This window comes from Ammospiza caudacuta, chromosome 6, assembly GCF_027887145.1.
Source record: "Ammospiza caudacuta isolate bAmmCau1 chromosome 6, bAmmCau1.pri, whole genome shotgun sequence".
NCBI lineage: Eukaryota > Metazoa > Chordata > Aves > Passeriformes > Passerellidae > Ammospiza > Ammospiza caudacuta.
Genome location: NC_080598.1, coordinates 56,370,321 through 56,511,759, shown reverse-complemented (window position 1 = coordinate 56,511,759; position 141,439 = coordinate 56,370,321). Strand labels below are relative to the sequence as shown.

Here is a 141,439-nt window from a genome sequence, read left to right as displayed (position 1 = left end):
AGGGTCCCTGTGCAACCCCAACCTCTCCCCTAATCCTGGAGAGTCTCCCTTTAATCACCCCTATTAAAGCAAATATCTGCCCACCTCACTGCCCTCAGGTGTCTTGCCGATAAACAAGCTGAAGGGAAAGTTATTACCTTTTATTCATGGTGTCTAAACTAAAGTAAAACATCAACAGGGTGACTGTACATAATAATACACTAGATAAAGTCCATTTTTCTTGGGCCCTCTGAAAGTGATCCCTGAGCATTAAAACGGGTCTCTTAATAAATATCTTATCTCCCCGCCACAGAGCCCTGGCGGCAGATAACCAGACAGCCATTACTGTACCTCTGAAATAACCCCATTTCCATCAGGGCCACTTCAAACAGGCTTCTCTTTAAAGACCCCCTCCTCTTCCCCCAGGGGAGGTGGGAAAAGGCTTGAACCTCCCTGGGTGGGGGATTTCATCCAAGTCCCCAAGCACGGTGTGGGGTTACTGCATTGCAATGCACTCCCTTCCACAAATAACCATGCAGCAAGGCATTCTGCCTGCTAGCCACGAGCCTAAATCCATCCACCCTGTGCCCTGCTTTGGGGTGAGCAGTGCTGGGCTCCCACAGTTCTGCTCCCCTGGGCCTGCTCTGCAAGCAGAGAGAAGGCTGGGCAGAAGAGGAGGGATGTGGCAGGCAGCTCCCACCTCTGGGGAAGCTGCCTTCCCAGTGTGTGCATCCCAGGCTGCAAGGTGATGCTGCACAGGTTGCACTGGAGCCCTTTATTAATACACCATACAGGTGATAGTGGATTTATTAAGTATATTGCTGTGATTTCACATTTAATTTACTAAGAATACAATGGTTTGGGCTAGAGGACCCAAGGGAAATCTAGGCAAGAGTGAGCAAAAATCCATGAAATTCAATGTAGCACACTAATCATGGAGGCATTATAGTATTAATTGCTATAATGATATACTTCTAATCCTATCTTACACTGCACCACATAATTTCATTGGGTAAGAGAGGAAAGGAATTAAATTTAGTTCAATACAGGCAAGCGTGTAACTTAATAGAGTAGTTTGACTCCAGCACACTCTGGGGTTTAGGGCTGATGTCACATAACATGGTCAGCAGCAGGAGAGAAGGATGGCACAAGACTTTTGACACCTTCACTGAAATCTGGAAGCAATATGGAAAAATGTTAGATATCTGCTTTTTGAGAGGCAACCTGGCCATATAAAGGATAATTAGAATTCCTTGCAAAGATGATTTATCATGTCTATCATTGTGCTTGAAAAGGCTAGGTCACCCATGAATGCTGATGAAATTTCAAAGATCTACTCCCCAAGGACTTTCTGCATCTGCTGCCCTCTGAGATGGGGAAATAGCCCAGGGCAAGCTTCTCATTAATACAGCAGCAAAATATAAGCATTTTGTCCAACATAACATTTTTCTTCAGTATTATACCTGACACGATCAGACCTTTAAATAACGTGGTAATAGGGCTCACTTTAAAGTTCATGTACTTGATGTTGTGCCCCCCCTTTCCCATTCTCCCCTCCCTCCCCCCGGTTTCAGCTGGGTAGTACCTCTCTCTAACAAGCCAGCGTTCTGACCCGAAACACACTTTCTCCCGTAACAAATATTGTATGAGGTGGGCGGAGGTGGTAAAAGTAGCTTTTGATCTTGTTTGTATAATATGCAAGAGGACATCAAAGCGAGGGAAGAGGAGGAGGGAGAGAAAGGAAAGCAGAGCAGGAATAACCCTAGTCAGTGTAACACCAAATAGCTCATGAATAGCTAAATAAAACATCATTAGGAAAACACGATAAATGAGTGGCTCTTTAAAGAGAGCGATGGCGAAGCGGGCTGGGACGGTGGCCAGGAGAGGCGGGCACAGCCCCATTCAAAGCCGGCCCCGAGACAAACAAGCGGGAATTTGGAGGGGGCAGCAGGACCGCTCGGGGACCCCCTTCCCTCCGTCCCGGGGGGGCTTCCCCCGGCCCCGTCCCTCTCGGGGATCCCGGGGGGCTCCGGGGGTGTCCGGCCCCGCTCCCTGCGGCTAAAGGGGCGCTGTTTCCCCGCGGGGCGCTGCAGGTTTCGGGGCGTTCACGGGAGAGCCCTGGGAGCCGCGGGGGCGCCCGTTTGTTTTGGGTTGGTTTGTTTGTTTGCTGTGTGGCCTCCCCTTTATGTTGATCAGGCCGGCTCTGGGTTTAATTGATCTGCGGGGCGGGCGGCCGAGACCATCAAGGGAAACTTCAGCCCTTGCAGACTGCGGAGAAAATAAGGATGGTATCGGTGAAACCGGTGTGAGAGGCAGACACAGCCCCCCGCCTTCCCCCGCGAGTGTTCACAGCCCGGAGGAGCCGGGGATGCTCGGCTGAAGCTGCAGGGCTGGACCGACTGCCTGGGACACCCCTGGGCCCGGAGGAGGGTGTTTGGAGAAGCCCCCGGCTCTATCCCGGTCACCAGTTAGGACGATGCCAGCACCAGCTCCGGGGTGACTCCGCAATGGCTCAGCAGTGACTCCGCAGGCGGGATGTGCCTGCACCAGAAGGGGCGGGGGGAACATACGGAGAGGAGTGGCTGAATTCACCCCCAGAGGCAGATTTCCTCTCTGTCCCCGAGGTGAGTCTGGCTAGCCAACTCTGTCCTGCCTCTGGGTAGCTCTCCTTGCAGCTCTGCGCTTCGGTGCCTCTTTCTGGAGCTCTGCCAATCTGCTCATCACTGCTCAACAGTGCTTCTCACCACACCTGTTGTCCTGCAGGGCCCAGCCCAGCCTACGGAACCCCTTTTCAGTTCCCTCCACAGCAAGGGGCTCCCTGCCATGCCAAGACCATTTCCCACCTGCACTTAGGGCAATGGAGGCCTCAACGTGGATCTCACAAATCTGGAGCAAAGCAGGGGCTTTAGTAAGCCCCAGGTCGTGACCTGCATCATAGGCTGGGTAAAACAGCTTGGTGCAAGGGCTTTCCTGTCACTGCCTGGACTCAGAGCTCATCTCAGGTCTGCTCTGTCCTGCTCTCTTGCCTCTTCGTGACCCTGCTCTCCAACGGGAGATGGAAAACCCTCCTGTAAACAACTGCTGAAGGTCAGGGGAAGGAAAGCCTGACACCACTTAATGAAAGACAGTTACAGACAATCTTTTGCTCAGTTGTCCATGTCTGGGAGGCGTGGGGATCTCTGTGTTCAAGCTTTTTAATTTCCATTCTAATTTGCAAGTCATAAAGAGAGACAGTATGCTGTCCATGGTCTCGCATTTAATGTCTTGTCACCCTTATCATGCCAGTTTAACCCTCACTTGCTTGCCTACATATTTGTTATATTCAGCCCCACCTCCTCTGTGAAACAGGCTCCCTAGGTGCATTAGTAGTGTCCTGCTCACGTTGTAGATTTGGGGTTCTAATACTATTGCAATTACTTCTGCCCAGATGCCACAGCCCGTAGGAAGAGTGGAAAACAAAGAAACAAAAAGAAACAAAACCAAAACTCCCAAAGCCCACAACTGCCTCCTTTTCAATGTTCGGTTGGGTGCTTTTTAAAGGGGAGGGTAGGAGTGAGGATTACTTTTTCTGTGCTCTGCCTGCCACTTTAGAACCGCCTTTTCCCCCGGTGCGGGACACGCTCAAGGGGAGTCCCCAGCACGGCTGTGCAGTACAGGGGGACGAGCACAAAGGCTGGGACCCCCTTTCCGTGCTGCCGGCAGGGACGGGAAGCCCGCGGCGGCTCCCGGGGCTGGAGCGGGGTTCAGCACCCTGGAGAGCGGCCCCGCTCCGGCCCTGCGCGGCGGCCGCTCCCCCTGCAGGGAACCGAGGAGATGAGAGCGCCGCTCCGCCTCAGCGAGGGACAGATGTCAGAGGGAGAAGAGGCTTTGACAGCAGCTGGCCGCTGTGGCTCAGTGTCCTTGTGGCTTTGGCAGAGGGATCGCGGGGCTGCGAGGGGTTGGTGGTGAGGGAGGCTCCCGCAGAAGTGGAGCTCAGAGGATTGTTCTGCTCTGCCCCATGACAGGTTTATGTTACCGAGCCCGCACCAACAGCGAGAGAAGCGAGGAAAATCACCTGTTCCTTAAACAAAGAAGCAGCCCCGCCCTGCCCAGCTCCAGGGTGCCACGGGCTAACTCGGCTTTGCTGCAGGGGTGTGAACTTGCATTGACCAAGCGTCCTCCTCTTCCTCCTCACATTAGCAGAGTGACTCTGGATGGCCGGGAGACTCTCCCGTGGGGCTGTGAGAATCCTGAGCAGCAAACCGAAACTAGGGAAGTTGTCATGCAGGGAGGAAAGCAAAGAAAAAGGGAACAAACCAGCGCTGACTTCTGGCCTTAATCAAAGAGTTCCCCATGTCCCCAGTAGGGCACACATAGAGGCATTCCCAGGGACAGTCTGCTTTGTGCCAAAGACTCCCTTTAAAAGGGAGCATCTACACAACCATATTTCCATCAAAGGTAAAATAGCATCACAACAAACATGAGCATATCCAAGGAGCCACAACAGAAAGATTCAGTTTTGCTGGCCAAGCATAGCCTGGAAGTGAAGCTTCCTCCCCTCTCTTATCCTCTCCTACATAATAAAGATTATATTCCAAGCAACAAAGTCAAAAAATGTGCTACAGAGAGCTCGGTGTGGCCTTACCTTCTACCTCTTCTCAGGTCACATTGGTGGAGCTTACTTACTGGAGAAATTACTGGTTTTATTTGCTACACCACATCAAGTCTTGAGTGCATTTTTCTAACAGCCCCAACCAAAGACAAGCACCTTATTAATCCTTTAACCAAGCAGAGAGACTCAATTTTCTAAAGAGAATTTTAAAATATATTTATTTGAAAAGAGAAAATTGTGTCTCTCAGCCAAAAAGAGGCTGGTTTGCCAGTGAGAGGCCCAGAACAGGGCAGGTGATTATATTTCATCAACCGAGTGGCTCCTCAGAACAGATACCAGTCACTGCAACAGACAAGAACTTTTTGATTGAAAGACAGTTGTTACTATATTTTTTTGAAAAATCTCTTCACCAGGATTTTTCTCCTGGAAAGATAAGAAATTTCAGCTTCTCCTTGTTTTGTTATTTTGGAATGTGATTTGGAAAATTGTTTAGTTAGGATGTGAATTGTTTTTAATTAATAGCCAATCACAGCCAGCTGTGTCAGACTCTCTGAGTCAGTCACAGATTTTTATTATTTATTTTTGTCTAACTTTCTGATGTATTTTTTTCTTTATTATAATTTTAGTGTATAATTTCATAATAAAAGAAAATAAGATACAAAATACAAGGTATAATATATGGCGTATAATATATGGCGTATAATATATGGCGTATAATATATGGCGTATAATATATGGCGTATAATATATGGCGTATAATATATGGCGTATAATATATGGCGTATAATATATGGCGTATAATATATGGCGTATAATATATGGCGTATAATATATGGCGTATAATATATGGCGTATAATATATGGCGTATAATATATGGCGTATAATATATAAAATCAGCCGTCTGAGAACATGAAGTCAAATTCTCATCTCTCACCTCGTCCAGAGGGCCCAACAACACCGCAGACAGCAGTAATCCTGAGACTTACACCGGAGGCAGGCACTGGATTCCCAAACCCAGGGAAAGACACCTACCAGCGAGTATCCATCCATCCATCCGTCCGTCTGTCCGTCCGTCCGTCCGTCCCCCCGCGGCCGCTGCGGGGCGCTCCCGGCAGGTGGCGCTGCCCCGCCAGGAACCGGCGGGAGGCGCCGAGCGGGGCGCGGGCGCTCCGGGACACCGGGAATGCCGGCATGGCACTGCGGGAACGCAGCCGTGAGCTCTGCCCCTTAGAAAAGGTCCTCACAAAAAGCACATTTCGCAGAACCACTGAATGGTTTGGGTTGGAAGCGGCCAGCGGAGGCCGTCTGCTCCAACCTCCCTGACCAGGCAGGTTTCCTTGGAGCAAGTTACTCAGGATTGTGTCCAGACAGCTTTTGAGTATTTCCAGTGAGGGGGATTCCACAACCTTTCTCAGAAGCCTGTTCCAGTGCTCAGTTACTTACACAGTAAGGAAGTTATTCCTCAAGTTCAGGTGGCAGTTCCTGCATTCCAGTTTCTGATCACTGCACCTCCATCCTATGGCTCAGCAGTACCAAGAAGAGCCTGGCTACATCCTCTTGGTACCCTCCCTTCAGATATTTACATACACTGGTGAGGTCCCTTCTCAGTCATTCCTTCTTGAAGCTAAACAAGCCCAGCTCCCTCAGCCTTTCCTCATAAGAGAGATCCTCCAGTCCTTTAAACATTGTCATTGCCCTCCATTGGACTCACTCCAGGAGCTCCATGGCTCCCCCGTACTGAGGAACCCAGAACTGGACACAGCAGCACATTCTGTGCCACTGATTACAATCCTCTGAGACCTGCCATTCAGCCAATCAATGGCACAACAAATAAACAATTCAATCCACAACAAATAAACAATTCAATCCACAGTGGCACAATAAATAAACAGCAGATCATCAATAGCTCTTTCTCTCCCCACTTCACCCCACCCCATCCTGTGTGAAGGTGCTTTGCAAAGGAAATTTTAAAATCAAGTGGCTAGATTAATTAGTTAATCAATTAATTGACTGATCTTCTTCAGAAAAACCTTATTTTTCTAGTTATTAATCTTTGGCACTGAATTTTTGCTCTTTTCCCTGTCCTAGGATAGAAAGGGTGAAGACCTGAATCCCTGTCAGGGTGCTGACAGCCTGAGAAAGAAAAGGAGAATCGATGCAGTTTTCTGTGAAACAAGGCAGAAAGGGGGTGTGAGAGAATCAGTCTTGCACATGGAAAACATTGCTGGAGAGCCTATGACACAAAAAGTGATGACAGGTTCTTGCAAAATATGGCAGTTAAACTACAAATGGTTCCCTAAACTGGAAAAGCACTCCCTCTGTACCCATTCTGACCCAGACATTTTCAGGCTAGAAATACTCTGCTGGCACATGAGGCTCCTATGGCCTTACCAATGTACCTCTGGGCCACCTGAGCCAGGAGTCAGCATAGATGGGGGAATGAAGAGCAGGACCAGCTACAGCCACTGGCAAAGCAAGCAGTTGTCTAGAGCAGCAGGCAACCAGACATGGCCAAATGACCACGAGCTCCAGTGCCTCTACTCCCTTTGCCAAAGCTCTAGAAAGCCAGGCCAGAAGGTAAGGACCCTGCTGTGGAGAAAAAGATCTTTTTGGCCCTCATACAGGAACATTTCCACCATAACTGTAGGGACACCAAGCCAGAATCTCCTCACCAGTATTTTTCTTTCCTATTGCAGAAGACACCTGGCCAATATCCTTATTTATAGTACAATGTGTCAAATTTTGGTTCTTTTCCCTGCATAGCTGAGAAGCTTTCAGCTAGCTCTGCTAAACACATCGAGACTAAACAGTCCATCACATAACGGATGCAAATTGATCATTCAAACAAAGGAAAAGTTTGTTTCCAGTGGGGAAGGACAGAATTCAGACACATCTCCAAAAGAATAAAACAATAACTGGGAGAGGCAATCTCCCTGGTTCACTGATTCTGCTAACTAAACTATAAATGAGTATAACCTGGAAAATCTAGTAAGAGATTTGAGCAACAAAGGTTACCTTCTCCTCTGGTGATCCTTCTGGCAGGTGGGAATGGAGGAAGAGGTTAGAGTGGAATGGGATTTGGGGAATGCAGTCACAAGAAGAAGAGGCATGAAGATGAAAGGAGACAAAAGAGAAAAGAGAAAGAAACAGCAAGCAAAGACAAAGGGCAAAAAGTTAGCATTCTCACACAGAGGAAGATGCCTCACTGGGGGAGAGAGATAAATCTTTGTTGGAAAAGACCCCAAAATAAATGAATGCCTAAGACACTTTCTTTTGTACCCCATTGCTAACAGATTCACCCTAAATCCCATACCAGGGCATCCATCCCCTTCCTTTCACCTCTCTTATCAAGCACAAGCTGAGTACAGCACAATAAACACATTGCCTGGCTGCTTTCCTAGGCCAGCACCTCCCCACACCAATCCTGCAGTGAGATACCCATCCACCCACTGCCAGGCCACCATTTATCTGCTCCACAAACAGCAGGAGCTTTCAGCTGCTCTGGCAACACAGCAGCTCTTCTGGCCCCAGAGTAACCTATTATTTTCAGCTCCTTAATAGATCTTGCTCAATTTCCAGTAGAGAGTCAGGAACAAGCCCAGTTTACACAAGGGTGCACATACTCCCCCAGACTCCCAACCACTCAGGAGTCATTCACACCTATGGGAATGGTCACAACAGTTAAAGTTTTTGGTTATGCTGCTTATTTACCTTGGCAAAGATGATGATAGTTTCCATTTTATCAACATCAGGGACCCAAAGGTCATGACTGAAAGCACTCAAATGAAAGATCTCAAGCATGCAGATAGGAGCCTACAGCACTGGGACTTCAATGGTTCCATCTTCTCTCCAGCTTGAACAAATAGGGTGACACAGCACATGCTACTACCAAACGGCCCTTTCCTGCTTCCTTTTTAAACTAACAACCCACACATGAGGAGGAGAGGCACAGGAGTGGATGGTTTGCCATTACAATTAGGTCAGCTCGTAGTCTGGGTTTTTTTTTCCCTGAACTGCCTCGGTTCTATGGCTGCTGGCACAGCTGAATGTGGCAAAGCAGCTACAGGGACACAGGGCACAAGGTGTCTCCTCCTGTCTCTGAGGGAACTTCTGTCCCAGAACAGAGCAGCTGGTCCCAGCAGCAAAGGGTATCTCTTGCATAATGCTCAGCCACACTGAAAAGTCAGCTCTTAAAGGAAGATGGGCAGCAACTTATTGTTATTATTACCATTACATTCAGAAAGTTTCTCAAGAGGCATTATATAAAAAGCTGACTATAATCTTTTTGCTCTTTCTGGAACTTGTGGTACATGGAAGATTATTGATAGGTGCTCTCAGTAGAAAGCCACCTGAAGCCAGGTTAGTTCTCTCTTTCTGTCAAAAAAATACACTTTTATGCAAACACATTCTGGATTTGTTTCTATTGATCAATAAATAATAAGTAATAATAATAAATAACTTCATGGAGCTATGTCCACAGGCTGTGTGATAGAAACACTGTTCACTGATCACTATAGCATCACTAAATAGCATCTAAAGTCACAGTTGTATGGTTCAGGCTGACTCCAGCCCAGATGTGATGAGTATTGGACAGCCCATGAATACTGGAAATGCCTGTGTTCCTGCATGCTGACATCAGCTCCTGGAGGCTGAAAGATGCAGTATCTTCCATGTTGACTTTCTAGACCACTTAAAATTAAGTCTAAATACTAATTTGGGAGCTTAGTTTAGTCTTTGGGTCTGGAAAGGCAGAGGCTGGCCTCTCCTGGAATATTAGGTCCTTAATACAGAGTCTGCACAAACATTAAAATCCAGTGCTTGTCTTCAAAGTAGTGTGGTCACTCTGTTTTTTTCTTTAAACCCTCATTACCAAATGGAATGCATAAGAAGAGCCAGGAAAAATATGTTTGTATTTACCAGGGAAAGAAAAATAGAGAGGGAAGACGTGAACAACATTATTATATGTGATGAATCTCCTGTTTATTTTAGAGAGTCTAGAAACTGCCTCATTTTTTCAATTGGGCCACATGTCCTTGTTAAAGATGTGTTCCACCCTAAACCATAAATATTCCAAGGGCATCCCATTAGCAGTATTATGAAAGAGAAGGAACTAGATTGTCCCAATGGAAGGCATTCACACTGCCTCCTGACATGCACTTGATGTAAGCAGATCTTCTACACTCCCTCCATAGCAAAGGAGATTCTGTGCAGGAGCCTCCCTACAAGCCCTGTGTCCTCCCTTTGGAGATGTCTGGGAAGATAAGCCTCTCACACATGCCATCTAAAACTGGTGTCATGTGACTATCCTCTTCTGGCCTTACAAACTTTGAGTCTATGAAAACAACAAAACACTATTCTTTAATTTGACATGAGCACAAAACAGCCTTTTATGACTGTGCATCTGAATCTGGTTAGAGGGAGCCTGGGATGCTTTGACCTTTAGTACTGGCTCTGTGCTGCTCAGGTACAAAGCCAAAAGTGGTTCCAAAGAAACCTGCACAGCTCTGCTGAGTCCACACCAAGCTGTGTCAATGTGGCACAGCAGAGTATGGCCTGATGAGGCAAGGTTACATACAGGCTGCAGTGAGGGGGGAAGGATCAAACTGAAATAAAAATCCTGTCTGACCTCCTCTTAATTCTAAATCACCTTTTAGATCTTATCCTTCTATTGGGGAGATTAAAGGGAACATGATTCACAAAAGTCATCATACTCCTGAGGAAGCTGATCTTCAGGGAAGAAAAATCCAGAAGGAAGCTCTAGACACTGGAAAGAGAAAGGCTGTGGTGCACAGAGCCACTTATTCCTGCTACAAATCCACCTTTGCCTGGAGCCAGGTACTCATGAATTCTGTCCCCAGGCAACAGAGCCATCAAGGAAACCCCTTTTCCTATCTCTTGCTGCCAGAATTTACAGTGCCCTTCTCAACAGCTCACCAAAAGTAATTTTTCTATGTGTCAATTGAACTTCACAAGCCTTCTGACCTGGTAATAGATCAGCAAAACACAGACTGGGCAAGACAGAATTTGGGATGTGGAATTCCTGGTTTCACCTGAAATGACAAATGCACAGATCACTGCAGCAGTTTTAGCATCTTCTGTCTGTTTATTCTGTTCCATCAGTGTACACAAATAACTGGTGTTTTTCTGGGTTTAAGCCCATGTGAAAGAGAAAAGATTTGGCTTTCTGTTTGGATGTCATAATATTAATAGAGAACATCTTTAGAGGCTTGTTACAATGCAATATTGCCGATTCCAAGTGTTAGGAAAATGAAAGAAAAAAGAGGACATAATGAATCATTCATCCCCACCCTTCAACAAAAATCACGAGAGTAAAAATGGCTTTAATTCCATTTGTTTACCAGTTTCTGAGCATTTCTGTGTCGTCAGATTACTATTTCAGACTCTTCTGCCACAATGGGAGCTAGGAACTGTCTTAAATAAAGATTCTCATTGTCTTTAAATCACACAAATACTGAAGCTGCAGTCTTTGGGGAAAAAATATCTAACAAAATAAGCTAAGAAGGTACTTGGGATGAAAATATCAGAGCAATTAATGAACCATCAACACTGAGCAGGTTCATAAGGTTGGCTGTGCTGTATTACCCAGAAAAGATGGCATTTGCTAGAACAGATTTTAAATGCCTGAAGTGAAGAAAGGGGCAACATTTTGGGTATTAACCCAAAATGGGTTATGGGCATATTAACCCAAAATGGGTTATGGGTATGGGCAATGTTCCTAGGGGAAAAAAAATCATCAGACAAAACCCACTCCCAAAAAACAGTTGGCGCTTTGTTTTTATGCCAGCTCTCCCAGTCCAGATATCTCATGGAGTCAGGAAAAAAGCTACAGGCAGGAAGAGCTCTGTGTAAGGCTCTCAAAATGTGGTAACTAAACATTATTATAAATTTATTTCATCCTGACACCAAAGCCAGCTCTACAGCTGTTTCATGATACTGTGAAGGTTAAACTACTATGGAACAAGTACTCCTGCATGTGGCTACTATAAAAGTGTCACTGAATTATTTCTAATTTTAGTGCCTGTTGTTCTAAAAATTGCTTCCTGCTGCACTCCAAGAAGCAAGAAAAAAGGTGATTCACATAAACCTAGGCAGCTGAGGATACTAGATGGACATAACTGATGGAGCAGAGCAGCTACAGGGTTCATATTGGACTAAGGCTGAGGAGGGACTCTCAGGGGGTTTAAGCTGCCATGGTCCCCAGTGTGTAAATCTTGATTTAGTGATGCTGCCACACTTTCTGGCAAACTAAGAGAAACAGGTACTTTTAGGGCAGAATGAGACTCCCTTAGTTCAGCCACCCAGCTTAAGACGATGAGTTGAATCACACATGAGAATAGCCATTTGTCTGCACCAACCATATAATTTGTTTGGGCAACTAAAACTTTTATTTACTTTTTTTTTTTTCAAGTACTATTCAAGTGTCCAATAATGGGTAAATTGGCAGAACACTACACCAGCTACAAATACAGCTACACCTCCACCTCAGGGGACTCAGGTATGTCACCAAAAAAGGAGGGGAAGAAAACAAGCTCAAACAGTAGATATTATACCTTGCCAATATGCTTGGCAGAAATCAGTGCTTTCAAAAGCCTGATTTCCTTTATTGGTATTCCCAAATACCATTAAAAAACCAAAAACAAACAAACAAAAAAACCTCCAAAAAGCATTGTCTGTGAGCTGGATCTATGTAAGACACAAAATAGATGACATGAAGCCAGGGAAGCTAAAGGAAAATGTAAATCACTGGTGTCTGTCAGTGAGATGATCACCAGCACTCCCAACATCACAGAATTGTTTAGGATGGAAAAGACTTTGAGGCCATTAAGTCCAAGTGTTAACCCAGCACCACCTCTCTCATGCTGGACTCCCACAAACACTGCAGCAACTGAAAAATTTTATTCTCAGAAATTGCTGGATACCATTAACAGCCTCTAAATGGGCATCATGTGAATTCTAAATCACAGGTTTTCAGTTTTTAGTTAAAGAACCAAAACCAAACCAGTTAGCAAAGAATTCATGCCTTCATTGTACCAAGCATAGACTTTGTCACTCCATTTATCTTATGGGGATGCTATTACTGTTGATATGGGCAATTAACTGTATTTGGAAAATACATTTTTCAAAAATTATCTGCATTTTCCATCATCAGTTTTGAGCAGAAAATTACTCACAGGGAGAAATAATTTCAAGACCTGCACCTGAGTTGGGGTAAGCTGTTACAGCTAAACAGAAATAGAAGATCATACACCAATTTATACAGGGTGAAAGAATGGTCATTAATTCATGCCTAGAGGATTGGAAGCTTCCAGCAGTGTGTGAGCTTTTTGTGTCCCCCAGGTAAATAAAGCAAGTGGTGAGATCAGGCCTAAGAATTTTTGATACTTAAAAGTAGCAGATGTGTGGTCTCTCAGCATGAAAATTATTGTGTGACCAACACTGCAAATACAATCCCAGAAGTTAAGCATAAAGCCCCCTACCTCCCGTGAATGCTTCCTACTGATATCTATATACACTGTTTATTTTGCATTAGTTTTTCATAGAACTTTTACTGTTATTTTTAAAGAGCTCTAGAAATGCAACTACCTTATTCAGAGATGCAACTCTTCTTGCTCAAGAATGTAAGTATGATACCTAAGCATGGTGCCTAGGACACCCTGATTACTGCATTACTCAACAGCTGGTAGCACCAGTATCTAGATTGCTTCTGTGCAGAAGGGCATTCTTCAGTAGATTACCAAGGAAGGTGTGTTCCAGGTTGCTCTTTCTTAATTCAAATGTGCATTTGATTTGAGTGTGTACTTTACTCAGTGTTGCTACCTGAATCTCTGACCAATCAGCATCCCACCCAATGTATTTGTGTGTGCACTGAAACTCCTGGATGCTGCCAAAGCAGTAAGCAGCCTACAGAAAAGGGTGGGGAGGGAGGAATGTGCTTCTACTTCCTCTTCTTGGGTAGAGCAGACAGTAAGAAAGACATCCTTAGTCCAGAGGTTAGTCCAAAACCAGAAGGTTTAATCCACCTATCCTTCCAGTCTGGTCATAATACCTTTGCTAGTCATTTTAAAAGGGAGTAAAAAAATTAAATGTTATTATCCAAAGGCCAAGATTTCAGTGATAAGCAACTGAAATTTTGTCTGGGACTTTAACAGTAAGAGCTAAGAGCATGCTCTGCGACTGCGGGGCAACATTTTACTAAGTTTGGCAGAAAAGTCTCCTCCCTTCATCCCCTCAGGCTCCTGCTTAGCTTAGACAATATCACAAGGAAGGGCTGTTTGCCCAGAGGTTTTCATTGCGCATTTTTTGGGCATTTTTGTTTGTTTGTTTGTTCATCCACATGGCTTACTGCCAGCTTATGAAAACTACAAGCCTGTCATCAGGAGTTCACCCAGTCTGAGAGAGGAAAAACAATGGTTAGAAGTCAACCTGATACCATACCTTAAAAATGTCACAGAATAAAACACACGTGGAAGAGACATTTCAGTAATGTTGTGACACTCCCCAGTTTCAGCAATGGACTACAGTGAAACATCAGTTTGTGTAAGCAGTCAGAGAGGTTTGACATGGACAACCCAGTACAAGACATTAAGATCTTGTCTTTGTGTAAGCACAACCTCCCCCACACGTTTGCATGATCAACAATATCCTTAAAAAACAAAACTCTTTCCTTATCAAACAGGTTTCTTCCAAACTTTTCCAGGGCACATTGCACTCAGACACAGGAAGAAAAAAACTTGAATCGCGTTGAGCTGTGCTAAGAAGAGTGAAGAGGATTCGCTCAAAAGAGGAAATTCTACTTTGTACAGCTAGTATTCCTGCTGAAGCCAGTGGGTAACTTGGATAGAGCCAGCTGAGAGGATCAGACTTATCAACTGCAGATAGGCAGGAGAGAAAAAAACCACTGGGTCAAATCCCAGCTAGGGGAAATCAGTGTAACTCCACGGAAGTTAAGAGGGCTGTGCCGATTCAAGCCAGCTGTGGATCTAACTCACAGTGTGTTTTGCAAGTCCATTTTCAACTCTTCAGGGCTCTGCTCTGTTTAAACATCCACAACACCCTCTGAAATTAATGAGAACTGTGTGTGCAGAACTCTAGTATTACTTTTTAACTATTTGGGAGGTGCTCAGACACTGTGATAATGAGCACCATATATTAGAACCCAGACAGAATGGTACTGAATCATCAGACCCTTAAGTGGGACAGGTCATTAATCTTTTCCTTGGGAGAGCATTTCAATTTTTGCCTTGGCAAATGAGGATTCATCATTAATAGATGTGGGGGTTCTACGTTTGCCAAGTCCCAGACAAAGTGTGTTTTTCCATTTGCCTTGGGCTTGTGTAAGCTTGCCTAAGGAGGCCAGCCTTGCAGTTTGAGAAACACTGCTAGCAGCCACCATACCCTCATTCCCAGCTAAATTAAACCCTATTATGCTGTAATTAACCTTGCCTAACTTGTTCTGAGTTCCAGCACTAGGTAAAAATCACGCTTTTACTAGGCTGTACCCAAGAAGCATTTTTACGTATCAGACTTGCCTACTCTTCAAGTATTTCCAGCTACTCTTGGAAGCTCTTCTCCTGAAGATCACAGCTCAACTGCAGACATCAGAACTCTTCTTGACTTCAGTGAAGGCAGAATCCCCTGCAAATTTACTCGTGCACCTCATGTTCATGCCAGATGGCACGTTTCTGGAGGACATGGGAATTCCACAGAGGCCATGGCGAGAATACGTGTACACAAATTTTTAGGTTTAAAGGTTTAAAACATACACATAGGCAGGCCACTGAGTTTTCTTGGTCAAATTTAAAGCAGTAAAATTCCATTTTATGAATTAGTCTATTGCCCCTTTTATTTAACTGCAAGTTAAGAAAAATAAAAAGAAACCTATTACATTTCTAGTTTCAATTTGATACTTGGGATACGGGTGAGAAGAATGAGCACAAGGTAAGGAGAACCTCTTATGTACCAAGCTAAAGTAGCTGCTACACTTCTATAAGAAAAATAAATTGTTGGAAGAATTGCAGTTTTCAGACTTGTTTCCCCTCCTCTTTTTAAAAAAATCAAATGCTTCAGCTGTATTTTGAAAGATCCAGGATTTTCTCTAAGGTCGATGTGATTAAGTCCATAGACCTTCAAGCCAAGCCATCATTGCCACAGTTGTAAGAGCAGACATCCTCTGAAGTAATTCAACCAAGTCAGGACAGAAAGTCAAGTTAGGACATAAAGTCCAGATGTCCTTTAGCTGCCTGCAGAAAGTGTACATACAGAAAATACAGTATAAAACAGCACAATAGAAAGGCTATGCTGCCCTAAGTAAAAAGGCACTCAAAGACAAAGAAGTGCTATCACTGAATACATCTTGCATATTATTACCAGTGGAAAGGTGGGAAGCCCCTGGAGAATGCAGCCTGGAGAGTCAATCTGATTTTTTTTTTTTTTAATCTGTGCATCTGAGTGTATGGTGCAGATAAAGGAGAGAACAGATGGTTATGCAGTAAGTGTACCAGCCTGCCTCTAGCACAGCCAGATGACAGCAGCTGCAGCAGCAGCAGTATTTATCCTACCTGTTCCTTTTAAGTTATTAAACTCCTCAGTTCCCACAGGACACGCAATAAATTATCTTTTTTTAAGCACTTGCCCTGTCTTTGCTCACTCCGCCATCCCCGGAGCGGGACCCGCGGCCGGCGGTGGGTGCTGGCTCCGGCCCTGCCTCGCCTCGCCGCCCGTCCCAGGGGCTGCGGGGCCGGGCCGTTCCCGCCGGCTCCCGGCCCTGGCTCCGGCTCCTCCTCCCGGGGCCGGCCCGGCGGCTCCCCCGCTCCGGCGGCTCCACGCTCCGGCTCGCTCCGCCGCGGGCGCTGCAGGTCTCCGCCGCTGCCGGCCGATGCCCGGGCCTCGCTGGTCAAGTGGTCCTAAACATTTCACAATTATGCTAGAGAACTGTTGAACTGTTAAGAACCACTGCACCAACGAGGCTGAGGGTCCGCGGGGAGCGCAGCGGAGCGGGGGCGCTCTCCCCGCCCGCTCCTGCCCCGGGCTTGGCTCTTCCTTTCGCCGCGGCGGACCTGGGGACGAGACAGAACACACGGGACTGGCGGGCGGGCGGCGACAGCGCCCGGGGACAGCGCCCGGCCCGGCCCGGCCCCGCACGCCCGCCCCGCACTCTTCGCTCAGCGCCGCCACTTACGGATGGCCACCGTCCCGCGAGCATCCCCGGCCTTGCGCTGGGGCTGGGAGAGCTTGACGACAACACGCTGTCTTTACAACGTGGAAAGAAAACAAACCAAAAACCAAAAAAAAAAAAAAAAAAAACCAACAAAAAAACACCCAAAACAACCAACAAACCAAGAAACAAAAAAAGGGGGAAAAAAAAGTTTAAAAAGAACAAACGAAACTAAACCAGCCGTTCTCCTGAGGGGCCGCAGCTCGGCGGCAGCCCGGGCCGGGCGCCCGCGGCCGCCCCTCTCTCTGCCGCGCCTGGCCGTGCGGGGCCTTTTTATACCCGCGCGGTACCTCGCGGTGATGAGCCGTCCCCTGCGCGGCAGCCAGGAATGCTGCCCTCGCCCCTCACACGACCAGTTTTTCCAGGCTGCCTTCGCACTGACGGGGCGGTTTTGTTTCCAGCCATCATCTGGGGCGGCCGAACGTCAGCAGGTAGAGAAGGACAAACCTGTTCCGAGGCGGCGCGTTTCCTCCCTCCCTCTCTCCTCCCGCCGCCCTCCTGCCCTCCGCCCTGCCACCGGGGGAAACTGCTCGACAGGTTTCGCCGAAGCTGGAGGTGGCTCCGGGGGTGAGTAAGAGACTCCACCCTGCGCCCTCCCGACAGGCGCTGCCGCTGACGGGCCGCCTGCCCTCGCACCCTTGCCGGCCCCCCTCGCCTGGCTGGCAGCCCTGAAAAACAAAACAACAAAACAAAACAAAAAAGCCTTAAACCGGCACGTCACGTTCTCCGGGGGATTTCACCGCCGCAGTGTGAACGCCCGGCCTGGCCCGGGATCCGTGCTTGTGGCGTCGCGCCTGGCGAGCGTGGCCGCTTCCCGCCCGGCCGGTTCCCCTCAGGCCCGAGCTCTGCTCTCCTGCCCGCCCTCCGCGGCATTCTGAGCCGGGTTTCTCCTCTTTTTCTCCGGCCAATATTCTCCGAGATGGGGAGGAAATCTGTAAAAGCCCTCTGATATCCCTGGGTGAGCTGGCAGCGTTGCCATGTGCTGCCCAGCCCCCCTGAAGGGTACACAGGTACCCATTTCTAATCTGGAATATTCATGGTCAGATTGACTGTTTTAGTTTGAGGGAGTTTTTTGTAAATGACACGAGAAAACACCTGCTGTACATGAGTGACTGGGTTTGCCCTGTTTTCCCTCAGTATTGCCACAGCAATGCTGCTGTTTCCTCAGGTGCCTTGAGCTGCCATAGGGGAACAGCAGGCCTTTCCAGTGGTCACTTTCTGCTCCTGAACCTTCCTGACCTTGGTTTCAGAAAGGAAGGACTAAGAAGCCAGAACTGAAAAATATGGAAAAGGTTCTGATGTTCAGAGGTGTTGGACAGCCAACAGGAAAGGAGGACACCCTGAACTTTGACAGGCTAGCAGTGAAATCCAATTCACGAAGGTTTCGAGCCATGTTCTTGGGGTGAGTGCAACGCCCTGTAACCTTAGGGTGGGGATTAATGTAACCCCACAGCTGGCTTCCCCATGGTGGCAGTGGGGATGCTGGTTGCTGGTGGTGCCAGGCTGCCTGCACTGCCTGACCACATGCTGCTCTCTCCAGCCAGCCCAGGACACACCATTTCAAAAAGATGTGGATGGTAAACCTTGCTCTGCCAGTGACTCAGCCTCCGGCCTCAGCCAAGTCGCTTTACCACACCTTGAGAGGGAGATAATGCTTACCTACCTCATCTTATGAGGCTTCACTAATGTTTATATAGTGCTTTGAATGTTTAAAGAACTGAGTGCTGTTTATGCATTTTGGTGCTCCAGATCCTATGATCTTTGGCCCTTTAAAAATACATAGGAGACTGAAGCGGTCCCAGAGGAAATGCCCATACAGGAGGCATCCCAGAGCAGCAGAGCAGGGAGAAGGCCTTGTGGCTGTGCACAGCTTGTGTGAACGTGGTGCTGCACCAGAAGCTGGAGTGATGGAACCAGAACAGGTTGCTCTAGAGCCTATGCAAACCTCATGCTGAGGAAGCTCCCTGGATCTAGGCTGGAGGCGTTTCAGTCTGCTTTGGTACAGCCAGCTCTTGCTCTTCTGCTCTGCCCTCTCACACTCAAACCCAGAGCTTAATTTTGTGCTTTCTTCCAGATAGCCCAAGCCATAGGGGGTTTCTGGACCTTCTCTTTCTCCCAAAAGGATATTTGCTTGCCTTGGATAAAGGAGAGTGAACTATTTGTGTGTTCACTCAAAGGACACCTCTGTCCTTGGCATCCATGGAGATCTGTGGAAGCAAGACTCTCTTTACACCCATTTGTGCTGTGACACAGTGTTCTAGGTCGTCCACTCCTGCCAGGGATGTGTACAGCATGTGCAGCATGACTGCATGGGCTGTATTTTATATATAATCCTTCATGGACTGCACTGGCAACTCTCACCTCCCTCTGACAAACACAAGCTCGCACCCACACCCACAGCTCCACAATACCACCCAGCTAAATAATCACCTGACTGTCCATACTGGCTTGGTTCAAGAGTCCTTTCCAGCCAAACCAGTCAGAACCTGCTCCTGCACTGGTGAGATATATAATCCCCAGGGATCTCATTGCTGTTCTGGTCCTGGGTCACACACACATTGCAAATGGCCCCTAAAGGACTCTGAGCAATAAGGGGGGAACCTGTCTGAGGCAGCCAGGCTTCTCTGAGGTACCAGAACCTGTGTGGTCTTTAGGCAGGATGAACCATCTCCTGCTTTCAACTTCTTTTTAATAAGTGTCAGTGGTTTTACAGTGAATGGGTAAACATACCTTTCATTTAATTATATAAGCATTTAGTAGGTGCTGTTTCTCACCCATATACCCTCAATTATGGAAGTAAGAAAGTTAACATCCTGCTTGCTCCCTTCACTAGGTGGAATCTCAGAGAACAGGCTGAAAGCTTTGAAAGGTAGAAGAGTAGAGGTGCCCAAAAGTGGAAATGGACAGGCAGCACTAGCCAAGGCATGAGCAATGTGGTGTTCTTCCTCTGTGAAAGGTGATTGAAGCATTAAAGTAATGGAATCAGTTCTGAAATTAAATAGGGGGGAAATGAGGAGTATTAGAAGGAATAGTAATTAGTCCATTGTTTGTAGTGATGGTTAAACTAAGTATTGTTTATATCAGTGGGACCCAAATGAAAAGGACTGTGGTCCCCCCCAGCATGGCCTCCTACACTGGGTGCTGAGAGCTCTCTGACTGCACCAACACTCCTGGAACCTGGAGGAGCAGCACATGTAACGTGGAACATGATGGCTTGGGCCCCTTGGACAGAATTTTCTTGGATGAGGAAAGCAAATACCAGTCACCTTATGGTGTCAAAGAGAGAGGGCAGCACAAAAGGAGACATAACGCCAGGAGTGGTTGTAGGAGACAAAGAGCTGGTCTGGGAGGAAGTGAAGATGAAGGGCAAGCTTGTGGGAGGACATAAAAGGCTGTGCTGTTTGCATGGCAGAATATGGAAGATCATGAATACTTGGTAATGAGAGGAGGATTATATTTCAGGGAGGCTCTGCTTTGAAAAAATTGAGTTATGAAAAATGACTGGAAGGTGCTATCATTATTACCAGTCAATATCCCCACGCTTGTTTGGCAAAAGCTCCCAATACTTTCCTGCCAATTCCTTATTCCACAGGTAACATTATGGAAGGGCATGGACAACCCAAAGTATTATTCCATGTATGTTTTATCTGACAATTCTGGACTTAAATCCAGCATTAAAAGTAAGCATGGACATGGAGCTTACCATGTCTCTGCTTATTGTTTCTACTTTCCTCGTTATTTCCCCACCAATTTCCTACTCTTACTCATTAATGCTCACCTAAAATTAGGCTGGAAGTTTCTTAAAGAAAGACCCAGAATCTGACATGTCCTGGAAAGTACTTTTAATATTTTTGGGTCTGGTAAACAGGGAAAAAAAAAATCTCTGCAAGTGGATTTTCTCCCACCCTGGGAAATCAGCATTCCATATGTTCATAGCAAACAGTGATGGGGCAACTTCATGTTTACTTTAGTTGGTGTAAACTCATTTGTCAATGCAGCAGCCCACTGTGTGTCACATGTGAGCATAATAATAGTTTGATACTAACTTGATTTGCAGTAATAAACACCCTGAGAGATGGCCTAATGCTTCCTCATATAAATAGGAAGCCTTTTGAGATTACTGCCTACATAACAGCAAGTGATTTATAGATAAATGGATGAGGTGGGATGTTTTTCCAACCAAGAACTTTTAGAAAGATTGTGGGTTTGCCATTCAGTGGGTAGATTAATAAAGAAGTGTTAGAAATTAAAACATGGCTAGCAGCTTCTTATGAGGCCAAGAATTCACATTTCATTCAAAATGCCACTATTGTGTGCACAAAATTTTGATTAAATCCAAATTTAGCAATTTAGCAGGAGTGAGATTTGTATCTCAAATGCTTTATCTAAGCATGCATTTCAATGTCCCTGAGCACTACAGAGGTTACATACCAATTTAATGTGTAATACTGCTTTTCACCATTTTCCTTGTTCTGACTTAACATCTTGTTCATTCCAGAAGCTAACTGTGTAAATTACATTATACAAATAAATGTAGTTTTTCCCTTTTTGGGAGAATTTTTCAAGTCAATCTCTGTCTGTATTCAGTGGCACAATAGCAAGCAGCAGATTACCAATTTTCTGGTTTCTATTTCAAATTTTCAGTTTAACTGTTAAACACATCAGTTCTTCTAATAACAGTTTTAGAATAAGGAGACCTTAAGGCTTTGCACAGTTCCAGGCTGGTTCTGTGGGTACAATTTCCTGTGCTTCAGCAGCTACAAAAAGGAAAATATGTGAAGAGCAATGGTTGTGCTGCAGAGATGGTGTGTGAGTTATCAAGCAGATGTGTCCTGGGAGATCCATCCATCCCTGCATTGAGACCCTGATAGGAAGGAGAAGCTTCACCTCTGGCCCTAAAAACATCAGGAAAAGCTCATTGGAAACAACAAGGAGGTACTTCTGCAGCCCTGGTGTAGATTATACTTTGTCATGACTTTCCACTCAGGAGTCCCAGCAGTGTGCAGAGATGAGAGCTGGAGATCAGATGATCACAGAATAGTCAGGGTGGGAAGGGACATCTGGAGATCATCCAGTCCAACCCCCTGCCAAGGCAGGGTCACCTGGAGCAGGTGACAGAGGAACATATCCAGGGGAGTTTGAATGTCTCCAGACAGGGAGACCTCTCTGGGCAGCTGTTCCAGTGCTTTGCCATCTTTACCATAAAGAAGTTCTTCCCCATGTTGAGGTGAAACGTTTTGTGTTTTAGTTTATGGCCCTTGCTCCTCTTGCTGGGTACCACGAAAGAGAGCCTGGCACCATCCTCTGACACTCACCTTTGAGACATTGGTATGGATTAATGAGATCTCCTCTGAGTTTTCTCTAAACTAAACAGACCCAGCTTCCTCAGTCTACTCATTAAAGAGATGCTCCAGTCTTCTGCTGGACCCTCTGCAGTAGCTCCTTGTCTGTCTCCTGTGGAGTCCAGAACTGGACACAGAGATGTGTGCATGAGAAATGAGTCCACCGAGTCCTCTTTTGCAATCAGCTCTCCCTGTAGTATTTCAAACTTCAGGAGAGCATGGTCTCATGGTTACTTTTTTATCTCCTCACAATCAATTCTCCTTTCTCTCTCTCTCCCTGTTTTTAGCTGACTTTTATTAAATGCTAGCCACCTTTTACTCTACCATGAAGTTTCATGCTAAACCCTGGAAGCTAACACTCGAAATCACTCACTTTTTCTGAGCATTTCAGCCAAGCAGTTCATATTTAAGATTAGCTGCTATGCATTAAGTCTGCTTCAATAACTTTATAATTGATTGCAATGCTTAATCGTGATAGCCATCAGAAACCTTGTAGCAACTTGATTTTTCATGTTCACCAACCAGCTGTTTTTTCAGAGTTGGCAGGATTACGTGTCCTGGCCCATAAAACCATGAGAAAGGAAGTGATTACTAATTATTTGACCATCTATCAAGATTTCCTGGGCTTTTGCTGGTTCAGGCTACTGAACATACAGAGTCAGAGTGTGACTTTGCCCTGACGTAGCATGGTCATTTTTAGCAACATCTCCTATTTCCGGTTTTCTGTCCTTGGAATATAGAACTTTCCAAACAACAGCGGGGAATGGTGACATAGTTGTGGGCAGGTCAAAGTGGTCCAAGTAAATAAACTGACTTATTTCACATCACACTCTTGTCAGACAGAGAGATAACAGGCCAGTTGTCTGTGCCCTGAAGCCCTGGAGCTCTACAGGATTCAACAAAGATCTTTGCTGGATGCCTCAAGGGTGCTGGAATCCTGTCATCCCAATCTGACCCTTCAGTGGGAATAAGAAATTCACATTTGCCACAGAAAGAATTGAATGCATTGAAATCCCAACTTCACTGGGCCCTGGTCATAAAGATCCATTCCAAAACATACCCAGGAAGGAAGCCACACCCCCTGGGAGATGCAAGTGTAATTATTCATGCACAGACAATCCTCATCAGAGAATGTCCCCAGCACAGCAGCTTCCTGCATGACAGGATTAATTGACAACTGCCTGTTCTAATTGTGATAACTTCATATCTCTCAGCAAATGATTGCCATTAAGATTCCTTTTTTCTCACCCTGAAATTCTTTTCTTTATACTCAATTGCCAGGATTGTCATTTCCCTTCTATGCTAATAATTAATCATTTCATGTAGAAATAATCAGCTGGCATAAACAAACATAATTGTCATTCTCTTGCCCCTTTCTTAGCACCTTTTACTGCGTGGAGTCTCATCTAATTTCACTTTTAAGCGCTTAAAACCGGGATTTGGGCTGGTGAACACCAAGCACAAGAGCCTAATGGGATCTGCAACAGTGGCAGTGGAGGAGAAGCACATTAATTATGTACATAAACATGTAATAATGAGGCTTATCTGTACTCAGAAGTGCCGCTGAGGATACTTAGCAGGCAGCTTTGGCCAGGCAATATCTCCCCTGGCCACCATTCTTCTGATCCCATGTGGAAGCTGAGGAGATGCGAAGGAATACTGTGGCTTGAGAGAGGGTTTATTTATTGCTGTGGTGTTTAGTGCTGCTGCAAGACAGGGAATGATATCTCAGCCTTTTCCTGCCCCGTTGTGCAACGTGCCCCGCATCAGGTCGCGCAACGCCGAGGCCTGGCAGGGCCTGCCTACGGAGGAGGCTGCGGAGCAGGGCTGCAGGATGTTGTTGGTTGGCACCTTCCCATGGGTTCCCTGTGATGTGCAGCATCGTGGAGTGGGAGGGAGGTGCTGGTGTGAAGCTCACAACGCCAGTGGGAGTGCGCGAGATATGCACGGGCTGAGCGTGTCCCGACAGGAGAGCCCTGGCAGGGCACGCTGAGGGGGAAAGGGGCACAGCCTCTGCCCTGCCAGCCTCTGAGAGCTGGGCCCCACTTGTTACAACCTCCTGGTGTATCAGTGGCAGACTTGGACATCAAGGACCAAATCTTTTGCCCCTGAGATTTGAATCAACTCTTCCCAAATGGAGCCACGTTAAGTAGTGCTGTGTGGTTCACACTAGACGTTTTGCTGCCATGGTTCAGGATTCTTGTCTCAGCTACACTTTCGAGACACAGGCTTCTGCCTCTTCCCATTCAGCTGATCACAGGTAAACAAATGTATGTATAATGAAGTCTCTAAAGTAATTTCCAGATAGACACTTTGCAAAATAATAAATCTGGTAGTACGAGATTTTATTCTGACTCATGGACTATCTAAGATGGCAACGTTTGAGTCCCACAGATTCATTTGTATGGGACTTTACATATCTTATAAGCATTCTACATTAGTAGCTTTTCCAAAAGAGCCACTAAAATTAAAGTGCTGCTAGAAACATGCAATCAAACACCACTGTGTCATAAAACATTGTTAAAGAATCATGGAAGACTAGTCTTACTAGTCTAGAAGATGATTATACTGCTGATAGAGTCCACTTGGAAGACACAAACATATCAGCTGTGCTTCTGATAATATATGCTGCACACATTTGATCAGTTCTTTATAAATTTCTTGTTTTCACCCACCATGCAATTACTTCAGGTTTATCTCAGTGATCTAACAAATTGCGTTGCTGGGAACTGAAAGGATTTTGTTTCTTAACTGCTGTAATAGGTCGTATGGAGGGATGAGCATTGGTGCCTGGAGAAGGTGATTACCCCTGTGGGTGCATTTGATCACTCTTTGGGTCCCTTAGTGCTTTGTGTAAGTGGAACTGGGCTCACTTTGTCTTCTGTGCACCAGGGATGCATTTACCTCCTACTTATCTCACTACTTGAACAAGCCTTAAAAATGGAGGAATCTTCCAACTAGATCACAATCCTTTTGGAAGAATTCCAGTTGATCACACTGTTCAGAAGACTGCAAATAAAGGAACTCTGATGCAAGGAGGGGTTTCATTTCAGATGAGGGACTTCATTATCACTCACTGCTGAACAGCAAAATCCCTGTATGAGGCAACTGAGACATGCTACAGTATAGTAAGTCTAAGTTAAGATGTGCAAAACTGGAGATATTTACCTTTTTAAGTAGAAGGAACAGATCCTGAAGCCTTGTTGGACATGATTAATTCAGCAAATACTGATCAGACACAGTCAGTGTGTCCGGGGGTCAGGCAGCCTTGTCAGATGTCAACAGTTTATTATGTCAACATTCAGTAGGAGAGCAAGCACATGCTGATTTTTCAAATAATTAACAGTGCCCTTCCATGACAAACGTTTTAGAAGAGACTCTCCAAACAGAAACTTCATATTTTCAGCCATCAGTAGAAAAGAAAGTGATTGCATTCAGGAAAGAAAAGCTGTAGCTCAAGTCAGACAGGAACTTGGACATGTTAGTTGTGCAAATCTCTGCTTTCTGCAGTGTTAAGAGAAGTGCTGACATAGGCCAAGTAGTCCCTATCCCTTGGCAGTATTAGCTGGATCATTAGGAAAAAGAAACAAAGCGGAAGCTGGGTGTTGTCTTTCAAGTGAGGAAAGCTGTAGAATTGATGTAATGTTTGACTTTTAGAGGAGGCATTCAGTGTCTTCTCCGTGGAGAGGAGCAGAGCTTCCAGCACCAGCATTCATTCCCGGAACGTCACTGCAACTTAAAACATTCAACACTGGAAATAAATCCAACATTTGTGCAGCAGTTACAAGTGTCACATTATTGATTGTGCCTTTATGCTGTTCTATGGTCACTGCTGGAACTTTGTACAACAGGATGGTCCAGACCCTCAGGAGCCTCTCTGACACTCAGGTGCAGGCTGGGAGCTTGTGCACTTTTCTGCTGTGGCATTTGACCCAGAGGTGATTCTGCAGGGCAAGGAAAACTACAGCCTGACCACTTGCACTATTACACTGAGGCTGGAAAAGAATGGGAGCCACTGCCATTTCCTAGCACAAAATAAAATGCCACTTTATATTCTAATTAAAAACTGATAGTAAAAAATATCACAAGCTTTTCTGCACAAAAAACCACAAACAAAAAAACAGCAAAAAAACAAAAAGAAAAATAAAAAGCCCAAACCAAAACCCAAAAGTAACTTTATCCAGTTTCCACCATGCCATTTCGATGTGTACTGTGTATAAAACACCAAGCACAGATCTGCAGCTGATCCTCACAGGCCAGATCTCCCAAACTGCAGCTGGATGTAGCTGTGGAAGGGTACCTGCACATCATGGGTGTCTGGAGCTGCTTGAGGAGTTGTGAGCTGTACCCACAGTTGGTGCTGGCAATGGAATGAGTGTGTTTGCAATACCCAAAGCCCTGTAGGGCTGCTTAATATGCAACCCTTTACTGAGGATTGCTGGATGAAAAGAAGAGTGTATGGGATCTTTTCAGGAATGATCTGAAGGAGAAAAATTAGGATGTTTCAAAAAACGAAGCTGCCTCTGGGATGTCTAGCATACTTCAACTAATGAAAGACAGTATCTGCTGCTCATAGTAACTGAAACAAATAGGTAGAAACAAATAGGATCAATTTTATTCCTTACTAATATTTAGATTTTACTTTTGAGCAATAACTATGCAAAACTGAAGAGTTACTACACACAAATAGATTCATCATAAGACTGAGAGTTATCACAGAGAGTATAATTATGATTATTAAATCCAGCATGAAGCAAAGGGTGTAGTAGACGAACAAGACAACACAGAATCTCCAAGGTGTTACTGAAGTTCATCTCCAGCATTGAGTCAAGAGCTGAAGTTTCTGGCCTTTGTTGGGTGGTTCTTGCCACAGCACCCTCTACATTTAAGTTAAGTCAAGTTTCTCTTAACACTTAGAGACTGTTAACAGTTCCTGAATGAAATTCTGATATATATAAAAGAGATCCAGTTCTTTCTCAGATAAAAATTAAATTTGCATTCATATGTCTGCCATTAAAACACACTGGTTTATTTATAAGGCAAATCACAAATTTTCTAAAAAGTTGCAGGAACATTCTTAAGTAAGATGATATATTAACAGGATATATATATATATTTCTGTAAAGATTTGTCAGAAAGTAGCTAATACTGCTTAATTCTTAATTTAAACATGACCCAAACCGTTTCATTTTAGCTTCTAACTAAAAGTCTTCTTTCTGGATAACATCTCAAAATGTTGTACTTAGTGTCTTTAACTGGCTTATATGCAGGACCAAAATGGTTGGCTATTTTCTTCCCTCTCCTTCAGTTTTACTGTTGAGACCTATTATTTCAGTAGTTCACATTAGAATATAATTTTTTGTTCAAAAGAAAAAGTATTTTTGTACTACAGATGGATATTTTAGAAATGTAAGATGTTTTATTTAGAAATTTTTCTGTAAATCAAATGGGCCTTTATTGAAAAGTATGAAGAAAATATTGATGCTTCTGTCTGTGCTGCAGTCAGTCATTTTGATACAGAAATAAAGAATGGGTGCTGTTGTGAATAAATGATGGCATCTGAGAATAATTTAAAAATAGAAAATATTCTAATGCCAGGAAAGTCAGTTGTGGAGAAATTTATCAAGGGACTTCCTGGTTCAGTGCATCAACACTCAGACTATTGAAGAGGCAAGATAATAGTTCTGAACACCATAGGAAGAAGACTCTGTGCATGATTTTACTCCTGATTGTAAACATTTTCAGAAACAATACTTTGCTACATACATCATCAACGTTATGTATTTACAAATAAGACACCAAAAAAATACTACAAATTTGATGTCTGATTTTTGATGTTAGATCTTATTTATTTAATTCTGTATTCATTTTATTCAATCTAAATCATGTTCATTGCTATGTAATATCAATAATTTAATAATGAGGCAGCTTAGTTGTGATTTTTATGACCACAGTGAAGATGTGCACTACTCTTCACATTAATCAAGTATTTTTACCATTTTGTTTTTAACTGGAGTGTATGCAGCATTTTCTCACACTGCATGTACAGCCCCCTTGTTTTGGTGTGATCTGACATGCAGTACACCTTGGGAATCTTTTAATACCAGCAGGCTCAGCAAGTAATCATTTCTCCATGATAAGAATAGCTGTGGGAAGGTTGAGTGGTATAAAAAGGAAAAAGAAAAAACTATCTGCACTTCAAAGATTCCCTTCAGATGCAGCAGATAGAAAATCCACACAGATCACTGCAGAAGCTGTAGGTGAAATTAAAAGTTGCCATCTCCAATATATTCATTTGCCTGAAGTATTCCCTACATTTACATATTCTAGGGCAGACACAGCTGTACACGTACATATCACCTTCTTTATTGAGTCTGCAAGAGTTGGGACTTTAAACTGGGGTCTGTTAACAGTGAGATCCCATTTACAGTCCAAAGAATGATGTGTCCAGCATGTAGCAATCTTGATTATATTCCGGTCAGGATGTGGGAAAGATGCTATTAGAAACAAAACAATCAATTCACTCAGGCAGTCCCACAAACATGCTTTATGGCATCTGCCTCCTACTCATTTCAAGTGAGGGTTTACAGTGACACATTGGTGAAGATTAGTACACAACTGCAGGCAGATGCCCATGACTGATTCAATTGTTTGCACTGACACTCACAATTGCTGTAATTGCAGCTGGAGTGATAAAAGTCATTGCAAAAAAACAGACCAAGTGAAATCAACATTGTTCCTCAGAGGTTTTATTAGCTGAAACCCAGAAATGCACAATCCACTGTTTTTCCTTGGTATGAATTCAGCACAGCATTTCCATTTGCTATGCCTGCAATACTGTCCTCAGTGGTTTAATGTCAGAACATTCAAAAGGCCTCTTTAAAATCAGAACTTGTAGCAGGAACAGCCATGCATTCCAGCCTCACTCACTTAAAATAATTTATTTCCAGAACAGTGATTAAAAAATAAAGGCAGCAAATGATTTTTAGACAATCAGTGTGATCCTAAATAAAGAATCTTTCTAAGCTGCAGCTTTCCTGCATGCCCCAAGCAGCACCACCATTGTTTCTTTCCTCTCTTCCTCCCATAATGGCTTAACACCATGAATGCTTCAAGCTGGTATTGCTGATGAGCAGTGACCATCTTCTCCAGCCCCTGGAGAAAGAGGGAATGGATGTTTAGAGCCAGGCAGTATCCAAAGCCTTCCTGAGAACAGATCCCCTGTAGCCTGCCAAGCCAGTTCTCAGGCAGTGCTGGAGACTTCCTTCAGACCGCCTACACTGCTGGGGGTTCAGTCCAAAGGAATTGTGAGATGATCCATGGAGGAGCTGAGGATTTAACACATTCACTCCTCACTTACAAAAGAAAAGTGACTTTTGCAAACTTATTTTAATGAAAATGGAAATCCCTTTGTAGCATAACTCATATTCTAAAGGTATTTTAGCATTGCCATCCTGACTACTGGAAAACTTCCATTTAAATGCTCAAGACTGTGATTGTATCTAGTCCTCCTATATCAGATAAAACCAAAGAAAACCCCAAAACTTTAATGGAAAGCAAAAAGAAATTTGCCTGATTGCATTCTTCATTAATTTATACCAGTATAGAGAAAATAAAAAATTCCAGTTGCAGTCCCCTCTAACATCTCTCAAATGGGACACACAAGTGGTCAGATAACCACTGATGCAGCAAAACCTTTAACTACATTTTGTGCTAATTTTAAGAAATAAAGGAGATAATCTCCTCCCAGTATTTAAATTTGGATTAGACTTGCCAATATATTGGAGATATCTAAATCAACAATGTATTGCATCAGAAGGAGCTCTGAGAAATGAAAGGCAAGTGTTTTAAATGTTTCCAGTTCCAGCACAGCACTGGAGAAGGTCAAATGCCCCAACAAGTTCCCTTTAGAGGGACTTGCCAGATCTGATGCTCTGAACACGAGGCACACACACACAGGGCCAGGGACACACACTGAGGATGATGGCAGCACAGAAGGGATTCGTGCCAGGCACAGCCAGGAGCCGCCCCCTGGCCTGAGGAACAGGGAGGGAGGCTGTGGCACTGCAGCCCTGGGCACAGCTCTCTGTGACAGAGCTGCCTGCAGGCCTGTGGAGTGCAGCTAACTCTGCTCTGTGACAAATGTGAATTTCCCATGTGGCTGATGATGTTACACCAGGAGATTGTCCAGCTTAGGGTGCTCCATCAAAGCCAGGAGGAGAGGGCAGCTGGAGGTGCTGCAGGTGGCACAGTGGCCCCTCCTGAATGGCTGTGGTGGCCGTGCAGCTGTCCTGGGAAGGGGACACTCCTGTGCTGGGACACAGCACCCTGAGAGCCAGGCCTGGCCAGTGTGCCTGATAAAAGGCATTTCCTCTCCAAAGCAGACAAGACAGAGGAGCCTTTTATTGCAACAGGCTGATGAAACATCACATTGTTGCTTTCAGTGGTTTTATTTAGTAGCTTTTACATTCCCAACCAAGTTCAGAACTTCACAGTGGAATGCACAAAAAAGCATTTCCAGGTTCAGGCAGAAGGAATAATAAATATTAGCCCCACTCTACAAAGAAGGATTAAGTAGTCAGAGTCACATCAGGAACCAAGACAGGGACAGCAGATGAACCCAGATGTCCCGGGGTGTACTAGGGCTTAAATACAAGATCCCTCTTCATGCTTGTGCTGATGATACATTTCAGTACTCCAGCACCTGAGAACAAAATCTTACCTTTCCTACTGCTTTTGTCTAAGGAAGTCAAGAACCTCCTTCTGTCCTGTAGCCTCTGCCTGTAAGTAGAAACATGAATAAATTCTGTCATCCTCTGCACCAGGACATGCAAATACTCACTTGTGGGAATTAAGACTACGTTACCACAAAATCATTAAAATCCAATTTAAATTTTAATTCCTCCAACATAGAGAAAATTCTTGCTCCAACTATTTACTACTTCACAATAGCACCAGATTTGAGTTTGTAACAAATTCTAATCCCGTTTATAGTCCAACATATATTTTTCCCAAATAAATATTATCCAAGAGCACGTGTCATTGCTCAGCTAGCACACCAAGGGAGCACAGCTGTATGGACACTTACTACTTGTAGGGGATTCCTGCCATCATAACCAGTTTGCTCCAGGTCTGCACCAGCCAGGTACCAGGCATACAGCCCATCCAAATCACCTTTAGCTGTAAGGCTGGAAAAAGAATAATTAATATTGGTTCTAAATCTTTCAGTTAATTTCAGTGAGCTCCTGGCTCCTGTCAATGAGCTCAGCAGGTGAAGGCTGAACCAGGCTCAACATGGTTGCCAGGGTAGAGAGGTAAGGAACACTATTACAACAGCTTTGAATAGCTGAGCAAGCAACACAGCCTGATGAATCAGTTCCTTAAATTATTAGGGCTGTGCTATAAGTACTTACAACAGGCTAGTTTCACATAGTGGGTGTGACTATGACCAAAGGGGAAAAAAAAGTCACGCAGTTTCATATTTCACAACACAATATTTATCTCATGAAATGAGTTGGGGAGAGGGCAATGGCTAAATCAAGATGCAGCTGAGTGAGAGCACAAGCAGATGTGCCAGCAATCCACAGGACTTATTTAAAACCCCTGAGAAAGCCCCTTCATGAGTTTGCATAACTGTGCTTGCTATTAGTATTAGACATTAAGTTCATTTATGTGATATTATTTGAGTTTCACAAAACACTTTGTGGGATTTAAATGGGTAGCAAACAGAAAAAAGAATAAAGGTCTTTTCAAAGATGACCTCTGTCTGCCACATATAACAAGCAATAGAAAGGATCAGAATGAATCCTATATAAAGATGTGAGTTAAAGTTCTCAGAGGAATGCACACCAGGTAATTTCTTTGCACACCTGCTGGTGGTCGCATCCACAATATGTAAAGTTGGTTTTTAACTCTCATTTTGGTAAAAAGGCTAAGAGCATATGCAGAATCATGCCAGTCTGTACCAAGCCTGAAGACGGGCTGAACTGAGGGGAAGATTGGGAGGATGACCTTCAGACTTTTCAGGATACCAACATCTCTGAGGCTTCAGACCTGAGCTTGCCATGAGCTTGCAGATTGTTTCAGCAGAACCCTGCTGATAATCATCAGGTGAGGTTGAATCTCATTAAGAAAGGGGAAGCTTCCCCAACATTATTAAGTTCAGAGTTTTCTGCCTTAACCAGAGCTTGCTGTGGGTGACAAGCACTGTGCTGACAGCAGGGATGGGGATGAACTCCTGGGGGTGATGGCCAAGCCAGGCAGGCCTGGTGAGGGATGGAGAAGGCTCAAGATGCAAGGGGCAGTCATGGAAGAAACCATGAAAGCAGGGCTGCAACCTTCACTTCTCTGCTAGGCTGAAATCACTTCTGTTGTTCATTAAATCACTTAAGTACCTGAAAATATGTTTTCAGGGGAGTGGACACCTCTAATTGCAGCAATCCCAGAGGCTGGGCATGAAAAGGGAAAGCAAATGGTCTCTGTGTTCCTCCATGCAAGCCCCAGGTGACCCACAGCTGAGGCCTTTGAGGACAGGGAAGTGGTAGTGGGGTACTAAGAGGTTTAGCAGTGCTTCAGTCTGGCATCATGAAGGAAAGGATCAATAAATCATTAATGAAAACTGCCCTCAGAACAGAAAAGGCCCCTCAGAAGCAGTAAGGAAACAGAGGAAAGCAAAGGAGGTCCAACAGGAAGCTCAGTGGGAGGTTGGTAAGGAAACTTCAGGAAAGAGGGGTGAGCATTAGTAAAGAAAAAGTGTAAGCATTAGTAAAGCAAAGAAATTGCTTAGCAGCCACTTCTGGAACACATGAATTATCTTTATTTACAAAGCCTAGTCTCTTGCTGTTAACACTGTAAGGTCACAGGTTAAAGGAAGAAATAGAAAGCCGACCAAGAGAGTTTATATGAGCATCACCAACACTGGACAGGACAGCACACTGTATTTGCCAAACAGAATCACATCATTCAGCCATGCGTGAAGTGGAAACCACTTTGGTCAAAGACTTTCAGAAATATTACCAACCCACACACCCAGGGCACCTCAGCCACATCTCTGTAAGCAACAGACAAGGACAGCTGTGCTAACTCGAAAATTAACTGCCTGTTAACAGCACCATTCAGAAAGAGAAAATTAACCCTCGCTGCAGAGGGCAAAACTGTGGTCTCCTTTTGTGACATTAGAGCAATCCAAATACACAGAAGTATCTTCATTTTGCAGCAGCCATTTACTGATCAATTGAGAACTTTATTCTATGGAGACTGTGTTCAGAGAACAAAAGGTGATGTAGCTTGTGAGAAAATGTAGATACCAGTCTAAATAAAAGATACCTACTATTTAGTAGATTGATTATCACCATAAGCACCACAAAACATCTCCTCCAAATCCAGATTTCCACAGTCAAGCCATAGACATCTGGATTTCCTTTATACACAGTAAGTGTTAAAATACATACAGAGGCCTTCTCAATTTACACTATAGGAACCCTGACTCTGTATTTATCTCACAGATATTTATGCCAGCAATTCCAACTACAAGTGCAACCTCCAAGAAGCAAGTCCATCACTGGTATATAATTGAATAGAACAAAGATATCTTCAATTTACACTTCCCATGATGTTTAAAACCTGCTTTGTTGATAAAGAACTATCTACCACAGTTTACTAAACTCTGATACCTTTAACAGCTGATAATCCCAGGCATCCTGCCTATCAGTACTCTTGCATTCAGAAAAATGATTATGTATCCAGTTCACAGTTTCAGCAGGGCTAATGTACCATGATGATGACAGAGCTAAGATCAGGAACAGTGACAGTGCTGTCTGTGCCTACAATCACACCAAAAGCTGCATTTTAAGGGGTGCTCTGTTCCTGCCAGGGGACCAGGAGCAAAGCTTGTCAGGGCTCAGAGGGTTATAAGGACAAGGACCAATGCAGCTGTAGATTTGGGAAGTAATAAGTACAGTCAAATACACCTTGGGTTCCTTCCTGCCTCTTCATGTACTGGGATTTCATCCTTCCCTGGGACACAAAGCTGTGCTTTATCAGCAATTCTCATTTTTCCATGTCTATATAAAGTAATCAGGACAGACTTCCTTTTTTTCAGGTATATCATCAGCCTGACATAAGAGAAAAATCTTTTTCCTCTTTTTTTCTCCTTTTAAGATGAAGATCCAAAGGGGGAAAAAAAAGTCCAGCACAAGGCATGGATTGCTCTGTCCTGAACAGATTTGGGAGTGCTGTTCTTAGCTTGTCTCCACATCTCTCTCAGCTCAGACAGACTTCTTTGAAAAACAGCAAGCAGTAGAAGCTTGGTCCTTATCCTGCAGAGGGATATTTACCTTTCCTTCCCCAGCCTTACCCCCTCTTTATGTTAAATTGAAGAGGCCTCTTATTCTGAAAGGTGGTGATTTTGAAAGGCTCTATCTTTCTATATATCATAAAATATCATTTTATGAAATCTAAGAATATGAGAAAGCTGGTTTGGCTTTGTGCCCCTGTTTCATTTTGTGAAGTACAGACTTGAAGTACCTCAATTCTACACAAGCTTTTTTCCCTTTAAAAAACAAACACACAACAACTGTTTACCAACTCCAGAAGTCCAGAAGCTTTCAGAATAAGGGTGTCCCAATTTATCTCGTCATGGTTTGGTTTTTCAGACAAATGACAATACTAGTGCAAAATGAGAAGATATTCTGACATTTTAAACAGATTACTAACACTGAGATCTCATTTCCAAACAAAGCCTTGAACCAGATACCAAACATCAACAAAGTGATTTTAAAACCAGACTAACACCTCTCACTTTAAAAAAGACACCAGCAAATGAAACCATGAAAGATTTAATAACTATGTGCATCTCCACTTCCTACACAAGAGTTCCCACTGATACTCTCAACCCTCAGTTTTGGCTGGTACTCCTTTCTCTCTCAAACATCACCAGTGCCAAAGGAACACATTTATTTTCATTTTATCTCCATAACCTTCCAAGTGAACTATTCTACTCCTATTCTTTTCTATTCTATTCTATTCTATTCTATTCTATTCTATTCTATTCTATTCTATTCTAAAATTATGAGTCTAAACAGAAGGAGGCTGAGGAGACTATTCATGGTCTTTGATAATAGTCTGTTTGAGGATTGGTAGGTGCAGAGGGAAACCATGCTTATAGTTTAATTCAGAGAGAACTGCATGGGGGAAAAAGTTAAGTTAGCCAAGTGCAGAAACACTGAGCTTATCAGAAAGCAAGCAGCTTTATCCTTCTAAACCCCAAGAACTTGACATATTGCCTTGGTGACAAATTCAGACTTGTAGAAATTGCAGCTTAAGGCTCATTACAAGATAGAAGAAACATAGGAAAATAGTTCAAATTAGACAAAGGGAGATGTTATAAACAGATGGTTCTGTAAACAGCTTGACCATGTGGCCATGTTCAAGCTGTGCCATGAAGGTGCCAGTGCTTGCAAAGAGGGGCTTAAAACAAGAGAGAGGACAGAGAAGTGAGCCAGAGCATGCTGGAAAATGAGCCTATCACTAAGGTCATCTGGGGACACTGTGGAAATATCAGAGACAAACACCAACACCTCAGATTTAGTAACAGCTGAGTAACACTGTGGAAAAAGTCCACTTTGTTAGAAATGAGTATGCCAGACCCTCTGAACAGCAGAGCAAATGAAGAGCTGCAGCTCTGCAGGAGCAGGGTATGAGCAGCCACTTCAGCACTGTCTTGAAGGCTGACCACTGCCTGGCTCTGCTCCTGGGACAGGCCATACAGATCCAGGTGCACAATGATCCCTAAAAAGCTGTAACAAACTGCATGGGAACCCCATTTTGTTATTGTGTGTGAAGAACCCTTTTCCTCTTCTTGGTTTGTATTTTTTTTTGTTTGTTTTGGACATGTTACTGCCAGGTCAGCTAGCCAAACTGGTTCTGCACATGCCACCAGAAAGAGGCCAGTTTATTTGCAGAGAAATGTCATTCCCTAAACCTTTTTTTGGCAAACTGCACAAACCAAGGGTTTAATTCTGTCCTGTCACTTGCAGTGCCCTGTGAAGTGCATATTTTTGACTCCATGGTAAAAGTCTTATTAGCCAGTCTCCTCTGAGCATGTTATGACAATGGAAACACTCCAGACAGTGATCCTTAATTCCAGAATTACTCAAAGGACAGAGTCCAGTCTCCACACAGAACACACATAAGCTTCACCTTGACCTTGTTTGGTGAACATTATACAGCACTGACCAGTCCCTGCAGTCTCATGATTTCCTGCCAAGTCCTGAATATAGAGGCCAGTGCTCAGGGGTTTTATGTTTGTTTTACAAAAGAAGAGAGAAGAGGAAATTAAGTAAAAATTACAAGTAACTTTTGGAAATACATGGAACCTTCTCAGAATTTTCAGAGTAATTTGTAATTCAGGACCAGTACTGGAAAAAATGAAATCTAACATCTATTTCTTTTTATAACACATATCCACATTGCTATATATTGAAAGTAACTGTATGGAAAGCCAGCTTTAAGAGAATTTTATCCTCTTAAAATTAATTATAGTGATGGTGAGCAGCAGTTCACAAGTTTTGGGGTTAAACCTATTAGTCTATTTGATTTTGTTATTTTAAGAACAATACTATGTACTAATTAGAATGGAAGCCATTCCAAAGTAAGTGAAAAGTGGACTTTAAGACAATAAAAATGGTGATTTGTGCAGCTTTATTTTTAGAGAGATATTAGAAAATCACACCTTGAAGAGCTTCTTTTCACCATTCCTTAATAAGAGACTTTGGGGGGAAATGGGATATTTATTTTCTTCCAGTTCACTTATCCTCACAATCCTCTCTCCCTTGGATCTCTCTTGAGTTATTGGTGCTTTGAAACAGAGTTGATTCTTCATTTCATCACTTCCCTTGTTGCCTTATTATTCATCTATCACAGAAAGAACTCCCTCATGTGCCAGGAACCAACTGTTTATTGAAAGTGCTCCATTTTTGAGTCTCCTCTGAGAGGAGAAAAAAGAAAAACCATCCCACTCCATATCCATTTTAGGGCCACTTCATAGATCACATTTACCTGCAGAGAATTGTTCCAACATCCTCCAAGTCATGGCTTGACAGGTGTGCTCCTGTTTCTCGTAGCAAGTTAATCACTGAGAAGTGCCTTTATGAGAGGAATTGAAAAAAATGAGAAAGTGACTTGACCTTGAAAGTGACATTTTCCCCCTGAATCCAACATTGTCATATACACAAACAGGGAAAGTTCTCACATTCTCTTTTCCACAATCACAGAACCAATGAATCTTTTCCAAGGTGACAGATGCAGTAGACAGAGCTTCCCTCCCTCTCAAAAACTCATTCACACACTAAGCTCAAGGAAGTGTTAAGTTCAGCTCTAAAAAGGAAAGGGATGCACACCCTTCTCTTCCAAGAGTTCTTAGTGTCTTAACCTTAGAGCTAGTTTAATTAAACAGTAGAAATATTAGTAACTGAAATACATGCAAATAGGCAGAATATTTATTACATAGCATCATTCCTGTATTTTAAAGAATACAGTCCCCATACATATCAGTCTTAAATAAAACATTGTGTCTTGCAGATAAGCAACGAATCTTTATGTTAATGGAGAAGCTAATCAGATTTTTAGGGCTTCAAAATAATGGTAAGTATTCTTATGAGCCTCTGTAAAAAGCACATATTTTCCTAACTTCCTCCCCCCAATACATTTATTATTGATTTCTACCTGGAGATTTTAGGAGGTTTTCCTTGTCCTTTCCTTTAAGGTGAAGGGACAAATGGCACTGCCAGCCAAAACCTACATCTTAGTCAGATGCTTAAGAGACTCTGTGGAAAGGCTGCTCTCTAAAGGTACTATTGTGGGTAGAAAATGACAAGTAAAAAATCTGCAAAATACATTTTTCATAACTAACCTAGTGGAAGGTTTAGAACTAGGTTTGAAAAGGAGATGACAGAATGCTTCTGTGTTAAACAACTGATCTAGTTTACAATTTAAAACACAAGTTTTTTTCCTCCAGAAAGAGCATGATGACCCAGTAGATCTGGAATAGTTTCACAGTTCCTGTTTTAAGTAAATTTATATAATATAACACTTCAAAATAAAGAGGTAGGCTTATAATTTAATAGGAAATACATGAGTTTTTCCAACCAATAACCTAAAAGATCATTTGTAGTAATTCAAAATTACAAATAAGCTCACATACACTTTCTGCTTAATCACTTGGTGGTAGCCATGGGCCTTTCCATTTTTGAATTGGACTAAACTACTTATCTAATCCCTCTGCCTGTTTTTAGGAAACTCCATCTTCAATCAGAAGTTACTTTACAGTTATCCATATAAAGCTTATATGTTCCATATAAGAGCTTTAGCTTCTAAACTAACCAAAGAACTGTGCATGTGCTATAGGAATCATTTCACCTTTCCAAACACAGCTTATTGACCCTAGGAGACAGATTTTATTTTTTTTTTAATTATACTTTGTTCCAGTTGACAGCCAAAAAAAAAAAAAAAATCTTCCTTTGCTTCATAGCAAAGCATTGCTGGGACAGCCCATGCCTCAAGTTTGCTTAGTTATCTAAAATATTTCCTCAGGTGGGTCCCTTACAACATGGCTCGTCATCCACAAGCATCTCCTTGAGCCAGCAAACAATGGCATCCTCTCCTGCTCCTCAATCCATGGTAAGGCATGAATTCTACATGGAAGAATTTTTTAGTTTTTAGTCTTAATCCAAACAGCAATTAGCTGAAATGAAATTTGACCTGAAATAGATTAAAGTAGAACATGTCTGTTCACTCAGGCTCTCATTGGGTACTGAACAGAACATGGGGAGTGTCTGTTTACTCTCCAAGGACTGCCCTGGAGTGTTCTTCATTTCCCACCTTATGCAGGAAATCTCAGCATGAAATGAGCATTTTTTAAAACAAAAGCGTTGCTATGGGACAGCACTAAAAGATAAAAGGCTGCAAAGCATGTAATGTGTGGTATCTTCCCTCAATGTTCTCCACCTGTGAGGACTGTATCTTGATACCAGCAAAAATACAGATTTTCTCTTTCTGTTGTAACTATTTACTCCTTACTGGTAGGAAGAATCTCTCCAGAAAGCCCTTCACACCCCACAGCCATTCCTGCTCTGAGTGGGGCTCTGTAAATATCTGGTACAGACAGATCTGGGATCATTTACCCTGCTCATTTAATTTAAACAATAAATTTAAACAAGGAAAAATAAAAGTAGTTTGAAATAAATTATGTTTGTAACCATTGTAACTGATAGTGTTTACAATAAATGCTTACAATAAAGCATTTCTAAACAGAAGTACAATGTCCTGATGAATCATTCAAAGTCACATTTCTTGGCAAAATGGGAAGAAGTGCTGTGCACTACTGCTTGTTAAAGACAGGGCAAGGGAAGGAAGACTAGGGACAAATAGCAATGCAAAGTTTAGAAGTGTCAGATTTAGTAGTGAGGCTGTGAAGTCCAAGAAAGCAAACAGACCACTGTGACATTCCCACCACTCCACATGGAAAGTATGTGGGAGGCAAGGCTCCGCAGCGTGTTCCTGCCTGCACCGAGCGCCATCGACATTCTGAGCAAACCTCAGCCTCTCCTGAGCACCACTTCTGCTCTCCTGCACCCACCACCAGGGCACTGCTCATATCTCAAGAGCCTGGCTGTGAATTTTCTGATACTGTTATGTCTTAGGCACAGGAGAGGTATTTGTCTTTAGAAATTGTTTCTTTAAGTGCTGCTCTCCTGTGGCTTTACAAAAGCCTCACAAGGGTCACAGTGGAGCTGATCTGAAGTTCAGGTGATGTCATGAGCCATGAACTTCTTGGGAACAGATCAAATGCAATTCCTGTTCTAAGGTGACAGCACAAAACCAAGAACAGAACTGCTGGACAGTCAAAGCTCAAGGTGCAGAGGGATGGCAACCTCCACATGTCAGCCCTGGATGCACAGCTTCATGCTCATTTTAGCCCCACCTGATAATGCTTAGCAAAAAACAAATGCTTAACATTGTCACCTGTGAGCTGTTCCTGACCCTCCCTTTTCTTACTGTGTTCTGTCACCAAACCATGGCTCTTGGTCAGACACAGGCTGTAGAAACAATGTTATTCTGCATATGTTACTTGAGATAGCTTTTAGTAGTATCAGTTATTCATCCCTCTCTGAAGGAAAAAACAAGAAGGCAAAAGGTGTTTCTACTGTCTCCTACCTGTTAGGTTCCATTGTTCATAACACTGGACATTAAAACTCGAGTGTATACTACTATTTTTAATATATTTGTAGCAGAATATCTGATTTGGTGCAGTTTTCAACATTCAGCACTATGAGCAAAGTTTGAGTTCCAGGTAAAGACATCCACACTCTAACCAGTTCTTGAGGGCTCTGGACTCACAGGAATCCAGGTTCTGTGCAGTACCTGTCATCCCAGGCCCTCAGCTGGCAGACACTTATTAAAAGTGAATTGACTTCAAAAGGGATGAATCATACATGTGAAATTAACACACATGTAAGAGTTTGCAGGACTGGGGCCTTAGGCTGCACACCTTCCACCAACTCTCCTTAAAGAAATGCAGGTGTAATGTAGATCCAAACTTGACTGGCTTCATTCTTTTTCATGCTTGCTCCCCTAGCAACCAGAATGGTTATGGCAGGATCAGCTTAGTTTCACTTATTTGGTTTTCTGCATGGTATCACTGAGAATTTTGTGCTCAAACACTGTAAGGACAGGCTGCAGTGTGCTTCTTGGAGTCAATGGTAGGTAGATTTTCACTCTGCCTTAGATTTCCTGAAGTAATGTAAATGTAACCTTTCAAAATATCAAGTATTTAAATTCATATTTACGTGGGAGGTAATTTTACTACCTCTAATCTGATGTTCTCACAGCACTATATGAGCAACTCCCCATTTTCAACCTTTTACCACTGCTCTACAAGTAAATGGAAGCACTTTTACTACTTAAAATATACACATTTTTTATTCAAGACATTTTCCTGCTGAGAGAGTTTCTGTTATTAAAAAAGTATTATTCTATTGTTTTGAAAATTAATTATCCCTTGAGGGTGCTGTAAGAAATTAAAGGAATGCTACTTATTTTGATATGTCAAACAACTGGCCTAGATTAACAGTGGTCTGTTTAGCCTCATGCATAAAGTGAGAGAGACTACAGGCAAATTGCAGAGTTACAAATGAAAAAGCGGAAACGCAGTAGTTTATTTCTTATTTAGAAAGAAACAAAGAAAGAATCACCTAAAGTCAAAAAATGTAGGAGACTATCATTGACATAAATCAAGTCACTGGTGTATCAGCTGACAGTGCTATGTTAAGAAGCTTTTAAGAAGAGACATAACTCCTGGTCATTTTTACAAATGAATAAATGGAAGAGAAAAATCAGTCATCATTACACAGGTTTGCATGCTGGTTAAAAGGCAAGCCACTGAGAAACGTTACATAAAAGACTGGAAGAAAGCTATTTTTAAGATGAGTGGATACTGTATTGCAGTTAAATGCCAATTAAACAAATATTAATTCTCAGAAAATGGGATTAAGCTGATGCAATGTTCAGTAAAATTGAGAAAGTTACAATATTAAACAGTTTAAAGCATTGACTACTCATTATCATCAGTTTCTCCCCCTTCCCTCTCTGCCACTTTCTATCAGGATAATCTCTTCACTTTCAGCTTGCAAGTGTTTAATAAATAGAATTTAAATACTTCTGTAGCAGAAATCTTTTTAGTGGGTATCTAATTACACACATATATAGCTGTCTGCTCTTTAGCATTCTCCTTTATATGCTTACCAGTGTGAAATGCAGTGTGAGTACACAGCAGATCATAAATACACATTTATGAGATTAGTTCTAAGTCAACTCTTCCTCTCATTCCAACAGTAGAAACAAAAAGAGAAACTGAAAACGGTTATGGTGCAGTTTCCTTTTACAATTCCCTGCATCAAAATGGGTGTGCAGTTTTAAAGAGCTTAAGAGTCATAGTAGGAGACTAACATAGGAGTGGCAATTCTGAGGAATCCAAACAACAAGCTCATGTGAAATTCCTCAGGCGGTAGATGGGTGCGGTAAAAGAAGTAGGTGCCTGATTTGCAGGAACATCTAATAGTATCTAATGCTTTAGCATTTTCTCACATTGGACCAGAGCCACCTCTATTCAACTCCAAGGTTATTTGTTTGATTTGCTGTTGGGCTTGTTTTTGCTTTAAGACTGTAGAGCTTATACATTCATGAGGTAAAGCAGCAGGCACAAAGCAGTTTGGGACCATGCAGGAGGAATGGCAATAGCACAGCGCGGCCACGCCGCACTCCAGCTCACAGCCAGGGAGCTGCTGGGCTTCTGCAGCTGCTCCTGGAAACAGAAGAAGCCTCCAAGTTATTCCTGCAGCCCATGGTAATCCAGGACTGCCAGACCTCCCAGGGAGCTAACTGCAGCTTGACAGACCAGGTGAACCTGTCAACATTAGAAAGCTGCAGGAATATCTGAGGACATTCACCCAGAAAGACCATGAAAATTCAATCCATCTGAGCTCTTTTACAGAAAAAAATGGCTTTTCTCCTCTTTTCTCCTGCCATGATACAGACTGAATATGAGATAAGGAGCTGAAAGCGGATCAAAGACAAGGAGAGATTATGGTGTGCAGCTTCTAACATGCTGGAAGACCAATGGCTCTATGAATCCCCAGGCTATACAAACTAAATCTTAGAAAATTAAATTCTGATTACTGATAACTTTTATATTCTGTGATACGGCCATTCCTTAGGACTGTACAACATGGAAGAGATCAGTAAAGGGCAAGTCCATGACTACCATTCAAGAACTGCTGACATTCATAACAGCAGGAAGAGGAAATCCACAAAGCAGGCAGAGCCATGCAACCATCCCATATAATTATGAGTGGGTGGAAGGGGAAAATCAAAAAACCAGTCATCCAGCAAGAGACTCAGGAAAGCACTGGTGGAAGGAGAAGATTAAAACATGTCAACCTACCGGTATATTTTGTGCCAACTGAAACAGTCTGGTCTTGATGAGAAAGGGAAGGGCAGAAAGAGAACAGACAGCCCATGGTCCTGCACTCTCACTTCTGATAATCAAAAGGAGTGATCAGTTTGGCTCTGTTTTATAAGGAAGCTTCACAATAAAGAGTGGAGCCCTGAAATTATGGACAAAGTCTTGGCAGGAGGACAGCAATAATTACCTTATGCTAAAATTCTGCATGCATAACAAGTTGTTTGCTTTCATTCCACATTATTTTAAAAAATCTTTTCATTTAGGCTAGGCACATCCTTTGAAATAAGCTGATATGTGTTATTTAAACTGCTGTCATTTACACATGACTGCTGAGACCAGACAAGACCAGACCACAGGATGGATGGAGTTGAAATCCAAAATGACAGAAGGTTTATAAACCTTACATGGAGCAGCACATGAATTGTTACCTGAACTTGATGGCGTTCATCAGAGGGGTAGATCCATATCTGTCTCTGGCATAAACAGTTGCACCAGACATCAACAAATACTCAACTAAGGGCAGGTGCCCTTCAGAGGCTGCAATGTGCAGGGGAGTTCGGCCGTCGTAGTCTCCACAGCTCAGGTTTCCACCCTACAAAAGGACAAATCCTTCACATGACAAAAAGAGAATGGCTGCACATCAAGCTGTTGCAAACATCACACAGTAGCATGTATACATCACACTTTCATTCTGCCACCAAATAGTTAAGCCTGCACATTAAGTATCCAAATAAGCCTGTCAAACATAAAGTTTATCTTGTAGCATTGTTTTAGTGCCAATAAAGATATTTATTCCACCTCCTGCATGTTTCCCACTGAAATATATTCTTTATTACAGCACACCATGGTGCAGCTTTGTGCCCATAGACTGCTAATTGTTCTTGTCTTAGTTAATTCCTACTTTCAAGATATATTTATCGTTTCTTGAGGCCCATTACCAAAATCTCAATAGTAGGGTAAACCAAGGCAAAGAGGGGGGAAAAAAGAAAAGAGATGACAGGGAAATGCCTGATTTTTCTTTGGGTATAACCCAAGTCAGAGCTCTAGGGAGAAACAGAAATTCTGAATTAGCACTGCACTGTGTTTTGCTTAAATATAATCTTCAAGTTCTTTTTTTATTCCTGACAGATTTACATCCAAAAAGTGGATACTATGAATATGTATAGAGAAAGTTAAGTGAAAAGAAAGCAGCACAAATCATTTTAAAATGTTCCAAAGTTAGCAGATAAGAACTTGCATTTTAATCTACCTGTATTTTCACAGTTCAAAAGAAAATGTAAACAGCTGAAAACCAGAGAGGGACAAGAACATACCAGTTCTGAAAAGCAAAGACCAAGAAGTCTAAAAACCATTTGTAACTGTCATAGCACCTTGACTCTACAACTTAGGCTGTCACTTTCCATGAGTATGGCTTCCTATCATAAATTACAGTTTTATTTTAAAATTAATGTTTTGTACACACCGTTCATTCTACATTACCATTTCTGCTATGGCTCTTATTGCATCTATGTCACCCAGTTTAGCTGCAGCACAAGCCAAAGGTGGAATTAATGCATCTCGTACAGCTTCTAACTCCTGAGAAACAAATAAAATTAAACATTTAATATCAGCCTTGCCTCTAATGCGACTGACACCCAAGTCATAAAAACACTGCCCTTGCTTTCATGTAAAGTTCCAAATTAGTCATTTGTATGTTTAGAAATGGTAGCACTTAGTTCTTGGAAGAAAAGAACTCTTGTGTTTATTTTACATTTTGTCAGTCGCACATCCATAAGATTTATACTCCTCTCTGGCAATACTACAAGTACCTGATATCTTTATAAACCTTTTAAGGTGCACAAACTAATTGCCATCTCTGTACTTCCATAGCTACACATCAGTACAGTAGGAGAAACAGTGCTGGGGGGAATTGGAAAAGACCATATCTTCAAGACTGGATCAATTTTATTCATGTTATTCCTCAGATATTTGAGTAACCTGTACTTTCAAACCTACACTGACAAGCCTCCTAGGCCCCTAAATATTCTCCCATTTCTCATGCTTACTAAAGAAGAACTAAAGAATACATTCAGTATTCATTAGTTAATAAAAATCCCATCCTCCCTGAACCTAAATCAAGAGAAAAGTGAGTATTTGTATAACCAGTACTTTATTATCTAATTTATATTTATATTTTCTAATTGGGTGGGACTACACACCACAAATTACACTTGTGTAATGCTTCCTTAGTATCAGCTTTCTATGACTGCATGTACAATTAAGCTCTTTTACCCATTATTATTTGGATTGCTCCAAACTGTCAATACATTTGACCACAAAAATATAAAGCAATTCTTCATATCATTGATACCCTGAATTAGAGCATCTGTCTGAGGCTGGTTATTGCAACCAGCCAGCCAAGAAAGTAATCCCAAGAGAGGGCTACAAAGGAGGGGGGGGAAAAACATTAATATGTTTTTAATTAAAAACATTGTAGTTATAGAATTGTCATTGTGTCCTTTCTCCCTAACTCCATATTCCAATTTTCTTTCAGCTTTGCTGTTCATCTTTAATCTAGGTTTATTTAACTCAGTTTACAGCTTTACATGATACTAATTTTAAATATTTAAGTATATACCTCCTTGCTGCTGATACTTAGAGATTTGGCAATCACTTGAATAAACTTGCTATCTCTCAAAGAGATCTTGGCTCCTGTGGGTACAACAGTCATTTCTCCTCTTAGATTCTCACTCAGCATCTGAAAAGCAAGCAATCAAACTCTTTGTTAGCAGAGGAAAAAAAATGGTGGCAGTCTAATAAAAAAAACCTTATAATCAAGTTAGAAAACTGTTTGGAGGAATTATGGAAACTAACTGAATGCAGACAAAAGATTAAAGAAATAGTTACTGTCCCATGCAGACTGCACGTTTAAAAAGACAAAGGAGGGAGAGAGACAGGCAAACAAAACTTTCTTCCAAAGCAAAGAAAACCAAAATAAGCACATAACAAAACACCCCAAATTTTAGAATATGCGGACAAAAGTTCCCTAGTGGGGTAAGCTGCAGCCTGCTTAAAAACACAAAGATAATGAGTAATGAGCAGAGTGAGGCTTAAGACCAGAATATTCTGAAATGCTGCTGCCTCTTGCCAGCATTCACAAACCTCAGGACTCCTACACAGACTGTGTACATAGACCTCAAAACAAAGCCCAGTGCTGCCTGTAGACAGTCCTGTATTTCCATGGGTTTTCAAACAGCTCCATTAGCCCTGATTTTGTTACAATTTGGACATAGATCCAGCTTTGAATGCAGAAAATCTACAGTAGTAGCACTCCTTCAGTATCCAAACAGGCATGTAACAGTTTGCAGGATGGGTGCCTCCAATATAACTGGGAAAAAAACCCAAATCAAAATGTAAAAAGGTCAGCCAATTCATGTGTAGAAAGTACTTGAATAGGGCAATAAAGAAATGAAAATACCCTAAATGACAGACTCTGAGAAACTTGAAGAACGCAGATAGAAGCCAGTCATCAAGAAAAAGCAACTAGTTTCCTCAATTCTGACCATTTTACACACTGGCATTCTTTCAGAAAAGGCTGCTGATGCAGCTATAAAGCACATAGTTATTTCAATTAGAATTTTAAAAAGCAGGATTGTGAAAGTTTGCAAGAAACAGATGTGATGTTGGCAGGAGGAATGCCCCAGGTTTACTTATGTCTAGGCATGCCCTTTATTAAAAAAAAACCCTCCAAAGCTGACAACACCATAGCTGTCTGCTGGAAGAGTCCCATATACATGTAACTCAGAGGATACCAACTGCTTTGGCACACTTTTAGAATTTGACAGGTTGAGATCATTGCTTTACACAGGTAACCTTAGCAATTGGCACCTGTGCTAAATGCACCCAGTGCAAAACCCTGTGTGCTTATTCAGTCCTACCAGCTCTTCAGACATTTGTATGTGTCTGGGGGCACATTCCTTGCTCTTCATGTTGAAAAAGAATCCTAAAATAACCACGCCAGCTTCAGGAGAGCTTCTGTCTCTTGGGAGACTATTGTTTGGTGATATGTTTAGCTGAAGATATTGCCACAGACAACATATTTCCAGGCTTTCTTCTTCTCCTGGTCTCTATAACTCATTCCTGCCCAGACAATGTAGCATGTTGTTCCCTTAGTTGTGCCAGCACAATTGTTTGTGGGTCTGTACTATGATTCAAATGAGGAAACCAATCCTGCATACTCAAAGAAATTGCAAAAGTTATTTTGTTTTTCATCCCATATAAAGGAGGTCCAGCACACCACCACACAAAAACTGTGTAGCACAACCCAAAGGGCAGCACATGAAAATGCAGAACTATCTTGTGACATGGTACCTAAAACACCTTATCAAATCCTCACCTGAGTAAGTCAGCTATCTCACCTCAGCAAATTGGATCTCAAATTAAGTTTTAACTCACACACCCAGGCAAGACTGGGAAGGTTTCTCCTGTCCCAGGTCAAATAATCTGCTGTGCAAGATTAAAGTGAGCATAAAAAAAAAACCAAGCTAGTGCATGTGTGTTCCAGGGTCAGTGAGTATGCCAAAAGGGTCTCAGTGAAGAGTTGGGGTTTCTGAAGTGCAAATGTGTGGGTACACAGTTTGTGGTAACTGGGAGTGGGGCTGGGCCCAGCCTCATCCCTGGTGGGCACAGCTGTGAGCAGCACTGACAGCAATGAGCCATGGAGTGCCCAGGGGCACTGACCAACCACCAAAGGGAACAGAGGGCACACAGGTGCAATGCATGAACCATGAGGGGGATAAAAGGCTGGGCTAAAGAACAAGAAGGGTGGCTGCTTTAAGCTTTCTGAAATTGTATGGTGATAGTTTGTGTGTTATGGCCCTCTCAGCTCCATCACAAATGCACAAACACATCCAATATCCCTGCTCCTCACAGCACCGTGTCACCTGCCAGGCACATCCTTGCACAGAGCATGTTCTGGGCATCCTCACCAAAAACACAGTTCCTCCTCCTCCTGTTTCTCAGCTTTAGCAAACAACTGCAAGCTCAGAGGCTGAAACTGTGTCTAAGCACAGTGAGTGGTACTTTCAGCCACTGCACTTAAGCTTCACAGGTATCCAAATATGTTTGTCTCAAGTGCTGCTACTGGCTGGAAGATGTAGAGCATGAAATAATGATCAGGTTTGTTATGGTTTTAATAGAAATAAAGCACCATCATGAAATACACATGTGCCTGCAGTGTTAAGTGTGGAGAGTGACTCATCATGATGTCATCTCCCAAAGTGTCAGGATTAAGATTTCACTACATCCAAGCACAGAAATTCATGCATTCCTGCAGAATGCTGCTCCCTTATCTAATTCATAGCTATATGCTCCTTGTATTAAGGGAACACAATAAACAGCTATTTAACCTGCAGGAAAAAAAGCCTTGATTAAGCAACCAACGAACAGTAAGAACATTTTTAAAGGGACTCTGATTTTAAAAAGAGTTACAATTGGTTCTAGAATAATCCTCTACTTTTTATGTATTATAAAGTGCATCGCCTCTTACAGAAATAAAATCTAATACTGTCATGAGTAATGCTGTAAAGGAAGAGGCTGTAGGCAATATTTATTTTCAGAATAAGCTTTGTGTGAATGAGTCTGGGATGAAATCTTCACCACACTAAGATCAGTGACAAGATCTTTGCTGACTTCAGTAGGGTTGGGATTCTGTCTCTCATAAGAGCTTCCACATAGAGTTTTCAGTACAAAGTGTCCAAGCTAGACTACTAACACTTAAACATGGTATTTTTATGGCTCAGATATGATCTTCACCTGACTTATGCAGAAAATTCTTTTCTCTCCCTATCTTCATACATTTGTTTGCTTAATACTCCCTTCCATAAGAAAAAAACCAAAAACTGTTCACATTACAGTTCTGGAACCAACTGCTTTTAAATGCAAGAGAAGCTCAAGGCATGAAGCTAAGCAGAAGTTAGCACAGTAGATGTGAAACTTAAAGTCTTTCAAGGTCACACTGAAATATTTACCTGCTTCTTCTCCTCCCAGCTAAGGTTTCCCTTGCTGAGTGTGTATGACAGTTTAGTTAGGGCTGCCTCTGGTGTCATATCACCTCCAGGAATTACTCCAGCATCAGCAAGAATCTGAATAAAAGGGAACAATGATTCTAATTAGCATAGCATTCAGAAATACCTGCACATACAGAAAAGGTGTTTGGAAGATGAGTAGCTACACAGAATGCAGTGTGCAGTCAAGCCTCCACTCTCTTGCTTCTCCTACTGCCACTGTAATTTTTGTACTTTTAGTTATCAAATACCAAGCAAATACTAGAGCAACCTGAATAAAGATGACTTTTACTTTAAATTCCTTTTTCTGCAATAGCACTGAAGAATTCCACCAAATGAATGCCACGGTCGCTTACCATGCTAAAAGGGAAAGGTTACAGGTCTGTATCAGCTATCTGCAGAGTTGTCAGATTCCCTTTATTGAAAAGCTGCAGTTTCTCTGTTTTAACCCAGTGGCATTTTGAACACTGCCAAGTAGGCTGTTCTCACACAGACATATTTACCATTCTTTTATGGGGCATTGCTTTGGATGAATTCCAGCACTACAGCGTGCTCACAGCGGGAGTGCTTTCAGATTCTTGCAGGCTGTGCTAGCAGTGTATGATTTAGAAGATACAACTAAAATATGTAATTTACACAGTTCTGACAAGAACAACTGAAAAAGATGACCTTTTAACTTATCTTTCTGGTAGTTAAAAAATAAAATGTCTGAACAAAAGCAAAAAGAAGAAGGATCTTTGCTATGATCAGCAAGCCTTGTAAGTGTACAAGACAGCAAAGACAAAGGAGATTTCAGATCTCTTGTCATTAAACTGTACCTGGGCAAATCACAGATCACCTTCTTTGCCATAATGTGATGCCTCACAGTAAAGCATCATGAACTAGGTTCTTTGCACTGCATTTTACTTTTAAAAGTAAACTTTTACTTTGCACTGCATTTTACCTTGTATATAAGCTTCAAAACTTGTTGTGGCTTAACTAATATTTTCAGCAAGATACAGAGCCTAATAAGCTCATTAACCACCTCTGGGAGACCCAGAGTAACATTTTTTTAAAGTCCCATGGGAAACCATATACAGAGAAGGTGAGAAATACCTTCTGTCCTGCAGAGCTAACCAAAGAACAGTTAGGGCTTTTTCAGTGGGTTTGTGAAAGAGGAGGAGGAAGGGATTTCCCAGCTTCCTTCCTATACCTAAAGTCCCCTCAGTTACAAGTTTCTACTGTGTAGATGGATCAGAGGCCAGACATTCAGTTAATTAAAACAAACACTTCAAGGGAAGCCAGGGACTCAGCTGACCTACCTGACTAGCTCAAATGAGTCAAAACTGGCACAGCCATATGCAAAGACCTTTGAAATATTTCATTTAAAGAAAAATCAAAGTAAAATTAACATTACAGCAACTTTACAGCATTCACTCATGATACCTCCTCCACTGAGCAGTTCCTCATGAAAAGGAGAGGGCGGTGAAAGAACAAGTGTGAAGTAATTTTGTAGGACTTGCCTTGGTCAGTGTTCTCCTCACAAGATGCCAAGAAAACAAGGGCAGCCTCCAACAACTGATGCTGAAGCAACATAGAAAAAACTCCACACAAAAAATGGAAGCCAGAAGGGAACACATTCCTATACAGCCTTAAAGTGGTTCAGTAAAATGAGTAGAATCATTCAATTCAGCCTATCCAGAGTCTGGATCAGAGTGCAGAAAGCCATTTTAGGTGCCTACTTGGAGAATCTTATAACCAAAGCATAGGAAAGAGGTTTCCTTCTTCTTTCCATAAATTTTAGCAGTTCGTTTCAAGCAGAAGAGCACATAAAACCTAGGGTTCATTTTCATGAATATAAATTTCAAATATAAATTTGGTGTATTTTATTGACTTAACTACTTTTTCCCTTCTGAGTGAGCTGTTCTATATAATCTATATATTCCTGCAGTATTTGCTACAAAGCACAAGATCTTTGCAAAATTCACTAATTCTCAAAACATCTCCATAAAGTTATGCAAAAGTTTTGCCAACATCCAAATAATTGCCCATATCAGAAAATAGCAAGTTTGGACACTAAGGAGGTATGAAGAAAGTCTTACAATATCCATTTGTATTGGATACTCAAAACAGTCCTTGTGCAAATATTATCTAAAGCTGTGTCAAAACCAAAGCTAAAAGAGGCAGGTTTCAGCACCAGACCAGGGTATTTAGGTTTGCCAGGCAGTCAAAGGAGAGGCTGGCTCTGCCAGACGGGTGGTTGCTCCCAACAAAACCAGGTGTCCAAGGCAGAGGGATGAGTCACCCTCTGGTAGTGCTTCTTGGCTATTTAATATCTGGTCCTTTTCTAAAGGCCAGTTAAACCAGCTTCCCTCACACTAATATATGCAGCACATATTCTTATACAGCTTTGTGCTCTTATTAGTCCCAGTGGTGTCGTGTTTTGGTACACAACTTGTGGTAGAAACACACTACAAAATTCCCTGAATATTAACAGTATGTACACAAAACCTACTTTAAGCCAGCCCTTGTGGGTTAAACAACTGATTTCCATTCTTCAATACAGACAATTCCTTAGACGCTGTTCTGCAATCTCACCCTGAATTCAGTTGTACTTCCAGTCAAATAAAGAACTGGGATTTGGAATATTGCTTGCATCTACAGGCTTTCTTCATGCTCCTACATTGTAGCTAAGCAACTGTTATCCTATCAAATACTACTCTATTTGATCATCTGACCCCTAAGCTAGCTTTTAGCTCAATAGAATCCCTCTGAGAGAGATACTACAGATCTAATGCAAAGTATCCTGGAGTGCTGCACATGACAGGAATGAGCAATCACTAATTTGGGATTTGAGCTACCTGTTTTGACTATTCAGACCAGGAGTAACAGGATATTGTTTATAGATATGTGTTTAAATGCTTCCAGCTTAAGATTTTTCAGAGGTAGTTATTTTATGAGCAACAACTTTATAGTTAATAAACCTGGTTTTATAGGCTGGGACTAGTAGTGGGAGTTTAAAGCAAGTGTCAGTGGGATGTTTGTTTGGCACAGCAGTGGGGAATGAAGTGGTTGCACCCCTCACCTGGCCTGTAGCATAGACTGTTTTCACAGCCCCACGCAAGCACTGCGTGCAGTTCAGGATCACCACTTTGCGTTCGGCCGCTTTCCTCAGCTCCTCCAGCAGATCTTCTCTCTTGTCTGGGGCATTGCCACTGCCATAAGTTTCAAGTACTATGCCCTCAATGGGAGGCTGAAGAAATGCTCTGACCTGGTTAAAAACAAGACAGGGAACAGAGACAAAAGGTATGTTTAGGTTTTCCTTAAAATTTTCACATGTGGCAGAGCATTTTTAAAAGTGGTCTATTCCTGCTATAGTCTTACACACTCTCATGCTCTACAGTCTTCTTACACCCTTCTGTGCTTCCTTTTGCAAAAACTGAGACTGTAAAATAAGCTTTTTAAAAATGAGACTTTTCCTCTCTGGCTTCCTTTAAAGTTTCTGGAGGGTTAGATTTTAAATAAACTGGTTTGTACAGTCATTAGCTGATGTGAAAAAAGATGTTATTGATCAAGTGCTATTAACAGGCTGTACTGTTGCACCACAGTTTGGTGCAACAAAAAGGTACAGTTACACTTATGAAATAAATGTTGAATTATTAACTGAGATTAGAACTCCACACCCCTGCCCAGATTTTGTTTGCTTTAGCAAAGAGTTAAGTTAACCAATGTCTGCCTAAGAGACAGAAGTTTTCACCTTTCAGGAAAGAGCATTCTAACGAAACATGAAGTTTTTCAACCCCAAACCAAATTGATTTAACTTAGAGACACTTATATATTCTAGGCCAGTTGACACTGAAGTAGATATTGTGCCTTAGTGTAAGAGAATGCTGTCAGAGAATGCCTAGCAAAGTCCTCTTCCTAGAAAGATGTATTTTCAACAACCTGGATATTTCCTTGCTGATCACATATGGTAAATGCAATACACTGTAAACCCCCCTGAGGCTAACTATGCAGTTGGTGTTTTATTGCAAATATACCACCCCTCTGTCTTTCCATCTGTTCATATTCACCTAAAAAGAATAGTGATATAATTGGGGAGTGCTGCTTAAACTACTGGATTCAATTTAAGAATGCAAGAGCCACAAAAGACCTGTCAATTTAATGGAATTAATATTAGACAAAAACTTAAAGACCAATTTACCTAAAATCACAGTCTGCAAAATAATTTCTAAAGGCAAAAAAATTGCACTTCTCATTTTCAGCAGCAAAATCCCACTTTTCATTTTCAGCTCTGTATGAATGCTGAGGGTCATGTGAACCATCAGTGTGAGACAAAATGAACCTTGAAAAGAAAAGAGTTGTAGAAATAATCACACTCCACCCTGACAAAGAATAGACAAAGAATATTGTCTATTCTTTGACAAGATATTTATTAATAGGCCTCAATATATACCAGGATAATCTTTTCCTAGTCACTGTAGCTTGCAGCTGTCTAGAAAACCACACTTGACCTATTTATGAGTCCTGATAAGAAATTAATTTTAAGTTCCAGAGCCCAAGCAGTTTATAAAAAAAGATATTTGAAAAGCTTTTATCATTTATGGCATATGGAAATAGTCTTTGAATGCCCTGATATTTCAAAAAAATGCTTATCAGAAGAAGACAGATTCTTTCCCTTCCCTCCAAACCCCAACCACTGCTCCAAACAATGCAGCTTTCCTACAAGTATTTGAGCATCATTTCAGCCATTTCCAAAGTGAAGTGGGGACACTTACAGCAGCAGCTGTGATTCCTGGGAAGATCCTCAGAAGTCCAACATTCCTGTTCATATTGGTGTGAACTCGGAATTTCTTTGTGGTGTTGGCTCTCCAAACCGTTTCCCAGTTTACTGTTAAGAGAAGGGGCCTTTTTAATTTAATATTAAGACATGCTATTAAGTACGCTTGCAGTACTTGATTCTTACAACTCTGTTTTTAAAATTGTTCTTAGGCAGGGAATTCATGAAAGACAACACACTTTTTAAAGAGGAAATGAAGGCTCATTTAAGACAGAAGAATTAGGAGCTGGTCTGGCATAGGTGTGATATTTACTTGTCATACAATGACCTGAACTTCACTGTTATGTAGTTGGCCTGATACAAGCCTGGATTCATGTTTGAAAAACAGACCTTGATCTTCTCAGATGTGAGAGATGACAAATGCAGTTACTGTTGCTGCTAATCACCTCCAGAGTTTATTAGGTAGTTATTAATGATTAAATAAAATAGCAAGGATTCAATTAACTCTGATTATACATTTAGAGCCAGAAGCCAGCTGTTTAACTAATAGTTTGTTTGTGTTGCATTATTAGAAGCCAAGTCATGCATTATTGATTTCAAAATTTTACTACTTCAGTGTAGGAGTGCAGCAGTGGTAATGCTGACGGCTCCTACAAGGCAGTGGAAGAGCTTTAACAAACAGCAGCCAACAGCTCAGAACATTGTGCCTCCATGAAGATAGATCATGCTGTAAAGCTGCCTGCTTTCCCTTCATGAGCTAAGCTTTTGAGATTTTGGAGAAACTCCCAAGCAGCAAGACAGATAAAAGATCTGCGTGCATAATACCGACTTGCTCTCAGCCATGCAGAGAGTTACTCACACCAATTACGGTTGCAATTTCTTGCAAGCAGCAGACAGCCACTTCCAACAAAAATATAAAAACCAAGAAAAAATTTAAAAGCCTGAATTGAAGCCTGCTCTATTGCTACACTACCAGAGATACTAAAAACTATACAATCCATTAAGTCAGGACAAATAATAGCATTCTCCTATAAGACTCTATGAACTTTTCTTCCCTGTCAGCAACTAGAGTCTTTTCTTTCTAAAAACTTCCATAAGCCATTAACCAGGTCACAAGCAGTTGGCCTGGCATTTTTTTATCCATCCAGTCACACTTCAGCACATGGATTCCTACTGTTCTGGGAGTGAGAACAGAAATATAAACCATTTCTGCAGCTTCTTTCTTTCTGATAAGCTGTCCAGCATGATTCTGAAACCACCTGGCTTAGCAGCTATCCAAGTAGCTCTCAAAGGCCTCCAAGAGCTTTCCAGAACCATTTAGAGACCTGCAGGAGGAACCAGAGAAGTGCAGAGCCTGTGCATTTGTTCTGCATGAGGTTCATGGGCCTGGCTAAGCACATTCAACATGAGCACTGTGCTTTAAGAAGCAGCACGGTTTAGCAATAAATCCATCCTTAAGCCTTCTAAAAATAGGTTAACTCTTTAAAAGCAGCCTCCTCTCTAAGAAGGGGTGGCAATAAAATTGTACCACAGCTTGCTTTTCTTTTATCCTCCATAAGGTAGGAGTCCCTGCCAAAACTTCACAAATGCATTCTACTACGTTTGGCAACTGTGAGCATCCCTGATGCCTGCAACCAACTTGAAGAATGAGCTGAGGAAACCTGCCTTGGCATGGAGCACTAACACACTGCCAAAAACAGAAGACCAAGGAAAGAGATCAGAGCACAGGTTCAGAAGTCAGACCTACACCAGGCCTATACCTGTACTCTTGGAGAACGCTCTACCAAATAACATCTCCAAGATAAATTTAATGCATGCAGACATAGTATAGTGATGTAATTCCAAATTATATTAAAAAGAAGATAAAGATTGCCCTTCCCCTGAGTTAACATTCGCTTGGTCATGAACCTCGTCAGCCTACATAATGTGTTTGGTGCTGCAGACTCCACAGATGTCAGATTTCCATTTGCCAAACAAGTCTAAAAGGCAGAACAAAAGGCAAATGTGATGCAAGAGCCAAAGACAAACAAATATACATAGAATTCATCTCAGATTTACTCAGAACTGCTGTAAGTGAGGCAGGACACCATGCAGGGGAAAAAAGATATTAGAACACACCCTTTGCATCCTCCATCCCAAAAGGAACATTATTTATTCCACATAGGTAAGTTCAAGCATCTTCATTGTACTGAATAAACCAGCTGTCTTGCTGTGTCATGTCACACAGCAATCTTCTTTTTTTGTTAAGTCAAAGAGCCCAAGAACATAAGAATAATTAACAGTTCTTAAGTAAGAAATTCATATACAAGCAAGTGAAATGCAAAAAGCTCTCTTGGTGTTCACAACTCTTTTTTATCTTATGGATAAGAGTGATTAATTAGGGATACTCAGTTTTGGCACAGCACAGAAAACTCTAACCTGCTCTGACTTGGGTGGCCTGTGCTTGTGAAGAGTTTAACTGATATACAGCACAGTGCATCATGTAGATGTGGATGCAAAAGTGAGGAACAAACACAAGCTAGCTACTGGTGTGGCACAGCAGAAAGAACATTTCTAAAGCAGTGTACATAACATAAAGAAGTAATGGCTATTTACAGACTAAACTCATAATGGCTCTGGATAGATTGCTCTATTCAGGGAGACTGCATTCAAGATATAAAGGCCTTCTGTTTGCTCTTCCAAATCAAACCATCACATAAACAATAGTCTGATATTTCCAATCTCCCCCTCCATACCAAACACTGTAGCCTCTTATCCCGGGGTGACTTCATGATGGTTGTATCATACTGCCAAATTACTGCCAAAAAATTACATCCTTATCTTATGCAGCTTTATTCACACACATACACAAAATATGGTGATTGGGTTAGTGCAAGAAAAAACCCAGCCTGATTTAAAATAAAAGTAACTCTACACAGATCAGAAAGCAGAAAATCCCCCTGCTGTTAACACAGTGCAGGTTTCAACTTATAACAGGAGAGCAGCAACTCAGAGTGACACCTCCCTTAGGAGTGGCAACTGAATTCCAAGTTATGAAATCAAACAAGAAATACAGCTTTTCTTGATTGCAGAGCTGCAGACAAACAGCAGTGCCCTCCTCTCATCTCTCTCTGCAGGGCTATGGGTGAGCCCTGCCATTATATGAACTGCCCCAGTGATTCACAGCAGCAGCAGCTGAGGGGTGGGGAGCACAGGCCAACCCATGGCTGCAAACTCCTGCAGGAGGCAAATGAGCACAGACCCCTTTCTTGGCAGTTTGTGATAAAACAGTCAACATATATCTTTGGGAATTAATATTTCAGCTGACTGGTGTCATTGCACCAACCAAGATGCCTGCTTAGAAGGGAGCAGGGATGGGGACCAAAAGCAATCCAGTGAAGAGAGCTGGGATATGCCTTCATACATAAATGACCTGGGCTTTCTATATAAATAACCAACCAAGATACACACTGTGCCAGTGCCTAACAGCTTCTCTCTAATGAGATTTGTGGGTAGATGAGCCCAAAAGGGCCTTCTGACTGTGTGCTGCTGTGCCACATTTGCTCACACAATCCCACAGGCTCTGTCCCCTGCACAGGTCCCACACATGTGCACCACTCCAGAAGTTATATGCATGTGGGATGAAATAATTGCAGCCACAGAAACAAAGCAAGTTTCATGTGTGCTTCATTAGAACAATCAAGAATAAAGCAATCAATTACAAAATATACTGAGAATCTTTACAGATCTCAAGAGAAATAGTCTTCCTTGTCTCTCCTGTTTTTAAAATATGGGAGAAATCAGGTAATGTATTTTATCTAATAAGCTTGGAGATTTTAGAAATATTTCTTATTATTTCCATACTGTCCATTTCATACAGAGATTTCTGATTCTGCTGCAAAAGTATTTCCCATCAGCACTGGGTTTCTTACTCAGGAGTGGGCTAGAATTTTTTCATTTTTTACAGGATTTTCCTGTGCTAAGTTGAAAAGCCTAAGGAAGTTGATACACTTGCTCATCTAGAACTGGGTAACACAACTCCTAGGCATTGCTAACACAGCTAAGGATCTGGCTGAGAACACAGCCAGTTACAGGATTAAACATCCACTGGGAGCCTCATCTAAAAAGGGAACAGGATAAGAAATGGATATCAGATATGAAGCAGAGAACTGGAAGGGTAAGGGAGGGAAGAGGACTAAGCTTCTCCCTCTCCTCTCTAGCTCTGAAGTAGACTTTGTTGCCTCTATATGCTTTGCTGAGCCATGAACAGAATGTCTTATTCCTGTGCACCAACCCATGATCCCACTATGCTCCCCACTTCCTCGCCCTCTCCCCTTCTGCCTCCCTGGAATTTTCATTCCTAGCTTTGTTAGAACCAGGGAGCCTGAGGAAGACTTTCTGCACATGGCCTACTCCTCCTGGCATCCTCAGGCTGCTCTCTATAATGCTGAATCAGCCAGAGTCAGCCCTGTCTACAGGAGGATTAAGATATATTATATAAAGTCATTTGGAAAAAAAAAAAAAGTTAAAAGATGCTAGATTTGTTTGGCTTGTTTTTAAAAGCCCAAGTGGTTCCTTATCTCCATGAAAGCTTCATGCAAGGACTGTACAAGCAAACTCAAGGGAGACAGAGATGTTTCAAACAAATACTTTGGACAAAATAAAGCAGCACCAGTAGATTGCCCTTACTATAAACTATGTTCTTTCAAAATGAAACAATCCTTCAATAGTGACACCGTCATCTTGGATAAATGATGCTACTCTAACTGGGTAATCAACTGAGGCAAATAAAAATAGAGCCTATCACACCATCAGTTTTTAAATCAGAAATCCCCACTGATCCCAATGAGGCATTTACTGAAAAGATAATGGGTCCCAATATGGGCCAAGGGAAGTGCTTAATAACGTTCTCATTTTTCTACTCTAGACAAGGAATCACAAAACAATTCATTCAAATCCAAGAGAGGAATAGCCTGCAATTTGCAGCTTGATTTCATTATTGATCAGTCAGTAAACTGAATTTATTTATACCCTGTTTGATGCAGTTCATAAAAACCCAAGAAAGAAGATTCTCCCCAATTTACTGCAACAATCAACTAACAGCACTTCTGCTGATTTCAGAGACATCCTATTTGACACAGCACAACAGTGGCACACTCTCTGCCTGAGAGATGTCTTACAGGCAACTACAGTATTTCACAGGCTTCCTCAGTTTGTGTCTAGCTGTGGCAAACTTTGAACTTTGATCCTGAAATTTTGTTAAGTGACTCCCAGTCATTAGGTGGAAGGGAGAAGTTAATTTTTCCAGATTGCAGAGTGCCTTTCTCTAGAAGTAGAATCCATTCAGAATGGCACATTGCAAGGCACAGGGCTAGGTCTCCTACTGCCACTAATGGCACTTGGCTGAAGAATTCAGGAACTGTTCCCATTTTTTTTCTAATAATGGAGACTGTCACCAAGTCTACTCCTTTTTAATACCTATTCTATAGAAAAGCAGCTCACATGTTTTTAAAAACTGTACTTTAGTATGTTTGCTGGAAGCTCCTCATTTGGCTAGATTCCAAATTTGTCTCTCTTCTCCAAAGAAAGGGTGTCATTTATCCATGAACATTTAAAAACTTTGCAAATGGTACTGAAACCTTCAGGTAGTTTTTCCCCTTCTTAGGAAACAGACACATCAAAATTACAGGGAGCCTGAGTAAGTTTGGGGGGAAAAAACCCTTTTTAGGTCTGCTGCTATCAGTGTGTTTGCAGTTCAGGTAGGTCCTAAATATCCAGTAAAACATCTTACACAATGACATGCAACAGAGAATCTGTTGAAGCTGGAAGTACTCTGCAATGACTTTTTTCCCCAATTTCAGAGCACAGCATGGTCATTAATGAGATGAAACTCTTTGTTCTTTCAGTTCAAACTCCCTCATTTTATCTTTGGAGCAAGCTTTTTTCTGACACAGGGGCAAACTTCCCTCTGGTTAATCTGGATCTTTACTCAAAGTCAGCCTAGCTCACATCTATATTCAACAGATAAATGCAGTTGAGTCACAAAGTCTCAGCCTTACTAATATTTAAAGAGGTTCAGAGCAGATGAAGTGAAGTCAAGCTAGAGGACTTTCAAAGATATTTGACTTTAAAAACGACGTTTCAACTACACAAGCACAGGTTCTTTTCAGCTACAGTTCTATTGCATGCAGCATAAATTACACGGCTTAAGAGATGATGTTGCTTACTTGTAATATCAACCTCAGCATTTGCAAGTGGAGGCAGGTTAGGTGAGGAAAAGGCATTGAAACTCCCAGCATCCACCTTAGTCACCCTATTTCCCCTGTACAGTTTATTATAAAAATACAGGCACACCTGCAAGACAAGTAAAGAAACAGGTCTATGAATAAGCCAGTAATTAAAAGATGCAGTAGATAAATACTGTAGTCCGTCCTTTATAAAGTGTTTTCTAAATCTTTAAAGCAACTCAGAGGCTAGTAGATGTTTACAAGTCTAACCCTTTCAAAAAGTGTTGGCACTTCTGTCACACATTGGTTTAAGAATTTAAGAATAAAATTAGGTTCAAGTTAAGAGCTAACTAGTTTCATAATGCTCTCATGAGGCTTACTCTAGGAGACAGCAAATTTGCCTGAGTTCACTTCAGAGATGGAGGAAAGAAATAGTGTGAGCTTTTTAATAAATTCATCAGTTATGTATAAATTCAGTGTCCAAAACATAACAAAAGGCCTGGTGAAAATGAGGATAACTTCCAAAAGTTACCACACATTATGTTCCTTCTCAAGTCTATTAAAGTTTGTCAATTTGAAGGAAAAGAGATACCTCAAAGCTGTTACCAGTTATGAAGATCTTGGCCAGTCAGCTGTTGCTGTTGTCTTCAAGAACTGGCTTTGGAAGCATGGCAGATGTAAAATAAGGTGTAACCTGCCCCATTTTCTCTCTGAGTTTTGAGCTGCACAGCACACACAGCATGGTACTGAGACTATGGAGGTACCTCCAGGGTGTATCACTCTCAACACTTCAATCTTCAGGAACAGAGCTAGAAGATACTCCTACCAGTTCTATAGTGACTGGAGAAGTTCAAAGTAACATTCAGTTAAAAAACATACTTACAGGTATATTTCAGACTTGACAGTCTTTCTGGATTGTGTATGGGCAAACAGAATATGACCAATGTGAGAACAGCACGTGCTTTGCCATGCAAGCACTGTTACCTCAGTTGAAATCCATTCATCTTCCTGATTAAGTACAATTCCTTACTGCCTACCAGATATTTAGTGAGTGTTTGTGCCCTAGAGGGAGAAATGCAGCTTCTGAGATGGTCTTGCCAGCAAACAGACCTCAGGAATCACGAACTGCCCAGCCATCAGCAGTGCCCCCAGCAGGTTGTCTCGGCCGTCATTCTGCAGCTCATAAATGGGCACCTGAAGAGCACAGACTGGAATTACACCCTGGCCCTTATGTAAAGCCTACACAGCAGAAAAAATGAGTCCAACTTATGCAATACAAATACATGAATAATTTATGTAACAATGATTTATGACAAAAAAAGTTTTCCTTCTTCGTCCAAACTATTTTAGACTGCAGCAGATGGCGAGACTTCTCTCTCTGCTTAACAGAATTTTGTAATTTAAGTGCTTAAAAAGTAATACAGAGATTTTTCTAATGTGATTAAGAATATTAACACTGGTTCAAAAAAAAATATAAAAACTAGCAAGTAGGCATAGTTAAAAGTGACTGAGCATAGGAGAAGTGATGATAGAGAGAAAAAGCAACACCCCCAGAACATACAGCCCATGTCACTATGGGCTTCACAACAGCTCTCTTGCACCATCTTTCCTCATAGCATAGCAAAACTGAGCCAGCAGGTTATTACTGACAGAAAAGGGCAAGATTAAAAACAGAAATTTAGTCTGCTGAGTGATGATTTCCATGCCTTTTCAGACTGCCTCTTTATTAAAAGAGAGTGCTTCTTTCAGCAATTATTAAAGAAAATCACATGCTCCCTTGCTGGATCATATGTCAGACAGATCTCCAAGCAATAAAACCAAAAAGAAAGCAATGTATCAAAGACTGATGTATCAGACTAGGCTGCTCCACGTCAAGACAGCAAGTGGGAGCCTACTCCTTCCTAGACTTTTGTATTTTGACTTCAAATAGACCACATGTGAAAGGGAAGTTATGAGATTGGGGAGGGGAATTTTACAATGTGATGTTTCATCTTTCCTTTGTGATTAGAGCAGTATTTTACACTCAAGCAAGCTATTCTAGTAAGACAACCCCTCCCCCTCAGACAATATTCAAAGGGCTGATCTCCAGCTAAGAGAATGAAAATTAATAAATGTAGCCTTTAGAGAAAAGGAAACAGACCATATTAGATGCCTTGTGGAACAGAAATGATCAAAAATGCATCTAATGATTTAAGTTTATTTTTTTAAATTATAAAGAATGCAACAATGAGTAATGTAAGTTGAGATAACAACTGATTAAGTGAAAAATACTAAGCTTCAGGGCTTTTAAAGAAAAGAAGACAGCCGACAATCAGTGGCCACCTGAGGCTGGAAAAATGCTTCTCATATAAACCGATTAATACACAATGGCCAATGACAGGCTCTTATGTTTTTCTCTGAAGCATCTGGCTCCAGCCATAATGAACTCCTGGTCTGATTTGGTACAGAGTTGTGAAGTCATTATTGATAAAATTATGGGGCAGATCCTCAGCTGGTGAACAATCATTTCTCACTCATTTCTGTCAGCATTGTGACCATCCTCCCTGGCCAGGGGCCTGGCCTGAACTGCTAAGCTGTACAGTGATAATCAGGATACAGCCAAGTTCTGCATATAAAAACCAAAAATGAAGATTCCTGCTTCAAGTTCAAATTAATTCCATTACCTGAGATCCTGTCAGAACAATAGTTTTGCCCAGGTTCTCACACATGAAGGACAGGGCTGAAGCTGTGTACGCCATGGTATCAGTGCCGTGCAGGATCACAAAGCCGTCGTACTTCTCATAGTGCTCCTGCAGGTGGAGAGACAATTTTCACACTCTTAAAGAAATGCCCTGGCACCAGCAGCTGAGGTACACAGGGCATGACTTTCATTGATTCAGGCAACAGCACAATGCCTTATAGGGTACTGCACACACAACTCCTCCTAAACTTACCTTGTTTCCAGTTTAAATACAATTAAGGGTTAATCGGACACTGGGCACTAGAGTCAGTAATTCTGATTATGGAGCAGTCAAAGAGATTCTTCTGTGTATACATATTAATGCAGCCTTTTTAAACCAGAAGACTCCTAATTAAGAAAAGCTTAGCAATGGCTTTAAACAGGAATGTTAACATATGCAAATGAGGCGTATAGTCTGATGTCTTGTTGCCTCTTTTACTTTAGGGATTACACCATTTACAGGAACAGATTAGGCAAACCAGGCTATCATCATGTAGGGGAAAAACCAATCCGTTTAATCCATGGCAGACAGGCAAACTACCAGTGTCAGAGTGCCCTCTTCTGATGGAAAACCATCCTTTCCACAGCAGAACCTGGGGGAGAGGCTTCTTGTTCATTAATGGACATTCACATGCTGGTTTTTGAGAATGCCCTTACGCTATCAGGCACATGCACCATCAAAATCAATTTTATAAAAATTTTAATCTACATACAATTCCACACAAGAGGTGGGGTTTTTTTTTAATGCAAAGCCATGAATGACACAGCTCATCCTCTGACAATAGTTATCTGCTGGCTTTGGAAGAAAAAGGAATTGGTTCAGTTACTTTAAGAATGATGGACATAGCAAACACTGCAGGGAAAGACACTGATGTCTCTGATGTAACTTGGTAACATGGAAGGGATTGCACAGAACTCTAAGCAGATATACGATGTGCATGGGGAGGAAAAAAGAAGTTTAAACAAGATTTCTTTTTAATTGCACTCCTCATGTTACACTAGGCACACACACTTGGCACCTCCTGATAATAAGGTCATCTCAAACTAATTTGTGGGTTCCTACTTGTCCTTTTGCTATTTCTTCACTGATACTCATGTCTGTCTACCTGTTGCTACCTAGTGGAAGTTTCAGGGGGTTTCTGTTTATCTCTAACAACTGAGCCAAAACAACTGCCAGTGTTGCAAGGTCTTTCTGCAGGCCAAACTACAATGTGATGCAAAAACCATGCTGAGCCATTCACCAAGGCAGCAACAAGGTAAGGAGGCTTCAAGAATGGCCAAGAAATAGCCACCTGTTCTCTCTAAATCAAGTAGTTTCAGTCTTATGAACCTTATTAGATGTAAAAGAACATAGTTTGGTTTAAGGTTCATAATGGAAAAGATCAGGTTGTCAGTTAAGGAGATATCCCACAGAAACATCTTGGAATGCTTTAGTCTGGAAAATCATCATCATGTTAGAGCTGTGGCAGGCAAGTGTCCAAGATGAACACAAAGTGGCAGTGTCTGTACACAACCTGGAGAGCTGAAAAGGGTTCCTTGTTTTTGCCTTCTCAGCAATTTTCATTTGGATTACACAAACTGGGCATACAAAGAACCTATGTACAAGGAAAACAAACCACTTTTTTTTGTAATAAAAACTAATATGCCAGTAAGGGAAAAAGGTAAATTCTCTCCTGATCAGCATGGAATTGCTGCCTTCTCTTAGCCCTGGGCTTTTCCCAGCTGCATCCCTAGAGACTTTCCATGTACACACCAGCTCCAACTCTTGTTTTCCTGGGCAAGATGCACTTGATAGGACAAGCAACATCCCAAGTTTGGTGGTTCCAGGATGCTGAACCTTCAGCAGCATTTCCTGCATTATTGAACTGTTCAATGCATTGCTACAGCTTGGTGGAAGAAGGGAATTTACACTATAAAGCTCATTATCACAGAGTGGGAGAGCAGTATCTTCCTAGCCCCACAGTTATTTATTTCTGTCAGCTATGTATGAATTCCTGGTGGGAAGCATTTGAAGTGTTTTGCAGTTTTGCTTTTTTTAAAAGCACACAGCTAAGTTCAGACAAGGGGCAGGAGCACAGAAATGCTGATTTTTTTTTTTATTTTTTTTTTTTTTAATTCTAGAGAAGGATGTAATGAGTTTATCTATTTATGCAGAAATATCTAGGGCTTTACACATTTCCTCTGTGGGAAACCCAACCATGGCAGCAATTTTTTCTACTGGTTGTAAAGCTAAAGCTAGTCCAGTCCATGTGTGCCCAGAGTAAGAACCAGAGTAAGAAATGCATAAAGATATCAAATTATTTTCTATGTCAATAGCCAACTATTAAGCTATTTGAACACTCAAATGATGTGTAACTAACTAAGCAACCTTCAGCTAAGTTGCCCACACCTAAGGATTTTATTCAACATTTTTGGACAGTGAATTTCAGTCAATGTTTTAGGACACATCAACCTACATATTCCACACCTTACCCAATCACAGCTGCAAATTTATTTTATTGTATGGAATTATGGCATGGCTCATCCTTGGAAGAATTATGTAACTTTAATGAATTTACAACATTTTCAAATGAAATAAAAATTCTGCAAACTTTGCAAGCACAGTACTTCTTACTTTGCAAGTCACTAATTAAGGTACTTTACACTTGAAGAAACAAATACATATGTATAGTGCTACTGAATTGTTTTATCTTCCTAAGTATACTAGATATACTGCTGGTTTTGTCTAAGTGAAAAATTAATTCTTATCCCACATCACTGTACCTCAAGTTTCTTTGCAATTTTGGCCCAGTCATCTGGTGTCATGTTGGAAGAATCAAGCAGTGGTGAGAGCTCAAGGATTGTGTAAAAAATTCTCTTGTTTTGCTTGGAGAGACTGTGAAGAAAGAGAAGAAGAAAGAGAATCGGAAAAACAAAAACTTAGCACTAATATCAACTCATCACTTCTGATTTTTTCTTTAAATCAGTAGTTTTTACACTTTTCCTCCCCTAAATCTAGGTGAAAAATGTCCTAAATCTGGAAATTAAATTCCAAGTTTAGAAGCTCATGGCTTGATATAGTTTAAAGCATAAATACTTAAATTTAATGTAATAATAAATATAACTTGGGAGGCAGACATGGGTGGTTTCTGGGCTGTGAGTGCACATTGCTGGGCATGTGCAGCCTCTCATCCACCAGCACCCCTGAGTCCCTCTGGGCAGGGCTGCTCTCCACCTGTTCATCCCAGCCTGGATGGACACCAGGGCTGCCCTGACCCAGGTGCAGCACCAGCACTTGGTCTGGTTAAACCTCATGGGATTCACATGGGCCCAGTTCCTGAGCTTGCCCAGGTCCCTCTGGATGGAATCCCAGTCCTCAGGTGTGTCAACAGCCCCTGTCATTAATGGAGATATTTAATAACACTGGTGCCAGTACAGACCCCTGAGAAATACCACTTGTCTCTGATGTCCATCATGACTCTGAGCCATTGAGCACCACCTTCTGCCTGTAATCATCCAATCAATTCCTCATCCACTGAACAATCCACCCATCAAACCCATCTCTCTACCATTTAGAGAAGGATGTTGTTGGGGACAACATCAAAAGTTTCACAGGAAGTCCCAGTAAGCTGTGCTAGCTGAAATCACCTTCCTGTCCTCCATGTTCCTTAGCAGAGCTTCTAGAAAGATCTGTTTTGTGACTTTCCCTTCCCCTCCCAGAGGGGAGGCTGACAGATCAGTGGGTCCCATGATCTTCTTTTCTATCCTTTTTGAAGTTGGGTGTAGTATTTCCCTTTTTCAAGTCACCTGAGACTTCTAATAAAATCTGTAGACTCATTCCCCCTATGAAGCCTCTAAACCTGCTGCATACAGCAGAGAGAGCATTTAAACAATGTGTTTAAACTGACATCCTGTACCTATGAAGTCAGACTTCACATGAAAAACTGCCTTGCTGGATATCACATTTACACATGCTAAGAGTAGCTGTGGAAGTCAGCTGAAAATCTGGGACAAGAAAGCTCTCCTGAGAATGTGCTGTTTGAATAAAACATGACATCCTGATACCAGAAACCAGCCCTGGCTTCAGCTTCTGATGCCTCTCTCTAAAAAGAGATCATGTCATTCCTCTTCCATTGACGTTACACACCAATATACAAAGTTCACAAAATTTTCTCCCCTCAGGAAGTCACAATATTTCCCAACCACCTAGTTAAAATATCACTTGGCTAGCACAAAAGACAAGATGGCAAACTGCCACAACTAACCTCCAGAAACAACACTCAGCAGTGCCAGAAAAACAAGACAAGTTTAGTTTTTAAACCTCAGGTTTTTTATGTGAATGATTGTTTTAAGCTTTTCTGGTTTTCAGGGAAAGATGTGCCAAGAGAAGTATATGCAGGACTCACACAGGTATATTAGTCTAGTTTTGTTATGTTTCTAATCCCTTAAGTATTTCAAAGTTATTCAAGCACCATTTCATAATAGAGCTCAATTTTTCTTAGGGTAAGCATCATATTTAACACAAACTGTATGTTCATATAAATACTACTGCACCCAGGTGCCCATTAGTTTTTTCCTTTACTCCTTTTCCTGCTATCTGCCTTTTAAGGGGTTACTTTTAAAAGTTTTATAGAGACCTCAATACAAAGTAGAAAAAAATTAATAAACCTTTAATTTTCTTTGAATATCCTGGTTTTCTCCATAAAGATTAATGAGTATCCATTTTTACTCATATAGAAAACGAGCTATGGCCCCATTTATTTTTGAACAGCTGTGTAAAATCATTGTTTGTGCAAAGTTAGCATGTTTACAGGGGTACGGTAATTCATCACAGTTAGGGAATATTTCATATTATCACACTGCCCTCTAAATAAAACCTATAAGCTCATTAACCACTGCCCAACAGTTAAGAAGCAGTGCAGATTAATTATAAGCCCATTGCTTATTATCATAATGTTGCATAAATTTGGGAAAAACAATCAGCTTTTAGGGCTTTTAAAAACAGAAGGCTTGCAGAACTAAAGCATGAGGACTATTCACAGATGCATTAATTACATGCTACTTTTTCAGACATATGCTGAAGATGATTCACATGGAGCTGTATATAGTTTTCATAGTTTATGTAGAATACTTGTGTGTTTGCACAGCAGCAAATTAATATTAAAAAAAATCCAGGAATAGACTGATAGACTGCCCAGAATGGTTACTTGTTGCCTAATGTAAGTTACTTCTCAAGCAGTTCTAAAGAACTTCACTGCAAATATACCCAAAAACATATGTTCCAGGATTAGACTGCCCAGAATGGTTACTAGTTCCCTAATTTATTTCTCAAGCAGTTCTAAGGAACTTCATTGCAAATATATCCAAACACATATTTTCCATCAGATCAAACATGGTGGACTTTTTTCTTTTAAACTAATAGAGGCATTTTTGCTAATCTCATTACAGATCCTTCATGCCAAATGCCTAGAGATGCAATTACCTGCAAGAGAAGCAGACACTTGCTGCCCCCTCAGTACTTACGGGAGCACCAGGGTGTTCTCGGGGAGCCCATGGCCGTTGTTCAGCTTCGTTTCCCGCGCGTACGCCTCGTCGTGCAGCATCGGCATCGTTTTCAAACTGCTGACTAATTTATTGGCCTCAGGAGCAAGCCCTTCAAAACAGGGAATGAAGGAAGTGAATAAAGGAGCAGGGATGGAAGGAAGCGAGTGGCACACTAAGGAGGGAAGAAGACAAGTGACACAGCAGTTTGCCCATCTTTCCAAATTAAACAGTCTATTGCCAGTTTAAACTGTGAAAAATGAACATAACTAATAAATATTCATGCAGCTATTCTTCTCTTGACTTGAAACAGATAAATCCTTTATTTAAAAGAAATAATGTTTCAAATCTCTACATCAAACATTTGTGCTTTTGCCTATTTTTCATTGTTGCTTGTCTGCAAATACCTCTCAGAAGCAGGGACAGGAAGCCAATTTGCAACTGTAGCAGAAAGCTACCATTCTCTTTCACATCTGCCATAGCTATTACTACTTAGTAATAGTAGTAAAAGCCTTAAAAAGCACCCAGTTGTGATATACACTAGGTACTTCCCACTAGCAGGTTCAGGACTGAACATCTGAACTGGCAAAAGGTAAAAAGGTGCCTAAACCTCAGAACAGAAAACACTGAAAGCATGGATGCATCTCAAACTCTGCTCTCCCTCTCCCTGCCTATGATGGGGTCTATCTGTGGCAGGGACCCTAAAACAGCTGCTGTTTAAACTAACCTAAGAACTGCTTAGTGTTTGGTGGACCTGCAGGTGTCCTGGTTGCAAGCAGGTATTTCAAAGGGAATCTGCAAGTTGTTCTCTGTTAGCTAGTAAGGCACTAATGTTGTGATGTTAGAGTCCTCAGCATCACAGAACTGAGTTCACCTGTGAACCCAACCTGCAACTCCTCTCCCAATACCCTGTTTCAGGAATGACAGTGACAGTCCTGGCATCCAGAATCAGAAGCCACTCTGGTTTTCTGCAGTCTGACTTCTTGAGACGGTTTCCTTACAAGGAACATCCAACAGAGGTACTTCCTTCTGGACTTCAAGATTTTGCTGTCAAGTTCAGTTTAATCTCAGTGTTTTACATCACCTGTTTATATGGCAAGCAAACCATTAAACCTCATTATTCTACTTCTGATAGTTCTAGTTATTTCTAATCTGAGGCCAGGGAATTCTCTCCTATTACCTGGTTCTGATTATTTAAACATGATTCTCATCCAAGTTAGCACCTCTAATTATTTTTGGTTCACCCTCAAACAGCATGGTTTATTTCAAATACCCAAACCCAGAGAATATTTTCAATAGTATTTCTAGCTTTTTCCATTTACTTTCCAAGCTGATGGAAAAATCCTTAAGAACTCCCTGATCTCCCTCCTGGCTTGCCTTAAATTAAGAAGGGGGCCTCTTCATAGCCAACTTCCTCACAGGACAGCAACAGCATTTGACTGGATTTCGTTGGATTACTGCCAGAATACTTTGCTTTACAAATTATACTTAAAACACTTTCAAGCCTTGGATGTTTCATTCATTCAGCTGTAATCCCTGCTTTTCCTATTAAGGATGTTCCTAGCTTAGTCACAAATGGCCACTTCTGCTGTGCCTGGGCATTGAGTCATTTTGGCTCAGAAATGCAGCCCAGTTTCAAGTGTTTCCTGGGTGTTTTCTGATTATTCTTCTCTTTGTCCAGTGTTCATCTTGCTCTGAATATTGACAGTGGATTAGACTGTTTATTTTTTGTATTTGCCACAGGAACTGGAGAGCTGATGTAAGCTAATGTTCTTTAATCCCTTCCCTATAAACAGCAGTTCCTCATCTCTTAATCACAAATCTGTCAGGATTTTTCTGTAGTTGCTTGCACTGAATGTAAAAAAAAAAAAAAAATTAAGGCATTCTGCAGATGTACCCAAGATGACCCACTTACAACCCAGACAGCCCCTCACATGCATCCACATCTAGCAATGATTTCTGCTTTATTACAGCTTCAAGAAGCAAACACAGGGGAACTCAAGTGCAATGGTTTTAAGAACACTTCTACTTTACTACACATGGAAAACAGCTTTTGTGAGCCAAGCTTGTTGACAAAGTATTTGAAGCAACTTCACCCCTGCAGAGAAGAGGCAGGCTGTGTGACTTGTCCAAATAGCTCTCACCACCTTCTGTCCTGTCCCTTGCCAGCTGGCCAGCCCTGGCATCACAGAGCAGGTGGACAAAGGCAGAAGGGCAAACAGGCACCTGTGGCCAAGGAGCACAATCAGGGTTTTGTCTCACCTACAGTCCAGGACTCTGCTTTTCACTCTGGTGCTATAGATAACACAGTTATAGCTACCTGCCAAACAAGATATCCTGCAACCTGTGCTGCTGCAGAGAACAGGGAGCAAAAATATTAAAAATATTAATTACAGCAGTTGTTACTTGGAGCTTTCACAAGTGAGGTACAAAGATTTCAAACAGGAAAAGGTTTGGACTACAGCAGCCAGTCCTTTGGCAATCTAGAATGTCTAAAAAAGACACATCAATAACTAAGCTACCTAAGTAGACTACTCCAAGATAGGTAATCTTTCTAAGGGTGTTTATCTTAGTTCTACTTGGATTTTTTGGGGGTTTTTTTCCTCATTACAGGTAAAAGCTAGGAAAGAGACCTAGGTCACGTGCCCAAGGAAAAGATCTTCCTGAAGGCACCAGCACAAACTGGATGGAAAGATCACTATCACAGTAACCTCACTCTGGAGTGCAGTAAGGTTCTCTTCCTGAAATGAGCTACTGATAAGCCAAAAGAAACTAATGTAGGAGGAAATAAGTAGGAGTAAGAAGCTTTAAAAAGGCACTGAAGTGGCTTGAGAGCAAAAACATGAATACTGAGAGAGTCTGCACCTGAGTCTGGTTGTCATCCAAGTCACATAAACTGAAACAGACTATTCCTCCTCTGAAAATGACTCCTGGACAGGTAATGTAGGTGTGCAGAAATTCCAACAGGAATTTCCAAGATGTGCTGGAGTTGAACTACTTCACTATGCTTGAAGTAAAACACTTGTAGTTCTAGGAAGGGTTGTAAACAGGCACTTTCCATCCACTGATAAATAAAAGAAATGAGCATCTATTGTATCTTCCCTTGAAGCATGCTGCCTTTCCCATGCCCTTTCAGCAGCTTCTCTCTGAACACTGAAGACTGCCAAATATTCTGAAAGAGGTACTCTGGCTGCTCTGCAGCTAGATTTGGGTATGAAAAGCAGGTCAGAACCCCCCCACAGGATGCAGCAAGTCAGCATCATTGGATCACAACTGTTGGATTGTTTGCACATGCTGTAATGATTGACACTTATTAAGCAAAAGGAGAAAAAACAAGATGAGAAGAGGTTATAAAGTTCATTCATAAAAGAACAAGACACGTGATTATAATTTATTCACTTAAAAGAGGAATTTAGAAAGCTGAGGCAATAAAAGTAGGAAATGGTTTCAGTATAAACAATGCAAACTGAGAAAGCAAGTCAGCACATGGCTTTGAAATATGGACTTTTTTTTTACAACTTTGACAGATTAAAAACAAAGATGACAGCCATAAAAAACAAAGAACACCTTATAGCATCTTTACTACAATAATAAGGATCAGCCAATTGCCCTCTCCTGAGAAAAAAGGACATTTATTTGAAAAAAATCAAGTCTAGGAAGCTCCAAGGTGAAGCCCCAAGTGTTTTAATCCTACAACAAGAAGCAGAGACAGCATTTCAGGCAGGGGCACAAAACTCTGTAGTAGGGATCACAAGTACCTGTGCTTTTGAATCTAGACAGACACAAGCTGTGGAAACCCTGGGATGCTCCACTGCCTTCCAAGTAAAGGAGGAAAGAGATTAAACAAGTATTCACCAAAATTGGACTGTTTCCCTCTCACTCCCACTCCTTATGTTACCTTGTTTCCCTTTAATCCAGCGCTGGCAAGCACATAGCCCTACAGCAAGTCAGACCTGACTGAAATCCATCTTTTCCCCAGACACACTAATGGGTTGATGTTTCTCTTATCCCTTGGGATCTGTGTCTACAGAGTGATGATTGAGGGATGCTCAGGTGCCACCCCAACCAGCTGCTGGACTGGGGGCCTGTGCAGGTGTCAGCTGAGTTTGGGCACCTACCTGATGACATTTAGGGGCACATAAAAACACACAGCATATACCTGTAGGTACCTAAGAAGCCTTCAGATAAAATGCAGGTGTTATACTGACACATCTCAGTGTTCAGCTTTGGATGTAAACATTTTCCAGTTGCAGGGAGAGAGTTTGGCATATCTAGTTAGGCATATCAAATTTGGCATATCTATCAAGTCTCCTCCTCCCTCAGTGAGGTAAGCCAAGGCAGAACTCTTCAGTGATTTCATGAAAGAAGCCCAGAGCTGGTGGGAGAGCAGCAGAAACCTGTCCCAGGACTGGCACTGCATCCGATCTCGCCCATCCTGACACCTGGCAGCTGCCACACTCGCATCCGCTGCGCCTGCCAGGTCACCACTGGAAAATCCTCGTCACGGCCGCCAGCTCCAGCGGCCCACGCTCTTCCCAGCAGGAATGCCAAGCACACGCTCTCTGGGCGGCCGGTGACAGTGGCTCATTTAGGGCTAAAAACAGCCTGCATGACTAGCACGACGAAGTCGGTTTCATTTTCAGTGCGCAAGGTAGGGCAGAAAGGACTCACGCTGCAGGAAACACGTTGTCCTCTGCCAAAAGCCGCTGCCGCTCGCTGTGACGCTCACAAGGATGCCCATCAGCTGAGCGACCGGGTGATCCAGCGGATGGGAGCCGGGGATTACAGGGAGCCGCTCACAGCAGCGATGCTGCACCGCAAACCGCGCCGGGTCCCCGCGGTCGCATCCCCCACAGCCAGACCCGCTCCCCACGGCCAGCCCCGGCCGCGTCCCTACAGCCAGCCCGGCTCCGCACGGCCAGCCCCGGCCGCATCCCCACGGCCCTCACCCTTGACGTCCTGCACCATGCCGATGGTGCCGCCCGTGTTGATGACCAGCACCCGCGCCTCGGCCTTGGGGGTGGGGTCCGGGGAGCAGCCGCGGAGCTCCTGGGGTCGGGGCCCGGCCAGGGCTCTGCGCAGGGAGCGCGGCTGTCCCGCTACCCCCTCCATTCCGCGTCGCAGGATCCGCTACCTCCCGGCCGCCCGGACAACGGGGAGTTTTAAGGGGCGGGAGGGCAGGGGCGGGGCCGCTCCTTCCCGCTGCCCCGGGGGCGGGCAGAGCCGCCGTGCCGGCCCGCCCGAGCGCGGGGAGCGCCCGTGAGGGGCCGCGGCCGTGAGGAGCAGCCCCGGCACCGCCCCCTGCACTTTGCGCTGCCGGCAGCGCCGGCCCGGGCGGACGGCAAAGCCCTTCATGCTTGAAGGAGAAGCCAAGAGCAGCCGCGCGTTCTGGGCCCAGGGAGGAGAGAGGGGACACAGGGCTCAGGGTCAGCTCGGCGAGAGCACCTGCGTCGTCCTCTTTTTCCTCATTTCCTCTTTTTCCTTCATGGGGAAGAAGGTGGGAACTCCTGCTTACCTGGCCTCAGTGGCGACTCCTGCCCACCCAGAGTCTCCCACACCAGGCAGCGAGGCAGCAGCAGCACCCCTGCCCCTCCATTCCAGCGTTCTAATCTGCACCCTCAGCTTCCATCCAGATGGATTCCTTTGAGGATCGGGTAGGAAATCGGCTGTGAGGAGGCTGAAGTTGTTTTCGAGGAAATCTGATAAATCTGTTGTCATAAGATTTGCTATTGCTGTTATAAGATTTGTTATTACTGTTGTTATAACTGTAAAGCATAATCAGCAAAGCAACTGGTTAAAACGCAACGAGCCAGTTCCTGGGGGCAGTAGCTGCTGGGAAGCTGCCTGAGCTGAGACGTCGCTGCTGCTCAAGTACCTTGAAGCTAAACGTGTCACTGAAGTGCCTGAGTTACCCAGTACGTCAAAGGAAGAACGTACTTCCTGTAGGAACATGGTACAGTTGCTTTGGCTCCTGGTCATATGAACTTTCTTTGTACCCTGCACTGCACCTCCTAAATGAAATGAAGGTAAAAATAGGGATTCTGGGACAGTCCAAGCAATTTTTTCTACTTCCAATTCCTGTGAGTCCAACAGGAATAAATTTTATGTGCTCCCCTCACGTTGTCAATCTCTCTCTTGGTCTGAGTGGCCAAAACGGGGCACAGAATTCCAGATGTGGTCCCACAAGTGCAGAGTGGAGGGCAGTAATCATTCCCCTGTTGTCTGCTGGCTCTAATTGTCCTGCTCATGCAGCTCAGCCTTCGCTTTCATCGCTGCAAGGACCCTTTGCTGCCTCATATATGACTTGTCCATAGGACCTCCAAATCCTTTTTGCACAGCTGCTACTTACATTTTTTATTTATACAGTAGGCTATTGAACAAAACCCAGCAGTGTCTGAAGACAGAAAGAAACAGTGTAGTAACTCCAGCTGCTGGAGTACACTGTGTGTATTGACACATCCACAACGAAATATTCTAAGTAAACAAACAAACATTGTGGATCTGCTGCAGGGAAACACTTTATTCAAAAGAATGAGAAATTACATCTAATTCCTGTTACGTATCAAAGAAGCACATTCCACTTCCTTCATACATTTCTGGCACAGATCTCAAAGCATCTTCATTCACTGTACTCTTTTCCCTGTGCTACTCAGAGTAAAAAAAGTAATCAAGATCACATGAAAAGAATGTGATGAAGAGTTTTAAACTCTACAGAAAGGTCATTTTAGGTTCTGCGGGACTCCCTCCAGAAAGAACAGAACTGAAGTTCCATTTGAGTAGGATTACTAGAGTTGTTCAGAAATTTAACACTTTCTTTCACAGAATAATCAGCTTTTGAAAACATTTCTGGCAAAAAAAAAAAAAAGTTATTTTCCTTTTGTTTTTTTAACATTGCACAGTGTTGATTTATTTTTTTCAATAAAAATATTTTTTCATTCAAAAAAATAAAAACTGTATGCTATTAACTGCATACACCTGATAATCACTTTGTATGTTAGAATACAGATTCTGAATGACATCCTTGGATTAGAGAAGTGATCCCAAATAAATTACACAATGATGTGCAGAAATTACTCATTGCACAAACAGAAGGGTGAAGGACAAAAGACCAAGTGGCACCGCTTCCAGAAAAACCAGTAAGAGAATTCATGAGAATAACAACTGAGTAAGAGATGTTGAAAATAGAAAAAGAAACACCGTGGAGATGCTCAGAGAGCTGCAACACACATGCACTTCCCTGGAATGATGCAACAGGCAGCAGATTGCATGAGGGCAGAGAACTCAAGCTCAGAATTAATTTCCAGGGAAGAACTGATTGCAGCATTTCTAACAGCTCAACAACAGACCCAGGCTGTGCATCTCACAAAATAAGCTTGGAAGGAACAAAAAGTACCTCTGAAAACATAACTGGCAAAGCTACATCCAAAAAGTGATTTCCTTGCAAGCAAAGAAAAATTATGGCCTTGGATGATTTAATGCACAGGAGTTCTGGGCTTGCAGCAATTTAAAGCAGGGAGTTTTGGAAGCAGAAGAGCAAAGTGGCATTTAACAGAGGAAGGGGGTATTTAACCTTCTGTACCTCACAGCATCCCACACATGAGAAGGAACATTGATGGCACTTGTTGGAAAGAGTTTCTGCCCTCACAGCCTGGTAGAGTCTCCAAGAGCTGGACAGCAGCCCTGCAGCCTGTCAGCATGACCTTTCTGATGTATTAACTGGTGTTCTTGAAGGCAATGGACTCTCCATATCTGCTGAATGAGCTCAGGCCTCCCTTAGAGAATTCAGTGTCAATTTCTAGACCAGGTGAAACAGCAGCAAGAAAGGAAAGGAGCAAGCCAGAAGAAAACCTGTTCCCTCTTCCCCTGCCTGCCACAGGTAGAATAATTCTGCTTTAAGCAAGATAAGTCATGCACATACATCAAGATGGGAGGGAATATCATCTACCTGGGAGGGCATCTGGGAGCTGGAATGGGTTTTGGTTGTGCTGTGGGTAGACGGTGGCAGAAGATAATGTTTGAATACAGAGCAGTGCTGGAGACCAGGAGGATGATGAAAAACAAAGCAAGCTGCAAGAAAGTATCACTTTGTTCCTGAGCTGGTGTTTTAAAGAAGGGGGAAGGAAGGTCAGGATTGGGCAGGGACTGACCATGTAGCAGAGCTTCAAGGCTCTGCTTAGGGCCTTCATCATTAAGGGCCGCCCATAAAGCATCCTGGCTGAGGCTGGAAGAGGAGCTGGCCAACAGAAATGAAATTGCTGGGGATCTCAGGAGAGGGAGACTCTTCCAAGGCAGGTGATGCTTGGAGTGCCTAACTCCTTTGGAGCTTCAGCCTCTGTCTTTCCTTCTTTTCAAAGTGTCAGTGACCTAGACCCTGTGTCTGTGAGCTGTGCCAACTGAAACCCCCTGGGCACAGACGTTGCCAAAAGATGAGGGGAATGTCACCCCCAGTTCTTCAACTGATTCTTGGCAGTGCTGCAGAGCACTTGCTCTGCTCTTCCAGGAGAATCACATTGTCAGGATGAGCAGCAAAAGGGAAAAGGCTATAACACAGCTGGGAATTTCACAGTTCCTTCCCCAAAGAGGGTGTGTAGGGATTAGGGTGCTTTGAATGAACCCAGCTGAGTCCTGCTGAGCCTGTGTCCCCTTGCACTGTGGCAGCTGTGCTCTCTGCAGGGAGGGCAAGTGGGGAAATGTCAGTGTGAATGATCCATTTCCAGAGAAAACAGGACTGTCCTCCTTTAGCTGGGTGGAGTTTTAGGAGGTCCTGCTTTGACCTTTCCTAGCAGTGTTGTGTTGCTGTTGGCATCTATTCCAAAAGCTTGCCCATCGATTTTACAAGAGCTTTTGTTTGCAGTGCAAAGAGAGAACTGAATGACCAGGATAAGGAAGGCCAGAGATGGAATTTGAGTAATGGTGACTTGATGGGCCACAGTGAGTGCAGTCCCAACAGGCTCTGCCTTGCTTGACCTCTGGTCAGGTGTCCCATGCTCATTTACAGTGAGCACCTCCTGCTGCAGAACTCTGACATGCCCAGAGTGAGAACTGGGTGAGACCAAGGGCTGTGAAAGAGTCACACAGACAATGGCCTGAGTGAACAGAATTGTCTTGGAGAAACTACAGCAAAGCTGCAGCCTGCTAACCAGAGGTGAGACCCTCTTCTCTGAACCCAGGATTTGTGGAGTTTGTTTGATCTTGAGAAAGGAAAACACTGTTGTGAGTGACCAATTGAGAGATCTCTCATGGCTGTCTCAAAATCAAGTCCAACACACAGAGTCTTCCTGCAGGCATTCTGGAAGCTCTGGTGAGCCTTTATTTATGTTGTTTCACAACAGCTGAGGTGACTGCCTAGCTAGATCATTCATCAAAAAATAATGAATCTCTTAGGAAACCTCCACATATTTTTGACCCATTTTTGAGGATCACCTTCTCTGATCTCAAGAACTGTCCCTGCCAACAAGGAAGAGATCAAGCAGAGGTAGGAGGCCTGCATGGATGAATAAGTAAGAATTAAGCATAAGAAGTGTTCAAGAGGTGGAAGAAGAGACAGGTGTCCCAGAGGAATTTAGAGGTACTGTCAGAATATGCAGGTGTGTTGTTATGAAAGGCAAGGCACACCTGAAATTGAATTTACAGAGGGATATGAAGGTTCAACAAGAAAGTTTTCTAAGGTAAGTAAGCAGCCAAAGGGTGACTAGGGAAAAGGTGTGGCCAAGGCAGGACACTTGGTGACAAAGGACACAGGAAAGCTGACAATGCCACCTTGGTCTCAGCCTTCACTGGTTGTATTTGCCTTTAGGAACCCCAGGCACTTGAGGTCATTGTAAAATGCAGGGCAAGGAAGACTTCCTGTCACTAGAGAAGGATCAGGTTAGGGAATATTTAAATAAACCAGACCCTGACAAGTCCCTGGAACCTGATGGGTGGCACTCACAAGAGCTGAGGGAACTATTTGATGGAGTTTGAGGACACTTGATAACCTTCAAAAGGCTGTGGCAATGAAGAGGAAGGTTCTCAAGGAGAGGAAGAAAGCCAATGTCACTTCTGACTTCAAGAATGGGAAGAAGAGGAGATGGAAAACTAGAGGCTGGTCAGCCTCACCTGAGTCCCTGGAAGTGGTGGAGCAAATAGATCTGGAAGCTATTTCCAGAATATGAAGGTCAAACAGGCAGTCAGGAGCAGCCACCACAGATTTATCACATTTGATCAACCTGGCAGCCTTCTCTCACTATGCAACTGGCTCAGTGGTGAGGAGAGAGCAGTGTTAATATCTAATCAAGATATTAGGTCTTTGGACTGAAAAAATACCCAAGCAACATTCTACTTTATATACTCAACTAAATCACTAATTTATAATTTTTTTTGCTAGTCACACGTCACTTAATATACCTGAGAGGAAAGATTAATCTTTTTTACTGAATTCAGCTACCTAGAAGACAGACATCTAGTTGCAAAAAATCAGTTTACTAATTAGTGGTTAATAATAATATAGTAACAATCAGAGTTTCTTGAGAGGCATGGTGCACATCCAGCATTCACAATTGTTCACCATGAGCTAAAAAACTACTTGGGTTTTTGTTGGATTTTAGAGGATTTTTTAGTTCTTCTGGTTTGATCTGCTGACAGAGGATACCCAGGTCAGAGTCCACGCTGTGTCATAAGTTCTCAGTCTGCAGCCCCTTGAGTCATGGATTACAGTGAAAAGGGAGACAAGAATGATAGGCAGATGCTGTTAAAATTTCTACACTGGGCTGCACAAGTTTAACTCCCCTTTCTTTGAGGGGTGGAGGGACCAAAACTTTTCTGCCCAGCCAAGGGCCCACTGAGATGGCAATGGCATGGAGGTATTAAAAGGTGGTGAATCCACAGGAATTCCATTTCTGACCTAGGTGTGAAGTCTCATAGAAACACTCGGTCGCTGAAACACCAGTGCAAATGCTGAGACAAATCCTAATAGGACATTAAGTGGTAGCAGAATTAAAAGATGCACTGCTTCACAAGAGAAGCTGGCCACCCCTGCTTTTCTTCAGGCTTCAGATTGTTAATCCTTGCCATTTTTTAGTTCTGCCAGAAAACTGAGGGTTGGGCTCTGTGCATCCCTAATGACCATTCTGGAACAGGGAAATCACATCTCAAAGCTGGCTGTGCTGGCTAGGGAGGCACTGGGAAGGCATTGTGTCCATGTGACCAAAAAATGATCCCATCTCAGCCTTGGAATTGTAGCTCTAGAGAAAACACCCATGACAACAAAACATGCCACTGAGATGACAGAGAACGTGCCACTCCACACCAGGCAAGCCAAGGGCAGCAGTGAAGTGACTCAGCAAGGAGAAATTTCCTCAGTTACCTCTCCTTCACCTCTGGGCTGTGAGCTGGCAACAGATCCTGCAGCTGGTGCTCAGGAGCACAGCCTGGCACCAGGCTGCAGGCACTGGCAAGGGCAGGCTGAGAATGGCCTTAGGCAAAGTAAGCGAAGAGATCTGACATCAGGAGGGAAAACACAACTGGAGGAAGGCAGCGTACATGAGCACTGAAGTGCAGCAAGAGCCTCAGGCCACACAGAGACTGCAGGCAAGATAAACTTGGAATGCTGTTTAAGGCTTTAGGAAATGGAACAAAACTTATGAAACCCATCCTGACACACAAGTAGGAAACAGCAACAAGTGCCAGGAGTTTGAGTTAATAAAGCACGTGCTGGGATCAGCCTCAGGGAGGATACGAGATTGTGGTGTGACCCACACAGCAACTCATCAGCAGGGAATGAGGGTGGAGGACAGAAACCTGCAGACTGATGAGGTCAAAACAGTCCACCTGCAGCACTTCTGGCCCAAGAGGAAGGTCTGGATGTGTGAAACTTGTTATAGATTTTGAACAGCAGGTCATCAGAAATATCCTTCTTAAGAGTTTTCCTAGCAGTCTGATCGCCAAGCTGCACCAGCAAACCTGCACTGAGGTGGTCTGGAGAAGACACTGCTCTCCACAGGAGAGTTTCCATCCACTGAGGTCTACATCACTGGTCCATCACTGCTGACCTCACCTGGAGGATTTTGGGATTATCTTTTATTCAACACCACTCCCCCAAAACAATAAGAATGCTGTAGCCTCTGGCCTGTTTCCTTGCTTCTGCAGCCTGCTTAGCTCACTCCTCACTCATCAACTCCAAAAACCTGGCTGCTGTGCCCTTGGGCACAGTGATCTCACCTTGCTGATGTTCTTCCTCCCTGCTCTGGGGCAATCACACCCAAGAACAGACTGCGAGGCAGTGTTCCTTTTCTTCTATTCATAGCTGTCTTAATCACACTTTTTATTTTTCCCTGTGTGGTGCTCATTATGCTGGTTCATGAGTTTCTTAGCTCATCAATCCTGCACACTGTTCAAACTCAGTCAAAATACCAACCTAAATAACTCAGTGTACTGGCTGAGCTTAAGTTACAATAACAATTATCAGAACAATATGACAGCCATCACACCAAGCTGTTAAGAGCTGGGAGTGAGCAGGGAGCCAGAAAGTTGCTTTGCTGCTCTAAGATGTCCTCACTTGTTTAGCAAGTAATTTTTCAACTGTCTTGTATCTCACAAATTCTGTGAAACAGAAGGGGTGCATTGTCAAATGTGGCTTCTTTGCTATATCCAAGAGAATAAGAGCCTTCCTGTGAGCTGCAATAAAAGCAGAATTCCTAATTTCAAGTTCTCTCCTACCTCACATCAATTCTTCCTGACACTAAATGATAGGAAACCACATGGCAGCCACCTTTTTAGTGTAGTTCTAGACAAATTTCCCTCAACCTCTAACATTCTTTGAATATCTATGAGAAAACCAAACAAGTCAAAGGTCATTTTTCTGTAAATGCCTCCTAGTGCCAAGAGCCTCTCCAGCCCAAAGGTTCCTTTTTATACCAATCCTATAAACCACTAACCCACAAAAAGCTAAAATACACAATATATCTCCTTTTAATCTCCAGCACTAAATAAAGAACAAGAGAACTGAAGACCATGTCCAGTACCTCCAACACTTCGCTATTCTGGCCAAGTCTTCTACTATCAGATCACATTACATGCATCAAACAGTAATGCATATGATGGGACTGCACAGATAAACCTTGTGTTTAGAGAGACTCTAAAGAAAAAAACATATAATAAAAATATTTTATTGCAAACTATAGACACCTGCATCTTGGAGCAGGTAATGTGGCCCTAATCATTATGTCTCCCAACAAAATTTGTGGAGCTTTTTCATTTACTTCAGACAAAAACTAGTTCGGATTATATTAAAACTAGTTATTGAAATGATCCTGACCTGGGAAAGCTTTTATCAAAAGGGAGCCAACTCAAGTTGACTGTAGGTCAATACATGAGACAAAAACAGGAACTGTGTGAAACTGCCCTAGAAGAGCTTAATTAAATGTAACTAGATTTATAGTTGTCAAACAATCACATGACACTATATTGTTATAGCAGAAAACAGAGGAAAAAATTAAGAACTGTCTCAGTTCAAATAAATTGAAAAAGAGTAACTTGAAAACTGGCTGCAGTAAAATTAAGACAAACATTTGCATTTTAATATGAAAATAAAGATAATAACGTCAGGGAATGTTTTCTCACACATAAGCACAGAGGAAGGATACAAGAAAGTCCTTTCCCTTCTCATTCCACTCTGGGGTATGGTGCTTTTGAACACTGTTGCTGTACACCCAGCTCTAGATGGATTGTTCTGCTGTTGTTCCTGTCCTTCAGCTGAAAGCATCCATTTGAAATGTGAAATATTCCCTCCAGAAGCACTCACATACCCTCTGGAAGCTCCTATGGTACCAAGGACTCTGCTTCCCTTCCTCATCCTGCATCACTGACACCCCGTGGAGCATCACTACCAATGTATTGGCTTCAGAAACTACTCTCATCTTAGGAATTGCCATCAGCAGCAATCACTTTGTGTTTTTCCCAGCATATTTTCTACCTGCTTCTCCTTTATAAATAAAAATTCAAGCAGTATCTATTCCTTAGAGAATATGTAAAATAATCAGAGGTAAAGTGTGCCTGTTCAATTCCCATCTTACCTGGCAGGTGGGCAGGAGGAGGGTGTTTGCACAACTGCTGTCAAGACCAAGTGGAAGCAGTTCAAGACAGAGCTAACATCTTCAACTGGAGAGGAACTCCCTGCAGCTACGTTCTGTGATCTCTTGAAATATGTGCTGTGGGAGATACTGTCTGCATCAAGAATTTTAATAAAATCTTATCTGCTTTCCTGTCTTTTAAATGTGGCCTTTCTGCCCTTATTAAAGATAGATGAAGAAAACCCCAGGTACATATGTATCCTCTGTGCTGGTCTTGATTATTCACTCTAGATTTTTGCTATTAAGAGACCAAAAAGAGAAGAGTGAGCTCTGTAAATATTGAAATGCTGCCAACAGCTGTACCCTTCCTTCTTCAAGCACACACAGAAAGGTACCCCTGGGTGCTGTATGCTGTGTTTAGGAAGAAAACAAAATGAGAGAAGTGAGATACTTAAAACTCCTCCATGGTTCTCCACATGGCATGAAGAACAAATGCAGGAGGGGCAAAGAAAACCATCACACTGGAGTGGCTGTGGAGCACCTGGGGCTCATCCCTCTGAATGGCCCAGAGAGAAGACAAGTTTCATAAGCATGACATGAAAAAGTCATGAACTCATCTCACCATGAGTGAAGAAGTTTTGATTGCAGTTTTTCAGAGCAAAAAGCAGTCTCTGCACTTTTTGGAGCACAGAAGGAAATGAATGCCAGCATTTCAACCACACACTTCACCTCCCTCCTTCCCCTGAACCAAGGGGCAGCCCCACTTCTCTCTTTCCCCAGGGTGCCTTCCTGTGAGGGAGGGAATTGCTGGGGTGAAGGAGTGAAGGCCATGACCCCTCAGGACAGCTCATGGTGTGTGCAGCTCACTCCTGGCTCACCTCAACCCCTGCCCTCTGACCAGTCTGATGGCAGAAGCAGCAGTGAGCATCAGCACCCCTCACTGAGCAGCAGCACCCAAGCTCAGCCCTTTGAGCCCTTGCCCTGAGAAACATCCAGACTCATCCATGTGCCAAGAAACATCTGCCAGGATTTCCCCATCACTCACAGCCACGTTAAGGGAGTGATTCCCCTCTCTTGAAGGGGAGGATCACTAGGAAAGTCCTGTCCTTGTCCTGCAGCTCTCAGCAGAGGGAACAGCCACCTCTGTTTCCCCAGGGCATTTAAATCACATATCTGGGAGATTAGACTGACACTCCTGGTGCTTGAGTGAAAGCTAAATATAGGAGCATCAGACAGGGATGACAAATACACCTACCCATGTAGCTCAGTGATTAAGAAAAGAGCAATTTATCTTCCTACAGATTCACCTGATCGGCTCAGAGCTCAACACTCCTCCGGAAGAATTATGTCTGAGTATCTCAGACATACCATCTTTGCCTCAGGTTTCTTTAGTTCATTTACCTCTTCAGAGTTTCATCTGCTTTTTTCAAGGTTCTTCTACAGAAAGAAATTCCAAATCAAACTATACACTGATGGTGGGTTTTTATTTCTCTGTTCAGTTCCATCCCTTTCTATGAGGTAGACAAACCCTGCTCTGTGTTACTCTGGTCCTTGAAAAACATGCCAACAACTTGGCAAGGCCAGTGTAACTCCTGCACAGTCTATGCCAACACCTGTATCTGCTTTAAACCATGATCCATAGCTTATCCTAATTCATGGGGCTGTTTTCTAACACTTCCATGCAGACTGACATTGAATTTAACCTGTTGGGACTGCACTCACTGTGGCCTATAAAGTCACCATCCCTTCATTACTGAAATTCCATCTCTGGCCTTGCTTTGCCTGGTAACTCAGTTTCCTCCTTGCACTATAAAATCCACAGTGCAAGTTTTCAGAATAGGTAGTTCAACAACAGCACAACACTGCTAGGAAAGGTGCAAGCTTCTACAGGATCTACAGGCACTCACCTGTACCTCCTAAAATTCCACCCAGCTGAAGAAGGACAGTCCTGTTTTCCCTGGAAATGGATCACTTCACACTGACATGCACTCTCACCTTGATTTCCCCACTTGCCCTCCCTGCAGAGAGCACAGCTGCCACAGTGCAAGGGGACACAGGCTCAGCAGGACTCAGCTGGGTTCATTCAAAGCACCCTAATCCCTACACAGACCCTTTTTGGGGAAGGAACGGTGAAATTCCCAGCTGTGTTATACCCTTTTCCCTTTTGCTGCTCATCCTGACAATGTGATTCTCCTGGAAGAACAAAGAAAGTGCTCTGCAGCACTGCCAAGAACCAGTTAAGGAACCACAGGTGACTTCTCTGTAAAAGGATTCATTAACGATATTTTCCACTTAATGTACCTGTCATAAGGAAACACTTTGGCAAGGATAAAAATAGACATTCTTTCAGTATATTTTTTGAGATTCTGGAATTCAGTAAGACAGGGAGTTCAAGTTCCTCAATTTTAACAGTTTTTAAAGGATCTTCCTTCCCTGGAGTTCCAGCTAATTTTTCTATTTGTTTAAATATTCAATATCCACCAGAGCTCATGGCATTAAATTCCAAAATTAATTACATGGAATGGCAAAAAATCTCCTTTTGATTTAAAATTGCTATCAGGTACCATTGCAGCTGTGGGGGGAATTATGAATAAGTGTCAATGCACATTGTTTCAGTTACTAGAAGCACTGTCACTACAGTTTGTTACCTTATCATTATTACTGGAGGAATTTAAGAGCATTAATCTGATCATTTATAGATTTAAGTATTTCCACCTTAAGCTCAAAGAAGAAATACAGCAAATTATGGTAACTGAAATATCACTCTGCTCAATGCTGGTGAGCACCTGGAGATAAAGCAAATCTTGACAAGCAGTCATGGCCTTTTTTCTTATGAAACAGCCCCCAAAAGCCACAAATCTGAGCTGGGATCAGGTTCACAGTCACAAAGATGCTGCTACTTCACAATATTTGTTATGTCAATAGTGTGACATACTATTGCCCTTTGAGAGGGAAATCCTGAAGCTACTTACCTCAAACTTGTTCAAGTGACTTTGCAATGCTGTTGAAGCCTAAATCAAACTATGAAATACAGCAGCTCCTTTTTAAATGTTGGTACTGTATATATCCAATTGCAAACAAACATCATCACCCAGCAAGGCTGACTTGAAGGATGCTGAGCTTCCTTCAGGGCTGTTCTGTCCTGTATCACAGCAGCCCCCACCTGGTGGCAGCACAGTCACACACACAGACCCACACATGGGAGAAACAGTGTTTAAAAATTCAAAAAATAATATGCCTGTTGCTTATGTGGAATGAATTCCTTCATTTTTCCCATACCTTTGTGTGTTGCCAAGTTTCCTTTTCCTACAGAAAGTCCCATCATTAATAGACAAAAGCAAGATTTGAAATCCTGCCTGATCCACTTGCCCCTGAAGGTGTTTAACAGGAACACTTAATTGATGTACACCACTTGGCTGAGAAACACTCTTGTCTAAGCCACTTGAGATGCAATTTTTCTGTTAGACCTCTCTCACTAACTATTCTAATTCCCAAGGATCATTAAAATGGGTCTAAGAAAGTAATGCTCTAATAAACCACTGAAACTGCCTGTTAGACAGTCATCCCTCGGTATAATTATAGCTTAAAGAATTTCTTATTCTAAGCATCCCCTCGTTTTCCAAAAATCTGCCACTTCTTTATGGTGACCACTGATTCTCTGTCCTTCAGAGGATGACTGGATATTACATGACCTTCAAATCACTGAATGAACAGTGAAAATTAATTCTCTTCCATATATTGTTTCTGTATTGATGTATTTTGTGAATGCAATCACATACCTTTAATAACTAAATTTAGCTTTTATTAAGCATGAACACAAAGGAAGAGACAAAAACATTTTATTTAATTTCTGCATTTTATTCTGAAACCAGTGACCTCATTTTTAGGGCTAAAGATCTCTCAGGTAAAAGTAAGTTGAAAGGATGAAACAAAGTGCCATGAATTAGTAATTCAAAAGCATTCTTCTGCCATACAGGAATATAAATCATGTTATCTTTTGCTGCACAAAAAAATTAACAAAAAAATTGTATCCAGTATATGAAGATAAAGTTTGGATCAGAACATCATTTAGATCATCAGTTTCTCCTGACTTCTATTTCTTGGGTAAGGAAAACTCCAAATCCCTTTGTTGCATATTTTTTTAAGAACTAATAAAAAAGAAAACAGGAAAATACAACTTGCAATTACAGACAAAAAAAAGTAAGGCCCCTAATTTATGAGGTTTTGGCCAGAAAATGAACCACTAAGCCTAGATTTGCTTCATCTTTTGTGTACCTTGAGATAAATCTGTTCAGAAGTACTATTAAAATGAAAATTGCATCCTGATTTACATCAGTTTCTTTTATGATTGAACTTGTCTGCTCTAGGCTAGCAAACCTCAGTTTCTTCAGAAACACAGGAACATTTTCCAAACTGTACTTCAGTACATTCAGTACTCATCTTAAGGAACAGTCTTGCAAAACATGCATACAAGACAGAACTAATTTTTAGACTAATAATACCTCATCCTCTGAAAGACTTCTAGAAATACTTAATCCTTCAACAAAACAAGCTTGTGGAGCTGATAAACAAGATTTCCTCTTTCATGCTGCTTTTCAGACTCGTCAATAACACACTGAGAATCCACCTGGCCAAAAGAAGCAAGATGAAAGTCAGAATGCATTCTTAACGTTTTCCTATATAACACAGCTAAGAAAGTGTCTTGAAGAATTCTGAGTTTTAAATCATACAAGAATTTCACTTCCATGCCACACACTGCAACAAAAGATCCAGGGCTACAAAATGCTTTATCTCATGGTTTGCCATGATTTTAGAACACTATTTCACAATTGATTCCAAAGCATTACAGGCAGTATTTTATGATACACAATGTCCTGGGATTCTTCAGAGACAGTGGAAAAAATCTTGATTCAAGGCCTACACATTAGCTTGTTATAAAAGAAAAACACCAGCAGAAGTGAGTGCATTATCTTCCTAAATCCAAGGATAACTGGATTTGAAATATGAAAATAGAAACATTTTGACCTAAGGCAGTGTATCAGAACACACTCTAAAAAAAGCCTTTTAGAAATAAGTGCCCTTGGTTTGTTCTGTTGTCCCTCTTTTCAGGGGTGACCCAAACCCCTCCTTTACAGGCTGCAGGGTGGAAGAGGCACAGGGAGGGTGTGTGTAGCCCTTTTATTCCTGCACTCACTAATTCCTCACTCCCTTTTAATTAAGAAACTCTACTTGTTCTTCAGGAAATCCAGCAGCCTGCAGAGGCCCTTACAGAAAGAAAGGCAAGATTTCTATGGAGTAGGAAGCTAGGAGAGTTCTCCCATGAAACCCTCCTGGGTCCTGAGAAAACTGCCCTCCTGCCTGACCCCACCACATCTGTTATAGAACAAGACACGTTTCTGTCTGCCCAGAAAGGAAAAGCCACCTCAAACCACAGCAAGCCAAAATAAAACTACAATGCACTGCATTCAGGAAAATGTAACTACAGCTGCTTATTAATAGAAAGAACAGAAAATTTTAACTTCAACAAATGTGAAGTTACCTTTACAATCTCACCTTACAACCATGGAGAGTTCTGTTTAAAAATACTAAATGTTTATATACACAAAATTAAAAAAACAAGCCACCCAACAACTAAAGAGACTCTACAAAAACAGGGTATCAACAACCATAAGTGATTACATAAATGAAAGTGTTTATGCTTCAATTTAACTCTAAAGTGCTTTTGGTATTTTCTAATTCAATAACCACAGAAGTTCTCCCTCTCAACACTCTTAACTAACTGTACTGGAGTACTCCGACACCACAAAAAATCAACCAACCAACAAAAAACCCCACAAAAACAACACACTAAAAATAAAACCAAAAACAAACAAATGAAAAAACCAAACCAAACAAAAAAATCCAAAAAAGAAAACCCCACCCCACAACAACTTTAACATTTATATTCTTACCTGATTCCATACATATGGCTTCTCATACCAGGTAGGATCAATTATGTCTCGAGGCTTTGATTTGCAGATTAAACTGAAATTACATAAATACAGCCTTGAGAAATACACCTGTATTTGGTTAATTACAAACTTTTTTTTTTACATGAGATACAACCAGGTATTTACAAGGTGTCTGTGCTAAAGGGAATCTTAAATTTCCCTCTTAATCTAGTCCGATTTTTCACTTCTCTGTACTTTGCCCATCCAGTGGAGTAAGTCAAAATAGAAATTTTCACAGGGACATATCAAGTATCAGAATGTATCTTCTTCTAAGGAAGATAATGAGATTCTTTTTTCACAAAGCACTAGAATTTGCAACTGTAATTTATTCCTTACATTTTATGTATGCTTACTCACTAGAATGTATAATACAGCTATTTTTAGGGTATTTTGTTTTGCATGACAACTCAATTACTATAGATTGTCTGTCTGCTCCAGTTATTTCCTCAAGCTGTGCAAAGTACAACAGTAGTAGACATTAATTAATTCTGTCTAGATGTGTTTTTCAAAAACTGATTTTAGTCTTAAGTAGTGGTGACACGTTGTAAATACAATTAGCTTTTGAAAAATGGAAAACAGTTATGAAAGATTGGTCAGGCTAAATTTTTACCTATGTAATTGAATTAATAAATGTTTTCCCAAAACACAGAAAGTACAATTGGAAAAAAAAAAACCAAAACCAAGAAAGATTTTGCACAAAGGAAAAGAAGTAATCATTACAATAATCAGACCGTTTATTGCTTCAAATAAAAACACACAAGAATAATATAAAATAAAAAATTTAATTAAAATATCTCTAGGATGGTTGGAAGACAACCAATAAATGTACAAAAATTCTAGGAGAGAAAAGACTACCACAGAAAGGTAGAAAATCCTGAGGACAAAAAGCCTGAGGCTGATGAGTGACCGAGTCAGGCAGTCGGCACTGACTGAGCTGGGAACACATCAGTGCCCAGGACCTGTGCCAAGGTCTGACCCTTCCCCTCCCAGCTGGCTGCAGATGTCTGAACAATCAGCCCAAAATAGGTGCCCAAAGTGCAGCAAGTATTCACATGTCTGAGCAAACAGCAGTGACATTTTAGTGCCTTCAGTTCAGCATGCAGGCGTTGATGTCCCAGCATGAGCTGTTACTGTCACAGTCACCTCCAGACAGGGGCTGTGGCTCTGCCTCTTTCTGCCTGTCCACATTCCTTGACTTCTCCATTGCTTGTGCTCTTTTAATTTCATTTCTAGTGCCTCAAAAGGTAAGGCTGTTAATTTACTATGGAATGCACCCAAATTTTATCTGGAGTTTTGGAAATAGGAAGTAGGGGTGTCTGCTTTTAACTTAAGGCAATTTAATAGGGTTTTTTCCACAGATAAGAGAGCAAGTACTTTCAAAACCAAGGAACACCTGAAAAATCAGCATGAACAGCTGCTCTGATAATCATTCTGATAACCCTGGGTAAGAGCAGGGTTCTGATCTTTATCAGCACGATGAATTGCCTAACTTTGACATCGTGCAGTTACTTCAGCAAAGCTCTATTGGCAGAACTCTTTTTAACATAGTTTAGTGGAGAGCCAGGTGAGGATGAGAAAAGTCTCCTGATGATACATTCAGCACTAAAATTCTGCTAAGTGTACAAAAACAAGGGAAGATTTTTCACATTAAGCTCAGCAATGACAGAGAGAAGGAGCTGTTCTGGGATATTTCACTGCACTCCTTCTCCCCAAGTACAAGCTGAAAAATTCTCCAGGCTGGCTGCACTGAATCACAATGGTCTTTTCAGAACCTGCTTCACTTCCAAGAGGCTTGCAGGGAAGAAAGGCAGGTGGTCTTACTTCAATTCCTAAATTCACCTGGGCCTGTTCTGCACAGGTCTGCAGAGGGAGGAGAGGCAGCATACATGATTCAAATTTAATATACAGGAAGAAAGAATTCTGAATCTTTCTGCACTGTTATGCTGTAAGACTCCATTAGCTTTGTCCTGGGTGCAAAAACAAGGATACATAAGAGCTGATATCCTGTAGAACAGGTTTTACAGTCTAGGTTTTATGACTCTTCAGTGATTTGGCTTCCCTGAAGAACCAGTGCTTCCACGAGAAGTCTAAGGTTGTTTAGTATACTGCTTTATAAATAAACAAAATAAATGAAATGCATCATTAAATGAGAGCATATATTATTTTTCCAAAGCCTAACCTGAGCTATGCTTCAAGCAATTACTCATTTTTGCTGAGACTGTCAAACAGAAGATGTCATTTCTACAAAATCATTACCAGAGAAGCTTCTGACGAATATCCTCCTGCAGCTGTGCCACTTGCTCCTGCCCAAAATGCAATGCCTCCTCACAGAGCAGCTTATTCATGGCTGTCCTCAGACTGTTTATCTGTAAAACACCAGATACAGAATATAAAGCACTTTAAGCCAGCACAAGATCTGTATCATACCACACTGACATGAAGGTGGTTGTGGCATCCACATCACTGAACTTCAAATGCATTAGTATTTCCAGAAGTAAAAACATCTGAAGTTTCAGAAATGCTTCTTCCTGCAGCTGCCCCTCTGGTGGTCAGTGATGTTAACATTTCAGCCACCTGGTATCACAGTTTTTAAGGTTACTCAGATATGCCATAAGAATACAAGCTACCACTTGCCTGGACTTTTTCCAAAGCAGAATTCCTTCTGTGAAAGTTTAGCATTTTCTCTCTCTGTCCATAATTTTTCACATACACAGCAGCTTGGTGTTACCACTCTGGCTAAGGCATCATGAATACAGCCAGCACACCCAAATCTGTGCTTCCAGAAAATAACAGCTCACAGATGTGTGCACCAGCATGTCCACTGTGTCCCTGGAGAGCCTTCAGGAACAACCCCAAGGACCTGCTGCACACACAGACCTGACCAGGGCACGTCCTTCACTGTCCCAGGCACTGTCCTGCACTGCACAGGTTGTGTACATGCCTCCCTCTGACACACCTCACTCTCTGAGCTGCACAAGGCAGTAATGAGGAGTGCAAAAGCTTTACTGTTTGTCTGGCTGATCTGCTCTGAGATGCATCTCAATACAGATGACTTATCAGAGCTCTAAAATCAAACTGAAGCCTGCAAAGCATCAGTGCTCTGCTTGTCAGTAAAAGCCATGACAATCCTAAGAAGAAAACTAGTAAGCATTGACTTCCAGTTAGTGCAAAATTGATGATTATATTTTGAAAAGTGTGCAGCATTCTAGAGTATCTTATTAGTTCTGAGTGTAGGGAGGGGGCAACTGCTTCTCCTGATAAAAATCTAAGATTATAAAAAGGAAGCACATTGAAAAATCCAGACAGACAAAACTGAAGAAAAAACTACAAACAAACAAAACTACAAAAAACCCAAACCCCACAGTCCAAACAATCTCTTTTATTAACACTAAGAGTAACAACCTCAGATGCACTGACTTCTACTGAATTCCAACCATAGTGAAAATTCTTACTCGAGTTTTACCTCTGTTATGTCTTCCAGTCCAAAATGCACATCAAATGTCACCTCCATATCATTTGCTGGGAACAGTGGAGCCCCAGATGTCTGACTCCAACCCAAACCACACAAAACACCAGTAAAATACTTCCCACTTTTATCAACTCTACAAGAAAAAGAAAGAAAACAGTGTCACCAAGAGATGAAGAAACAAAACTCTTATGAAGACAGCCTTAAATGAATTTGTCTAAGCCATGCAAAGCAAGACATGAGTTTGAAAGAAGCTGAAACAATTGAGAGGCATTCATCCTCAGTCAGTCATACTGGTTTTTAAAATATACAGTGATGATACAAAACTTAAGCTCTGGTTATAAAAACCTCAAAAGTTATATCCTCATAAAACTTACAAAAAAAGCATACATAAGCAAAATAAAGGAAAGCAAGCTTCACTATTTTGAAATGAAAGTCTGCAAACACCAGAAATTCAAGAAAACACAACAGTGATGCCACTGACAGAGCTCAGCTTTTACAAAAAATTATGCAAGTCCCTCTCCTCATGCAGATTTAACATTCCCAGTTTACCATTCCATCTTCCCAGGCTTCCAGCACAACTGGCAGGAGCTGTAATGCCTTATCATGAGAGGAGACTCTGCAGCACTAATTCATAAGTACATGAACAAGTTACTTTACCTACATATTTTACTAAAACTCATAAAAAAACACCAGGAAGAGAATACATAAAATGCTAGAAGCAAATAAATAATATCTGTCAAAGTTTTGTGAGGATCCTAAAGAAAGTAACACAAGAGCCACCACTTTGAAATGCACAAATACCTGAGCTCTATTGCAGGAGCAAACAGCATACTGAGGAGTGCAAGCAGGCCATGAATAGGAGGCATCAAAGATGTTTCCCCTAAAATCACAGACCCTGGCACCAAAAGAAAAAAAGTCAAATAACTCTAAGGAGCATTTAATAAAAATAAAACCTCAAAAAGATGTAACACAGAACTACAGTGACATATTTACTCATAGAGCTACTGATAAAACCAGCAGTCTAGAGAAATCATCCAGATGTTTTTATTAGGCATTACCAGCTGCAGTTACTGATATATCAGTGGCCACCAAGAGCTGCTGAAAGGGATCTTCTGCACCATCATGGACAACAATGGAGTTTATGCTCTCCTTATGTATGAAAATGTTTCTGGGGAAGAAATATTTTCAACAATAAAAATATTCCAAACTCATAAAAACATGTAAGTAAAAACACATTTTAAATTCACAACAAAACTCAGAATAGAAGCTTGCTGTTAGCAGACTTAAATGACAGTTAATAAATAATCTCTCTATGAGACAATAATGAACCTTAAAACTACTCTAAGATTTTAAATACAATAGCATGTGTATTAATGCAATTTAAGTTTGACTCCTTCAGCTTTTCAATGAATAAAAATTTGGAAAAATATCTGTAGGAGTAACTAGGTGTTTTTTGCCCAGTTTATTTATTGAAAATAAAAGGTAAGAACATGACTATACTTCCCAATAAGTCTTCTCATACCTGAATTGGGATATATTGGTCAGACTGTAGCATTTCAACTGGTAAGGACTGAATGGACCAAAAACTGTTACCTTCAAAAAAAGGGAAGAGAGACATTCTAGTTGGCCAGCACCTGGAGCTCTTCAAATCTAAATGCTTTATAAATTAAAGCCAAACACATTTCAGCATGTACTGAGCAACACTGAGCTGCTAAACTGGTAATACAACACTTCCATTTCACTCATCTAAAGCAAACTTTGCTTGCTGAGGCACTTAAATAAAATTATCTATTTTCACAGGTGCTGCAGATTCATGACTGTCCTCTTGCTTAAAAACACAAGCACAGACTTCATAGATCACTGAAGAAAATCAGGTAATTTTATTTACATGATGAGGTCTTTAATCTTGAAAATCTCTCACTTTATGAAGTGGGCAGTTAAACAGGATTACTCCTGGGGATAAATGGAGCATGATTAGGTGCTTGAAAGCCTGAAATTTTGTCACATCTGAAATGGAAAAATAATCAGAATGTAGATGAGGCCTAACTTGTAATCACAATGCAGAAGAGGACACACATCTTCCTGTTTTATATTCCAACTTAGTAGTGACAAGATAGCTCAGAACACACTTCTGAGTTTGGCACTGGCATAGGAAAAGCATCAGTACCACTGATGCACCTATCCCAGCTGCTTACCTATCACTGGCTGATGAAGAATCAAACACTGTGTACAGTGAAAACTGTGTTTAGATTTTCTGAAAAATTGACAAGGTTGTAAACTTGCTCTTTTGCTATATAATGAAGACTACCATGTAGGGAAACACTGCATTCAGCTGTTCAATTTTATCTCTGCTCTGCCTGAGTTCAAAGTGCTGCCTTATTAGAAGAGCAGGATCCCTTAGCTCTCAGGCTGTACTTCAAAACTCTGTTCAAAGCTGCAGCAGACCAGTCAAACAATGGTCACACTATGGCTTTCCACCAACAGAAAGCAGAATGATGAAATGCATCAAATAGAGCTTCGTTATTTGTGGTACTTTCAATCCTCATCTCCATTCTAACAATGTGAGAAGCAGTCATGTGATGACAGGCCAAAACCACCACTCAAGTTACCTTATGGGTTGGTGCATCAGATTTCTTTTCAGAAAAGCAGTTCAACAATCTTTCAATGAGATGCTTTTCCTCCTGTCCTACAGATATGGGCATTTGCTCTTCTTTCTTTGCTCCGTCCAAAAACAATTCCTTGAGCAAATCGTGGCTTTGCTACAAAATAATGGGAAGTGCTAAAAGCCTTGAACAATTATTTCTTCAAAAATTTTACAAACACGGTCCTACACAAAGAAATACATATATACAAAGCCAAAAAACAATGTTCTGATGACTTTTCAGATTACATAAAACAACAAACTGGAAGAGAGTTAAAACTGAAGTGTGACAGTGGTCACAAGGGTTTTGAAGATGAGAGAGAGATGAGAATGCTGACTCTATGTCCAGAAGGCTTGACTTATTATTCTATGATATATATATATATATTACATTATGACTATACAAAAAAGAATAGAAGGAAAGTTCTCAGAAGCTAGCTAAGCTAAGAATAGAAAAGAATGAATAACAAAGATCTGTCTCTTGGCAGAGAGCGACACCCAGGTCTGCCATGAGTGGTCAGTAAATCCAAACATCTACAAGAGACCAATCATGGATCCACCTGTTGCATTGCACAGCAGCAGATAAGCATTGTTTACATTTTGTTGCTGAGGCTACAGATTCTCAGAAGAGAGAAAAATCCTAAAGAAAGGTTTTTTCACAAAAGATGTCTGTGACACTGAAGCAGTTAGTTTTTCAGAGTTTCAAGTCAGACTGGAGCAGTCCAATTGAGGAAATCATTTCCCAGGAAACATCTTTTGCAGAAGGGGTCTCAAAGCAGCAATGCTTTTGGCCAACAGCTCAATACGCATTTTGCACACACACAAAAATACACTGCCCTATTCAAGTATTTACCTTGCCACTAGTCAAGCTGCAGCTTGACATCTTTTGTGAAAGAAAAAAATAACAGACATCTTTTGTGAAAAATACTTTCTTTAGGATTTTTCCCCCTTCTGAGAAGCCGTGGCCTCAACAACAAAATGTAAACAATGATTATCTGCTGCTGTGGAATGCAACAGGTGGATCTGTGATTGGTCTCAGGTCAATGTTTGGATTAACTGACCACTCATGGCAGACCTGGGTGTCTCTCTCTGCTGAGACACAACCCTTTGTTATTCATTCTTTCTCTATTCTTAGCTTAGCTAGCCTTCTGAGAACTTTTCCTTCTATTCTTTTTAGTACAGTCATAATGTAATATATATCATAAAATAATAAATCAAGCCTTCTGAAACATGGATTCGGCACTCTCGTCTCTCTCTTCACCCTGAAACCCTTGCAAGCCCTGTAACAGACAGGCACAAGTGAAACAAATCAGAGCAAGCCAAGCAGCAGCAGCAGCTCAGTGAGGACCTACCTGTGACTTGTGTGACTCCTCAGCCAGCTCGGCGTGGCTCTCCTCGATGAGCACGTCCCGAATGTTCACCAGCCCCCGGCGCCCCGAGTGCCGGAACACATCCACATGCAGGACGCCGTGCACCAGGGAATAAACCTCCACCAGCAGAGTGCAGCCACTGACCAGAGAGGCAAATCTCTGGCTGGCACTGCAGCTCCACGGCTCCCCACACACCAGGGATTTGGCAGAGGGGCACATCTTGCAGATCTTGAACTCTAAAGCCTAGAGCAGAAACATGGGAAACAGCGCTCGACTGACCAGAGAACCAGCAAGGAAATATTTCACTCTCTCAGCAACTTAAGTTAACTCCTACAGCTGCTGTGAAGCTACCGTCATCACTCCTGTTCCATCACTGCCAACACTGACAGCTCTTATCTCTTCAATAGAGTTGCTAAGGAATCAGAGCAAACAGTCCAAAACAGGTAATTTGGTAGTAATTCACTATTCACAATGAAATCTTAGGAGAACAGAGATATCTTCTCTGGAAAAAGCTTGAGTCTACAACTGTTTTGAACGAAGATAACAGAAAACTTGGTAACACCACTATGGCTCCTCTGCTCCTGGCAGGCAAGAGTAATTAAGTTCCCATGTCCACAATCACTCCCTGTAATTATGTCTTTGAATGAATTTACAGCAGGAACCCTGAGTTTTTTCTAGCTAATCAATAAAAGCGGTCATTAAAAGATCAGGCCTGAAGCAGAAATATGTTTCCATTTAATACATGTGCAGAAAATACAAAAGAGGATGCTTCTTGCCAAAATTATTTTTTTACATCAATTACTAAAGAAAACCAAACAAAATGAGCCCTGTCAAGATCTAATCTTATTCCTGCTGGTGCATTTCTCATTTTCATCATCAAATGCTTCTGAAAAAACAATCAGTATGACACAACTGTTTCTACTAGCTTAAAAATATCTGAGTGAGCAGTGAAAAACTGAATTACAATTAAAGTATAGTTACTTTATTTATTTCAGAGAATTATTTCTCTGAAAAACTAGCTACAGAATCCCTTTAATTTGTGTGAAAAGATCACTAGATCTATAACACTCATATGTAATCATGGAGAATTCTGTCTGAAAAGATCCCAGGAAAGCCAGCAGTTCAGAGAACAGCAAAACAGCATGAAAAAAACCCACAGTGTTACAAAATCAGAATTTCTCTACAATTAAATACAACACAGTTCAATTACACACAAGAATTTTAGCTCTGTAAATACACACACCTCTAGAATTTTATTAATTAAGGCGATTTGAAGGTACTTCCATCAGCAAAATATGTATTATTTAAGTATTACTCTGAAAAGCATCCTGACATGAAGTTCACTCCTGTTTGCCAGGCCAGACACAAAAATACCCAGCAAGCCACAGCCAACAGCATCACCCCTACCTGGAAAGGAAGCCCTTGAAGACACTTTGGAATCTCTTTTAGTTTATTTAAAGGCACTTCTGATCTATTGCCATAATCCACAAAAAAAACCTGGAATGAGAATCAAGAGATTCAACAAAGATTCCACAACATTAAAACTGCTACCTTTAGTGGCAAGAAAAGTCATGACTCGAGTTTAAATATTACAGTACAACACAAATGTTACCAAGTCACATGGAAGCAAATTCAAAGTCTAGAAAGCATGCAAATGAAGTCATGTCAAAAAGAATATGTCAAATACTATCACATCTATTATTGGATCCCTTGGCAAAAATATCTGCTGTAATGCAAGTAATTCACTAAATCTAGAAAAGGCAACGTTCTCTGAAAGACTCCAAATTCTTTCCCCACATTCAAGGCTGTGTAACCTTACTCCTTCAGTGAGAGATACTACCAAAACCTGCTTTTAGCTAAGCAAATGTGAACAGGTATTCAGTGACTGTTAATAAACTCAAATGAGAACGTGACGAGATTAGCACTACTAGTCACTCATTTTTCATTACTTTAAATCATGACAATATTCAATATTAACTCTATAGTGATGACACTCAGACAGGTTAAGAAATAAAAGGAATTCAAAGGCCAATCTTTAAAAACTGTCCTAAAACTGCTGAAAAATACTGGCCTGAAAAGTCAATACCAATCTTGGACTGTGGCATTAATTTCCATTACTCGCATCAGCATAAAGAGCCAAAATATTCAGATTAATTTGATGATGATATAGAACTCAGCAGCATAAAGACCACTCCAAAAAAAGCCCCCATTTTCAGATTCACTGCAGGTTTTAGTCTTTATTTTACTTCATTCTGCAAGAGCTTCTCAATACTAAAAATTCCTTTGTTCTGGAAAATAAACAAATGAATCTATTCTGGACAGAGTGATTTGTAGAAAAAATAAATAAAAAACAGGCAGCAAACTCCAAGATTGTTAACCCAATTACATGCTGCCAACTCAATATGACACAGCACATTACCTCAGCAAGATCCCCATGAATGTACAGAACGTGAGCTCTGTAGTATCCTCTCTTTCCCAGGTAAGTGAACGGTGCCAGACAAAGCACATCTACACATGGAGGCACTGCCAAATCCATCAGGTTCTGATAGTCAATTTCAGCACTCAGAGCTCTGAGTACAGCTGTGTTTTTTTCATCTGTCCTATAACCCCAGAAGTGTCCGACTTCTACCACCTGCAAGTATAAAAATGAGACAATGACAGATTTCATATTATTCTTCCTATATATAAATACAAACCCTATCTCAGCAAAATACACGAAAACACTCCTACTCCTGACACAACAGTTCACACATACTGCAACAATGTAGTCAAGAATTTCTCATAATTTAGGATCTTTTGAAAATGTTTATTTTCTACGCTACTGCAACACACTTTTCATCTAAACAGATTCTGAGCTAAGCATTACTAAAATACAGGGACTGGTTTCATTTCCCTAAACCAAGGTAACACACAGAAAATACAAGATTGACTAGACAGGTGCAGAGGTTTGGTGTGCCCTTTTTTATTAGTGACAGAGTACCAGTCAGCTACGTGTGCCAGCCCATCAGCAGTGTCACTGTTCTGATGAGCCCTACCTTAGGGAACTGGTGAGAACATACATCTATTTAAAGCTTATTAAAAAAGCAAGTAATCTTTTGAAATGACTCTTCAGAGTTTATATTTACTGCTTGTGATAAAAAACAATCTTTATTCACAATATTAAAACAGATAAAAATTCACCTATTAAAACAGAAGTAGCACAGACAGCCAAGTGATTGCAATGGGTCTGATCACATTTATTAACATTTTTCATCCAAGAGATTTAGCTGACTAAAAGGAAGAAAATATTCTTTTCTCCACTTGCAAAACATGCCACTACTAACAAGAGCTGTATTAATACCTAATCTCATAATTTCCCCTAGCTCAGTGCTTTGAATGTTTTTATTATTTCTATTTCAGCAGCATATATATATTGGTATTACTCTAGTAAGACTAATGAAGATGATTAGCAAAACTAATGAAAATGATAGCTAACACAAGATTTTAAAATCTCAGGTTCAGATTTCAGAAATGTTTGTATATACGTAGAATTTTCCCCAATACACTTCCATGCATGAAATACTTTTTCTGAATGAGCATATATTACCATCAATTAATCTCATTTTTCATATGTACATTTTCTGAAGAAAACTGGCAGTTAATAACCAAGTAAATGGCCCAAATATCTTCTGATTTTCATTTTTATAGTTTACAGAAGTATTTTACCTCTTCCATTAATCCTCTTTACATTCATGTCTACTTCCAGCTAATATTTACTGCCAGCAAATCCCACAAATTTTGTGAAGTGCAAACATGTGAGTACTGTTTAACAAAGAACTACTAAAAATAAGACCAAAATATTCCCCATGCTTCTTACAGGCACCTCTGCACTAAAAACATTATCAGTACTAAATTTTTTGACAAAAGCTGGTCAGATATTAATTTCTGCTAAGCTACCTAGGTACTCATTATTAGATATGACTTACTTATATATAACATTCCTACCTCTGTTACCCTGATGGACAGAAAACGACTTGGGATCATCTTTGACATTTGTAAATCACCAAATAAGATTTTCACAGGCTCCACTGTCTGCTTCTGACAATCCACATTTACTCTAAAATGGAATGAAGATGCTAAATACTTCACTCACAAGGGAAAACTCAAGAGGATGAATTTTTTTGCTTTCATCTGCTTCCAAGGTATCCCCCAGGGCACATTTATGTACTTAATGACCTTTGTTTAGAAATACATTCATTCAATTAGAACACAAAATGACCACAAAACACCAAATTACTGCAGAGTAACTGTTTGAACTGCAATATAACCAAACACAGAAAGATACATACCAGGGCACAACTCTGCCATCACTTTATTAGAAAGTGAAAAAACTTAGGGTTAAGTAGTGAGGCTTTTCGTGATGGCATTTTCTTCTAAACTTATTTTTTTAAAACACAGTATACCAAACTACAAACATAAATTCAGCAAATTTTCAGAGAAATATATATACATATAAATAAAAATTTCTTTTACTTGACAAAAGATAAGAACTTTTAAGTCTTTCAGCCTAGGACTCTTCAGTTCCTCAAGAGCCAATTTTTACCAAGACTTTAAGTGCTATTTTGGGCAGAGGGAAGGTGCTAAAATATTTTATTAAAAGCTAAGCACAATCAACTGGAAGTAAAATACACACCTGTACTTTAACATTCTCAGTTCCCTGCTGCCTTCCTATTCTAGATTTCTTATTTTAAAACACTGAAATGGCTGCAGACATTAGGAGCTAAGCAGAATGCCATTTTATCAGTTACTTGTATGACCTGAAGCTCAGAAGCACAGCATAGAATAACCCCAGAACAAACACGCCAGATTTTTTGAGCAAAAGCAGGTGTGGACCAAAGAGACTCAATACATTGCATTTCTCAGCATTATTTCCCATTATGTTGTAACATCTCATGCTCTTATGTTCTCCCACTTTTGTTAAGCTCTGTCTCTCTCCCTTTCTTTTTTGTCCCCAAATGCTACTCCCTATTTATTTTGGTTATTGCAATCCCCACATTGTCTTTGTCAGGAACAGAAATAACTGTGTACATTCCTATTTTTGTATGTCAAAGGAAAATGGACTAGAACTTTGGGGGTGGGGGGAAAGATGACTGCATATTGGAATTCTCTTTATCTATAAAGAAATATTTTAAACAATCACCTTATTTCTAGCCCTGCAAAAACATTCTGCTTAGACAAAGTTTACATCTGTTTTTTGAACCTAATATTTTTTCCTTGGTGACACTTCCAAGGAAATTCCCAACAAACCCAGCAACCCTCATTTTGCTGCAAAGAAACATATTTTACGTAAGTAATACAATTACCTTACAAATTCCAAACCTACAGCTTCTGCACCTTGCACTTGTCTTCTGATATCCTCTGGATGATGAACACACAGCTCAAAGGGAATCTTCAGCTGTGACATCTTGACTGCCAGGTACACTTCAGGGAGAACCTTAAAAACCTCCTTTGGATTACGGGAGAACTCCACAAAAGCCCTGTTTGCAAAAAAAAAAAAAAAAAAAAAAAATTTTCTCCCTTTCATTATCTTAACAGACCAGCAAACAGTAAAAGATACACTCCTCATAGGCTCCGCTTTTATGTGCCTTAAAACTTTAATTATCATGATGGTGATAAGAAAACTTTCCAACATTGTCACCAGCACATGTTAAATTTAATGCAAACAGGATGTGAACATATATGTGACTAAGAAAGGCATTAAAGGTTGGAAAAGGAGTAAGAAGGGTTACATGAATTCACCTTTAGGCAGTCATAGGCTGAAATTAGTCAGATTATCAGCTCAAAAAAGCCATCAGACTGTACAAATGAGCTAAATTCAGCATAACAGACAGAAATAAAGACAGATGATTTGCAATTAAGGCCCACTGTTAGAGAACAGCAGAGACAAACCAGAAGGCTCTGCCTCAGCTACATTATCTAATGTTATTCCAACCAATGTACATCAGACTTCAAAACCACCTTTTTTCACTGATACATTAAAAGTAAGTCACTGAATCCAAGGAGAGAAGAGAAGAAATGAACTAAATTTTTCAGGACATCACTGCAAAAGAAATTGATTACTGGATTTGTAACTGAGAACATAAGGCAGGATATTTTATTTCACACTCACCTTGATCCATTGTAGGAAATAGATTTTACCTGCCCACACTGTCTAAGCAGTGACTGCAACTGTTTATGGTATATATATCCATAGGGAGGAATGTTCTTCAGCTGGAAAGAAAAAAATGTTAAATTTGGATCCCTTCAATTGCTTTAATGCATTTTCAAGTTCACCTAAATAGTTAGCTTTCTCCTTCACCTGAGCTGCAATATATAATTATGTACAATCCAAACTCCAACAAATTCCAAAGTGCCAGATACTACAGTACATTCAAGAATCTCAAAAGACAATAAAAAACACTGTTTTGCTGCCAATAATGCCCTACTACTTCAAACCAGTAGACAAACTATAAATGAAGCAAATTAATTTGTAATTATATATATATTAATCTGATACTTGTTACAAGAGCTGTCTAGTGTCTCCTGATTTTGCCTGTAACATAAAACACTGGACTGCTATGATTCTTTTTCCACAGTGGGCAACTCTATCCTGTACAGCATGCACAGCCTGGGAAGCTGAAGGATCTACAGCTCCTGCATATCCTGGCAGTCCTATCACACACTGAATTACTGAGATATGCTGGGACAGCTTGCACAGCTGGAAAGCTCTCTTACATAGACATAAACCTCTTTGGGATGGCAAAGAGCACTCTCATCATCTTCCTTTTGTAGAGGTGTAACTCCACTGTAAGGTTTCACAATTATTAACATGCAACTACAGTCACGTGTCCATTTCACTAACTTTTTCTTAATAGTATCTCATGAGATCTTGATTTAATGCAGAATCATGAACTCCTAATTACAAACTTCAAACTTTGAGACTTTGAACTATTTTTCAGAGTCTATGCAACTGTCTCTTCTTTTCTTTGGCTCTTACAACTTCAGACAGGAAAAAGCAGATTGTTTTTTCACCATGTTCCTATGCCATGAGGCTGCAGCACTCAGATCAGCTGCTGGTCAAAACCATGGTCTAGGTCAGACTGCAGAAACTGCCTCAAGGGAAAAGAATTTACAGAGACCAGGGAGTGGGAGGTTTAATTATCTTTTATCTCTTCAGCACACCATTAGGAGCAGTATATGGCTGTAAGAATCTCTCCAGGTGAGAGCTTGAGGAACTTGCAGCATTTGTGCCCAAGATGATCATTTACACTGATGAAGACACAGCAGCTACTTCTTCCAAGGTAACAAGCAGCTGATGTAAGGGCAGATCAAGAGTTAAATACATTAAAAGTAAGCAGCTATTTAAATCTACCAATTTAATATTAATCAATGCTGCTGTGGCAAGACTTTATTCCACAAGATTGAGTCTAGTGTGATATTTTGCTTCAATATCCTTAAACTGTATGGAGCACAAAAATTCCCTTGTCAACAAGATTTTCTGACACTCTCCCCTTTTTTATCTATTGTCTCTTGTGACAGTAAAGTCTATTCTTTGAGGCTTGCTGGTAGATTTGGTTTCTTTAAGCACAGGTCATGGCTGTTTTACAGTGTAATACCTACTTCAGATACATCAAGCATTTTCTTAGTTTAGACTGCACAATTTTGCAAAATCAACACAGCCATTTTAAACTTGCACATATGCAATCAGCTGAAAAGCAATTTCAGAAGATAACAAAACCCAGTGTAACACCTAAGTAACCTTAAAGCAACAAGCACAGATGCCATGCACTAACAAGTAGGAGATTACAAAAAAACTAAGACTGAAGTTGCAACCCTACATTAACTTAAGTACTCAGTAAAAAGTACCTATCAAGGGTACTTTTTACTGAGTACTCAAGTTAATGTAGGGTTGCAACTTCAGTGTTAGTTTTTTTTTGCTCTATTTTTCCAATTTTTTTTTAGTTTGATGAAAGTTGTTTGCCTGTGCAAGACTAGCAATCAAATGCACAGAGGCAGTTCTCAGGAATTCTTTGGAAATTGCCCACCTACACAATGTTCATTGTATCGAAAGAAAGGAAGGTGGGACACACCAAGCAAGGACCAGTGTAGGTAATTATTTCTCTCCTTGCCCAAGTCAGAACAGAACTTGAAAATAGCACCCAAACACTTCATATTTCTGTTACTTGATTCTAAATTAAGTCATTCGTCTTCTTAACATACCATTACAGTGGTTTTTGGATCCTTCCCAGCAAGGTCTTTCATGGCAATTTCTCCATTACATTTTCCAAAAGTACAGTAGTTTGGGTAGAAAGCACCAGCTATTACCACCTGAAATCAAGAAAATACTTTGTGAAACACAGCAGATTGTATTCAGTTTCTTGAAATGAAATACACTGGCAACATATAGAGACACCAATAGATCTTCATATTAATATTTTTTTCCCGTATCTGTTCAGGAATTACCAGAACTGGGGACTAAACACAAATTCTTAAAAATAGATTTTGTGAAAAGAGCTCAATTTCTGGAACAATTCTACAACATTAATGCTTTTGTATGCAGACTTGCTCTATTCTATTGGTTGAAAACTGCAATTGTTAGTTCTGATTTCAAGAGCCTAAATTAAAACAAATTCACACAAAATAGCTACAGGTAAATTGTTCAGTTTTCAAGCTGTATCTTAAAATGTTCAACAACTCAGCTCCAAGAAGCTCACTGCTTACACAGTTAAACCAATTGCCACTGAAATGATAAATAAGTCTGGGAAAATAAAAGCGCTGCTAATCAGTTCAAATAAGACAAGTAATTTAATTGGAAATTACACAAAGTTAAAATAGCTAGACATGAAATTCCCTCCACTCCCTCCCCACCAACTAACCAAGCCAGTGTTCAAATAAAACACCTCAAGCAAGGGATAATATAATTTTCAATTAACTAACATTAGCTGTCCTTCTGCACTGCCAAAACACTGCTTTTTTTTCTACCCAAAACTGCTACATCCACATAGAATTTTGGAAAACAAGTGAAATACTAGTTCATCAATATTATGAATTGAAAATCATGAAAATTGATATGAAGATTCAACTGCAATTTTTGCAAATAACATTTCTTTATGACAGTAAAGCATTACCTGCAAGATGAAGCGTTGTTTGCACACATATTCCTCGTCCATAGGAGACGGCTGAGCTTTAACATGCATGTTAAATGCACTGACTCTCTTTTTCAAGTTGTGAAATAACTCTGCCACCTGAAATTTGATCTCCAAGTTACATTTAAAATGGATCAAACCCAGCCACAAACTGAAATAAAATCTGTTAGGTAAAGTCTGAAATAACTGGGCAAACTCCCTTCCCTTTTCAGGTGACTGGTAAGCATTTCACCAATATACTGCTCAGCACCTTTATGTTGGAAAATAATTTCAGTACTGTGATTCAAGCAATTTTCCCAAAATCTCCTTATAAAGAACAATTCTGTATTCACAAAGCATATCATGCATATACGACACAGAAGAAAACTAGGAAAAGAACTGAATTACCTTGTACAAAATAGTATTTTCTATTTAAATCATTTTAGGTTTGTAACTTAGGAGGTAAAAATCTTGCTAGCAATCTGGAATTCTGCACCCAACTGCAGCAGTGACCATGCTGCACCCTCAGTTTAGCAGACAACTCTGATTACTGTGAGAGAGATCAAACTTATGCCCCCCAGCAGAACTTATTTCAGCTTTTCCAATATTCAGCATTTCCAAGAAAGTCCCACAAGCAACCACTGGTCCTCCAACCACACAGAGTGAATGCCTTCACTCTCCCAAACGATTCTGGAGCAGATGTACAAAGCACTGTCCACACAGATTTTTTTGTAGCTACATTTCCCTTTCCTTTCAGCTGCTGGCAGTTCTAGCACACTACATAACCATTGCCAGAAAAGAACCCCTGGGACTGACTCAGTTCTGCAAACTCACTTCCACACAAGTGATTATGAAATTAGGATCTTTAGGTGCAGCAAATAGAAGCCCCCAAATCTTACTAAGTGTTAAGTGCAGGTGACCATTCTAAATTCATATATTATGCCATGTACAACCTCTTCCAGCATTATTTAAAACTGAAAGGCTGCCATGTAAGACTGATCATTCCACTGTCCAGTTTTACAAAATTTGCTTTTATCTCTTTTTTTTGGTTATCACATCTCCAAGTCATAAAACTACTGGCATTTCTTATCCAGATGGCTGCTCACTATCAAATTCTATTTTTATTTCCTGTGCTTTTTGAACACAGGCCTTGCACTGCTCATGCCAAAGGTGAAATAATGGCCAAGGGCATTCTGCTGATCAATTAGTCTTATTTATCTTATTTATTTTCTCCTCAATATATCCCATTAAGCTTGAAGCCCACTGTGATGCTGAGTTTTCATTAACTGCTGCAGTAATGTTAGCAAAAAAGCCCCACAGACTCTCAAGTCCAGGCATCACTATGTAACTGTGTTTGCTTAAGAGTCTTCCCAACCAGAAAACAGAAGTTATTTAACAACAGAAAGCAGCCACACAACAACCAAGTGATCTGAGGAACCTATAAAATTAGCAAATAATAAGAGGTTTCTTAAAAATATTTTAAAATGGTAAGCAGTTAATAATTTAACCACTCTGTTTATCATAACAAAATTCCTTTCAACTAAATTCATAGTTTATTTTAAGAAAATATACATCTATATATATATTGCTAGATATGTAATACAGTAGGTTTATCCAAGATTTTAACATTTACAGAGAATAAGAAAAGTCCTTCTGCTTATAAAAACCATTACCTACTTAATCTTACCTCTTTGATCTTGTTTATATGAATACAATTAGATCGACCCCACTCAAGCTCTTCCTGAAAAAGAAAGTTAGAATTTTTTTTCTTCTACTGCTAGTAAACTTTATCTCACGCTTTTCTAGGTGGACACAAATAATAGTTGCATATAGCAACAGCAGAATTTAATCACACTTCACAGCTTTGCATTCATACTAAGTATTATGACATGCATGAAAATGTAAGACAGTTATTTGTTTGACTAAAACTGTATTTTGTTTTATGACCAACGCAGCTGTGGGTCATCTAACCCTCCCATTATCAACCCACAAGTCCAACTGCTCTGTGCTACTACTAAAAAAAAAAGATCTACTTTAACATTCCCACTTAGAGAATCACAGGAATGCTACTGTTCAGGAAAACCTCCCAGATCCTCAAGCCCAACCACTGACCCAGCAATGCTGTGTCCAGAACTGAGCCATGTCCCCAAGTGCCACACCCACATGGCATTTGAAGAAATCCATGGACAGTGACTCCACCACTTCTCTGCGCCATCTGCTGCAATGTTTCCAGTGAAAAAAAAGTTCTTAAATACAACCTAAACCTCTCCTGGTACAACTTGAGGACTGTTTTCTCTGCTTCTATCACTTGGGAGAAGGGGCCAACCCCCAACTCAACATAACCTCTTTTCAGGCAGCTGTAGAGCAATAAAGTCTCCCCTGAGCCCCCTTTCTTCAGAGTAAAACCTTCCAATTCCCTCAACAGCTCCTCACCCTGGAGGTTTGTGCTCCAGACCCTTCACAGCCCCACTGCCCTTCTCTGGACCTGCTGCAGCACCTCAATGTCCTCCAGTATTCTCTACACAGGACTCAACGTGTGGCCTTCACCAGTGCCAAGCACATGGGGGCGAAAAAAAATCATTGCCCTGGTCCTGCTGGCCACATGACTGCTGATACAAGCCAGGATGCCACTGGATTTCCTGGCAATCTGGGAACACTTAAACTCAGAACTCCTTTCTTTGCATGCACATCTTTATCAGACATTCTGGCTACTTGTAACTCAGTGTATGTTATGCACTGGTGATCATAAAAGATATTACACTCTGGAAGAACAAGGGAAATAAAAAAGGTTTTATCTTGTACACACAAAAAAAGGACTAGGGGCATGCTACTGGTTTTTGTGACTGATGCACTTAAACATCTTCCATCTTTCAGGGTTTTCTGAGGGCACAGAAATCTGTATTTAAAAAAACAGAGATACTTATGCATAATAGAAGTATTTCTTTCAACTACAGCTCAATTTCCCTTTTTAGGTTGGATTTCAAACCCTCTGGCCACTGTTGATACATCTGTGGAAGGAGCTAACATAGAGGATTGTCTTCAAGTAACTCTGCACTGGATTCAAATGCTCATTTTCTCTCAAAGCCCAGCCTATTTACGCATTAAAAAAATCATAATTATTATAAATAAACACTGCTAGAAAAACTTCTTTTCATATTTACTATGAAAAAAATACTCCAGCACTTAAGTCACCAACCTATAATAGAGAAGAAGAAAAAGTTTAACTAACCTTGGGATTTCTCAGCTTCCCTTTTTCTTTGCAGGCCTGCCATGCCTAAGGAAAAAATGGTGCAGTATTCAGATACAAAATGTAATGCTTTAGTAATAATTACTACAAATATTAATGTGACATTTAAAATGATAAACTTTTTTTTTTCATACCAACACTGAAGGTAATTTTTTAACAACAGGCTGTCCACCTGGCTTCATGAGAGGAAATGGATGGAGTGTTAAAGCACATGCAACCACAAATTATTAGAACAACTGTATGCTGTAATTTGACACTTTAAAAAAGCAGATTACTTTCAAAACCGTTTCTTATTCTCCTGGCTTTGGGACAAAAACAATGAAATGACTGATTCAGGTAAGTTCTGATGCAAATGCCTCCCAGAAAACAGGGCTGGAAGAAAAATTAAAATACCCAGCATATTAATGAAAATTACTTCATTATTAGGCAGCTTATGACAGATGCCTGCAGAATACATTTCTATTTTGACAGCAAGTCACCTCATAATACAATAATCCAGTTTACTGGGGACACAAAATACATGCAAGGTTGAGCAGCCAGACTGCATTTCCCTACCTTGACAGAAAAGAAGGAATCTAATCTGAACCAAGGAGTCTGGAAACAAACTTTCCTGAACCTACCTGTTCTTTTCTGATACTCAACCATTCAAAACAAAGCTTTCACATCACTCACACACAGAGATATTTCACTGGAAGCTCTGTCTGAATGTCCCTGTTTATTCTCCAGGATAACATACTGTTTTACAGAAACAGCATATTCAGATGCACAGGTGATAATTACCAGGTGACACAAGGGAAATGTGTAACAGGATTTAGGGAATTCTTAAAACATTATTTTTGAGCCTCAGGATTAGTGGATACATGTGCCATACACGCCCATGTATGCTTCAAAAAATTCTAACAGCAGAGTAGAAAAAATCCAAGTCAGTGTTGACCAAAGGGCAACATGCTCAAAAAAAAGGAGAATAAATTAAATCAGCAGCTGAAGATTTTGGACTCTCCAGAAGATTAAAAAACACACCAGAGCTTGCATTGTAGAAAATGTTGGAATTTGAATAGCAAGATCTTCTAGCAGAAGCTGTTGCTGGGCTTTATCAGCTCTGCCTCTAACTGGATGAACTGACCCCTGTCCATGGTACTGAGCCACCAAACAGCCAAGACTACCAAAAAATAACATTTGCACAAAACCATCCCAAAGCCAAAGCTAAGAAGTTTGGAGAAAGGTCACCAAACTCATTCTGTATTAGAATTTACCAGTCCAAACTGTCCTTGGTTAAAAACTATCTACAAACATCACCATATCTCTGGCATTTCATTTTTGGCTGTTAGAGAAGAGACAATTGAAACTTTACACAGTTGGACCAAGACTGCAAAAAATATCAATATGATGTTTTTAAGAACTGCTAAGTAAAAATGCTGCAGTGATCCTACAAAAGTGAGAACCTTTGGTCTATCAGATTTCACTGTAATCTAAACTGGAACAAAAGACTTACCCTAAATGCATTCAGAATTGCAATACAGTCACTCCTACTATTCCCAGCAAAAAACATTTTTTTCCTGTCAACATAAACAAAAACTATTAGCAACAATATGTTTTTCAAATATTGCATGTATTACACAGCTGAGTAACATCCTCCATGTCTTTAATAAACATGATCAATACACTGATTGTAATTACTTGTTCTAATTCACACATCCTCACTGAAGGAGATGCTCTATATGAGCAGGATAATAATAAGTAATTGTCCTTGCTATTTAAAGAATCATTTTAATAGACACTGCAACATGAAAAAGGCAAAGCTGAAGAACCAGGCCTTGTGCTCAGCAGATGGTGAGTTAGGCTCTGTGATTTATGTTCCCACATAAATAGATTCCAGTATCAGCTACTCAGACAAGCTTCTTTTTGCACTTCTTAGCATTTTAACAGAAAATCAGACTCATGAGACGGAAAATTATATTGGGAAATCAACTCTGCCCTAAGCTGTCAAACGTAGTTAGAAAGTGATGAAACATCTGGGGCACTACCTGTATGCATCAACATGCTTTTTGAAAGGTACTGCAAAAAAATTCCGCGAAGAGAGCGCTGCAGCTACAACAAAAACAAATCAAAATTAAAACCTGCAAATCATCTGGTTCTAGAGAAATGTTCTCACATGTTTTCTTTCAGTTACCTATAATAAGGCATTCCTCTAAGCAACCAAAGACATGCCCCAGGACTATCAATTTTCCAAGATGCAGGTCCAGTGGCAACTGTGTCAGCACCGTTCCTAAGAAAGTCAGCTCACCATCATGCAGATCATCTTCTGTTTGCACAGAGGTTGTAAGTGCTCCAAGCTAGAAAAATTAAAATGTATTCACTTGTAAAAGCTGACTAAGTACACCTAAGACAATTTTTAAAGCCTGGCAATTTTGAAACCAAAGCTGCTACATATACTGGATATAAAAGCAAGCTACAAATAATGCAAATATTTATTTCTTATGCACTTTGGGAAAAAAAACTTTAATGCAATGAAGATTTTCCTTAATTTTTTTAATTGAAAATCAAAATTATTATCCTTCTTGTACAGGTGAGAGGGGTATCTTCAGACTGACCTCTATAAATCATATGTTTATGAGTCTGATTTTTTACTTATTTATAAACAATATCGCTTACAAAGGGTTTTTTGGCTATTTCTCTGTTCTTTCTCACCATAGATGCTAGTCCTCAAAGAGTATCATTACTCCCTGATGAAATTACAATTGTGTTTTAAAGATGTAGCTACAGAAATTATGCTAAAAGGATGGAAACCCAACAAGAGACCAAGGCATGAAAGACTCTCTAGACACAATTCATATCTGAGGCTCCAGTTAAGACTGCTATACCTTAAATACAAAGGAAACCACTTCTGCAGTACATTCCTATTACCCTGATTTTAACAACTTTAAAAGGAAGCCTACCTCTTTCAGCTGAAGTATTGTACGTTCAATGTCACCCACACTGGGTGGAGAGAGAGCTGTGGCCAGCAAGGCTTTTGGTTCCCCCATATCAAGCTTCTTTAATTTTAAGACTGTAGATCCTAATGGACAATGCTGAAGGGAAGACAAGATTATTGTTACTCTCCTCTTATGGCAAGTGTGACAAAGTGTTTTATATGAAGTAGTAAGTTTACAATTTAGCAAAATCTGCAGTTAATTGTGTACAAAAAGAGTTTGTTTTCTTTTGAGTGGATTACTTATTTCTAATCCACATCAATTTTACTGCTATAATTTATCTCCTTCTATAAGGAAACTATGTGGAATGATCTTTGTGAAATAGTTATCAAGCTGAATTCTAGTCATTGCTATTAGTTATTAATAACTATTCCAATCATCTTCAGAGAAAGTAAAGCAAAGTTTCTCTGCTATGACTACAGGAATTAAAGAAAACCTAATCCTCAACCCAAAAGCCTTACCAGCATCTCAGGTTCTGACTTCTCTGGAATACAGTCTGCCCAGAAGTCCTTGCATATGAGCCTGTAACAGTAGCCTTTGGAAACACGTCCAGCACGACCTTCACATGAAAAAACAAATCACCAATTTGTAAATTGCACAAGTTTTTTCCAAAGCCATCCATCTACAAAGCCTCTGGGCAGCTGAGCAGCACACGACAGCTGATGCTGCAGGCTGAGCAGTCTCTGCTCTCTTGCAGCAGACAGGCCCAGAGGACACAGAAGGGTAGGACAAAAAAATTTTGCTTTCATAGGAGCAGTAACTAACAAAAGAATTACATAACTATTTCACTCAAATACCTCTTTCACATAACTGCCCTCAAATCAACAGCCATTTTTCTCAGTTGAACAGGCATTTCCTATTTGACTCTACAGCTAGAAAATCATCTTCAATATAAACAACTTTTAAGCTCCAATGATAAACAGCAAAATGTCTTTATGATCTACTATTTACAGAAAAACACAATGACTCAGAACTCTACCTTCACAAATCCTAACACCATTCACTTCAAACAACTGAAGGGTACTCCTCTCTGTGGGACACTCCACCAGTGTCCCACAGAGCGGGACTCATTTTTCAGGCCACATTTTTAAGTCACATGCACAAGCCCAAGTCTTCTACACAGAATGCTACTTCTCCTGGTTGTTGTGACCTTGGCTGACCTGGAACCAAATGGAAATAAAGCTGTATACTGGGGTTCACAGTGAGGCCTTGGAAGGGTATGGCTATTGTGGTGGCTTCTGTAAGAAGCTGCTGGAAACTTCCATATATCTGACATTGCAAGGGTGTAAGGAAGAAGCAGCAGCAGAGAGAATCTGAGGTGAACCAACCACAATCCCCAATTTCCATCACTGGGTACCACTAGGGCAGAGAAGGCAGAGAAACTGGGAGTGAGTCCAAGCCTGGGAAGAAGTGGAGGGAAGCTGTTTAAGATTTGGCTTTATATCTCATTAGCCAAGACTGATTTGTTTGGAAATAAAATGAAACTAATTTCCCCAAGCTGAGTCTGTTTTGCCTGTGATGCTAAGTGATCTACCTGTCTCCATCTCAAACCCTGAGCCTCCTGTAATCATTTTTCTTCATGTCTAATTGAGGAGAGGGGATAGAGCAGCTTTGGTGGGCATCTGGCACCCAGCTGTAATTGTAAAGACCTCATAAAACTTAAAAATTACAGTATTTTTAGATCTGAAGATATCACTGCTATTAATTTATTTAGTATTATTTCTGACTGAAACTTAAAAAGATTTTGATATTTAAGATGACTATCTTACTAGAAGAGACAATATGGAATCTTATTTATCCTTGTGCTATAAACATTGGTGTAAACTAGAAACACTGCTGTGGATTTTCCAAGTCATTAATAGTGACATACACACATGAAAGTTCTTTTTACTGCTGCACCTCACAAGCAGTTCATAAATACCTAGCAGTACATATCCCCCCCTTTACAAAAATGGTGATAAAAAAAATTGCTATTAAATCCCAAAGAATCCATGGTCTGTGAATTTTAATACTTTTCAGTAAGATACAAAACACTCCTCTGCAAATATACTTGAGGAAAAAAAAAAACATTCACACAGAGTTGTTTAATCCCATTTTTATACCCTGACATGGTAAAGACTTATCAAGTATTAATGGCCAAAATAATCTGTTCTTTTTACTATTAATACAAGAAAAAGCCAACAAAGAATTGTTCATGAAGGTCAGCTTCTAAAATTCCTTTGCATTACCTATTGTCATCTTACCTTTTCTTTGATTACAGTTTGTCTTGGATGCCCAGCAAAGCCTCAAATTTTGGTAATTAGTTTCCTTATCACAAAACAGAATTTTAGTCAAGCAGAAATCTATCACTGCAAATAAGAAAAACATTTCCTCATGGCAGTAGAAATACACAAGAATAATCTGTATTATCAAAAAAGTCTGAATAACTTGAATAGCAATAAAAAGAACAACAGATTTATAAACAATCAGACCCAAGATATTCTGAATACTAAACAAATTGCTAACAGATCTTACTACAAAAATAATAAATCACTGTAGATGACAATCATTAAAAGGCAATCATTTCTGCATTTAGAAACCCTGTATGAAAAATTGCTTAAACTGATGCAATTATTTCAAAACCTAGTCAGAATGTGATTAAAAACCTTAACTTGTGACATGAGGTCTGGCTCTGCTTGTTGCTGCACTTAAAATTACCCCTTAGTGAAGACTTAAACCAACCTCCCACTCAGTAGCTCTATATGTTCATGTATTCAGATTTCTCTGTTGTGAAAGAAATAATTCAACATGCCAACAGCAGTGCTTTGAACAGTGAAATATCCTGGAGACCAAACCAAGTACAAGTATGGAAAGTATTACAAACACAGTGTATAGAAAATTAGAGGATATAGACAACTTACCATACTTAACATCAGGAACTGTTACAGAGCTCTCAGCTACATTGGTAGCTAGAATAACCTGAGTTTTGAAGCAAAAAAATGAGCAAGGAATGCATAAACAAAAAATTACTTGCATTAATGTTTCTACATGAAAAATCTAAGTTGCTATGAAGAAACATAAATGTAATGGCAACACAGCATTTCTGCTCCGCGCAGTAAAAAAAGCAATACCATGGAAGGACAACACAAACCCCTTGTATTTTCTTGTTCTGAGCTGAAAAAAGCATAATGATGTAGTGTGGCATTAGGACAGTGTAGAGGAAGAACGACAATATTTCCTTGTGCCTTTGCTATAAGGAATCATCACACTATTGGCAGCAACACACTCTCAGTAACAGCAGTTGGAGAAAACCAAGGCAGCAGTGACAATGTGGGGCACAAGGCGGGACACTCTCCCATACTGGGGCACTGCTTTGCTGTTCAGTGCCACCAGCAGCCCCTCCTGTTGGGCAGGTGCAGGAATCAACATGCACAAACCATTCTGAAGGATAAAAACATCAGCAGGCAATAGTTTAAGGGTAACTTGCTCAAGTTATTGCACCTCTCTTGAGGTCTGCACACCAGTTAAAACAAAAACTCAGTAAGAAAGGCCATCAGTTTACACACTGAAAAACTGAAGTGCTTTGTCCTCATAAAATGCTTTGAGTTAGAACAGCTAATATTACTTAAATACATTACTGTTTGCTATTACTACTCTAGCAGAAGGTTTCACATGCTTTAAAAAAGTCATGATTAAAAAATATTTACTTTTCTGTAGCCAGGAACCGTAGCTGAAAATACTTTACTTTGTTCCTCCAATGTTGCACATGCATGAAGTGGGTACACTTGCCACCTAAAAAAATATATTTGTGACATATTTACTGATGCAAGAATATTAAAGTTGATTACACTTCTGTGCTAAACCCTGTTATGCACTTGAAACTCATACAGCTGAAAAACTCATATTCAGGTTTAACTGAATTGAAACAAATGTGGTCTAACTTACCTTTGATATTTATCTGAGAGGCATGAGTGCATGTATCTTATTTCACCTAAACCTAGGGAAAAAGTAATCATGAGTTCAATTTTTCATTTAGTCATGAGGAACAATTCAAAAACATCAACTATTAACTGCCTGTCATTATTACCTCTTTTTTACCATATAATAAAATGTTAGAAGAATTAAACAGCAAATATAATGATAAATCTCTGAAAACCAGTGAGTCAATTTTTGAAGAACCATCTGGCATTAATTTAACACGTAATAAAGATATAAAGGTCATTTGACAACATTCCATTATTAGTCCTTGTTTCAGCTTCTTACAACTGACAACACATGCTGAATATCTGTCTAGTTTAGGCTAAAATTGTGTATTTCAGTCAAAACAAGCTCTTTCAAAGAGTAGAGCCAAGGATAAAAAAAAAAAAAAAAAGAAGAAAAAAAGCTATTTCTGTCTTAGCTATCTCACCTTTGGCCATTACAGTGCCCATCTTTTGGGGCATTAATTTCACATCAGCCAGGGGAAATCTTACGACTAAGGGATTTTTTCTATTTTCCTGAATACCTCCACAGATATAAATCTTTCTGAGAAGCTTAGTTTATTTCTTATTGAGACTTCAATTCCAAATGTCCCATTTTCAAAAACCTGTCCCACAGTGGATTTCCATGGAGGTTGTTTTTACAAATAAAAACAACTAAAAAAGTTTGATTCGTGTTTGGCAGAGAAGACTCTGCATCATCACTGTTACAGTAATTATTAATCAGTCTAGTAATTACTGACTAGACACAGCAGGCAGTATCTGCTGACCAGTTTCAGAAGTGACAAAGGTGTCAGAATGAAATGAGAGCCAGTAACACAATCTATCTGGCAAACATAAAAGGATAGTAAGGAGAGCAGGGCATGGAGAAGTGCAGAAGAAAATATGGAACAGAAAAAATGAGATCAACACCAGCAGAACAGATAAAATTAGATCATTTGGAACATATTCATGCATGTATGTTAAGAAGATTACTCTACATTTTAACATGGCATCACCTGTTACCTACAGAGAGGCAAGTTGTGGAATCAAAGGAGAGGTGAGTACTGAAGAATACTTACCTAAACAGAATCAGACTTGGTAGCATTACCAAAAAAATTAAGCAGTGAACAAGACAGGCAATTACAAGGGAAAACATGGCATCCTACTTGAGACAGCTGCAGCTCCTTTTGGAATCAGATTCTGCCCCATCAATGAGTTCCACAAAGTCAGTGGGCAAAAATCACTCAACAGCATCCTCAGCACAGCATTGCTCTTTCTGGCTGCTGCTGCACACTCAACTTCACAGGTCAGTGGGAGTGTTATTTTTAAGGTTCACAATGCTATGCAATCATTAGCACTCAAAAAAAAAAAAAAAATGAAGCATCTCAAATCAACATCCTAAATGTGGATGTTAAATGTGTAAAAATAACCCAGAGCTCTGTCTCAGCTGCTGTGCTGTAAAGTGAGGGCTCACCTCCCCTTTTCTCCAGTTCTGTATAAACATTTGTGAGGAAAATTTCAAGGGGTGTGGGGTGTTTGCTAATCCTGTGTTCTGGATCAGCCTTGAGTATCCAGTTTAAAAACAAGGTTAAAGACTGAGCAAATAAAACACAAACCTGAGTGTACCAGCTTAATACCGCATGGGCGTTCACAAATCTACCGAATGTATTTAAACAAAATAAAAAAAAAAAAGCCCAAAAAAAAACCAAAAAAAAAACCAAAAAAAACCACAAAAAAAAAAACCAAACAAAAAACCAAAACAAACAAACAAACAAAAAAAAAACAAACAAAAAACCACACCAGACAAACACCAATATCAAGAGGCCAGAGGCAACAGACATGGTCTCCCTACTTTATTAATCACAAACTGGAATGGGTGTTACACTGACACAATGAAGTAGTTCCTTCTAGACATTAATTTTATAGTGAAGGTTATTCCAAGAAAGGCAGCTCTAATGCCTTTTAGCTAGTGGGGAACACTCCAAGGAAAGCTGCTCTGCAAGTGCAGTGCATCTTTCAGCTGGTGAGCTGGGCCTCCAGCCCCTGCCCTGGCATGCCTATTCCTAAGCTCAACACAGCAGGGAGATGACATTCATGAACATTTTACAGAATTAGAAAGTCCAGGTGGGGACAGACTCCACTGTGTCCAAGGAACAGCTGCCCTGGACTTCAATGTGACTTTCCACTTGAACACAACCAAATCTTTTCCAAGTCTTCAACTAACATGCTGAATGTTAGTTCAGCTCATGTAGTAAAACAATAGTTGAAACCACCAGGTAACAGATTTATGATGTTCAGGAAATCTACTCTGCAGGTCAGTTACACTGCCTCTAAAATCCAGCACTGATTAAAGTGAGTTTAAATAAAGAATGGCAGTCAAAACCAAAGCCTACAATAATTTCTGTGCAAGACAACTGAGGTTTTGCTCTCTACAGAAGACTACATCTATAGCCAGTTTTATGATCAATAACCTCTACATCTTCATGTGTACTTTTGAGCACGACAAGCACACCAACCACGTACATGGAAAGAAAAACAGGAATTTGAGCCTTTACAACAATTTAAATGAAGACCACACTATATGCAGATAAGAAAACACCTCTAAAAGAGTCCTAGGAGCTTCATCCAATAATTAATAACTGCACTAAAAAATTTAGCAACTGCATTTCTGTAGTTTAACTACAGAATTAATTTTATTATTTTTAAAATACATAACATCTTCATTTTTGACTCACAGCTTTTCCAATTATTGCCACAATTAAACCAGTTTCCAAGAAAAAATGCCCAAAGAGACCTCATTTAAGTATGTGTTTAATAAATCCCTGGAAGAAGTGCCAGCAGGGAGCTCATTAGATGAAAAATAACAAAAAAGAAAGTTATTAAGACATAGACTCACCTGGTAAAAACACGAGCACGCTGCCACGTTCCAATGTGCCACTGAAATTCTTTTTCTCCCTAACAAGAAAACACAGGTTCATTAGTTTTACAGTCTCAATCTACCTCATTACCCCAAGTTATTTTATTCTGGAAGAACAAGCAGAAGTGCACACTTTTTGTAGCATGAATTATTTAAACTTCCTGAAGAAATGAGATTCCAACCATTATTTTCAACTATGTTTTCTGAAAAATGCAAGATATAAACAGTAGAACCAAAGCAATAAATTTAGTGGTTTTCTCCAAAACTATGACAAGACAAACTTTCTCATTCCGCAGTGAAAATAATCAGAATTAGGTTACTTAACACACAGTGATAGACAAAAGTGGTAGAAGTAACTTTATTACATCTTCAGATACTCAACATCAATTTACAAAACACAAAGCAGAAAAATCCATTATTTACTTATTTCACATGACATTGAGGCACTAAACAGCCAGTGAAAATTAATGCCTAGCTTTTATCCTTTTTTCCCCATAAAATTATGCATATTTTTGTTACACTATAAAGCAGTAGCATTTATATTTATATAATTCTTGATCTAAGTACTCCTCAGCTCTGGTCTACAGTAAAGAATTTATTTTCCATATGACATGGCTGCCCTGAATAGTCACTCATGCTTCAGGGCATGAAGTGCACTTTAGGAACACTGGGTACAAATCAGACAAATATGTAAAATATTGGGCAAGTAAAAATTAAGTTTCTACTAATAACTACGGACTCTGCTGCTGCTTAATTAGCTTCTCATTTCCCCAAGAGCCACTGATTCCAGATCTTGAACTGCATCTTACCCATGGCTCCTCTTTTCCAGCTCATCAAATGACTGAATCAGAGCCACTGCCACTTGATACATTTTCTGTTCGATCACTGGCTGCCCAAGGCTCTGAAGATGAAACTGGAGAAGGAGGTAATGAGGTTAACACAGTGTAACTGGCTACAAGGCTGTAGTTCACACATGTATTTCAATTTCTCAAGTGCTTGCAATTCAAACTGATCCAGTACAGAAGAAGTAACTTCACCTGATGTACTCATTACCTTCTGAACAGATGTTTTTCTTCAAGTATCCTACAATTTTAATGCTGAAGAAATACTTGTGATATTTACCTACTTAAGCACCAACCCACCCTCCATTCATTTGCAGAACATGCTCCTTATCCTGAAGTGTCAGGCACATGGGAACTGACCAGAACTCTTGGGAGCAGGACGACAGGGAGGAATTTGTGTAGGGAAGGCAGAGTGCTTCTCACAGCTGCTATCACACAGATCTCTCTACCTGCCTGCACATAAACCACGTAACTCATTCTCCTTTAAATTGTTGTTTCATTTAGTGGGTTTTGGTCACACCCTGTCAAAGAATTACTGTTCTATTGTACTCAACAAAGCCATGGTGATTCTGTCTACGTTGTTTTCCAGCATTCTGTACAAACTCAAGGCTTTAGTATTTAAGAACACACACCATCAAGTCTTCAGAGCAAAGACAGTAACTAAATCACTTTTCAGTTTTATGCTTAATGAACTACACTGTCACCGACATCTTTTCATAAAAAACCTTTTTTGGGATTTTTCCTCTTCTGGGAAGCTGAGGCCCCAGAAAGAGAACGTAAACAATAATTATCTGCTGCTGTGGAATGCAGCAGGTGCATCTGTGATTGGTCTTCTGTGAGTGTTTGGATTTAGTGACCACTCACAGGAGAGCTTTCTTGCTTTCTGCCTGGACACAGAACTTTGTGATTCTATTCCTATCCTATTCTTAGCTTAGCAGCTTCTGAATTTTTCTCTCTATTCCTATTAGTATAGTCATAATGTATTATATATCAAATTAATAAATCCAGACTTCTGATCATGAAGCAAGATGCTCGTCTATCTCTCTCACCCTGAGGAACCCTTGCAAAGCCATGCAACACTAGACCTGCTATGAAAAAGGTCTATATAGCATTACATGTTTTCCTCTTGTAGGGAAAATGGCTTTTGATAACTGCTCACCTTTCATTCTCAGAGTTTCCCCTCACTCTAGTGCAAACTCTTTACTGAACCAAGTGTTTCAGTGAGCTAAAATCACAGATCACTTAACTATCTAAACTATTAAAATGAAATTAGTAATTTTTCTACCACTTTCCCATTGTAAAGGAGCTCATGCCAATCACAAAAGCACAGCTCCTAGCACCAATCTGGAAACACTGATTTACATCAGCATTTGCCACTGCAACCTCAGTCCTCAGCTTGACTAAACCAGGAGAAACCTGAAAAATACTTGACTGTTTTCTTCAAAATAATTTTTGCCATAATATATGTGAAAAATCTAAGCAAGTTATCTCTTCTGGGCTGCTCCAACATAAGATTTTTTGGTTTATATTATTCCTGCTTAACTAACTGTCAAATTTGTCTTTTCAATTTTGCTGCTGACTGTACCTTTAGCATTCTCTAACAGGACAAGGCTTCCACATCACTCCCAGTAAAAGGTAATAATGTGACAAACAGCAAATCCAAACCCCAGTCAGACCTGACTGAAATAATACAACACAATCAGAACAGCTTTGGACAGCAGCTCACTACCTTCCACCAGGACTCTGACTCTATTCCATGGACACGAAGGAGTTTTTACCTTTGCAAGCCAAAAATGGGCTGCATTTTTGCATTTTCCTTCCTTTCTTAAATTTGCATTTCATATCTCTACCACTACCCAGAACAAAAGGCAAATATTTATACATCCAGCTTGAAAATTGCCTATAGATAGAGTCTTCATGCATTTTTCATGAAACCTGTGTTTCAATGATTTCTTGGGCCTTAGAGGTCACTGGTATGAACAAAGTCATTATTCCGTTAAAAATCCAGAACAATGTGTTTACCAAGCTCATTATGCCACAAGAAAAATAAACTAGTTTTTTGTAAGCCCATGCTCACAAACTGAGCAGCACACCTATAAGTGACCCAGTATATGGGCAAGGGCAAGCCAATGCTACACTGAAAAATGTTTCTCCCTTTTTTTTATTCTTTCCTACAAATGAAGTAATTCAAGTAGAAAGCTTTGTCTTTGATTCAGCTAGATGTCTGTCTAGCCACAGCAGAGGGTTGACCGAAAACACGCATACAGAAAAAAAAATAATGACTGGCATTTTTGGTCATCTTCCAAATCACAACAGCATCAATGAACAGACAAATTATTCAAGTCAAAACTACTCCTAAAAATTTATTTTCAAGCACAGTTTTAAAACACTATCACATGCAGAAATGAGTGATGTATTAAAGCCAAGAGGTCTGCAGGATTCATGGAAGAATTCTACATCTCTACAGTAACATCCAATTATTCTAAGATTTTTTGAGAAGGGATGAAGATTCACATCTCACAGCCAAGAGACAACTGCAAACAACTAAACTGATTTTGACTGAGATGCTTTAGGAAATGATTGAAGATTTATGCAATGTAGTTTTACAGTTACTAATTTTAAAATCAAAAGTAAACTTAGAAAAATTCTGTTTATCTAAAGAGCAATGACTGCATTTACTCTTAACTGCTGTGTTCCTTTATGTAAATTTTACAGGCTTTTATAGGTGAAAATAAACCATCAAGAATTAAAGCCTGAAGCCTGTACCTCAGGCAGTTATCTAATTGATTTAGATTTTAGCATGATGCAAGATGTGCCTCAGCCTCCATATGGCAGCATTAACTCATTAACTGTCTTAATACTCACATTCTACTTTTCATTTTATTAGGATGTTACACGAACCATCTTAGACCTTCCACATTTTAATTTTTTAATTGTAACTAGTATTCAGAGAAAATCTTCACACACAGCACCATAAGGAACTAGATCCAGACCAAGAATCAGTGCTTTAGAATTCAATTTCATCCTTTTTTTATATAGATATTAAAAAAAAGAAAATCAAGAGCACTTATGTGCTTCTATTGTTGCCCTAAGCCACAAGAAACATCTTGGACAAACATACTCTCCTCATCTTGCTGAAAAACAGAATGGCTATAGATAGGACAACACAAGATACAGAATCAGATGAAAACTTTAAATAAAAAACACAGAAAAAATAAAAAAGTATAAAAAGGGCTAAGCACTGAAGGCAGTTCCTTTGTTCATGACCTCTGAGGTGAAAGGTGTGCAAGCTGACATTCAGCTCCAAGTGCAGATATGACAAATCAAATTTTACTGAAGGAGACTTTTTACTCAATTTCCCGGTTATCTTTTTGTTGTCATCATCAAAAACCTTTTACAAAGCCCATGTATTACATAATCTCCTCCCTATTATCTGACTGTGATACTAATGTATAAATGCTGATGGGCCAACTGCTATAAGCAGCTGAGTTTGTTCCTTTGTTTGCATTAGAACTTCTATGGTTGAAGCCTTTGATTTTACCTTGCCTCTGTTGAAGCATAACCAATGCCAATATGTACACATACTGCTTATATGTACAGCATAAGCAATTAATTTTCTTCTGGGCTTCCTATTTTATTTCACTATTTTATCTTCTGTAGAACTGATGGATGAAAGCTAAATAATAATAGTGTGTTCCCCCCTCTGGTGCTTTTTAAGTGCATGCCCCATCTCCTTCACTGTAATAACATTCTAATAGTGTCTTGCATCAAAACTGACCAATAATTACACCCACATCCCAGTTATTTTTAGACTGGGTATCATAATACAGCCTGAGTGCATTTGTTGTACTCTGCTTTAACCTGTTTATTTTGCCTTGAACCATAATATTGAAAGAGCTCACTCAAGTGAATTCCTGCCCAGCTGTTTTTCAAATGTAAAACAAACTCCTATTATAAAACCACAGAAAACAAATCACACATTTACATTCATTCCTTCATTATCTGATGTCTACAGAGATACCTGCTATAATGTCAGAAACTCTAAAAACAAAATATAAAAATTACATTCTGTGCAGTTTATAAACTAGATTGATAAAGCAAACAAATCTTCAGCCAGCACCTACTCTCGTTAAGCATCAGAGAAGGACTTCTCCAGCACAGCCCTCCAGGGATCTGAGAGGTATCAGTGATTTTAACATGTTTTCATTACTCAAAATTACACATTTGCCACGGTGGCTTACATGGTTACAACAGAAAAAGGTTCAAAATTACTGCATAACATCTCTGGCACTATTAAAAAAAAAAAAAAAAAAAGAAAAGCAACAGGACAGAAAAATAGGAAAGTCTCAGCTGATAGAGAAGCCAACTTGATAATATCCAAGTTCTAATCAAAAATGATTGCTTTCTCTTCATTTCATTGCACTTTGTGCTTTTGATACACAACAACAATATGAACCAACCCAGGAAATATTCCCTGATTTTGTCAGCTATATTCAAACAGATCTCTAAATCTATTTATGTTACTTTCCACACACACTTTCACACTGTTCATTTTGAATGCAACTATCAAACAAAATGCCTCATCCCACTGAAACGTTTCTGTTTCATGAAATAAACTAGTCTGCTCTTAAGAAGACTCCTGTTTTATCATCATCTATTCTTACCTAGAATTGTAATATAAAAGTGGCTATATGTCATTTTATTACACAGTTTTCAATTGATTATTCCAATTTCTTATTATGTCAAAAGAAATTAAATTATATTTACAATACCTGTATATCAAAAATGTCCTTCAAATCATCAAGATAATATTCTTCAACTGCAAAAGGTCTGCCTTCCACCTTAAATATGCAGACTGGATTCAAGCCATAATGAACTGGAAGTGCAAAGTAATCAGCTAGTTCTTTAGAGTTGATGGAAGCAGACATCAATATTATCTGTTAAAAAATTTATAGCAGAAAATTAAATGCAAGATTAATAAAAGCATTAATTTTAACACAAATTGTCTTGTTACATGGAACTCTCCATTTCCTCCTCATGTTAAATGATCTAATTCTGGTTACTACAGATATGTAACCTAAGGATATTAAAGACAATCAAATTAAATGCTTAAGATACCTTAATGAGCACATGGAGAGAGGCAAGCACCTGTAAGAGAATGGCTCAGGCTAGAATGCCTAGGGCAGACAACGTGGTGAAAATTCAACCAAAACCACACAGTACCCTTGATAAAGATCTCACCACCACCCAAACCAGAAATGCTGTAAAACACAAAAGCATCCCTCCCTTACAAAATGACAGGAAGGCAAACTAATGAAGATTGCATTGTACAACTGTGCTCAGGCACAAGGAACACATGGAAAGGGCAGGCTAAACCGTGAAGTTTTCCAACATGATCCTCAAAGGAGAAATTTGAAATGACATAATTCTGCAAATATATGAAATCTGTCCCACTACAGCATGGACTGCCTCATAGCTCCACAGATAGTGACTCACCTATGTCAGGGCAATAGGCTAAATGTAACCTTCTCTGAAGGCTATCCAAACAAAATCCAATCTAAGGCTGCAGTTAGAGGCAAGGAATATTAAACTATCCCTTCCAGACAACTTTTGTAATCTGGACTCTAATCTGTGTGGAATCCTTCCAAAGTGGAAAGAAGTGACAGATTCTTTACAGAGTGCCTGAAGGGTCACATAACTGAACCAAAAGTTTGATGTAACTCCTGAAGCAAAAATTCCACAAGCACGAATCACCAACGTGGCAGATGAACACATCAGAACAGATGGTAATCAAAGACGACAGCTCAAGACCAAGCAGTCCAAAACCACTTGTACAACACAGATATGTCCAAAGACCCACTAGATGATACCAAGAACTGTTACTAGTAACTGTGGAAACTGCACTGTTTGGTTTGACCTAATAGAGCCACTCTCAGTCTCAGGTTTCTTTCAAAATCCTATCCCAGCAAGATCAAGCTCAGAACAATCCAACTTCTGCTCTGTGATCTAAAAATAATAATCTGCAGCAGCCACCTGCCAGAAAATCCAGCATCATTTACACTGGTTACTTCAGCAGGTAGATCTTGTCCTCAGTACACCAGAATCACTCAACTAACTCCTGTCAGTTGATGCAATGTTGAATTACCTGCTGCTTCTGAGGTTTGCAAATTCCAAACCAGGGAACAAACAGCTCACATGCATTTCATACCACCCTGAGTTAAAAATGTTTTATTTCCTCTCTTAAATAGGGCTCCTTGCACCCTTTTGTTTCATGAATCCAGGGAGATGGGAAGACAACCTTACATTTTCTAAATGAATTGGCCACATCAAAGCTCCCTCGCTTTACAGTTTTTTCAGAAGGGGATGAAAAGGAATGAAGTAGGAGACAATGGGCTTCGTATATAAATTCAAACTGAATAGCCCATTCCACTCTGCTCAAGGCCAGCAAGTGAGATCAAGAGTTCTCCCTTCTTCAACATAAAAAAAATTCAAAGGGACAGCCCTCCACTCTCTCAAATATAGGTCTCTCTCAGATTTGTACAATATTAAAAAACTGTCATCTGCAGAAACAACTGCAGAGAATGATATAAAGGGGATAAAATTTTTCAGTGACAATTTCAAGAGACTGAAATGGAACTATAGAGAAAAATGAAAAAGTTGTCAGGAACCTCTTAAAGAAAAATATTTTCTAACAGAAAAGATGACAGGGCCTGTAGGGATTCCTTCCATTGAAACCAATCCAATAATCAGAATAAAGGGCAAACTTCTCACAAACTCAGTTTGATCAAATTATAGCTCTTCTCTGTAGGCAGAGCCAAGTGATAAAAATGGCTGAATAGTTTCACATAACTGTCTCTAAATCTAAAGACAAGAACTTTCTCTAAAATCTAAATCAGCATGAAAATGGATAAAAAGTGAAAGATGTGAAGTGCACAGCCATGTCCTATGCCAAATGAAAGGGCCCTTTCAGTGACAGCATGTTTGGAAGACCTAAAGACCAAGTTTGAATCAATGTGATGGACTGCACAAAAGAACACATCATTCCTTCCAATGGCAACAAAACCAGCCAACCTAGACTTTATTTTGAACAGAAAAAAATCACATTAAACTATTATCTCAAAGCACTTAAGAGACATGCAGTCTCACAAAGTATCTGTAGTCCCAAACAGATGCACAGCAAGATACTGAGTTAGCCTAACTCCCATCACTTTTTCTTCATTTCTAACATTTCAGGAGTTCATTAGTTTGAGACCCCAAAGACCAAATACGTCAGGCTAAATGTCTGTGAACTCTGCTTTAGTACAAAGCAGAATTGCCCAACATGCAGAGAACAACCTCAGCCAAATTTTACTACCAGTTCTGCCCAGAAATTACAGTACAGCACTTCTGATCTTTTGCTATTTCTTCAGATAAGTTGTCCCACTTAAGCAAAAAGGCTTTTTGTATTTCCAGGAGTTAATGCTACCATTTTAACCAAGAAAAAGCACTGCCCTCAATATCCAATATGCAATTCTAGTCAAATATCCTTCGTGCATTTTTAGCCTTAAGCAGGCTTTAGAAACTAATGCATTTTAACATGAGGGGGAAAAAAAAAAAGAAGTCTCTCAGAACACATTACAGCAGCCAGGAAAAGAATGCCCCTTAGCTTGCTTACTTATGAGGAGTGGCAAACTAAAAAATGTTTTGGTAAAAAGTAATAACATATCAATTTGTGGTAAATTCTTTAAAATAGGGCCTTCATAGATAAAAGACATGCAAAAATTTTCTGGCAAGAAAAAGGAGAATTCAGTTTGAACCCACCTTCACATTCTGTGAATTTGTACACAACAGTTTACGGGTCACCAAGAGCAAGAAATCAATTTCTTCTGTACGCTCGTGCACCTGGAAGACATTATCCACAATTTAATTTCCATTAATTCATCCTCTGCCTTTTGACGATCTCTTACTTTCCTACTCAATTTTATGCTTTATTTTTGTAACTTGGAATAACAATACATTTTCATACAAGAAAGCACACACCTTTTGAGCCTAGGCATGCTAAGAATACTTTAAAATCTCAACAAGAGTCTTCAGATGACTACAGAACCCTTTGTGAAAATCATGTCACTCTAAAGTCAAGAAAATCTAGAAAAATTACTAAAAAAAAAAAAAAATCAATCTTGAGCTCTAAACACTGGTTGTACTAGAGCTGACAGTCACAGAAGTCTGTGATACTGATGCTGGGTAAATTAATTATACTGTTAAGATCCCAAGTGATCCAGGGACTGTTTTGGTTTGTCTGAAAACTAAGCAAAGTAGACAGATGTGCCTCATTCCCAATGGCTCCCAGCTGTGATCCAATACACAGATGCTTTCTAAAACATTCATTTACACCCAATTCTTTATATATCCTAGCACCCAAGCCTTCTGCCTGCTCCTTACAGTTCAGTAAACACTTCTTTCCAACATTATCCATGATGACCATATCCCTTTCTTGAATTACAATTTAAATATTTTAAGTGCAGCAGCTTTTTCTGGAGTTCAGCCTTCACAAGTCAACATTCATGTCCTGGAGGCTAATTAGCATATTCTAATATAATGTAAACCTAAGACATATTCAATGCTGTCCCATAACAAAAACTAATTTAGCTAAGGTAGTTTTCAGGCTGACAGTAAGATCCTGCTGAGAGAACCAAGACTTTGGTCCTAGTGTGTTTAAGTATGGTCCTAAATGTCTGCAGTACACTGAGAGGGGTGAGACCTGCAATTAAAAATATTGTGGAGAACATTCAGTTTTTAAAAACAGTGATTGTGGACTCAAGATCCCAATCTCTGTAGTAGGTGTGGAGGAAAAGGTGGCATATGAGCAGCAGGAGGGACCAGAACCCTGGCTGGGGAAAAAACAACACACACAGTCTTGACAGAGGGATGCTGCTGAAAGAAGGGGTACAAACCAGTAACATCAGTTCAAATTACAGCACCCAAGAAAACAAAGTTTGAAAAACCTCTGCCATTCTCCTCTGTAAGGGGCCAGAAAACTTTATTCATTCATTTTCATATGTAATGAATAAATCTTAAAACTAAAGGAACGTAACACTTTATGCGTGCACCTTCTGTGTTTCAGCTTTTGAATCTACATTTAACCTGAATTTCCTTACTAAAAGAAATATTATAGTTTCCAACACTCTGCTAATACACTGGAGTACTCAAATCTTTTCCATGAAGGCATTGATACAATTCTTTAGGCTCTGGGGTTTTTTTGTTCTTTTTCTGTTTGTATAAGGAAAATTTAATACTTCATTCAAAAATGTAACCACTGGCTCAATCTTTTCCAGGTTTCCAGTGCACCATCTCAGGTACAGTCATGACAGCCTTGTTACTGTAATAGTATAATGGTACACTAACTATTGTCTCCCTGATCCTCAAATATCCAAGAATTAAAGTAGCTCTCAGCTACACTGCCAGTCACAGCATAAAAATTAAAAACGGTACTTATAAAAAATACAAGCTAGAACAAAACACATACACACAAAAAAATACCCAAAACCAACCAATCAACCCCTCAAAAACCCCAAACCACTAAGTTCTCTTCTGTATCCCTACATCCCAAGATGTTGTACATCCTACATGAGATTTACATTCATGATTTGTGACAGTACAATTTCATATCTGACTATGATTAAAAGTCAAATATTGCTTTCCATATAAAAGAAGCATATACACATGTAAAAATATACAAATTACAGGTGTATTTTCTTTAGCTTCTTAGTGAAGTGACAGCAACAATAATGAATCCTCATGAGTGAACTGTACCCACAACCAGGAGTCAGAACTTTCACAGAGATATTTTTCAGGACATCCCTGAAGAATAAAGACATTTTAATATCCCAGTGAGTAAAAAGTAGCTGCCTTCTCCTGACAGTCCTAGCTGGACAGGTTCTTGAATTCCACAGGACTGATTTCAAAAAACATTTCAAGGCACCTACATTAAAAATTATGGACTCCCAAAAACCCTCCACACACCTTCAATTCCAAACGTGGTGCTCAAAGGAACGCAGACAAGCCTATTTCAGCAAGTGTTACCGTAGACAACTTATATAAAATACTTTTAAAAGCAGATGTCTGCATTTCTCTTTTCTTGCGTGGTAAGAGAAAAAAGAGGTTTTATTATTATGAAAATTAAACTTACTCCCAGCAACTTACTTCATCAATGAAAATGTGTGTGAACTGAGTTAGGCTCCTGGCAGAAACGATTTTCTGAAGAAGAACTCCAGTTGTCATATACAGCAACCTCGTCTCCTTTGTTGAAACGTTCTCTAAACTTAACTAACAAGAGTAAGAAAAATACACACTAGCTGAAAACATATTTATTGTAGTTACAGAAGCATGCACATGAAAGAACTCCAAAATCAAACACAGTGTAAAGTCATCAAAATTATTTACTCCCACTTGAACAAGTCTCCATACAAAAGTGTTCTTACCAGAATCAATTAACTGTTTTTTCCTTGGGAGAAGTTTCCAAAAATTTTAAAACTCTGAAATTTTATGAAGTAACAAAATTCCTTGCTGGGACTTTAGACTGAGAATTCTTCAAAGACTTCTAAAGGTACATGCATACGCCATCCTTTCCATTGATATAAAGAGCAAGAAAAAGATTTTGCCAAAATGTAGTTTGCTTACCAGATGGGAAAGGAAAGAGGTTTAAGTTATCACCAAGACCAGGCAACACACTCCTGAGAGAAAGGTTCTACAACCCAATATGAAACAGCTTTTTGATTTCTAACATACTTGTGGTACCTTTAGCTATCTCAGGGGTAACCTGCCCAGGCAGGCAGAGCTGTGAGCACCATGTGCAGCTTTGGATCAGCCCAGAGCAGACACAAGTGCACTCCACCATTTCCCTCTGCTTCTGCCCAGCTCACACAAGTACTGGTGAGACAAGCACAGCACATCCACATACACTGTCCTGAAGACAGTCTGGAAGCACAGTACTATTTTAAGTCTTTTAGACTCAATAGTCTAATGAATCAATTTACCAATTTAATAATGAATTACTGTAAAGTATCAAAAATCACAAAGGCTTTACATATAAATTACTTTAAAAAAAAAACATACGTAACTTGGGTTTTGCTGGGATAGAGGTATTTTCTTCTTAGTAGCTGGTACAGTGCTGTGTTTTGGGGATTTAGTATGAGAATAATGTTGGTAACACAAGTGTTTTGGTTACTGCTGTCATGTTTATGATGTGGCACAGAAGAAAACAGACATGGGGAAAAAAACCAGAAAACAGATGAAGCAGAAGCCTGACATGTAAGAGCTCATGTTATGAGCCGCACTGTCACTCAGTTAAAAATCAAACCCCTTCAGACCTGAAAATTGTACAAAATTAGATTAAGGGTAACAAAGAACACCTAACACAAATAGCATATTAGGAAGCAATCTGAAGCTGCAGATCTATGAAGAAACAGAAACCTTTAAATGCACGCTAGCAAACATACACATATTACTCTAAGTGCAAGAAAGAAACAACAAGAAACAGAAGGAAGCAGAGAAGAAGAGCTCAGCAAATATTGCTCTGAACAAAGCACTCCAGAAGCAGAGAATTCTCCATGAACTGTCCCACTCAACAGCAGTGTGAACCCCCTGGCTGAGGAACCAGAGCAGCTCATGCAGACAGAGCTGTGGCCAACCCAGCAATGAAACCACCATCACTGCAGCTCAGTGTGGCTGCTGACAAGGAGCTGATCACAGCACCAGGACCTGTGCCAAAAGAGGAATGTGGCATCAAGTTTAAACAGAGGGACAGAAGTGGGCTTGAAGGTGAGCAGAACAAAGCAAAAGGAAGAGACTAATTTAAGAGGAAAAACTAGTTTGAGTTTTTCACTTGTTAAAAAAGAACAACAGATTGTTTACAGAAAAACCTGGTCATAAACGCACTGAAGTGCTGACAGAGACAAGTAAATGTAGTAAAGTCAAACAGATAGTAAATTACTTAAGGAGTTGAGAGGGAAAATGACATAACATAGTTCTCCTGCAACAATTTCAGTGATTAATAATGTAGACATGTCTGATGCAGGCACCTATTTTCTGTTGAAGTCCCACCACGATTTACAGTTGTTCAAATGTACAAGTTGATTTAAGTACAATCATTTAGCAGGAGACAGATAAAAAAAACAGCAATTCCACTTCAAAAGCAGATTCTCTAACATTTCTTCAGTACGTTAGATATGTTTAAAAGTAACCAAAAAAGAATATAGAGTACTTTTTAATGCATTTTTAAATACAATTTGGATTTCCTCATACCTGGTATCCTACAAATCCCCCAAGTGTCCATGATCTTTCCTTGCTAATCCACCTGGCAAGGCTGCTGGCGCTGATTTTGCGAGGCTGGGTAACAGCAATGTTGCAGGGCATAGACCGGGTCATGCAATAATCCAAAATGTACTGGGGAATCTGGGTGCTCTTTCCACTGCCAGTCGCTCCTTCCACAATCACAACTGAATTGTTTTGTATGAGAGACACAATCTGAAACAATTTTTCAAGAAAACTTGTAAGTATATGAGTTTTAAAAGATATAAAGAACTCAAACATATAAAAATTCAAAACAGGTTTCAAACAGATCTGAAATATCAACAGCTTCCAAGCCACAAAGCAAGTTTCTTCAGCACACTGTGCCATCTTTTCTATCAGAGATAACTGGAATACTACAGTGCATTAGAAGATGACAGAAAAGAAGATGGGCACACAGCCATGTACATATTTTACATGAATACCTATAAAGTGTAACAGCAACGTTTCTTCCTCTAAGAAGTTTTATGCAATGGTTTTGTAAAAAAACCCAGAAGTTTTGTACAGTGTTTAAAACAGGAATGGAAATTACCTTTCAAAACACAATAGAAACAAACTAACAAAAAAACTACCCCAAAGCCACAACAAAAGATTATTTTCAGCTTTATTCTATGAGAGAAAGTAAACTGACATTACCTTTTCCCTGTGTTTGGCTGTAGGCATATCCAAATATTTACACTTACTTATTGGTAGAGAAATTGAACCACTTGATTCACACTGAGACAATGAAGTACCTAGGCACAAAAATAAACAAGAGTAACATTTCAAGAGAGAAAGGAAAAGACCAGCAGGAGATGACGATGACAGTATTTGGAAACCTAACTTCTCTAAAATGTGAACCACATTCTCTAAGTATTAATAGAATAATTTTTTTTTTTTGTTAGTAGACTGAGGAGATTTTCTGTATTTATGCAACTGCTGCTATACTGGAAGCAACTCTGAAAAACATGGCTTCTATGCTTAACCACCATCAGTGGAAAGGATGTATACAACTCTATGTTTATCTCTTAATTTAAAAAACTGGATTTTTGCAGTTTGCATTACAACTGTCAATTCTATCTGTACACCCAAGAAGTTTTTACAATACTGAAAATAATATGCCTTATTCATGCACCCATGTTGTTTCCCTTAAGTCTACTGTATTCACAGCACAAAATAACCTGTAATAATTTTACATTAATACCATTATACTTCTACCACTTGGCCATTAAAATGTGCTAAGCACCATAATGACCTTTCTGTGTGATAGCACACTCTGCAGTCTCTTGGCAGTAATCCACATCAGCACTGGGTAATACAGAACAAAAATCTTTCAGTGCCAGCCTAAGTTTCTGCTCAGAGCTCTGCAGTCAGTTTGACCATGCAGAACAAAAGAACAGGTCTGGGGGTGCAGAAGGGGAAAACCTGAACAAGACTGTGATAAGCAACAATTCTGCAAGTTACAATTAAACAAATAGTTAAAACGCTCACAGCATAATGAAATCAAAAATAGGAATGCTTTCCATTTCAAATGGGTTTCACCAGGTATTACAGTGAAATGGATATTTACATACAGGAAATAAAACATACAGGTAATAAAACCCTATACTTCTTTTTATGTCATTTTTTTCTCGAAGAAATAGAGTAGTGACACAGAATTCTATTATTCTTTCTACAAAGGCAACCATTATTTTAAAATAAAGGCTACAGCCTAAATACTTGACTGCAGTTACAGTGCTCTTTCTTTGGAAAAGTAGTGACAATCTCACAGCAGTGAAGCAGGAGCAGGCAGAACAGCATCTTAGCTCTGTGCCATACCCCTCAATGTACTGACAAATTGTCTCAAAGTGCCAAGGAATACAAATTAAGCTATTCTAACACTAAAAAAGAAAACCCAAAAACTGGACAGCTCACTATGACAGTTTCTTAAAGCACTAAAAAGACAGTTCTTCTAAAGCCATATTCTGCAACAGGAAAAATTATTTTACCTGGACTCTAATGCAGTAGTGAAAGGTGATCACTGCTCAAGGATCTACTTAGCACCACTAAACACAAACAAAACCAGAACTTGATAGCAGTACCCCTTTAAAATACTAACTGTCCTTTTAAAAATACTTTTGGTCAAGGTTCTAAATATATTCCCCAGAAAAATGCATATATATAGCATTCTGCCACAGCAGCACTGCACAAAGGCTGCCTGGCTTCCCTCTGGCACAAACATGTCACAACTGAGACATCCATAGCTGTGTGAGATTTGACCAATGCTGGAAGAAACCTCAAGCTGCCAGGGGACAGATCCCAGCAGCAGCAGATTCCTGCTAAAGCAAAATCACTTTCCCACCTCTGTCAGGTTTTTAAAGAAGCAACTGCAATTTTGCAAAGGTAAAATGTTAAAAGAAGAAAGCAATTTTTAATAGTGCTTATAAATAAGGATGGAGGTACAAACAATTCAAAAGGTAAAATTCATATAGTAATCCCCTGTAATTCAGTACAAACCCCAGTATATTAGTAAGAAATCATTAACCTAAAATTCAACTTATGATTTTAAAAATACAAAGAAACAAACCAGAAACAGAGAAACAGCCACCAGTATTCACGTACCTGCTGAAAAACAATTTAATTAATTTCTTAAGTATAATTTTTTTTCACTGATAACACAATTTTTTTTAATATTGTTTTTTATATAACATTTCTAGGACAGCAGCATCTTGCTCTCTCCTAAGCACAGCCATCTTGAAAAAAAATTATATCAGAAGTAAATGGTGACCCAGTGTTGGCCACAATCATCACACAGAATTTAAGAACTGACACCCACACAAGCATTTAGCAGATGCTGCAAGTACTGAACACTGTATGGTTTGGGGTTTTCCTCTTCAAGACATCTCTCAAAGAGAAAGAAACATTCATTTGCTTGGGGAACTAATACTACAATACCTGTGAGACTTCTGTCTGCAGAGACAGAACAATTTTGGGCCTCAGCAAACTTGAGATGAACACTGACATGACCCAAGCAGCAATGGAAATGCCCCACCCTAACAAACTCAGGACAAACTCCATCTGAAATCTCTTATGATCCTTAGTAAAACATAAAACAAAACTGAGATGGAGAAACTGAACAACCATCTTAAAAGACCTTAACAACTTCATCTTTGTTTTTTAAACATGAAAGTTGTTCTGAACCACGAGGACCTGCTGCAGAAGAGAACATTTCAATGTACACCCCAATGAAAGGTTATTCTACTGATTTAAATAACCATTCATCTGGGGACTCTATACCATACAGTATAATTACCTTTAAATGTTTGAGCTTGCTTGAGGTTTTTCTTTTTTATTTTTTGTATCTTGTAAGTAATAAATCCCCCAATGATAACTGTCTTCAGAAAAGCTAGTCATTTCTGCCAATACAGACACATCTAAAAATCCAGCTACAGGTCTACAGAATTATCAGCAAGGGAGACAAACTTTTGCTTTTCAATTGCTTTTACTTTCTGAAAAACATTATTAGGACTGGGACAAGTGACCCAACCAGTGCACACCTGTGTCAGGCATCATGCTCTAACCTGCACCTTGGATTCTGACACAGAATGCAGGATGCTTCCAACCTGAAAACAGTAAATTGAGAAAGCAGGCAACTGCCACCCCTACTGGTTTAGGACAAACAAAATATTTCACTGTATAAGAAGCATTAATGCCAGTTCAGAATAAATAGTATTAATTTCTCTATTCGGTGTCAGTGCAAAAAGAAACAGAAAACTTGGTTATGGGAAAAATGAATTTGCCTTCTCACTTCCCTTTCAATTTTTATGAAAGTCTTGTAGAGATGACAATGACTACAACAGTGCAGTGCCCATGCAAAGAGCAATTTTTCAGTATCTCAGTATTACAGCCCATACAGCAGATGTACTCCCTCTGGTACCTGTTTCCTGAATTGAATTTGAAGATATCCTTTGACGTAAGATTAGATTTTTATATTGACCAGTTCTGGGAGAAGAGTTTGTACAGGTGTACCTTGCTATCTGCCACTAAGCAATTAAAATGAGATGCTTAAAATAAAATATACCAGAAAGTACTGGTTAGATGAATCAAATTAGATGCTCATTAAATCACTGATCATTGCTCTGCTGAGCCACAAACACACAAAGTGATTACAGTTTGCAAGGAAGTTCACAGGAAAGGAAAGCCACAGGTAACAACTGGCTCCTACACTGAGCCAAAAAGCAGAAGGACTTCCCAGAACATGGTGCTACCTCAGTCAAACTCCAAGTACACAAATGTGCTGCTGACTGATCCTTGATAAGCTTAATTCAGATCATTCCTAAGAAAACACCTGTCTGGTGAGACTTCTTTACTGCAATCCTCTTCAATTTACACTTATCTTACATACAAAAGATTTGGGTGAGGATCTGTGCTATGAATAATTTTCCTGGCATTCATCTGTTCTGAATTCACAAGACACAAGGTACTTCAAAATTCAGTTTCTTATATATCAGAAAGAGTGTCTAAATTTATTCTTCTCTGAAAGAAATTACTTCAGGTGGGACCTGGAAGGCCTCCAAAAGAGATCCATCTATAGGCATGAAAATCATGAAGACAGAGGGGAAAAAAAAAGCTGCCATCCACGAAGCTTCATGAAAATAAGCATTTTAGAAGCTTTCTGAAGTGCCAAGCTCTAGTCTGTATAGTTCAGAATTCCTGAATTTGGAAAAAAGATATTTTCTACAAGGTGAGTAAAGTGGTAAGTGTCCCATACACCCAGCTCTGGCAGGTTTCCCTCTGCACAACACCCCCTGACCTCAATGAATCCAAAATGTGTGTAGCTGGAAGAGCCAGTACCAAATGTGAAACAAGCCTGGTGGGACAGGGAAGAACTGCTAATGCTCTACTCAATTTGGGTAACAGTTATGACAAAGAATTTTCTTCTGCTTTTATTTAGTCACTTCAACTTCCTTTGCACAGCAGTATCATTTCTACCATGCTCTGCAGAAGCCAGAACTCTAAATGCAGATCCCTGATGATCTGTTTCCCCAACACAGAAGCAGATCAGGCATTTCTGTTTGCCATCTCAGTATGAAAGCATATGCTCTTTCAAAGAAATTGGAAAGCACAAGATTTAAACTCAATAGAACTTCATCAAATAACAAGGCACAAGCAGTACAAACACAAGCAGTTTCAGTAACTGCAAGATTTAAAACAGGCTATCAATTTGCACAGAAAATACTGCCTACAGTCAGAACAGCAACTCTAAGAGAAAGAAGCTGCAAAAGGGGTACCAATTCAGAACCTTCAGAAAAAAATCAGTTTCTCATTTCCATGTTGTGAAGGTTATTTCTTGATTACATTTGTATTCAACACAGCTCAACTCACAGGTTCTGGTCTAGATAAGTCTTTGATCATTTATGACAGCTCCCATGTTCTTGAGGAAAGCAAACTTTCAGATCAATATAGCTGATAGTTACAAATACATCTCAAAGCTCTTAAAATCTGAATGATGAGCACACTACATTAAAGCACTTTGAAATGCAGAACAACATACCCATTTACAAGCTATAAAATGAACAGTACAATTCTTATGCTCACTTACTGAGCTTTTTTATTCTACTATCCTAACACAGTATTTCTAAGTCTGTCTCTAAGTCAAAGTTAAGGGCAGTAGAAGCAGGATTTTCTGAGGCTTTTATGCTATTCTACATCTAGGTGGGATTTGGCAGCTCAGCCTCAGAATGCCTTAGGAATGTTCCAGTCCTGTCACTATCCAGTTTGCTTGGAGTCTGCCATGGGATCACACACTGCTGGCAGCAGAGCACTGATGAGAGCAGGCAGCCATCAACACTGCACAGAACAGCTCCTGAAGCAACTGAGAGTTCAGACAATGAGACAGACAAAGAACAGAACAGGGGGAAGGAAGGGGGAGCAAGAAACTGAGGAAAATATCTAATGCATTAATAATTAGAGATTATGTAATATGTCAATACTTTAATAATGTTTATGGCTGTTTGTCAACTAGATGCTGTTTCAGTAAGTTACAACTGGAAGGCAAGAGTTAATACTGGAAGGTGAAATTTCAAGGACAAATATTTTAGGGTAGACCAAGAGAAAAAAGGTATTTATAAAATAAAGTACCAGGACAACTACACAGAAATATTTCCTAAAAAGCCCAAGTTATAATGGCATTTCTTTCACAAAAAGAACACTGCTAGCATCAGTCCCAAAGTCATGCAGGCCACCAGTGCTGCTAAAGTTGCTAGCCTTTTATACAAGATTCTTATTTAGTAAGCAAAAGACACTGAATAAGCTATGGTATTTCCTTGCATCAATCAATACCACTGTATTATTAAAGAAACATCTACAGAACTTAATCTTACTCAACTTGTTGCTGTGTCTCCTTTGCTAGTAAAGCAAATGAAGAACTCAGGAAATGTCATTCCTGAATGGCAACACTGGAAGCTCCTTCCAGTCTCTTTATTCCCCCATTTCCAACTTTTAATACTTCCTCTCCCACAAACTTTTGCAACATCAAGGGAACAAGAGAGCATTTTGTGGTTAGGACAGTAAACAAGGTACACTACACATGGTGAGCTAAACAAATGCCCCTACTCCATCTCAGCTGATGACAAATCCCACAAGTGGCTCCATCAGCCTGAGTTCCAGAGGCCAGAGAATTTGCAGATGCACTGAAAAACAGTAATTTCTAGAAAATTTCTCAATTTGTCATATTTTGGTATGCCAGCAAAGGTATACAGAAAGTATTAAGAGAATGACAGAGAGAACAGATAAAACATAAACGTCCTTTTCTCAGGAAATCAACTGCATTAACAAATCTGGAAATTAGGAGGCACAGTAAGAGTTTGAAGCTGAGCTGCCCTGACAAGTGAGTCAGCCTCACAGTGCTTTTACCAGAGCTCCTAGGAAAGAAGTGCAATTGAAATTCTCTCTAAAGGCAGCTCAAAGCAACAATCAAGTACACAAAGAATATGAATAGAAAATGGGAAAACGGAACAAAGGCATGAATCTAATGAGTGCTATCTTGTCCTTGCAGATTCATTTTAATCCTATATCTACATTTATCAATATAACAAGCCAGATGTATGAACACTTACCTGTGCAACAGCATTACACATTGTAGTTTCCAGAAAATAAGCTGAATTTTAATACCATGCTTTATCTATAACAAACTAATGCACATAAATCAATAAACAAACAAGTACATTCAATTTAGAGAGGGAGATAGCATAAAGACAACAGGGAGAAAAAGGACAGGTATACCTGAGTTTGTAACAGGAATGAAATAATTTTAGCTCTTTTTTTACCTGGTTTATAGACAAGCTGATAATTTCCAGCTACATTCAGTTCTCGTTCCTCTCCTTGTCTGTATTTTTTAGCATATTCAGTTCCAATGTTCTGTGAGATAGGCAATCTGAAGAGGAAAGAAGTGATGAATCAGTAAGTGCTTCCTAATACAAGTCTTTGGGATCTCTGGAAATAACAGCAGTATATAGGAAGTTCTCCATGTCATGCAGGAACTACCTCAATAAACAAACTTCAGAAAAAAAATTAGTCTACACATCTAGATACTAGCCTGAGGAAAATGCCACATTGCATCTTTTTGTCTACACCCAAAAAGACTGAGCTCCCAAAAAACCATCCTGTAAGGCTTCAATCCCTAGGAATTTCTCTTCTAATGAAAGACAACAATTTCTTCTGAACAAAGATGAAATAGCTGTTTCTTCAATTATTGACACATACAATTAGGAAAATACATGTAATTCTTGCATGATTCCCTGGAGACAGGGGAAGTAGACAGGAGGAAATACAAACATCTCATTGCTTTTAAGAAAAAAATTTTGACAGTAAGCCAAGAAATGATGGTGGTCAGTGAAAAAAATTACATTCATTTGAATAATCACTGAATTTTATGGAAATCTGTTACACACAAGAAACGTTAATCATGATATAAATGTAATTAAGTGAGATTTTCAGAAGTCTCTTCTACATAAACAGTGTGAAGAAATTCACATGAAATTCACTAGAGAATAAACAACATGTAAACAATGATTGTATGGTTATTAAATCACAGGTGAACTTAAACATAGAAACCTTTGTAAACACCAAAAGTGATTTTTTAAAAATAAAACAGAAACTACAGTTTTGCACATTAACTTCAACTCTGGGCCATGTGCAATCCTTACCTATGCAGCAATTCATGAAGGCACAGCAAATCTGTTTCTAAGTTTTATGAAAGAACAGTGTTGTGGAAGTGTTTATTTCTCATCCCAAAAAATAGGCAATGCTGACACCAGAAAAAATGACACTGAAAACTACATGAGATTTTTAACATGGCACTCATCACACAGCTCTCAACAGAGGGAAATTACCAAGATTTTGATGCCACTGCGCACTCACCTTCTTGCCAAGGCAAACTCTGCCAGCTTGGCTCTGCTACTCAGCCCAGTTCAGAACAGGACACCAAGTATTTGTCACCCAGTGCTGCCAACAAACTAGGAGATAGCTTCTGATCCAATTTTAACAATATTTTAGGCATAGAGCTACAGCAATTTCCCCCAGACCTCAAGTACTTCTTAATGCAAAGTTCAGCAGAACTGCACCCCACTGCAAAATGGCTACATGAGCAACAGCTGCCTACATCCAACTTCATCACTCAAACCCTTCTAAAACACTCCTCAAAAGGTCTGAATCTGCAAAAATATTTAGAAATATCCATACACATGGTATCTGACTGCTTGCAATGTAGGATATTCCACTGAGTGCATATTAAACACAAACAAAACCTAAAAATTCAATGATGGTAATAAAGTCAAGCATTCAGTAGCTGAAAATACCATAATGAAGCTTGGTTGAACAATCTCACTTGGGCAGCACTGTATGCACATATTACACACATTTTGACAGACAAAAGCAATTATTTTTTCTCTTCCATAAACCTGAAGCCTCACTGAATGCACTGGACACACATATTCTGAAAACAAAACCACGTTATGCATTAAATGCAACTTGTCCTTAGGTTCTCCATGAGGAGAAAAGCCATGCAGGGCAAGCGGGCAGGGCTGTCACAGAGGAGCAGGTACTGCCAGACTGTCAGAGCCTGGAGCAACAGCAAGGAAATCACCAACAGCAAACTCCCACTGAGGGGCTAAGGCTGGGAAAGGCAGGACTGTGCTCCTTGCTTGCAGTTAAACCTTGCAGATCCATCAGCATCTAAGGAGGAGCTGAAATCAGTTAAGGAACAGAGGAGGAATAGTAATAACTACATAAATAAACCAATAAACTTATTAATTATCTCTCTTGGAATTTTTAAGAGTCCAAAACAGGCTCCCAGAAATGTTCATGTATATCTGTGTGTGCGAGCTTTCAACCTTTGCCTGTACAGCTTGAGGAAAATGAGGACAGCGTGACCTCAGTCATTCCCAAGAAAAGATTAATTTTTTTTTTGTTTGGACAGCTGAATATTTTATTTCAAGAATTAGGTTTTCTGTCTTCACAAAACAGCACGCAGTAAATGAACCTCAGGCTACACAATGAATAAACAAGATATTTAATAGCCAGTCATTAGGAATAAACATTGTGCACTTGACGTACCAAATCAGGCTCCAGTCTTGAGGAAAATCATATGCAACTGAAAAATTACATATGGGAATATGAAATGAACAAATAAGCTTCTCTATATACCATTTATTGATGTTTTAACGATGTACTTTTCTGTATTAATAAAATTAAAAGCTTACAGAATAATGGGGGGTTTCAAGCAAAATGGAAAAAAATTACTATAAAGCCCCCTAGAGCTCTCCTAAATCACCAGAATCATATATAATCCTTCCAAGTAATCATTAAGACACCATTAGCAGGGGGGATCATCCTATATACCTGGATAAACAGAAAAAATTCCCTCAGGTGGAAATATAATGATTTTCAGCAAAATTTGCTGACAGCAGAAGAATAACAAGATTCAGAAATGCAAATCCATTCCAGGCTAGAAAACAGCAATGCAAATGAAGGGACTTTTCTGGATTCTACTTAAGAATCACCTGTCTGTCCCACACACCAGTTATTCCTTCCCCATTTCTATTCCTCCTGACAGTCAAAACCCACCTTCAGTACATTTTATAATGTATTTTCCTCAGGATTTCCA

The 141,439-nt window shown here is 40.4% G+C and overlaps 2 protein-coding genes across 2 annotated transcripts; both read right to left on the bottom strand.

Annotated features, from left to right (window-relative positions):
• Positions 1 to 28,745: 28,745 nt before the first annotated feature.
• On the bottom strand, positions 28,746 to 73,565 carry ASPG (asparaginase). The gene is made up of 16 exons (XM_058807388.1): positions 73,365 to 73,565; positions 68,398 to 68,527; positions 65,659 to 65,770; positions 62,840 to 62,965; positions 61,287 to 61,370; positions 60,177 to 60,303; positions 53,969 to 54,081; positions 52,276 to 52,461; positions 49,176 to 49,289; positions 45,785 to 45,904; positions 44,647 to 44,742; positions 43,596 to 43,759; positions 37,206 to 37,292; positions 31,237 to 31,336; positions 30,871 to 30,929; positions 28,746 to 29,303 (listed from the first exon to the last, which is right to left on the bottom strand). Exons 1-15 carry the CDS (start codon positions 73,525 to 73,527, stop codon positions 30,876 to 30,878), a joined length of 1,776 nt encoding a protein of 591 aa, XP_058663371.1. The 5' UTR covers positions 73,528 to 73,565; the 3' UTR covers positions 28,746 to 29,303; positions 30,871 to 30,875.
• Positions 73,566 to 86,430: 12,865 nt separating this feature from the next.
• Positions 86,431 to 138,665, bottom strand: TDRD9 (tudor domain containing 9). Its single transcript, XM_058807690.1, has 35 exons — positions 138,603 to 138,665; positions 131,953 to 132,050; positions 131,272 to 131,493; positions 129,172 to 129,294; positions 126,790 to 126,870; positions 123,762 to 123,926; positions 118,957 to 119,060; positions 118,127 to 118,185; positions 115,217 to 115,268; positions 114,979 to 115,063; positions 114,193 to 114,250; positions 113,536 to 113,640; positions 111,754 to 111,851; positions 111,260 to 111,391; positions 110,494 to 110,656; positions 110,348 to 110,411; positions 109,816 to 109,879; positions 108,306 to 108,350; positions 106,764 to 106,817; positions 105,080 to 105,196; positions 104,172 to 104,279; positions 102,082 to 102,182; positions 101,276 to 101,449; positions 99,918 to 100,029; positions 98,353 to 98,565; positions 97,341 to 97,430; positions 95,916 to 96,176; positions 94,532 to 94,681; positions 93,445 to 93,515; positions 92,981 to 93,090; positions 92,724 to 92,817; positions 91,917 to 92,055; positions 90,710 to 90,819; positions 88,415 to 88,487; positions 86,431 to 87,090 (listed from the first exon to the last, which is right to left on the bottom strand). The coding sequence occupies exons 2-35, from the start codon at positions 131,977 to 131,979 to the stop codon at positions 86,995 to 86,997; spliced, it is 3,720 nt and encodes a 1,239-aa protein (XP_058663673.1). The 5' UTR covers positions 131,980 to 132,050; positions 138,603 to 138,665; the 3' UTR covers positions 86,431 to 86,994.
• Between the last annotated feature and the right edge of the window lie 2,774 nt (positions 138,666 to 141,439).

Bases quoted from the DNA above. Each gene is read 5' to 3' on its own strand.
- TDRD9 (XM_058807690.1), bottom strand. From the start codon at position 131,979: ATGCCTACAGCCAAACACAGGGAAAAG. The intron at 111,392-111,753 runs GTAAGGCTTTTG...TCTTCCCTTCAG, and splicing joins AGTCAGAACCTGAGATGCTG to CATTGTCCATTAGGATCTAC. The intron at 88,488-90,709 runs GTAATGATTTTG...ATGTAATTTCAG, and splicing joins ATTCGTCAGAAGCTTCTCTG to TTTAATCTGCAAATCAAAGC.
- ASPG (XM_058807388.1), bottom strand. From the start codon at position 73,527: ATGGAGGGGGTAGCGGGACAGCCGCGCTCCCTGCGCAGAGCCCTGGCC. The intron at 65,771-68,397 runs GTAAGTACTGAG...CTTTCTTCACAG, and splicing joins GAGAACACCCTGGTGCTCCC to TCTCTCCAAGCAAAACAAGA. The intron at 62,966-65,658 runs GTACAGTGATGT...CTCCACCTGCAG, and splicing joins AAATTGCAAAGAAACTTGAG to GAGCACTATGAGAAGTACGA.